Raw genomic sequence first — 141614 nt, 5'->3', positions numbered from 1 at the left:
CGCTCCCTCTCTGGAGCACGACGCGGCGGCTGGCCTGGCCTGCAGCGGTGCGGGCGGGAGTGCAGCTGGCGGCCTCGGCGGCGGTGCTGGAGGTGGCGGAGACCACGCGGACAAGCTGAGCTTGTACAGCGAGACAGACAGCGGCTACGGATCCTACACCCCGAGCCTCAAGTCCCCCAACGGGGTTCGTGTGCTGCCCATGGTGCCTGCACCACCCGGCTCCTCAGCCGCTGCGGCCCGCGGTGCCGCCTGCTCCTCGCTGTCCTCGTCTTCGAGCTCCATCACGTGCCCGCAGTGCCACCGCAGCGCCTCCTTGGACCATCGTGGCTTGCGTGGCTTCCAGCGCAACCGGCTGCTCGAGGCCATAGTGCAGCGGTACCAGCAGGGCCGCGGGGCAGTGCCGGGGGCGTCTGCAGCCGTGGCGGTGGCCATCTGCCAGCTGTGCGACCGCACCCCTCCAGAGCCAGCAGCCACGCTCTGCGAGCAGTGCGACGTCCTCTACTGCTCTGCCTGCCAGCTTAAGTGCCATCCATCCCGGGGACCCTTCGCCAAGCATCGCCTGGTGCAGCCGCCGCCGCCGCCGCCGCCCACGCCAGCCGAGGCAGCCTCCGCACCCACCGGTGCCACCCAGGGCGCCCCCAGCGGAGGCGGAGGCTGCAAGAGCCCAGGAGGCACTGGGGCTGGGGCGTCTGGGGGCAGCACGACCCGCAAGTTCCCCACGTGCCCGGAGCATGAAATGGAGAACTACAGTATGTACTGCGTGAGCTGCCGAACCCCTGTGTGCTATCTGTGCCTGGAGGAGGGCCGGCACACCAAGCACGAGGTGAAGCCGCTGGGGGCCATGTGGAAACAGCACAAGGTGAGCCCGCCGGGCAGGATGCGGGAGTGCAGGTGCCAGGGAAGAGGGTACAAGGAGAAAGGCTCTTGGTCTCTCCCTTACAGAGCTGACAGAAAGTCAGTCAGAGGGTCAAGCAGGAATGACCTCACTCATTTGCCATTCATTCCATCAGATAGTCATTTGACAAACACCTAAGGAACTCCAGGTACTCTGGACTGGATGCTGGAGATGGGAGGGGTATGGAAAGATGGCTTGCTAGGTCCCCACCCACATCAGGTTTTAGGATTTACATAGGCACAGGGCACCCCAAACGCAGAAACAGGACTCTTTTACTCCCGAAGTCTGACTAATAAGTTACCTTGATGGTCTCTTTTGAGTTAAGGCATGCAGGGTCATCTTTTCCCCTCTGCCACTCTCAGCAATTTATGGCTGGCCATGTGTCCTTGTATCTGATACTGCCAGAGAGAAGCCATTAAAACCTGGTCAGGTCCTTGATCAGACCCGAAGTCAAGACTGGAGTGGGTTTTTCTAACATTCACCTAAATTTCCCATCCAAAGGCCAAAGCTAAGCAACTGAACTCACTTCCCCAGAGGTCAATGAGCTAGGCCTGGCAGAGTTAGAATCCTGTGGGACGGACCCCTAGCCGCCTCTGGAACTTCAGACACCAATCATTCTGTGTGCTCTTACCAGTAAACTCTCACCGCAGAGAGGCAAAAGGTCTCCAAACAGCTCTGCCAGAAATATATATTTGGATTGAGAAGGAAAATAAAGTAATTGGTCAAGGCTATCACATACCATCCAACTGGAAATAAGCAAAAAGTGAGCACAGATGAGAGTAAAAGAAGAGACTAAGAGACTAACCATTGCTATATAGATTTGCTCTTCACATATAGTTACTCTATAGTATTATCTGCTACAATGAGCATATGTTGTTACTATAATTTAACATTTTAGAATAAAAAATTAGAAAAAACAAATGTGAAACATTTTAGAAATCCACCTTTAAGAGGAAAATTTGCATAATACATAGAAAAAAAGAGAAATATGTAGTCAAATCCCTAGTTGTAGAGCAGTAGTTCTCAACTGGATCCAGTTTTCACCCCTTGCCCCACCCCCTCCCCAACATTTGGCAATGTCTGGGGACCTTTTTAGTTGTCACACCTACAGGGTGTCACTGGAATCTAGTAGACAGAGGCCAGAGAAGCTGATAAACATTCAACAGTGCACAGGAAACCTCCCCAAAACAATTATCCTGCCCCAAATATCAATAGTGCTCTGGAGAGAAATCCTGCTCTATAGTTACACAGACTTGTATACAAATCTTAGGACTTGTAATTTACTAGCCATATAAGTCTAGGCACAATTTAAAATTCATAGGAAAAAATATCAAACTTAGACAATTGTGGTAAGGATTAAGTATAATACTGTATATTTAGCCTCTAGCACAGCACCTTACATATTATTAATAAGTAACATTAAATGTTACTGCTTATTTGTATAGTCCTAATACTTAAAACCAGTGGACTTGCAGAAAGCTACCAGGCATAGCAAAGAGTGCTTATCTGGCCTCATTGACTTGGTTAGCAGGAGAAAACATGAGCTGGCAACTTTTGGTAGTGTTTATGCTGAGTCCTAAAATAGCTCTGGGCTGAATCAGAATGGTTGCCTTGAATTAGTTATCATTCATGTGACATTTTAGTGCATATTGCTTCACAGTAATTGTAGCTATCTTGCTTATTTCATCTTTTAAGTGAATAAACATCATTTTGAAAATAAATTATTTATTAAAAAGACTATGACCAATTACCAAGACAAGAAGTACAGATTCCAAATCTCACATCAAATTTCACAAACTGCTAAATCTTCACAGCTTAGAGAGCCAAAACTGATTCTGAGTGTTGCCACTCAGATGTTCAGAATTAGTGAAGAGTGGAAACCAGAGTTGAGGTGAGAGTTTGCAATTGTAAGAGAAATTAAGTGTGTCTTACATGGAAAACTGAGTTGGATAATGAACTATGGTTTCAAGAACCAAGGTTCTACAGGAAAAATCATTGGTCATTCCTGGCTTGGTGTCAACAGCAGTTTCATAAAATTTCTATCCTCAGCCAACAATGCAAAGTTATGAGGAATTATGGGAAGCACATGTGATATCTGCCCCATACAGTGGGCAGTGTAAGCTGTGGGAATATGACTATGCAGGATCTCAGTTTTGTGACATCCTCCTAAATCCAGAAGGAACACTCCAAGATACTTTTGTGAACACCTGTTTTCAAGAATGAACAGAAGCACTGCTGGTCTTCTTCAGCAGGTGCCATTGATTTCTGCAGAAAGGGAAATTACTAAGTGCTTATTATGAGCATTTTACTTGGGGACTGACAATCAAAAGAAAAGATAAATGGGGGAGCCCTGGTAAAACACTGGTGGTCTTGCTTTGTGGCTGGGCATCTAGACCACCATGTATGCTGTGAGGGTGACTACTTTTGAAAGACAAATTAGAACACTCCTTTAAGACTCCCACTGTTGGTGATTTAAGTTCTCCAGTAAAACATAAAGTCTCTGGATTTTGTTGTTGTTGTTATCTAAAAATCTCAGAATCTTGACAAAGCATCATTGAACCACCAGAACTAGAATTGGGACAGCAACATTTCTCTAACATTCCTGTGATTAAAGAAGCTGTCATCAAAGCCTTGCTTTAATTTTTCGCTGGTGTGAATGCAGCTTGCTTTCTGATTAGTGATTCTTAAGTAAAGAGACATATATGTGGCACTGAAATCTATTTTAAAACATTATTGACTACCACCTTTTAAAAGCAATGTAAAAAACTTTAGGGCTTGACTAAACACATTTCTATACGTGTTTCTTGGGAGAGGATTAACTGTTTCAAAGAGCTTCTGATGTGAAGATGGGATAGGGAAGGGTAACTGTACAGGAGAGCATTTGGGTTTTTTGCTTCTTGATTATGAAAATCTGTTTTTCCTGAAACTGGAGGAAAGGGTTACTGTATGGCACAGTTCTTTCCCAATGTGACGTGCCACAGGATGTCAACATCTGCAACTCCTGCTTCAGGGAGAGCTCTGACCTGCTGGGTGCAGATGGCCAACTCTGAATTAAAATGTGTAGGAGTTGATTCTTAAGTTGAGGTTACAGAATAACTCTTTTTCTATATATATAGATAAGATCTTCTTCTGGAGTTCCTTGAGAGCTATGGTAAATAGAAGAGTCTTAAAAGAAAATCTCACCGATATCCCAGAAGTACTATTCCAACTGAGTCAGCACCTCACAAGAGCAAGGGAGAGGTTGTGACCTGGAAAATGCAGGAAAGACAGGACTTTTGATCACTCAAATGTCTTTTTTTTTTTTTTAAGAGATGGGATCTTACTACATTGCCCAGGCTAGTCTCCAACTCCTGACCTTAAGTGATATTCCTGCCTTGGCTTCCCAAAGTGCTAGAATTACAGGTGTGGGCCACTGCATCCAGCCAACTCCCATGTTCTAAGGCTCTGCCAAAGGGTAGGTGGCTTCTCGGCCTGCTGTCTTACCTTATTTTGTAAAAAGGGTATGTTAGGCTTTAAAGGCTCAGAGGAAACATTTCTTCTATTAAAAGGGATAACACATACATGACAAAGAACATGTAGTCACAGTTGCACTGTGAGCACAGGTAAAAATATTTTAATATTTGTAAATCTTTTTTTTAAATATTTTGAGACAAGGTCTCTCTCTGTTGCCCGGACTAGAGTGCAGTGCTGTGATCACAGCTCTCTGTAGCCTCAACTTCCTGCACTCAAGCAATCCTCCCACCTCAGCCTCCCAAGTAGCTAGGACTACAGGCACACCCCACCACCATGCCTGGCTAATTTTAAAATTGTCTGTAGAACCAAGGTCTTGCTCTGTTGGCCAGGCTGGTCTCGATTGAACTCCTGGCCTCAAGCTATCCTCCCACCTTGGCCTCCCAAAGCACTGGGATCATGCCTGTAGGTGTGAGCAACTGACCTGACCAATGTATATCATTTCTGATGGCTGCCTGGCATTTCATCAGAAGCAGTTATATTTTATTTCATCAACACCTTAATACTGAACTTTGGGTTGTTTCTGTCTTTTGCTGTTACAAACATTTTGATAGTTAAATCCATGCCTACATTCCTAATTATTTCCTCAGGTTACATTTCTAGATACGGAACTGCTGTATCAAAGGATACCTGACTTTACCACATCCAATTAATGTATCCAAATTACCTTTCATAAAGATGACACCTACTTTCTTTTTCAATTACAAAATTATGTAAACAATTAAAAATTCACATGGACAGGGACCACAGGGAGAAACGATAAGGTGGATTGTCTTCTTTCTAGTAGTTATTGTTTTCTATTTTCACTACATTATTGTTAGAACTATTTTTAAAAAGAAGGTGACATGTATCTAGATTTTCATATTTTTAACTACTAGTTGGGATCTTCCCTCAACAATTGGTTTAACATGTACAGATATCACTTACTATGCCCTCTTGGATTTTAAGGTCTGTGAAAAGACAAGGCTTTGGGGGCCTACCTAAGACATTTTTGGGTGGGGTTGGGCAGGCAAAAATTTAGGTAGGGAAAAATGTTCGGTAAAAACCTTCCAGGAGGTCTGAAATCTACAACTCTATGGCTGATGACTCTACACTAACTGCCAACTTTAAGCAGAGTGTTTGGAGTCCAATCTGAACAGAGTCCGCCAGGGCTCTCAGAGCACGTGGCACGGAAATATGCTCATTCTCATTCTGAGTAGAAGACCTAGGTTTTTTTCTTTAATTTTTAGTTTTTGAGACAGAGTCTTGCTCTGTTACACAGGGTGGAATGCAATGGTGCTATCTCAGCTCACTGCAACCTCCACCTCCCGGATTCAAGTGATTCTCCTACCTCATCCTCCTGAGTAGCTGGGATTATAGGTGCCCACCACCAGGCCTGGCTAATTTTTTTTTTATTATTTTTAGTAGAGACAGGGTTTTGACATGTTGGCGAGACTGGTCTTGAACCCCTGACTTCAAGTGATTCGTCCACCTCGGCCCCCCAAAGTATTGGGATTACTGGTATGACCCGCTGCGCCCAGACTTTGACTTTTTTTTTTTTTGAGACAGAGTTTCCACTCTTGTTGCCCAGAGTTGCCACTCTTGTTCAGTGGTGGGCCGTCTCAGCTCACTGCAACCTCTGCCTCCCAGGTTCAAGCGATTCTCCTGCCTCAGCCTCCCAACTAGCTGGATACAGGCATGCACCACCACACCTGGCTAATTTTTGTACTTTTAGTAGAGACAGGGTTTCACCATGTGGGTAAGGCTGGTCTTGAATTTCTGACCTCAGGTGATCCACCTGCCTCAGCCTCCCAAAGTGCTGGGATTATAGGCATGTGCTACTGCACCTGGCCTGGCAGCCTAGATTTTTGAGAAGTTGAATCTTCTATCAACTTTGAAGTTCTGGGAAATGAAGTGCCTAGGCTGGCTTCTCTCCCATCTGACCCAGACTGGCTAAGAACCAATGAGAAATTTGCTCAGGTCCCTGGAAAGATGAGCCGACTACCCCTAACTAGAAGCTGCAGCACCTCACACCATCTCTGCGCCAACATCACCCCTGTCTTCAAGCCACCTTGCCTGTAGCCCTTACCTATGCTTAGATTTCATTCCAAGTAGGTCAGTAATTCAGAAACAACTATTAGAAAGAACCCTTATGTTACTCCTTTAAAATGGTTTTTTTTTTCCTTTTTAATATACTTTCCTTGTCACACAAATCTAGGAAACAAAAAATGGGTTTGAGAAAAGAAGGCAAGAATCCACAAACTTGAATTGCTTTATCTTCTCTTTGAAGACTATTTATATAGAGAAATACAAGGGTTTAAAAATTCAAGACAACCTCAAAGACTGAATGAACAATCCTCCTGTCACTATTCATGAATATATTTCATAATGTTTGCTGTGGTGGTCACTGTGTTGCTAAGGTATTGTTATATTTTTAGCCTGCAATGGAAGGACTTTTATGCCAGTAGACATTCAGGGTGATGGAGCTTACATGTGGAAGTCAACAATATAGCGTGTTCTAGATGGGAGGGATCTCTTAATCTCTGAAACAGACCAGGGAAAGGGTCAGCAAACTGTGGCCCACTCCCTGTTTTTGTGAATAAAGTTTTATTGAAACACAGCCACACTCATTTATTTACTATTGCCAACGGTTGCTTTTGGCCATATTTGCTTTTGGAAGAGTTGAGTGGTGGCAACAGAGATGATATGGTCCGTAAAACTGAAATTATTTACTATCTGGCCCTTAATAGAAAATAATTTGGTAGCTTGTAAATTGCAACCTTGTTACTCAAAGTGTGGTCCTCCGCCCTGCAACATCAGCCTCACCTGGGAGCTCATTGAAAATGCAGAATTTTGAATCTCAAACAGTCCTGCTGACTCAGGATTTGCGTTTTAGCAAGATTCTAGGTGATCTGCATGTACATTAAAGTTTGAAATGCCCTAATGGGACTGCTTTTAGACCTTCAGGGTGCTAGGCCCATAGCACTCCCTCTCTATGTTACATCTGAGAAGTGGATGTGTCCTCTCTAGGGGGTCCGAGAGCTTTGAACTAGAGTCTTATTTAATCACCCTGGGCACCAGTCAGGATTTTTAGGTTAAACGAACTCTGGGTACCAGGAAATCATGTGGTGCTCCAAAATCACCTGGCCTAGAGATTGGCAGGAATCTTGAAGGGATGGGAAGTGTCTGCAAAGCTATATGAGTCCTCTTGAGTTAGAGCAGAGGAGTCTCAGGATAAAGAAATTCTGGAGAAATGCTTTCTGCTGCTTTCCTGGGATTGAAAGAAACCTATTGACTGTTTGGACCTTGGGTTTCGTATTAGCATGTGTCTTAGTTGTTATCTAAAGTAGCAAAGAGAATGCTTTATCCACTCTTTAGCCATTTGGAGTGGTGGAGGGGCTGCCAGCGTAGTGGTAGAGATTATGACACTCATAACCAGGGGACGTAAGGAATAGCAGAAAATCCAGACAAGCATTGGGAGGGGGCTTTAGCAAATTCCTTCCTCCTGGTTTGGAATTTCCTTCTGCAAAGTTCTTGACAGGAAACTGAGGGTTAAAAAATGTTTGTTTTCTAGGGTCTGCTGTTTTTTAACAGAGAGATTATAAATTGCAACCTCCTCATTTTGCAGATGAGGAAACTTGAGGAGAAGGAGCTTGCTAAACTTGCACAGCAAGATGTGAAATGATTTTGCAAAAAACAAGCATGGTGGTTCATGCCTGTAATCCCAGCCCTGTGGAAGGTGGAGGCAGGCGAATTGCTTGAGGCCAAGAGTTTGAGACTAGACTAGCCAACAGAGAGAGACTGCTTCTGTATAAAAAAAAACTAAAACATTAGCCAGGCATGATGACATATGCCTGTAGTCCTAGCTACTTGGGAGGCTGAGGCAGAAGGAATGATTGAGCCTGAGTCTGAGGCTGTGGTGTGCGGTGATTGCACCACTGCACTCTAGCCTGGGCAATAAGCAAAACCCCAACTCTAAAAACAAACAAAAACGGCCCTCTTTATTGTTCCTCACTGTACATTTTGAATGACTGTAAAAATGCAACAGAATGCTATATGTATATTTGAACAAAAACAGATGCCTATGGCATCAGCTGAAGAGTAATTATGCATAGAAGAAATAAAGCATTAGCTGACAGCTATTTTTAAGGTGGGGGGAGTGGGGAGCGGGGAACTGAGATGGAGCACAACCTCTCATTCAACTGGAATGGGGCAGCAGGAAAAGGGAATCGAAGGTGGGGACGGGGTGGGGGAGCTACAGTGTCCCGTTTAGGACAAACAAGGCAAGAGTTTGGGCGCTGGAAGGGACATGAGAGATTGCTAGCACTCCCTCTCTATTTTACATGTGGCTACAGTGACTACAGAGGGGAGACGCAGTGTGGAGGAGAGAGAGGATGCGGAAGGATTCACAAGGACAGGGCAAGGTGAGCTCGGATCCGGAAACCCGGGAGTGTGGCTGAGGCCTCAGTGACAGACATATCAGACAGGATGTGGACACCTGCCAGCCCTCACTCCAGAAGGAGAGGCTGGGCCTTAGTCACATGACGTCTAAAAAAATCTGTCCAGACAGCACATAGTTGTAAAAAATTAGGTCAAGGTTGTGTTAGGAAATTTAGACACACGCTTGTATTTACCTGTTCTCCCAGTCCTCATTATAGTTTGATTCTGGGTGATACCTATAAAACCAGGAAACCAGTGAACTATGAATACTCAGAAACGACAAGCCTCGTAAAATGAAGAACTGAGACTTTCCCTCACTCCATAAATTATTTGTTGCCTTATGGTTGGCTTTACCTATCAGCTGGGCTGTGCACCGCAACTGAAAATCATCTCTATCACTTACTAAAACGTAAATGCTGATGCTGTCTCTTGACCATCACATCCTTTTTCTGAGCTGATGCTGCTAATAATTATTTCTTCTTCAATTCACCTAATTACTCATTCAGTCAATGAGGATGTCTTGAATGCCTATATATCGTATCCGGCACAGTTCTAAACACTGAGGCCACCAACGGAATTTTCTTTCCTCAAAGGGCATAAATCTAGTTGCAAGAGAAAGAAAATTAACAAGTAAATGAACAAATAAATAGCTGGATAATTTCTGGTAGTGATAAATACCAAGATGGAAGTAAAAATAATGTGATAAAAAATACTTAGGCAGGGCCGGGCACAGTATCTCACACCTATAATCCTAACAGTTTGGGAGACTGAGGCGGGAAGATTGCTTGAGACCAGGAGTTCAAAACAAGCCAGGACAACATAGCAAGACCTTGTCTGTATTTTAAAATATGAGTAGCACTTAAGCAGGCCTCTTTGGCAGGAAAGTTGAAAAATAATCTCAGATGTATTCAAGCTACAACTTGAAGACTGGGTGAGAAAGAACTAGCCTGGCATGGTTCTGAAGAAAGCACATTTCACAGGGAAGGCAAGAGCCAAGAACCAGGAGCAGGTGACGCCTGGTGTGTTTAAACGAAAGAAATGGGCCAGTGAGTTTGGAGCATAATAAAATAGATAGACAAGGGGCAGAAGCAGAGAGGTAAAGAAAGGGTGCAGGGCCTGGCGGGCCACATGGAACAAATTGGATTTAATAGTAAGTGCTATGGGTAACCACCAGAAGACTTTAAGCTGAGGTGTGATGTTTCTTTTCTAAAAGAGCACTCTGCCTGTGGTTTGGAAAATGCATCGTAAGGGAACAAGAGTGGAGGCAGGATGTGTGATTAGAAGCTGTTGCAGGAGTTTGGGCTGTAAATATGGGGACTTGAATTAGGAGAGAGGCAGCAGAAATGGAGAGAAGTTTATGCATTCATATCCTGCTGGGGGTTCGCTGAGCTTCTTGGACTTTTGGTTTTGTGTATTCCATTATTTTTGGAAAACTTGTGTCTACCATCTCTTCAGAAAATTCTCCTGCTCTATCCTCTATCTCTCCTCTTCTTTCTCTCGCTCATCCTTCCAGAATTCCAATAACTCATATATGAGACTGCTTGCTATTGTCACACAGTTCTTGGATGATATGTTCTTTTTTCTTTTCTTTTTCTTTTGAGAGACAGGGTCTCACTCTGTTGCCCAGGCTGGAGTGCAGTGGCACAATCATAATTCACTGCAGTCTTGAACTCCTAAGTTCAAACAATCTTCCTGCCTCAGCCTCCCAAGTAGCTAGGACTACAGACACATGCCACTACGCCCAGCCAATTTGTTCATTTTTATTTATTTATTTATTTATTTATTTATTTATTTATTTATTTTGGTAGAGATTGCATTTTGCTATGTTGCCCAGGCTGGTCTTAGACTTCTGGCCTCAAATGCCTCCTACCTTAGCCTCCCAAAGTGTTGGGATTATAGGCACAAGCCACCATGTCCAGTGTTTTATTTTACTTTTAGGCTTTTTCCTTTAATCACTCTTTTTGTCTCTTTGTGTTACAGTTTGGGTGACTTCTATTGATTTCTAGTCCACTGGTTATTTTTTAGGCTGTGGCAAGTCTACCAGTTAGCCCCTGCCACTCCCTTCTCCATGTTCGCTCTGCAGCTACTCAGTTGTCTGACCCTTTCCCCAACAGTCAGGCCCCTCTAATGCTATGGGCCTGTGTCTCTTTTCTCTGTCTCACCCAGGGAGAAAGAGATTTTTCATTTCTCTTCCCTCAGCTACTAGAGGTGCTCACTGTGCTCTGGGAGGTTGTTTTTCTTTCTTTTTATGCTTTCTTGAAATTTATAAACCCTTGCAAACTGCCTTATGCCCCTTTTGAAACTAATAGATGCATAAATAAACAAATAAGTAGTCTACTTGAATACAACCAAAGACAGCTAGAATCCTCTGGAAGGTTGCATTAAGATAGTCTCCTAGTTGTGAGCAGTGCTGCAGTCACTGTTAGAGAAACGGAAGGCTGCTTGGAAACGTTTGGATCGAGAAACAGAGATCTTCTCAGTCCTTCAGCCTTGCTACTGCTCCCTGCCAGTCCCACACAATAAAGAGAATTTTGCCTGGTGCAGACAGTGCAGCCATTCATCATATTTCACTTTCATGTGAATGTCACCACCCACCATCAGCTTGCTGGGAGGGCATGAGTTTTACCTCTCACATTGGTTTCCTTCATTGAAGTACCTGCGGCTATCAGTGATGAGTGTTTGTCCTGCACACAGTCCTGTCTCCCCAGCAGGGTTCTACACCCGTAACCTACTGGGAATATGAAAATGTACAGAGGGGGACATCAGGGCACTCAGGAACCGTGAGGAGTCTGAGATTTTAGCCTACTCACAAGCCAACAAATTAGCCTGCCAGAGTTTCACGGGTGCAGCCAGAGACATTAGACTACTAATTCAGACATGGAGAACAGTTTATACTCACAGCAACAGCAGGAGCCAGAACATCTGCATGTTGGGCCAGTTCCCATAAGGGGATGTGAAGGGGGCTAGATAATGACGCCTGCACATGCAGCAGGCTGCATTCCAGGAGACGAGCCTCAAGCTGAGCGAACCCCAATCTTTTACAAAGGACAGTAAAAAGGAGCCCATTGCTCCTGAGGGAGATACCAGCTCTATCTTCCAAGGCTGTCCTCTATACAAACATCCTTGGAAATGTAGCCCAGAACAAAGACCAGTCAGTGCCTCACTTGCAACACGTGGAGAAACACCAGAAACCCAGTGGAAAATTATCTTCCACCAGGAGAATTAAATCAAAATTCAAATAGATCCTTGGGTGATTCCTGCCATTTGGGCCTCGTGTGCATTGTGGGTAACCTCCTAGGGCTACTCTGGTTTGCAAAAGACCTTCTTTCAGTTGGGGTGCCATAGGTCTCAGGGCATCTGGGCAAAGCAAGGAGGATCTGTGTTGTCATCTGTCAGGCTTCTTGCGCCTTTAGGGTTTGCTGGGTGTCATGGGATGGTGGAATGTGGGACCCAGGTAAAGTTTCCCAGTTAAAGCTGCTCAATTAAGGTGGCTTTCATTTCTAAGCCCATCCGTGTCCCTTCCAGCATGTGAAGGAGAAATGTCGTCTTGTGACTTTCCATATTATTCAGTAAAAACAATCCATTGGATAAGCATTCTTTGAGTGCCTCCTGTAATCCACGGCCTGTGCTAGGGGCTGTGGACACACATAAAACAGGCCACAAGACAGCTCACAGCCTGCTGCAGGAAAGGATCATTGTATATACGCCTGATAGGAGAAGTGGACTAAGTGCCCTACTTGTAATGTGAATAAATGGTTGAGGGAACAGTGAAGAGAAGGCAGTGAATTTCACCTGGAGATTAGGAAGGGGAACAGGGAAAGAGTGGTAAGTGGGGAGACTAAAAAGAAGATGATGCTTGAGCTGGGGTCATAGATGGTGGGTAGGTTTATTAGTCAGGAAAGAAAGAAAAATTTAGCTGTACATCATTGCATGAGGTGTTCAAGATGTTTAAAATATAGTTCCTGTTCAAACAGTCGATTATCTGCTGTGCCAGGGATTCATCCATGTTTACACAAAGCAGAGGAACATTGATGAATATGATGTCATGTCTAATAAAAATGAAGGAATTCAAACTACCCATCCTTTGAGCATCTGGGCTAACATACTGGATCTGGAGACAATGTGGGGGAAATGATGGGATAAATAGATTCAGAAGCCACATTTAAGGGGACATCTAGCTTGACAGGCAAAGGATTAAACTTTAGCCTCATTTAAATTTCAGTGAAGAACAGGAATAGCAAGGCTATAATCTTTTCGAAGTTTCTTGTAAATTTCAGTCATTTTACCCTGTCTGCCAATAAAATCTGGCAAAAAAAAAGAAAGCTTTTGAACATCTCAATTTGCTCAGCTAAGAGATGGGGAGAGAGGGGTAAAAACAAAAGAGGTGAGGAAACCGTAACGTAAGCGATTCCCAGGAGGAAAAGGGCAGTGATAGGGACTTACTTAAAAAGAGGCTAATTTTGACCATTTAAATGGACAGGAGGGCTCATCTCACCACTTACGCAAAAGAAATCAGGAAAAACGCCAGAGCACAAATAATTGGTGCACAAATATGTGGAACCAGCCTTAGGTATAAATGAGCACAAAGCAGAGGGTAGAGAGATGGGAGTTGAGTTGGGTTTCAAAGGATTGGAAGGATTGGGTGTCAGGGGGGAACTAATTTGATGACAGAGAGAAAACTCCAAGACAAATTCTCGTCAGACACCTATTGTCACTGAACTAATTCTATTATTATTGTAAGAGACCGGAACTGGCCTGAGGCTAAATAACCAGTTTGGTTACCAGGCAATGAGAACCTCCCCTGGCTTGGTTCAGCAAATGGTCTTAATACATTGGCAAAGCCAGGAGTCTGGTCCTGGGGCTTCATGCATCAGACATCCCATCCCAGGCTTGTTCTTGCTGCTATCAGAGCATGAGTCGATTACTCTCTGGTCTCTAGCCTTTCTTCATGGAAGTGTGACTTGCTGTGCCCAGTTAGACTTCTCCACCGATGAGATATTCTTAGAGTCTCCATGAGCGCTTTTAGTAATAACTCCAGACAGCTTTAAAAACAAAATCCCATCTTAATTAGACTTTTATACCCATCAATGTGTCTTGTGACTAACAGAAACTTACATGATCTCGTCCTTTTTAAAACCAGTTTTATACATCACATGCATAAATGACACTGTACTTTGAACACTTTGAGAACAAGGACTATGTCTTATTTATCTTTGTAATCCCATTACCCAAGAGAGCATCAGACACCCAGTAAAACACAAGAAACAGCTATTTAATAAATGAATAGAACTTAAATGTATTATAATATCCATGCCATAAATTATGCTTTCAGAGCAGTCCCTATTAACTATTTGTTGAATCATAGAATAGAGTGATTCATAAAGGAAGGGTCATTCCTGGGGACAGTATGGAAAAGGAGAAGAGAAAAAATGATGCATTTCCTGGACCCCATATTGAAAAGAACCATCCATGCTCATTAGCATGGCTCTCCCTTCCCTCCTCATGTATGGTGACTGTGTGAGAAACAGTCAGCTTTGCTCGTGACGTGAGAAAAGCTAGCTGGGAAATGTTAGTTTGACTTTTCCCAGATCTCAGCACTCCTTCAACTTTCGAGAGAACATGCTGAGTGTAAGTTTACTAGACTGACATTCCTAAAATCATTGGTGCTGTAGAGGCAAGAGAATAGGGGGAATAAGAAAGCTAGTTGCAAGCCAGCAATCCTAAAATTCTTCCGCTTGCCATGGACTGACGGCATATTAAATGAGATAATTTATTTTAGGAATTAACACAGTGTACACCATATACGCATGTTCAATAAAAGAAAGTCACCATTATCATCATGATTTTTATTGAGTGTCAAGGCTGAGAGTGCTGTGAAGGGAGGGAATTGCTTCCCTGTCCAAGGCTGGGGCACAAAACGGCCGGAGTCACGGGGTCGTCTTGTGCTGGGACTGATTAGCAGTGTTTAACCTAATCGAGCTCACTGGCTCTTTGGCAAGGCTGCTTCCCTTCTCACACTGAATGGGTGCCTAGAAAGATCTATTCTGGGATCCCCTGGACCAGCTTTCTACTCCATCATTGGCTGATATCATGGAAAGATGCTTGGAATTTGCATGAAAAGATACAGGTTCCATTTGGAGCTATACATCTTTGGATATGTTTCTCAACTGCTCTCAGCCAGTCTCCTTACACACAAAATGCTGGTGTGAGGATGAAGTCAGCTGAAGGTGGTGAAAGGGTCCTATTATACCTTCCGAGCACTCAGTTTATTCCTGAAGATATGAGAAATTTGGCCTGCTTCCCCTGTTTCCTAGAGAGCCCAAGACCCATTTTTATGATGTGGATGGAGGAAGAGTATATATAATATGATTTTTTGTGAATATATATGTGAGGATATGTATTAGGAGAAAAAGCGGACATAATGTATTTGTTTGCTAAGCTGCCATCACAAATCACCACAGCTGGGTAGCTTAAAATAACAGAAATGTCTTGTCTCACAGTTCTGGAGGCTGGAAGTTCAAAATCAAGGTGTTGGCAAGGCTTTGCTCCCTCTGAAGGCACCAGGAAGAACCTCCCCAGGCCTCTGACCCTGCTTCTGCTGGCTCCTTGGCTTGTGACAGCAGAAGTCTCATCTCACATAGCGTTCTCCCTATGTGCATATGTGTCTGTGTTCAAATGTCTCTTCTTTATATGGACACCAGTTACAATGGATTAGAACCCATTCTACTGCAGTGTGACCCCCATCTTAACTAATCACATCTGTAATGCCCTATTTCCAAACAAGCTCACATTCTGAAGTCTCGGGGGTTAGGATTTCAACATGTGAATTTCTGTGGGACACAGTTCAGCCTGTAACCCACAAAAACATTAATAGTTGGTCAATGTTACAGTGATCACTAACTCATTTATGCCTGAGGTTGTAAGTTTTTGAAATTTTTCAATCAGACCTTGGTGATGACCTTGAGCAATAAGATATGAACAAGTCCCACAGGCTTAGCATTCCAATAATAGAGCACTAGGCATACGTGGCTTTGGGTGCAACAATGAAACAAGAAGAGAGCTGGCAATTGAAAGAAAATTGAAAGTTACTAACTCAGGTATATTAAGCCCATTGTTTCCTCATACTCTGTGAAAATATTCAGACACATTGCGCTCCTCTGAAGTTAGCAGAGAAGTGGGGAATTTTAGATTCCAGGCATGGGCTGGGGAGAAGGAAAGTTTAAAGTAGGGGAGGGATAGTGAGGTGCTGATTGGGGGTGCTGGGTAGGGCCCTGCAGACTGGGCAGAGAGTCGGAGAAGGGATGGAGGAGACATAGCAGGTTTCAAAGGGAACCTTTTCATCCTCTCAACTTTCTCCTGTGCCTTTGTGACAGTCACCAAAAGTGTATTAAAAATGTTACCCATCCAGGGTTATCATGAGAAGTGTTATCGCTGCAGCAGGACATTGCCCTGATGCTTAAGTGTCCTGAACTAGATGGTGTTTGAGGGAAGAGCATTGCTTTCCATTGAACAATCTACCTTAGAGATTATTCCATGTGTCAACAAATATAGAATGCATTGACATTTTAATGGGTGCTGAGTATTCAGTTATGTGGATATTGCATCATTTATATTAATCAGTATTCGTGAACATTTAGGCTGTTCACAAATTTTAACTACTTTTTAAATGTAGTGACCATTCTTGTATATACATCTCTGCATGCTTATCCTATTATCTCCTTAAGATAAAATCCTATAAAAACATCCTCTAATTAACAACAAAAAAACGCTATGGATTGGTTTCTTACCTCTCTGTGAATATATGAACCCAGGATCCTGTCTTTAAGAACGATCTCATTCTCACCTCCCTCCCAGCATGCCCGTCTCCCCCTCCTGCACCCCCTCCCAGTTACTGTCCTACCCTAAGTCATATCTGGGTGCTCCTGCCAAATCTATTGCATTGAAGATGGCAACCTGGAGTGTGGAGGAAGGGAGTGATGGTGGAGGAGGAGTTCGATGAATCAAGAGAAGGAAGAAAAAAGTCACATGTGTTCATATGTTATTTATTTTTAATTGCCACAACTTAGAGGTAGGCAATAAAATCCCTAATATACACATTCTGTAGGAGAGTAAGAGCGGGCCTCAGAGCACAGGGTTAGTAAGTAAAGCCAAGGTATGTCTGAATACAGAGGCCCTTTTTGCTAGATTTTATTATTTGTTCAAATGTTATCCGTGTTCTCTGGAAAAAGTATACTTCTTGTCCCACCGCTCTAAGGCTGGGTCCTGTAACTTGCTTGGGCCAATGAAATGTGAGTGGAATGGATAGTGCCACCTCTCAGAAGGGTTAAGAGCCAGTGTGTGTTTGGGCTCCTTTTCTTCTGCTATGAGTCTGCTATACCGCAAATGAGAAGCTCCTTCAGCCTGGATCCTGAAATGCAGAGGATGGGAAATAGAGCGGCAGGTGACCTGCAATGGGCGCTCAGTGTCAGCGAGAAGTAAACGTTTGGTTGGAGGCGTCTAAGTTGGGGGGTGGTGTTTGTTACTGCAGCATCACTAGCCTAAACTGTCTCATACCACCATGCTCTCTCCGTTTCAGTACCTTGCCTCTCTTCTGAGCCTTGCCTTGGTCATTGGCCAGAACGTTTGTATCCTTTCCTTTGGTCACAGAAAAATGAGAGAAAAAAAAAATCTGGCAATGTCCTCTACTAGGTCCATATTTCAACTTATTTTTGGACTTGATTTTTTTAGCGGCTTTTTTCCTTGATTCCCTGAGCTGTAGAGAGATAGACATTCCCACCACACATACAACTCCTGGAATAGGGCACACTGTCCAGAGTGAATAAACACTGTTTTATTGACAACGTGCATTTCCTTTGAATTTTTCCTTCTGAGCCTTTTTTCTAGATAGTTTGATTTTGCTTAAAATCTATTTCTGCTACTATAATTCAAAATGGTAGAAACATAAGTCTAGCACTTCTGAAGCCTGTTTTAAAGGGAGGATTTGAGATGTTTAGAATGCTTCCCTAGTGTGTTCCCCTCATATCTTCACATGGCCGGTGACAAATGAGGGCCTTGATCTAGTACGTTACCCCAAAGTGTAAGAAATGAAGTCATGTGACTGTTCTAATATTATATTTTGTATCAGGTACAAAGCTGAAGTAGAGCTCTGGTCCTTGCTTCTGATCCTTGGTTCATTTTAGAAACTTCCCTGTTGTGTTGTTCAATTAAAAAGTAACTCATTCACTTGTTCAACAAATATTTGTGGTACATACACTAGTAGCCCATACAAAGTTGAAACAAGCAAGGTCTCATCCTCCAAGACAGCACAATTTAGTGAAGGAAGAAGTAAATGTTCTCAGCTGTCCAGAAGGATCAGGTGGGAGGATCGCTTGAGGCCAAGAGTTTTAAACCAGCCTGGGAAACACAATAAGACCTTGCCCTTAAAAAAAAAAAAAAAAGGAAATGCACAATGACAATAGAATAGAAAGAAATCCTCATCTCATTGGCACAGGGACCCAGAAAAAGGACATCTCTACTGGCCTCGAAGAGGGAGATCAAACAATCCAGCAGCAGGGAGGAACACTTGAGCTGAGATTTGGATGACCATGTGGTACCGGCACAGCAACGGGAAAGGACACATCTGGCAGACGAATGGCAAGGGCACAGGCACAGAGCAGCTTGGCAGGCCATGTGAAGGTGGCTTGTGTCTTGAGGGTGGGTACCTGCTCTGCCTCTGCCTGCCCACTTCAAAAGGAACTGACGATCCCAGGTCCCAGGAGAGGCATGGATTTCCCAACCACTCTGGGGCTGACTCCTGCACATGCGAGCTCTTGAGGGTCATTTGGCACTCACTGACCGCCGTGTCAGAGAAGCCCCCCTCCGTGTGCCTGCCGATACAGCTAATGACCAGAAGCCAGTTCCTGGCCGTACTGCCCATCAGCCATGCCTCTTTTTATTTTGACTTCAGCATTAAGTTCTAGCTAAGAAAATTTGGTTGGTGGCTCTGACATGTCAATCCTGACAGCTTAAACTCCACTGTTGATAAACTAGGCTGCTCCTCCCTGCAAGCCTTCGGGCAGAGGCTCGTGGGGGACTCCTAAGCAGTCAGGATTTTGGGGAGTCAGAGTCCGAAGGTGAGTTGTGGAAGGGAAAAAGAAGAGACCTCTCATCACCGTCTCCACAGCAGTGGACTGTAGCAAGGCTCAGCATGAATCGCTAATTATAGCATACCTGTCTTTGCATTTGTTGGACATCCTAACCACTAATTCAGCTAGAGTCCTTTGTTGCAAGCAAAGGAAACCAACTCTGGCTAACTTGAATCAAAAGGAATTTATCAGAAAAACAGGCCAGGCAGAGTGACTCACACCTGTAATCTCAACGCTTTGGGAGGTTGAGGCAAGAGGATCACTTGAGGCTGGGAATTTGAGACCTACCTGGGCAACACAGCAAAACCTCATCTCTACAAAAAGTATAAAATATAAAAATTACTTGGGCATGGTGGCACATGCCTAACATCCTAGCTACTTGGGAAGCTGAGGCGAGGAGGATCACTTGAGCCCAGGTGTTTATGGCTGCAGTGATTCATGATGGCACCACTGTACTCCAGACTGGACAACAAAGTGAGGCCCCCCATTCCCCACTTCCAACAAAAAGCAAAAAACAGTGCTTTTTTCTTAAGCACTCACAGAGTCAATGGCAATTTTAAGAGCCAGGTTTGAAACTGTTATAACAAGGACCACATAGATAGCATTGAGTATGCGCCAGGTGCATTTTACATTTATGTTTTTGTTTTTTGTTTTTGAGACAGTCTTGCCCTGTAGCCTAAGGTGGAGTTGCAGTGAGCTGAGGTCACACTCCTAGAGTGCAGTGGTGTGACCTTGGCTCACTGCAGCTCCACCTCCTGGGTTGTGGTTCAAGCAATTCTCCTGCCTCAGCCTCCCGAGTAGTTGGGACTACAGGCACGCGCCACCACGCCCAGCTAATTTTTGTATTTTTAATAGAGATGGGGTTTCACCATGTTGGCCAGTCTTGAACTCCTGACCTCGTGATCCGCCCGTCTCAGCCTCCCAAAGTGCTGGGATTACAGGCGTGAGCCACCATGCCTGGCCTGCATTTATGAACTCACCTAACCCTCACTACAGCTCTGTTAGGTACCTACTACCATTACCCACCTTTTGTATTTGAGGAAAGTGGGGGCAGGGAGAGTAAGTGACTCACCTAACGTCACAGAGTCAGTGAGCTGGAATTCAAACCCAGGCATTCTGGCTCCAAAGCCTTCCCCAAATGTGAAGAACCAGCATGTACAGGAATACTCTAATAGCAAGGGCCTGCTCAGGGAACTGTGGAACAAACACCCATCTCTCCAGGTCTCTTTGTCTCTGTTCAGTTTTGAACTCCAAGGAGGTATCATCCTACTGGCCTGGAAATAGGGTGTTAACAAATCCACTGAGAAGGAATCTTTTAAAAAATGACTTCATTCCTACCAGCAGTTTGCCAACCGGGGAGACTCAGCCTTCAGTATAAAACAAAGGTACATCTGCCAGAACAGAGAGAAGGGCTGTCCTGCGTAGAAAACGTTTCTGCTCAGGTTCTAATTCCAGTTCCCATTGCCTCTGAGGGAGGCAAGCTTGTTCAGTTCTGATTTGTGGATGTTAAAGTTGACTGCAGGTCACCTTGCACTGGTCAGGTTCAGGTGGCAGAATGAGGACTTTCAGCAGCAGTTGATTCTGGCCGTGTGATCAGGAACAGACAGCTAACCAACAATGAGCTACTGTTCGGCTCGCACAGGGCATGTGTGTAACCTGCAATCAGCAAATGGCTTTTAGCGACGCCCGGAGTTCAGACCTGGGTAGCCCCTCAGGAGCCATCTTGAAGGGCTGGCTCTCCCGGGGTTCACACAGGCATCCCTTGTCGGGGTGAAGGCAGGAGTACTGGAGTCCTAGTTCCAGCCCCACCAGGCTGTACTCAGTGGACAAAAGGCAACTTCTCAAAGCAAAATCGGGGTACCGTTATGGAGGATAATGGAAGGTCAACAGCAGGAAAACAATGGTTCCTGCAGCTGCCAGGGAAGCCCTTTCTGGGGTTCTCATTCTACCCAGAACCACCATGAGTAGAGTGACAGTCCCTGAACCCAGGGCTTTCCATGCACGCTGTCATTAAACCTTGAGGGAGGCCTCTGGGGTGTGTATCATTACCCAGTTCACAGGTGAGGACGCGAAGGCTCACAGAGGGCAAGAAACTAAGTCATGTAAAATTAGGGTTTGAATTCAAGGCCCAGCCCCAAAGCCCAGCTCTAAGGGTTGCTGGAGAAACACCCAGCAGGGCTCCTGAATGGGTGGCTAGCAGGTCAGGGGGCGTCAGCTTATTCTGCTCACAGGGCCTAGGCGGGTGTGGAGCTGAGCTGGTGCCTGGACTTCCAGGGAGCAGGGCACCTCGTCACCATCTGCTGGCTCCTAAATCCGAGTTGCTGGCTCCAGGGAAAATGTGTGTTGCCAGGGAATTCAGCATCCAGTTGGTCAGCTTGAACTCCACAGCACCCATTCCCACGTCTCCAGTCTTCTCAGAATTCCCAGAGCGTTTACTGAAAACTCCCTGTGAGAAGGGAGTCTCCCCTCGCCCCTGGACCAGCTCTCCTTCCCACCTCCCTACATTGGAGGCATCTGAGAAAAGAAAAGGAAGAAAAGAAAGGAAAAGAAAAGGAGGAATGGCTCTGGTTTTCCTCATCTGAAGTGAGGAAGAACCTAAAACGGCCCAAACAAGTGGAACCCAGGAGCTCCCACCACAACAGGACCCCCAGGAAGAGTCTGTGTCCTGGCCCCCAATACAGGACCAGGGAATCAGCTGGGATGAGCAGGCAGCAAGGGGAGGCCACATCAGGAGTGAGACATGGGGGCCCTAGAAGGAGACCTAGAGGACGCCTTGGGCTGCAGCACTGGGACCTTTGCCTAGAGGAGCCAAGACTCATCCTGCCCTTTTACAGCTCCCCAGAACACATGGGCATGAAATCAGTGAATTCAGAAGACACTGTTGAGTGCCCGTACTGCACGGGCTCTGTAGTAGGGACACAAAGATGGTTGAATGGCTCACCCTGGAAGTCCTGACCTAGGGAGGGACACAGGCAGGTAGCTAAGTAACTAGGACCTCAAGCAGACAGTGGTGAGGGACACGGCCAGAGGTAAGCAAGAGGTGATGGGAGAACAGAGAAGACGGACCACACAAGTTCATGGAGCCTGGGGGGAAGACTTCACAAAAAAGGAGGATTTGAGCTGGACGTGGGCTAGGACTGGAGCTGGGTGTGGTAAATGGCGGTGACAGCTGGGACAAGGGCTCATAACTGGGCAAGAAGAAAAGGAGACAGGTCTTTTGGAAGGTAGGTGCTTCGGTTGCAGATTACCCCAGGGGAAGAGACGGGGATATTTCCTGAGAGCAGAACTCCCTCCTCATAGGTGGCTGGCAGATGCTTGTTGAATGAATACATCAGTGAATGGATGAAGGGCTTGACACCCCAGCTGAGGCGCTCCTACTCTGTTCTGCGTGAATCACAGCAGTGGAGACCTTGAGCCCCAAGGGCCTGAAGGAGAGACAAGAGTATGTTCTGGCAAAAACAGGATTTCTTCCTGAAGAAGGAGCGCATCTCTAGTGGGAACAGGACAGACCGGCGCGCCCTGGATTCCTGGTTTCAGCAGTGCACCTGTGGACCTCCTTTCAGTCCCTCCGTATTCGTGTGCTATGGTTGCCAGAACAAAGTACCACAACCGGGTGGCTTAGAACAGCAGAAAGGTATCGTCTCACCGTTCTGGAGGCCAGAAGTCTGGAATCCGGGTGTCGGCAGGGCGGTGCTGCTCCTGCAGGTCTGGGACGGACCTGCTCCGGCCTCTCTCCCAGCTCCTCAGAGGCCCTTGGTAGCATAACTCCAATCTTCACGTGGTGTTTTTCCTTGCACAGGTCTGTCCCTATCGTGTCCAAATGTCCCGCTTCATAAGGACACCAGTCCTGTTGGATGAGGGTCCACCCTAATGCCCTCATTCTAACTGAATCACCTCTTCAAAGTACAGTCACATTCTGAGGTGCTGGGGGTTAGGACTTCAATGTCTAAATTTGGGGGGACACAATTCAGTCCATCGTTTTTCCCCTGAGGCCGGTCCAGGTTACAGGCTTGCATTAAGCAGTGTCTCCAATTGTGTGAAAATGCCAGGCTGCCTTCCCAGCTCAGCCCCCCAGAGGCCTAAGATGAAAGCTTGGATGATGGGAAGGAGCTTCTCAGGCTGTCTGGGCTGGCTCCATCATCCTGCTAGAGGAAGGGGACCACTTTACCCACACACCCCGCGACATCCATGGCTGTCTCACCAGTGAGGCTAATGAGGATGCCCATCTCACAAGCATGGGGGTCTCGACCAGGAGATCAATCTAGGTCTACAAACAGAAAGCCGAAAGCTTCCCAGGCAAATGGTGTGACCAGGAAGTCAGAGCTGTGGTAGTTGTTGGATTCCTCTCTACATTTTACCTGGGAAGACAGCATTTAAGAAGATGAAGGAAAACAGCCACATTTGAGCAACAAGGGGGAAGAAGGAAGATGCAGGGAAAAGACCTGCCTCCATTGGTCCCAGCCTCCCCATGTGGGAAGTAGGACTTCAGGACAAAAGGAGAAGGAGGTCACCTGCCTGGTGGAGGAGTGTGCCTCAGTGGTATCCGTGCCTCTCTCGGGAGGTGCTTAGAAATCAATTTCTCTGCTTACCCAGGAGTCTCTACCTTTTAATTTTTTAAAAAATGAGTCCTTTGGGCCGGGCATGGTGGCCCACACCTGTAATCCTAGCACTTTGGGAGGCTGAGGCAGTTGAATCTCCTGAGGTCAGGAGTTTGAGACCAGCCTGGCCAATACGGTAAAACCCGGTCTCTACTAAAAATACAAAAATTAGCTGGGCTGGTGGCAGGCCCCTGTAATCCCAGCTACTTGGGAAGCTGAGGCAGGAGAATTGCTTGAACCCAGGAGGCAGAGGTTGCAGTGAGCTGAGATCCCGCCACTGCACTCCAGCCTGGGAGACAGAACAAGACTCCTTCTCAAAAAAAAAAAAAGAGTCCTTTAAATTTTTCATTTATTCTTACTATTCTGCCAACAGATGAGGGCATTTTTAACTTATTAGGGATTATTTTCAGCCACAAGTTAAAAAAAAAAAACAGTACCTTAGCACTGAAGGGCAGATAAAAAGGTGAGAGAACTCCCCTGTGGTCCGATTCACAACCTCCTCTGTGCCCACTGATGGTGTGAAACTCTCAGTGAAACTTCAGCTCCTGTTTTTAACACACACCCCATCTCTACTGTCTCCCAAGTGGGACGTCAAGCTGCAGGAGGCGGGCTGGGAAAGGCGAGCAGAAGGAAGCCAAGTGGCTGGGTAGCCACAGGGACAGCGCGCAAGCTCTCTCTGATCCACGCCAGGCACAGAGGAGCTGCTGTAGTACTTCTGGAGAGACCCAGGCAGGCAGACACTTGGTTAGGCTGTGGGACCAAGAATCCAGAGACCTAAGATGAAAGCTTGGCTAATGGGAAGTCACAGTGAAGTGAATCTATGGAATCTCTCTCCTTAGAGAAACGTGAGTCCTGTTCTTGTGTTCTCTCCCGGGGGAGAGCTGCCCACACATCCCTGCCCTGCCAATCCATTCTTGCTTCCCATGCTCTCCCACTCTCACAGAAACATCTTCGTGAGAGTGTGCTTTATGACTGTGTCCACATAACCCCTTCCACCCTCCATCACATTGGGACCCGTGTTACATGAGACCATATTGCTATTCAGGGCTTGGTTGCTTCTGCCTCCCCCAGACGCCCTGCTCTCTGTGGGACAGGAGCAGGAGGAGGTGGCAGTCAGTGTCGCTGGGCTTCACTGCAGTGCGGGGACATAGCCCAGGCTGATGGCAACACTGCTTTGTCAACATTTGCAAATTGGCTGTGGAGGCTTCCTACACAGCTGCACATTTGAAATCCTAATGAAGGAGAGAATGGAACTTGGGTCTGATGACACCACCATTGGCAGACAGGCAGCCCTGCCTGAGCACACAGAATGCCAGGGACAGGGTCCCCTGGAGAATAAAGATGCAGCTGGAAGATGGCGGAATGTCTGAGCCCAGCAGCCCTGCCTCTGTGGGATTTTAGTGGGAAATGAAGTTTTGTCCTCCTTCCATGTTGATTGAATATCCAAAGGGCAGTGCAATGGAGCGCAAAGGGCATCGGCTTTGGATTTGGAAAAATCTGGGTTTGAGTCCTGGCTACACCACTTATTAGCTGTGTGACTTTGAACAAATTCCTTCCCCTCTCTGAGGCTGTGTCCTCTTCTGTAACATGAGGATAATATGGCTCCTCCTTGATAGGTTATGAGGAATCAACGAAATTCGGCATATAAAGAGCTTAGCACTTAGTAAGTTGTCGATTGCTATTGCTATTGCTGTTGATGGGAAGTCACCAGTTGCTATTGATGCTGTCACCCCACAGGAGAGGAGAGGCCATCAAGTCCAGGTTGTGACCAGGTTCAGGCAGGCAGAGCTTTGCCCTGTGGCACAAAAGTGACATTGTTCTCCACAAGATCCACTCTTCTGGCCTCAGGGGATGGATCTGTGTCTGGTGCATGTTGGTTCTGTGGGTGGATCTTGTCCTGAGAACTGCCTCACGGCCCCAGTACAAAGCTGATGATCCAGGTAGAAACAGACCCTCAGTCAGGCACCATTTATAGTGGGTCCTGTGTGCTCGCCTCCGGGGTCTGACCTGGGAGTGCCGGCACTGAATAAATCCGACATGACCTAATTGAGTGCAGAGTCCTCTGAGCAGCAGACATTGAACAGTTCTGTGACCACATGTGATAATAGGTTTTTAAAAACAATAAATGTCATTGCCATTCATAGCAGGCTCAATGATGGTCTCCAAGGACCTCCGTATCTTTATCCCTGGAACCCATGACTGTTACATTGCAAAAGGGCTCTGCAAACGTGATGAAGTTAAGCATCTTGAGATGGGGAGATTATCCTGCTTTATCCTCAGCTGGGTCCAATGTCACCATAAAGGTTCTTGTAAGAGGGAGACGGGAGGATCAGAGTTAGTCATAGGAGATGAGCATGGGAGCAAGATGTCTTAGTCCATTCAGGCTGCTGTGACAAAATGCCATGACAGGGGAATGATAAACAACAGGAATGTACGTCTCACAGTTCTGGAGGCTGGGAAGTCCAAGATCAGTACCTGGCAGATTCAGTGCCTGGCAGGAACTTTTCTTGATTCATACATGGCACCTTCCCACTGTTCCTCACCTCTGGGGCCTGTTTTATAAAGGCACTAAACTTCTTCGTGGGGGCTCCACCCTCACGAGCTCACCACCTCCCAAAGTCCCCACTGCCTGATACCACCTCTTCTGGTGTTAGGATTCAACATATGAATTTGGAGGAGACACAAACACTCAGACCATAGCACAAGAGGTTGAGCAATGCCATTAAGGGGCCACAAGCCAAGGAATGCAGGTGACCTCTAGAAGTCAGAAAAGGCACGGAAGAGGATTCTCCCTTAGAGCCTCCAGAAGGAAACAGCCCTGCCCATACCTAGATTTTAGGCTTGTAAGGCACACTTTGGATTTTTGATCTCTAAAACCATAAGATAATAAATTTGTGTTGATTTAGGCCACTAGGTTTATGGCAACTTGTCACAGCAGTGATGAGAAACTAATGTCCCATAGGAACCCATGACAGAGTGAGCCTGGGGATTCAGGGAAAGGCAGATCCTCCCAGAGGGTTCTCTTCTTTTGCAACAGCCCTAGATAAATGCAGTGGTAGCTCCTTCAAAGAGATCTAGTCTGTGTTGACAGAGTTGTGGCAGCAGGCTCCATGTAGGGACTCTGAGAGTTGGAGGTGGCTTTGATGCACTGAAGAGAATGCTGGGTCAGCATCTGGAGAGCCCCATTCCAATCCCAGCTCTCCTCCTTACCGACTCAGTGACCAAACACAGGGAGCTGCTGGGATGGGAGCTGATCTGACCTGCCTTGCCTCAGGAGACCTCCTCCCAACTCAGCCACAGCCACTGCAGAGAAAGGCTGCCTGGGTCAACCCCTGGCTCTGAGTTCTTCTGCCAATGACCCCTTCTGTTTCAGGGGGGTCCCCTTCAGCCTGTGTACCCCAGCCTAACACAGCAGGGGCTGTCACTTAGTGTTGCTCCCTTCACAGCCAATGCTGAACTGTCTCCTCCCCAAGTGGACTTCTACCCAGGGGCCCGCCCTCTCCTCTGTGCCCTTACCATCAATCCTTCATGCCACATGGAGCAAAGTCTCTGTGGTCTGGATCCTCAGGGTGGGGGACGGGATCCTGGTTGCTGACTGGGAAGTAGGGAGCCGGCGGGGTGGGGAATCCGGGAGGTCTGGCTGCCACTATTTCCTGGGGAGGGGTCTGCCCAAGCCTCCCTCTCAGGACCCTGCTTTGTCCTATTCTTTCCGCACTTCCGGGGTCTCCACACACCCACCTCCTCCCTCTCCCACCCCATGGAGTCATCTCCAGGGACTCCATGGTCACACCTTGTTTCCAGTCTCCGGGCCTGTTGCTGCGTTTGCCCCAATCGCAGGGTGATCAAGGCTCCCTACCATGCTTCTGAGCCTTCAATGAGGCTGGACGCTGGGAAAGTGATATTTATTCATCATCATTTTTTTTCAGAGACAAGGTTTCACTCTTGTCACCCAGGCTGGAGTGCAGTGGTACAATCACAGCTCACTACAGCCTCAGATTTCCGGGCTCAAGCTATCCTTCCATCTCAGCTCCCTGAGTAGTTGGGACTGCAGGTGTGTGCCACCACGCTTAGCTAATTTTTGTATTTTTTGTAGAGACAGGGGTCTTGCTATGTTGCTTAGGCTGGTCTAGAACTCCTGGGCTCAAGTAATCCTCCTGCCTTGGCCTCCCAAAGTGCTGGGATTACAGGCGTGAGCCACCGTGCCGAGCCTGGAAGTTATCTGCTTACTGGGCTCTTGGAGCCTAGGCCTGGCCGTTGAGACAAGGCTAGAAGACAGAGCCGCTCTCCATGGGCTGGGCAAGGGGTATTGTGATGAGGGGTGGGAGGCTTCCCCAGCTGTTTCCAGGTTGCTCAGTAAATGGGGAGAGCAGGGCAGGGTAGAGGAACCCTCTGGTCTGCAATAGAGACAGGGCATCAGGAGGGGCAGGCATCAGAAGCCCCATCCAGTGTGACTTAATGTGAACCAGGTTAGTGGTGGCAGTTAACCTAGAAATAGTAAACACCCAGAAGTCATAAAATGTGGGTCAGTCCCCAGAGTAGGGTCAGACTGCTGACGCCAGGGACCATATGGGGCTCCATGCCATAGAAACAGTGGGTTTGGAGTGACCACATGGCCATTTTAATTATGCCCAGTGTGGGAGAGGATTGAGACTTGAATATCTCAGGGAGCTAGTCAGACAAAAATCTAGAGCAAAATCAATTCAGTGACACAAATATTTATGGAGCATGTTCCACATGTCGGGCGCTATGCTGCCTACCGTGCGGCACTCCAACACGCTCAAGGCAGAGATCTCCAGGGCGCAGTCGGGCAGCAGGGCAGGCAGCTGATGCTGCTTTCCCAGGCCACACATCTACAGTGAGAGGCCAGGCAAGGTAGCTCAGGCCTGTAATCCCAGTGCTTGGGAGGCTGAGGCAGGAGGATCACATGAGGCCAGGATTTTGAGGCTGCAGTGAGCTATAATTGTGCCACTGCACTTTAGCCTGGGTGGCAGAGTGAGATCTCCAGATCTCCATCTCTCTCTCTCTGTCTCTCTCTCTCTGTCTCTCTTTGATACGGGGTCTCGCCCTGTCACCCAGGCTGGAGTACAGTGGCACAATCGCGGCTCACTGCAGCCTCAACCTCTTGGGCTCAAGTGATCTTCCTGACGCCTCAGCCTCCCAAGTAGCTGAGACTAAAGGCACACAGCACCACGCCTGGCTAATTTTTTAATTTTTTGTAGAGATGACATCTCATCATGTTGCCCAGGCTGGTCTCAAACTCCTGGGTTGAAGCAATCCTCCCACCCTGGACTCCTGAAGTCCTGGAATTACAGGCATGAGCCGCTGCTTCAGACCTCCATCTCCTAAAGAAAAAAAAAAGTCAGTTGTCTTTCCCTCCAAAAACCTTTACCACTAGAATTATCAGGTCTGGTTTCCACAATGCTGTTCCCCAGGAGAGGAGAAGTGACTTGTCGTTCACACACAAAGCACTGGGTTGAAGAAAAGGACCAGTGTGTGCTTGTGAGGACATCCCTCGACTGCACCTGGCCCTCACACTGCGCATTTGGGCTCTTCGATGGCTGTGGACCAGGGCATGGGGACCTCACGTGGCTGAGCACATGGCAGGTCCCAAGGTGGCTTGCATTCAGGTGACCTCACCAAGAAGGCATCAAAAAGCAGTGGAGGGAAAATTAGATGGCAAGTCTGATGGGTGGGGAAGCAGTGTCCACTGAGCTGTGAGACCAACCGCCTTTCAACGAGGCATTAGCCTGCGGTCACAGCTCTCCTTCAAACCACTCTGCTCTTGGGCTCCTTGCCAAGCTCCTTAGTCTTCTCGCCAAGCGGGAAGCAGGTCAGCAGGCTCTGGGTGGGGGCTGGGCTCCTGGCAGGCTGGCGCTGGCCGGGGCAGAGCTGTCCTCGCCCCTGATACTGGGCAGTTGGTGCGTGACCCTAACTACCCTGCCTCTCAGGTAGAAGCTAGCCTGCTGGGTTCCTCCAGGAAGGTGCTAGCAGCAGTGATGAATCTGCAGGGATCTATCCCGCTCTTCGCATACACCCCGGAGTCAAGCAATTGTTTTGCTTTTTATTCAGCCAGGGAGCATTTGTTGAGCTCCTACTTTATGTAGCACACTAGGCTAGAAATGTAGAGACAAAAGACAAATCTCTCCATTGAGGACGGTGGTGAGTGGGAGGCGCCATGGACTGAATGTTTGTGTCCCTTCCAAATGCATGCATTGATGCCTAAATCTTTAATGTGCTGATATTAGGAGGTGGAGCCTTTGGGAGGTAATTAGGTTTAGATGTGCTCTGAGCCGCCTCTGATGGGATTAACGCCCTGATAAAAAGAGAAAGAGACAAAAGAGCTCTCTCTGTCCTCTTTGTGCACACACCAAGGAAAGTCCATGCATCTTAGTCCATTTGCGTTGCTATAAAGGAATACCTGCGCCTGGGTTATTTATACAGAAAGGTGGTTTATGGGGCTTCACGGTTCTGCAGGCCGTACAAGAAGCATGGCCCCAGCATCGGCTTCTGGTGAGGGCCTCAGGAAGTTTCCACTCACGGTGGAAGGCAAAGGGGAGCAGGCATCACATGGGGAGAGAGGAATTGAGAGGAGGGAGCCCAGGCTCTGTTTAACAACCATTTCTCATGGGGACTAATACAGCAAGAGCTCGCTGAGGAGGGGAGGACGGCACCAAGACATTCATACGGGACCCGCCCCCATGACCAAACTCCTCCCACTAGGCCCCACCTCCAACACTGAGGATCAAATTTCAACATGAGATTGGATGTGGCCAAAAACACTGTATCCAAACCACGGCACCATGTGAAGACCTAATCAGGCAGAGAGCCCTCACCAAGAACCAACCACACTGGCACCTGGATCTTGGACTCTGAGACTTCCAGCCTCCAGAACTCTGAGAAATCCATGTTTGTGATTTAAGTCCCAGATCTGTGTGTTCTGTTACTGCAGCCTGAGCTGACCAAGAAAGGAGGAGCCAGCTCCAGCCCCAGGGTGCCCATTCTTTGGGTGGGTGTCTTGGGGAGGGGTTGCTATTCTTTCCCTGTCACTGATAAATTTCAACTTGAAAATCCCTTTCATTTGAGATATTCCCCAGGGCCTGAGAATGATGCTGACCCCTCAGCCTCCTTTTGAGGGACAGTATCCTGGAATGGGTGGAGTTGTCCTGGGCCTTGCATCCCACTAAGGATGTGCCAAAATTAAGGCTGTCGAGGCAGAAGTAATTCCATAAAGGTTCATTGGAAGCCAAGTGTGAGGATCCATGAGGGAAGACACACCAACAAAGCTGGGTGTGTTCCAGAACCTCTCACAGGTTGGAAGCTTATCTAGAAAGTGTCGGAGAAGGGAGAGCTCCTCCTGTCAGAGGTATCCTTTTCCCCTGATGGCTGCAACATACAGGTTACATTCATTGGCTATAGATGACAACATACAGGCTAACATTCCATGTGCAAGACAATCAGTAGAATGTTGTGATTCAGAAACAAATGTGTCATTTTTTTTTTTTTGAGACACTGTCTCACTGTCACCTAAGCTGGAGCACAGTGTCATAATCATAGCTGACTGTAACCTCAACCTCCTGGGCTCAAGCCATCCTCCTGCCCCAGCCTTCCGAGTAGCTGGGACTATAAGCACACACCACCATGCCCAGCTAATTTTAAAAATATTTTTTGTAGAGACAGGGTGAGAATGAGCTGGGAAAGCAAGGACAGGGGGTGTGACAGGGAGGTCTCTCCATGTTGCCCAGGCTTGTCTTGAACTCTTGGCCTCAAGCAATTCTTCTGCCTCTGCCTCTGCCTCTGAGTGGCAGAATTACAGGCGTGAGCTACTCCACCCGGCTCCAGTGTCTTTTCGATGCCAGTAGGTTATGTATTAATCAGTATGTCAACAGTTTGAGGAGCTCACTGTAAGACTGGAGGGCCTCGGGATAAGAACCTTTTCTCAGAGACAGGATGTAAGCCATGAATCACGAGACCTTCCCCCGGTGGTTAATCGGGAAGCCTGCCAAATGTGACCTGTACGTTATCAGATGGGTGTCAAATCTGTGCTCTCTGGGACTAGCCATTGGCCAATCACACATGGCAGTTGAAACTTACACTAAGTAATAGAAAAAGTCCAGCGCCTCAGTCACATTAGCCACTTCAAGTGCTCAGTACCCACAGGCAGTACCCAGTGGCTACCATCGGGCGCAGGGCAGAGCTGGGATGCTTCTGCCATCACTGTACGTTCTATGGGAGGTTTCACTGCCTAGGTGCTGGCAACGGACGGTGGTACACTGTGGGCAAGCTATGGAGGGGAGGGCCTGAACCCACTGAGGTGGGGCTGGGGGTAATGAGCCCCATGGTGCAGGGAAACGCTTCCCCGAGGATCTTCAACTCTGCCGTTCCTCAGCCTGTGGCTCTGCTCTCTCTGAGCAGACAGACCCCAGCCCTTGACCTCCCTTACATGCTGGTGCGCCTCAGAACTGGGCCTGCTTCCTCCTCTTCCACATACCTCCCTGTGTCTTTTCATCCACTCCATGGCTTCCTTTGCCATCTTTTCCACAGGTTTTCAGCTGAGGCTGCACTTGCATAGTCCAGGGGATCGCAAACTGCATCAGAACCCCCTGGAGGGCTTGGTAAACCCGACTCCTGGGCTTCACCAGCGGCTTCTCATCCGCAGATCTGGGTGCAGCCAGAGATGGTGCACCTCAACAAATCTCCCAGTGACGCTTACGTTGCTGGTCTAGAACCACACTTTGGACAACCGTTGGTGTTGTCTAAAGAATCACATTCATTGATGCATGCATTCAACAAATATTTATTTAATGCTAACATGTGCCAGGCGCTCTTCCAGTGCTGGGATAAGCTGCAAACCACCCAGAAAAGCCCATCCTATATCGTAGGACAGCAAACACACTTTCTAGGTTGGGTGGTGACAACTGCTAGGAGGAAGAATAAGCCAGTGGAAGGAGAGGGGGCTATCGAACAAGGTCATGAGGAAAGTCCTCACTGACACGGTGACATCCGAGCAGAGACCTGGGAGGGGACCTGGGGGAGAAGGAGACCCTGGCCTTTCTGATTCTGCTTTGTTCTATCCTCAGCTTTTTAATATGAAACATGAGAGTCATGTTAAAAATCAAGGTCACAATCTGGATGGGCATGATGGCTCCCACCTGTAATCCCAGCACTTCGGGAGGCCAAGGTGGGAGGATCGCTTGAGGCCAGGATTTCGAGACCACCCTGGGCACCATCTCTACTAAAAAATGCAAAAGGCCGGGCATGGTGGTGCACACCTGTAATCCCAGCATTTTGGGAGGCCGAGGCGGGCAGATCATAAGGTCAAGAGGTCAACACCATCCTGGCCAACATGGTGAAATTCTGTCTCTACCAGAAAAAAAATACAAAAACTAGCTGGGCATGGTGGTGCACACCTGTAGTCCCAGCTCTCAGGAGGCTGATGCGGGAGGATCACTTCAGCCTGAGAGGTTGAGGCTGCAGTGAGTCATGATTGAGCCACAGCACTCTAGCCTGGGCAACGCTGTCTCAAAAAAAAAAAAATCAAGGTCACAGCCTACTCAGTAGCTAGGTTTTAAAGGCAAAATCAGTTGTCTGTTCTGTGGTTCGTTACAAAGAAGCCTGGTGCCAAAAGCCGTAGATTTGAGCTCAGCTTGCAGTTTCACCCTCGGGCCCCAGCAACGGATCCTCGTGCTTCAGAAGACCCTGCTGACCACGCCTCTCTCTTCAGGGTGACGAATCCCCATGGCTAGGGGTACTGGGCTAGGAGCCCGTGTGCCCCTTCTAGAGGATGCCTTAGGATCCCAGTCCATACACCTAGTCAACCTCCAGGACCCACAGGCCCCTTCCTGTCCATGCTTCAGGGCAGACCACTCCCCAAGGCGTGCACCCCATGCCAGGAGATGACTATGTGGGGATCGGGTGGACGGAACTTGACCTGGGGTCTGGAATGTCCATACAGGTATGTACTGATGATGGATAGAGGGGGCCAGGCCAAGTCAAGGGCTCTATTTATCTTCTTGTCTTGGGCTCTGCAAACAACTGGGGCAGCCTGTTCACTTCAGCCAATTAGCTGAGTGCTCCTTACCTCTATCCAGCTTTGGCAACAAGAAAGGAGAATGTAGACCAATCAATCAACCACATAAACAAATGTTGTAGGGATCGTGGGTCAGTGGTGGTCCCTTCATCAATGAGAACAGCAGGCACGTGGGATCAGTCCTATCCTCTCTTATAAGCATAAGCTTTTACGCTGAAGTGCAAATTTTGTGTGCCTTTCACACCTAATTTTTCTTTTCAACATGTGATATCTTTTTCAGGCACAACTATCTCAGGCCTTAAACGGAGTTTCAGATAAGGCAAAGGAAGCAAAGGAGTTTCTGGTTCAGCTAAAGAACATACTGCAGCAGGTCCAGGTGAGCACAGCTCCGGCATTGGGAGAGATGCTCAATGTGGAAAGTTTGCATGTTGTGCATCGTATTCAGAAGAAAGGAAAAGTCTTGTGATGAACATTTTATCAGTGATGGACTTTAGAAGGCTAATGTGCCCTGCCCTATAGCCTTGGGTGCTAAAAGTATCACATACTCAACTCATTGGCACACACGCAATACCTGATACAGGAGCCAGTTAGAGAGAGCCGGAAAGACGTGATCTAGCACTCTCCATGCCATGTCATCCTATGTGACATCTGTATGTGGCGATTTTGTGGCCAAATACGCCCATGTCATCAATGCATCAAAATATCAATGCTTCATTTACTAAACAAATGTATTTACTGAACTCTTACACTATGTCATGTACTGAGTGCATCACAAGACACAAAAATCAATGAGGCACCATTTCTGACCTCAGGGTCTGTCTATAGGGGAGAACGTGCACACATAGGTGCTCCTGTGTGAATGTGCACACATGGAGGAACTGCTCATAAGATTAGAAACCCATAAAGCATTCACATATCTGGAGGAAGAGAAGGGACTGAGGGCCCTTGGATTCTCTTTTTTTTTTTTTTTTTTGAGACGGAGTCTCGCTGTGTCACCCAGGCTGGAGTGTAGTGGCACGATCTCAGCTCACTACAACCTCCGCCCTCTGTCTCCTGGGCTCAAGTGATTCTCCTGCCTCAGCCTCTGGAGTAGCTGGGGCTACAGGCACACACCAGCATGCCCGACTAATTTTTTGTATTTTTGAGTAGAGACGGGCTTTCACCATATTGGCCAGGCTGGTCTTGAACTCCTGACCTCGTGATCCACCCACCTCACCTCCCAAAGTGCTAGGATTACAGGTTTGAGCCACTGCGCCCAGCCCCTTGAATTCTTAAAAAACCATCCTTCCTAACAAGTTAAGTACAGACTTCAGCCACAGGGCATTTTAAGTCATAATGTTTCCCATGTTTCACAGACATGAGATATATTAGCCTGCTGGGGCTGCCATTGCAAGATGCCAGAGATCGAGTGCCTTACGCAGCAGAAATCTATTTTCTCATAGCTCTAGAGGCTGGAAGTCTGAGATGAAGCATCAGCAGGGTTGGTTCTCTTGAGGCCTCTCGCCTTGGCCTGTGGATGGCCGTCTTCTCCCTGCGTCCTCACCTCTGTGTGACCTCTGTGTGTCTGTGTCCTCATTTCTTCTTGTAAGGACGCCAGTTATAGTGGACCAGCGTCCACCCGTACAACCTCATTTTACGTAATGGCCTCTTTAAGGGCCTTATCTCCAAATATAATCACATTCAGAGGCCCTGGGGAGGGTTAGGGCTTCAATGTATGAACATGGGAAGACAAAATTCAACTCATAACATGAGGTCTGGATACACACTGACGCCCAGAAGGATTTTTTTTTAACAAACAGTGTTGGATGCCAGCCCCAACCCTGTACGTGGTGCCCTTAGTCCCAGTGGTGACAAGGGAGTGAGAAAAGAAATAAAGACAAGAGTAGGGTCCCACAGCATGGGTCCAGGGGACCAACGCAAGAAGCACAGGATGGTGTTGGCGTTGAGCTCTCGGCTCCACACACCTTTATTAGGTGCATTATCTTGTTAACCTTGTGGGCTGTGGTGAGGGGAGGTGAGAACGGTAAACTAAAGCTATCCTGGGGTAAGATCAAATGGAGGGAGAGTGTGAGTCTACAGCATTCAGTAGCAAACGTGGTTCTTCTAAGAAATGCTAACTTAGGACACCGAATTTTGCCATAATTGTTATCAAGGTGCATCTGTGTAGGAGCACAGCAGATAAGGTGCCCCCAGGTCTGACCACACACAATGCCTCAGGGGCTTTTATCTCCAGGGCATTGCAGACGAAGAGCAATCAGAGTTAGTCCATATTCTGAGAACCTAGGCAGAGCCTGTGGCATTCTGGTTATCTCTGCCCTGCAAGACTTTCCTGTCCCACAAGCTCCCATCTGCAAAGACCCTCCCGAGTCTTGTGAGCAGAGGTCCCATTCCTTTGCCAGAGTTCTTGCACAAGCCCTCTTTACCAGACCCTCACGCAGACCCTATGTTGGGAAGAGACAGTGGGACCAAAGCAGCTTTCCTGCCTTGCAACCACACCGCGGCGTTCCGCAGTTTTAAAGCGCTCTCAGGTGGTCTTCAGCCTCCTGTTACTGCTTGATTTCTGCTTTTTTTTTTTTTTTTTTTTTTGTAGACGGAGTTTCACTCATGTTACCCAGGCTGGAGTGCAATGGCGCGATCTCGGCTCACCGCAACCTCCGCCTCCTGGGTTCAGGCAATTCTCCTGCCTCAGCCTCCTGAGTAGCTGGGATTACAGACACGCGCCACCATGCCCAGCTGATTTTTTGTATTTTTAGTAGAGACGGGGTTTCACCATGTTGACCAGGATGGTCTCGATCTCTTGACCTCGTGATCCACCCGCCTCGGCCTCCCAAAGTGCTGGGATTACAGGCTTGAGCCACCGCGCCCGGCCTTGATTTCTGCTTTTACAGGCCTTAAACAATTTTTACTTTACTGCACCATTGTTTGGAGTTTTCTTAACATTTGATCTGTGGCACGAATCTCAGTGTATAAAAGGCAAAGCAAGCTTGTGATCATTTAACAGAAATAACACAGGTCTGCCCCTGGCCATCTTGGCCCACAGCTGAGACAGACAGACTTGACTGCAAGAGCACTATTTTTTGTTTGTCTTACTTTGTTCCAATTATAAAAAGCACAAGTACGTGTTACAGAAACTTTGGAAGGAACTAAGAAAAAGTTCACCAATATCTCCCCATCTGAGATGACCGCTCTCACTGCTTTGATACATATTGTTCTATTGCTTTAAACACACACACACACACACACACACACACACACACACACACACACACAGTGTATGTGATTATGCTGTGAACAACGTGTATCTTGCCTTTTTTCCTTCTTAGCAGTCTGTCATGAGCATTTTCCCATGGCATTAAAAATGCCCTGTGAACAAGATTTGAATGACTACAGAATATTCTGCCGTATGAATGTGCTGAGATTCATAGTACCTGCCTTAATTCATATAAATATTGCCTCTAACTTACCGACATTATAGAGAACTCCAGGATGAACTACTTTGAAATATATCTTTGTCTACAGCACTCACCAGATTTTAGTGTCTTCTCCCCTCTAACTCTCTGCTTCTCCCCATCCCTGCCAGGAAAACGGACTGGACTACGAAGCCTGCCTGGTTGCTCAGTGTGATGCCCTTGTGGATGCTTTAACTCGTCAGAAAGCCAAGCTGCTCACCAAGGTGACTAAAGAGAGGGAGCACAAACTGAAGGTAGGTCCCTGGGGGACTGACACATTGAATCCCCACCACATCCTCTGCACCCAATGTGGGGTGGAGCACACAGTAGGCACTGGGTAAACATCCGCTAAGTGAGTGAGTGAATGAATGAACGAATGAATGAGGCAAGGAAGGGATGCATCAGCTAATTCCGTTACCTTCCTGTGACCTGACAGAGACCAATCTATATGCCCTGTATATCTTGCAGGTTTCAAGTCAGAAGCCCACCCTCTACCTCCCTGTTTCTGTCTAAAGGACTATTCTTGTTCTCATTTTGCAGAGCAGAAGTGACTGATGACAGTGACTAGCCCTGACCCTGTTCAGGTCTCCCATTCTGTCTCCTTCTTCAGGTTTTCTCTGATATCTCACCTACTCAATAGTCAGCAATAACATACACAGCCAGTTCCCACCAAGGGAAGATGGGGCTCTCCCCCTCACATCACGCTGAGTCTCCAACTCAGCCAGGTACCCATGAACTCTCTGAGTTGATGATGGGCTCTCACTGTCCAAGGAGCTCATCTATGCTAGAGACGTTTCCTAACTGGACCACAAAATATTACTGTCAAGAAAAGGAGGAATGTGTGCTGGGGATGATCCCATGGTTAATAAGTGAAGGGGCATCATCCAGGGACACTGAGAAGTCGGAAACCAGTCAAGAAGCTGGTCACTGATTGTATGGAGAGTTTCAGATTATGCTTTCTCTGCATGGCTATTATGAGTTTGGAAAGGTTTCTGTGTTGGGTGTTGTAGCTTGTTGGGAAGTGAGTCCACTTATTTCCCAGCAAAGAAGACACACAGAGCTCAGCAGCAGAGCTGAGAGAGAAGCAGGTGCGAGGTGGTCCAGGCAGCACCGCCTCTTCCAGGCTGTGTTGGCACTAGTTCTCTGACTATTGCGGTGGCCTGCCTGCTCTTCCTCTCATGAGACGGTTACTTAGAGGAGTCTTTCCATTGTAGATGGTTTGGGACCAGATCAACCACTGCACATTGAAACTGCGCCAGTCCACAGGACTGATGGAATATTGCCTAGAGGTGATCAAGGAGAACGACCCTGCTGGGTTCTTACAGGTGAGCCCGCCCCTAGAAGACACCAGGTGGGCTTCCTCCAACTGCCCTGTCATTCCCCAAATCAGCCCAAGTTCTAGACAAGACTCTTTCATGGCTCTAAGTTGAGTAGATTCTCCTTTGCTCAGTGATTCCTGAAGACCTAGGCTCTCACCCTGGCTCTGACTCTCACTAGATGTGACCTAATTTTGCAGCATGCATGAAATGAGGAGGTGAAATGACATCATCTCTAGGGCTGAAATGCCTCACTGCAACATTTTCCACACAAATGGGAAAGGACAGTCTTGCCAAACAAGCTGGACAGATTTCGCCAGAAGAAAAGTTAGCAGAATCCACATGGCCATTATCTCAATGTGCCGAGTGCTGCAGGCCTGGCCGGTGACCAGCTGCGCTCAGAGACAGTGCAATCTTCTCAGGGCCGTCTCTCCTGTATTCAGGCTGACTCAGGGTCATGAGTATCTCTCAGGAAACTAGCAGTGATTCAGCCTCTGTCTGTGAGGAAAATGATGAATCCCTTTGATGATTTTCCAAGAAAGATACATGAGATCCTGGCTGGACAGGAACACGTGCCAAGATTTGATAAGCAGGACCTTCCAGCAAAGGAGAGCAGGACTGTGGGTGTGATACAGTCAGGTTTGGAGCAGAAGTTGCAGAACAGCTCAGAGGAGACCCAGGCAGGGGGCAGATGTGGGCTTCAAAACTTCAGGGGTATGAAATACGGTTTCTTTAGACACAGGGCAAACTACTAGTATGTTTTACTCCGCAAAGTACTAGATCTGGGAAACAGATCTAATGAAGGCTGCATTTGCATATTTTAAATGCATCTTGTATTTCTCAGTAGTGTTCGCTACAATCTCTTTAGCAAGCGCTTCTTTTCATTTCAAGTGATTATGAAATACGATTAAAACAACATTTCGATGCATGTTTATGCAGCCAGTGCTAGATAGGCAGGGGTCATTTAATCTCTGCCGTGGCTTCAGAACACAGCCCTTTTCTGTCTCTGAGCCCCATAGAGACAAAGCCCCTACCTCTTCCTCACCACTGCCTGCACAATGTTTTCTCTGCAAAGCAAAACCTTAAACTCTTTGCTCCCCTTTAAGATCTCAGATGCTCTGATCAAGCGTGTCCAGGTGTCTCAGGAACAGTGGGTCAAAGGCGCCCTGGAGCCGAAAGTGTCTGCGGAGTTTGATCTGACCTTGGACAGTGAGCCGCTGCTGCAGGCCATCCACCAGCTGGACTTCATTCAGATGAAATGTAGGGGTGAGCCGTGGTTGGCCCCAGTTCAGCCAGTGCTTCTTTCAAAAGAGGCATGCAGTCTGAGGGGGCAGCTGGGTGCTGTAGGGAGACCTGTGACATACGGAGTGTGGCAGGGTGGGACAGAGTCACGGACCTAGTTTCCAGTCCCAGCTCAGCCCCTGGCAGCCGTGTGCGCTGGGGTGAGAAGTGCCCAGCCGGAACCGGAGACTTCCCATTTGTGAAACGACAATCATTTATTCATTCAGAAGTGCTTGGGGAGTGTCTCCCATGTGCCAGGCACTCTTCCACGTGCTCAGGATGCAGTGGTGAACAAGTCTACCAACTCACGAGATTGGGCTTACACTCTAGAGGAGGAAATAGACACTAAACAAATGTATAATAGAATGTTCGATGGTGGCAGGTGCTATGAAGAGGAATCAGGAAGGGGCAGCCGTACATGCCATGGGGTGAGATCTAATGTGAGGAGAAGGAGGTGGTGGCAGAGGAGGAGGAAGTAGAAGAGGTAGTGGTGGATGAGGAGGGGGAGCAGGAGGAAGAGGTAGTGGAAGAGGAAGAGGAAGAGGGAGTAGAGGAGAAGGGGGCAGTGGAGGACGAGGAGGATGTGAAGGAGAAGGAGGCGGTGGCAGAGGAGGGGTGGTGGAAGAGGTAGTGGAGGAGGAGGAGAAGGTGGAGGAGGAGGATGAGGAGGTGGAGGAGGTGGAGGAAGAGGAGGATGAGGAGGTGGAGGAGGTGGAGGAAGAGGAGGATGAGGAGGAGGTGGAGGAGGAGGAGGTGGAGGAGGAGGAGGTGGAGGAGGTGGAGGAGGAGGAGGAGCAGGTGGAGGAGGTGGAGGAGGTGGAGGAGGAGGAGGAGCAGGTAGAGGAGGTGGAGGAGGTGGAGGAGGTGGAGGAGGAAGAGCAGGTGGAGCAGGTGGAGGAGGAGGAGGATGAGGAGGCGGAGGAGGTAGTGGAGGAGGAGGAAGAGGAGGAGGAGGTGGAGAAGGAGGAGGAAGAGGTGGAGGAGGAGGAAGAGGAGGAGGAGGAAGAGGAGGAGGAGGAGGGAGAAGGATCTAGGTGAAGAGCTCTGCAGGCAGCAGAGGGATAGCGAGTGCAAAGTCCCTGAGGCAAGAATCAGTTTTCTCTGCCCCAAGAGCAAGGTCAGAGGTGAGAGCAGAGTGAGCAAGGTGGGTTCAGAGACCCAAGCGGGTTAAGTAAAATTTGCGTAACCTGCACCATGATGAAATCAGCAAATGCTGGCCAGAGCCAGAGTCCTACTCTACATGGTGCCCCTCCACAGATGCCAGGGAGGGGAGATAAAGCTCTCTGGTTTGTGTGAACTGAGGGCCACACTTGCAGAATCTGTGAACTCAGGGAGTCCTTACATGCAGAATCTGTGGCCATTTTTAAACTAAAGAAAGGGAAGTCTCTTGCACATTGCCATGCTCACTCCCACACAGCTTGCTCCTCCAGTAAGGTCTGGAAAGGCCACCTGCTCCAGGTATAAATGACACGCAGTGCTGAGAAGCAGGAGGAGCCTGGCAGAGTGGAGGAGCTCCAGTGGAAGAGAGAGGTCACCTTGGAAAGTGGGTGCAGGGGGTGGATTAGGGCCTCTCCAGTTGCTGTTCCAGCTGGATGGGGTCCAGGGACTGGTCAGGGGTAACAGGACTGGATATGGTCACTGGCTGGTCAGGGTTCAGAGAGGAAGAGGGAGAGCAGAGTAGCGGGACCCAGGGGTTGGAGGAAGGACTCCTACCGTCTTGTTAACTGAAGGCTGGGAGTCAGACTGTGCTCAGCTGGTCCCATGCCCAAATCCTTGGAACCAAATTGAAATATGTACTTTTGGCCGGGCGCGGTGGCTCAAGCCTGCAATCCCAGCACTTTGGGAGGCCAAGGCGGGTGGATCATGAGGTCAAGAGATCGAGACCATCCTGGTCAACATGGTGAAACCCCGTCTCTACTAAAACTACAAAAAATCAGCTGGGCATGGTGGCGCGTGCCTGTAGTCCCAGCTACTCAGGAGGCTGAGGCAGGAGAATTGCCTGAACCCAGGAGGCGGAGGTTGCAGTGAGCCGAGATTGCGCCATTGCACTCCAGCCTGGGTAACAAGAGCGAAACTCCGTCTCAAAAAAAAAAAAAAAAAAAGAAATATGTACTTTTAACAAAACAAGTGTTTCAATTTTCCCTTTAAAAAAGTGGGGAGTCAGAGTGGACTGTATCAATTTCTAAAATCTCCCGAGCCTGAATCCAGGTAGAAAATGTTTAACTTCTCCCACTCTCACCTCAACAGGATTTCGACGCAGCTGATCCAAATCCTTAGTTCTTTAGGTTGGCCACCCCATACTCGAGAATTGCTTCTGTTGCCTTGCTCTCATCCCCTGACCTTTTCAATGCTTCCAGCCGAAGGTTTTAAGGCATCTCCCCTCACCTTCCCAGCTCCAGGCATGAGCTGCAGGCTGGCTGTCACTTAGCTGTAGGCCCTGCATGGAGGACCCCAAGGGGCTTGTGCCATGTGCAGGAAGCCTGGACTCTGTTGGAACTATCCATGCGTTCCTCATGGGTCTGAGTTAAAGCCAGCGGTTCTCAGTGGGCAGATGGGAAAGAGAACATCCTTCCTTAGGGCCATAGGCTCAGAAGGCTGGGCTCATCTCCCAGGGCCCCTGAGATTCCAGGAAGGACACCCCCTTGGGTTGAGATGTGCAAGGTCACCTGTGCTTGGCCTCATCCCCGACCCACCTGGAGACTGACTCCGGGGAGTCTGGGAGTGACTACAGGGTAGCGAGGGAGGGAATTGAGCCTGGTTATCTTCTGGGGGTCAGGAGCCCTGGGATGGGGTGGGGTGGGGGGACCGGGCCGGGGGCCTCAGAGGGCGTTGTGCACTAACTCATGCGTGTCCCTCTCTCAGTGCCACCCGTCCCCCTACTGCAGCTGGAGAAATGCTGCACCCGCAACAACAGTGTCACGCTGGCCTGGAGGATGCCTCCCTTCACCCACAGCCCCGTGGACGGCTACATCCTGGAGCTGGATGACGGCGCGGGGGGTCAGTTCCGGGTGAGGCCTTGCTGCTTGTTTGGCGGGGGCTTGGGGGTACCAGTGCAGAGGCAGGAGTGACTCCCACTGTCCCAAACCCTGGTCCAGCGCACAGGGACATCATGTTGCTATCCTGAGGGGACATTGGCAGAAACGATAAAGAGGGCTGGCCGGCCTGGGCTCACAGAGATGGGACTTCCCTCCCAAGGGCTAGGTCTGGGAGGACTGTCACAGGCGTGGGCTGGGAAAGCTCCGAGGGGGTGTTCTCTGCATCTACCTCCTTCCCCATTTACCGCCAGCCCCTCACACAGCAACCCATTCCCTCAACAGGTTTTATCACACCTTGTCTTGTCTGGTCCTCTAATTATTTCACCAGGCTCTGTCTTGTCTTGGGAGGTATCATGTCTGGAGCCAAGGAAGCACTGTCTGGCCCTCATATACCTGGCAAGGTGCCGGGCGTATAGAGGATGCTCGATAAATGGCTGTTGAATAGGGATGACATTCTCCAGTCACATTCCTGATGACGGACTGTCACGGGGGCAATAAAGGTTCTTTGTGAGCCAGAAATGCTCACAAAGCATTCTACTCCCCAACTGCTAGAAAACCTGGAGCAGGACTCCCCCCAACCCAGACCCCTAATAGAATACCACCTCCAGATTTCACTCAGTGAAGTTCAGGCAGATGTGAATGCCAGGGAGCACAAACTCTAGGCCTTCTCAGATCACCTGCTTCCTAGCCCAGAGAAGATGAAATAAACACGCACTCTAACAAACCACTGCAATCATAGCAACCCCTGCGTTTCTTCTCCTGGGAAGTTGTACTTATTTAACAAATCTTGCCGAAAGTCAACATTCCCTTAGTTTCTCTCAAAGAGATTTATGTATGTGTCATTTTACTTTCTGCTTGAAAAATACAAGAATGTAAGAATTCGGGAAATAATGACAACACTTCCTTGGGAATTGCTGAGTCCCATGTGAATATGGGCCACTTAGGGAGGTAAGATGAGGTTGCTCAAGCCAGATCACTGGGTGCAGACCCCCGTCACTCCCACTATGCAGATTAGCCAAGAACTGAAAGAGCTCCTCCACCAGAAACCGAGAGGAGAGCCGGCGTTTTTGAAATGGGAAGAAAGAAAAGACTGAAAATATTAAAAGCAGCAGCCCTGAGCTCACAAATGGCCCCTCCTCTTTGAGACGTGGCTGCTAACAAAAGCTAGGGTTTATGAGGAAGAGGGTCTTTTTATTTTTATTTAATTATTTATTTATTTTTGAGACGGAGTCTCGCTCTGTCACCCAGGCTGGAGTACAGTGGCGTGATCTCGGCTCACTGCAACCTCCACCTCCCGGATACAAGCAATTCTCCTGCCTCAGCCTCCTAAGTAGCTGGGATTACAGGCATGTGCCACCACACCCGGCTAATTTTTTCTCTTTTTTTTTTTTTTTGGCATTTTTAGTAGAGACAAGGTTTCACCATGTTGGCCAGGCTGATTTTGAACTCCTGACCTCATGATCTGCCCACCTCGGCTTCCCACAGTGCTGGGATTACAGGTGTGAGCCACCCCAACTGGCCATGACTGAATGTAATTTTCCTTTTTCATAACTTTTATTTGGGCAAGATTTCTTTTTTTTTAAATTTTTGGCTGGGCACAGTGGCTCATGCCTATAATCCCACCACTTTGGGAGGCTGAGGCGGGAGGATCACCTGAGGTCAGGAGTTTGAGACCAGCCTCACCAACATAAAATAAAACCCCATCTCTACTAAAAAACACAAAAATTAGCCAGGCGTGGTGGCGCACACTTGTAGTCCCAGCTTGGGAAGCTGAGGCAGGAGAATCGCTTGAACCTGGGAGGTGGAGGTTGCAATGAGCCGAGATCACACCACTGCACTCCAGCCTGGGCAACAGAGCAATACTTTGCCCCTCAAAAAAAATAAAAGTAAAAATTGTTTAAGACTCCAGCGATCCTCTCACCTCATCCTCCTGAATAGCTGGGATGACAGGCCACCACAGCTGGCAGCAGCACTTTTAATGTCAGTGTGTTTCCAGAAGCCAATTGTTAAGAGGAATTGTGCAAATGCTAGAGGAGCCTGGTGAGCAGCATTGCTCTTTTTCAGGAAGTGTACGTTGGTAAGGAGACTTTGTGTACCATCGATGGTCTTCACTTCAACAGCACCTACAACGCCCGAGTGAAAGCTTTCAACTCTTCTGGTGTCGGGCCTTACAGTAAAACTGTCGTCCTGCAGACATCCGATGGTGAGCACGGAGTCTCTTAGTGGGAAGAACGGAGTCATCATTTATCAAATGACAACCAGACAGCCACATGTAGCAGCTATGATGACGGGGTGGGGTGGGGGGTGGTGCTGGGCACAGGTGGGTTCTCCAAGGGCGTTACCCTTCTGGGACCATAAGTGGCCTCCCAGAAGAGGAAGATCGTCTCCTAGGGCCAACCCACATTTCATCCCGTGGACAAAGGTGGGGATGGGGAAGGATCAGCTGCTGAAGATGAGGCTGGGGGTAAGTGCAGGGCCAGAGGGTCCAGATGAGGTGCATATGCCTGACCCTGGTCTGCACACACAGCGCCTGGATGTACCCACCTGCCTACATGCCACGAAAGAAACATTCCTTCACCCCATTGGGCTCGACTAACTATGGAGTAGCTGAGGGAGGCTAAACTCCCCCACTTCTCAAGGGCCGAGGAGTGAGTAGGACAGTCTCAGACAAGAAAACTCCACGATAGATGCAGATGTGGTGGGCCCACACCAGCCCCTGCATCTGAGCCTTTCTCACAGCAGAAAAGTGCCCTTTAATCCCCAGTGGTTTAGGTCTTGGACAACAACAGCATATTGATATTGATTCAGTGGAATTTCAGTCATCTGAGCTCTTAGCAGGAAGCGATGAGGGAAACAGAAAGTCCTGCTCCTCTGGGTGTGGCCCAGCCCAGGCTGCAGAGGCAGCTCTCAGCTCCCCACTGCCTCAAAGAAGAAGGCAAGCCTCACCTTTATTGTTGTCATTTAGTCCACATGTCCTCTGCTGCCACAGCTGGACGGTCTCCCAGAGGCAGGCAGGAGAAGGAGCAGGAGCAGAAGCTGGAGTCAAAGGGCACAGCCAGGGACACTTTTCTGAAAATGGTGCGACCTGCGGAGTCACTTTGTACCTAGAGGAGAGTGCGCTGGCTTCTGCCTGGAGACGCTCCTCCCTAGAGATGAGCGGTCCTTGCCCCGTGTATTGTGGTCATGATTTTAGAGTAAACGCCTCACTTCCGACCTGGGAGTGGTGCTGGGGGCCTGGGGAGCGAAAGGAGGCACCACCTGGTGGCTGCAAAATGGAGAATTGAGCTTTGGGACTTTGGCCACATCGCCTCACCTCTCTGTGTCTCAAATCTCCCACCCACGAGGTGGCCCATTAATATCTATTTCCTCCTGTACTTTATTTTTATTTTTATTTTTGAAATGGAGTCCTGCTCTGTTGCCCAGGCTGGAGAGCAATGGCATGATCTCAGCTCACTGCAACCTCCACCTCCCGGTTCAAGCAATTCTCCTGCCTCAGCCTCCTGCATAGTTGGGATTACAGGTGTGCACCACCACACTCAGCTAATTTTTGTGTTTTTATTAGAGACGGGGTTTCACCATGTTGGCCAGGCTGGTCTCAAACTCCTGACCTCAGGTGAGTTACCTACCTCAGCCTTTCAAAGTACTGGGATTACAGGCTTGAGCCACCATGCCTGGCCTATCTCTCCTGTACTTCTAACTGTGTCTGAGTGTTTGGAAGGATATTAGAAATCAAGACCAGAAAATGCATCTAGATTTGGGGCTTTGAGGTCTGAAACCCTGGCAAGGCTGTGCTCATAGGGCTGGCAACTTAGATGAACACAGAGCAGGGAGTGTGTGAGCGTGTGCATGTGCGTGTGCATGTGTGTACATGTGTGTGTGCATGTGTGTGTGTGCTCACGTGTGAGCTAATCATTACAGGAAAGACCCTTCACTGCGGGGTGCTCACTCTAACACAAGTGAGTGTGTTTTTGTCTCTGATCCGGTTAGAAATTACTAGCAAATTCCATCCCCTGACTCTGCTCCTCTTGCCTTTCTTTTTCAGTGGCCTGGTTCACATTTGACCCCAACTCTGGGCACCGGGACATCATTTTATCCAATGACAACCAGACAGCCACCTGCAGCAGCTATGATGACCGGGTGGTGCTTGGCACGGCCGCGTTCTCCAAGGGCGTACACTACTGGGAGCTGCACGTGGACCGGTACGACAACCACCCAGACCCTGCCTTTGGGGTGGCCAGGGCCAGCGTGGTCAAGGACATGATGCTGGGCAAGGACGACAAGGCCTGGGCCATGTACGTGGACAACAACCGCAGCTGGTTCATGCACTGCAACTCCCACACCAACAGGTGCGCTGGGCCCCATCCTGCCTTCCGCCAAAACGGGCTGTTTGGGAATGAGGGTCCTGAAGGCCAGTGTCCCTTCTGCTGTCCCCAAAGCCAGCAGGAATTGGGAGGAGGTATTTTCAGCCACTTGGGCCTCCATTCTTTAGGAGACTTTGGCTCTGTCCATGTAGAACTGGCCTGCAGCCCAGATAAAGTTATATTATGGTGACTCACAGAGGACCAGCACAGATGGGTCTCTTGAGTTACCCAGCAGGCCACACAGTGGTCCTCTGCTGGGATATGGAACTCGTAGTTTTCTTTCTGGTCGGGCTTCACTTTCCTTTGCAACTGTCAACCCAAGCTTGAGTCACTGCAGGGCATTATTGGGCACCGCTGGGGCTGGTGTCCTCACAGCTGTGACCAAGTCATTGCCACCAACTTACCTGCAGCGATCCTGGCCACTGCCCTGGTCTCACGTGGGCTTGAGCCTCGGCAGGGCCAGGCCCTCTACAGGGCAGTAGTGAAGGGCATGGCTGGGGTGCTTACTACTCATGAGTCTGCCAAGGGAGCCTGCAGCTATGGCTTTGCCCTGAGGCTGGCTCCGGGAGTAGGGTCACCAGCGTGGACACAGGAGACTCAGGTCCTGGCCTGTGTCACTACTGGGGTCTCCGTTAGGAGGGCAAATGGGAATGCATCCTCTGGGGCTGCCCTGGAAAAATGCCCCCAAGGCCTGGGCCTCTCCAGGGTGCCTTGGTCTTTCTCCTCAGACACAGAGGAGGCAGTGGACCCCTGACACCTACACCATAGCTCGGTACTCTTTCCCCTCTCCTGGGGATTCTGTGCTCACACGTGGCCGGCATGTGGGGATGGAGGTGGGAATGAAGAATCCCCAAGGCCAGAAATGGAGGGTTGCAAGTTGCAGCCACCTGGAGCCACCTCCTTGCTATGGGGCCTTGCTCCTGGTCTGCTAAGGGCCCTATCCCCCATAGGAAGGGGTGAAGAACTTCAAGGAGCCCACCCTGACTTCGCTGGCCCCAGCCACAGCCCCAGGCAAAGTTGACCTCGGAGGCTTACTGTGCTCTGGGCCCACTTGCAGTTCCTATAACAGCTCCTGGGGCACCTTCCCACAGAGGAAAGACCAGCTTCTTCTTTCTCAGGAAAGCAAGGTCTGGTCTGGGCCAGGGACACACCCAAGGGCCCTCAGGACCCCGCCTTCCTGCTTCTTTGCTGGTAGGCAGGGTCCCTTCTCTCCTGAGTCCTGGGGGAGATGTGGGCAGCTCTGTCCCTCTGCCCAGACACTGCAGGCTGGCCATTCTCCATCTCAGCCACAGAGGGGCCAAGCCCAGGCCCATCAGCTCCGTCTCTGCTTGCTTAAGCCAAACTGGCACCCAGATGTCCTGTTTGCTGGCGGCAGTAATAACAACAAGCATTTATCAAGCCCTTACTGTGCTCAGTGCTGTAGGAAGCACTCGATGTGTCTGACATCAGATTTCATTCAATCCTTGCAAAAGTACTATTATTGCTGCCATTTTACAGATTATAAAACTGGGGCTTAGGCTGGGCATGGTGGCTCGCACCTGTAATTCTAGCACTTCAGGAGGCCGAGGCAGAAGGATTGCTTGAGCCCAGGAATTCGAGGCCAGCATGGGCAACTTGGTGACACCCTGTCTCTATAAATAAGAATAATTTTTAAAATTAGCCAGGCATGTTGCTGTGTACCTGTAGTCCCAGCTACTTGGGAGGCCGAGGCAGGAGGATCACTTGAGCCCAGGAGCTCAAGACCAGCCTGGGCAACATAGTGAGACCCTCCTCTCTACAAAAAAAAAAAAAAAAAAGTAAGCCTGGGCTTTCAAAGGTCAGACAATGGCTCAGGTCACGCGGCCAGTTGATACTGTCAAGGTTGAACCCAAGGCCCCAGCCTGGCCTGTGTGGTGCAGACTCCCCAGCTGTCCCGGCTGTTGACCACCACATCCCTCCCAAGGGCTGCGGAGCCCTTCTCGGGCCTCAGCTGTCCTTGACAGCCCATGGGTGCCACCTCAGTAAGAAAAGCAGAAGGGAAGTGGGGCCAGGAGAAGGTAGAGAGATGTCTGCATGTCCTCCCACCCCTTGGATGTGGGTCAGGTAGGGTAAGCGCTGTGGGGGAGGAAGCCGAGGCAGCAGAGAAGCTGGACCCCAGAGCTGACTGGGCCTGAGGCTTTGCTTAGGTGGGACCCATTCCCGTACCTCCCGTGGGTCACTACCACCACCCGGTGGTCAGTGTCCAAATAGCATCAACAGCATGGTTCTAGTTCCAGCCTCCCACGTGCCAGATGCCACCCTGGACACCCTTGGGGAAAAACCCTGCTCTCTTCTGGAAACACCCTCTGGGCCGCCCACCAAGTCCTCCTTGGGACTTCCTGTCGTGAATTCTCGCTGCTCACCTTCCCTCTGCCCTATCAGCAGCGTCCAGTTGATAAACTCATTCCCAAGCTGGAAAGACAAACGTGGTTTTCTTAGCAGAGTGCAGCTGCTAAGGCTAAGCCCTCAGCCCTGAGAGGGCGGGGTGGCTCAAGCCTGTGTCTCAGCTACTCAGCAGGCTGAGGCAGAGGGATCCCTTGAGCCCAGGAGTCCTGGGCAACATAGTGAGATCCTCATCTCTATAAAATATTTAAAAGTTAGCCGGGCATGGTGTGTGCCTCTAGTCCCAGCTATTCAGGAGGCTGAGGTGGGAGGATCCGTTGAGCCCAGGAGTTCCAGGCAACAGTGAGCTATGACTGCACCACTGCACTCCAGCCTGGGCCACAGGGAGAAACCTCCACTCAAAAAAACAAAACAAAACAAAACAAAAAAACAAGCTGGGCGTGATGGCTCACACCTGTAATCTCAGCACTTTGGGAGGCCGAGGTAAGTGGGTCACCTGAGGAGTTTGAGGCCAGCCTGGCCAACATGGTGAAACGCTGTCTCTACTCAAAATACAAAAATTAGCCAGGTGTGGTGGCGGGCGCCTGTTATCCCAGCTACTCGGGAGGCTGAGGCAGGAGAATTGCTTGAACTTGGGAGGTGGAGGCTGCAGTGAGCTGAGATCGCGCTACTGCACTCCAACCTGGGTGACAGAGTGAGACTTCATCTCAAAAAAAAAAAAAAAAAAAAACCCACCTCAGAGAAGGAGAGTCTGCAGGATTCAGCCAATGCGGGAAGACCTGGTCAGCCAAGCCCCCCTTGGGAGCGTGTTCCTTACTTTTATTAATGGATTCCCTTCCACCAAGTGGATGTGAATTCCTGCCACCTACGAAGTACGACATACCCAACACAGCTCAAGAGCACAGTGGACGTTCTCAAGGTTTCGCTGTTGGTCACCTGTGGGATGGTGACTCCGACAGAGGACTGATTTCCACTTCAGCACCCTTTCCCCTGCCATACGCCACTTTTCAAGGGACCCTGGGATGTTTCTGGGAAGATGAGCCAATGTAGGGTAGGGACCTTTCAAAATTTCCTGAAGGCCTGGATGTCCACATCTTCATCAACCTCAGCATCCTCACTTGGCTAGAGCAGGAAAGGGCACCAAGTTAATTATTTTCTTTGGCAGGAGATGGTGCCTTTCTTACCCATTCTCCATGCCCCACAGTTTCAAATGGGACCCACTCATCAAAACCTGAATTTTCTAGTGTGCAGGTCCCAGATGCTGTCAGAAAAAGGGGACTGAACAGCCTGGTTCCTCTAGGGGAAAGTCTCCATCATGGCCTTTTAACAAGGTGGGTCCACAATGCGACAGAAGGCTCTTGTGCCCAGGATGGCACCCCACCACCACCTTGGGGACTATGTTTAAGTGAGGGTGTTCCCAGCATTCTGTAAATAATTTTCCTGGCCAAGTGCAATGGCTCATGCCTGTAATCCCAGCACTTTGGGAGCCCAAAGTGGGAAGATCACTTGAGCATAGGCATTCAAGACCAGGCTGGGCAACATAGTGAGACCTCCATCTCTACAAAAAATACAAACAAATTAGCTGTGTATCATGTCATGCACCTGTAGTCCCAGCTACTCGGGAGGCTGAGGTGGGAGGCTCTCTTGAGCCTGGGAGGTCGAGGCTATTGTGCACTGAGATAGCATCACTGCATTCCAGCTGGGGCGACAGAGTGAGACAGTGTCTCTAAATAAATAAATAATTCTCCTGAGTTATCACCTACATCCCAGGCTGGGTGTGGTGATGGTCTTCCTGGGGACTCTCTTCCCAGGACGGAAGGCGGCGTATGCAAAGGGGCCACCGTCGGCGTGCTGCTGGACCTGAATAAGCACACCCTGACCTTCTTCATCAACGGGCAGCAGCAGGGCCCCACAGCCTTCAGCCAGGTGGACGGGGTCTTCATGCCAGCCCTCAGCCTCAACCGCAATGTGCAGGTACACGCGTCCCGCAGGCCGGACCTGGCCTGGCTGCTCCCCACCGTTTGCCACAGGTCTCTGCAGTGCCCTTGGTCAGAGTGGGCCATTAAAAAGCTGACCACAGGCCAGGCGCGGTGGCTCACACCTGTGAGCCCAACACTTTGGGAGGCCAAGGTGGGTGGATCACAAGGTCAGGAGATAGAGACCATCCGGGCCAACATGGTGAAACACCGTCTCTACTAAAAACACAAAAATTAGCTGGGCATGGTGGTGCCTGCCTATAATCCCAGCTGCTGGGGAGGCTGAGGCAGGAGAATCACTTGAACCCGGGAGGCGGAGGTTGCAGTGAGCTGAGATTGCGCCACTGCACTCCAGCCTGGGTGACAGAGCAAGACTCCATCTCAAAAAAGAAAGTAAAATAAAGTAAAAGCTGACCACAGTGCCTGCCCAGACAGAGCTTATCAACTGGATATTTCCTGGAGGTGGTCCTCTAACTTGTTCACTTGGGACATCCAGGGGCCCTAGGGTGGCAGCTTCTGGAGAAGCAGATCTCAGGGCTGAGTCATCCTTGGGGAGTGCTGGTAGCTCAGGAGGCCTGAAACAGAGACAAGAATGAGAGCTCAGGAGGGTGTGAGGGACAGAGAAACACGGAGCTGCCATCCTTCTTCTTAGCAGAGTCTTCCTTTCCCTTGGGGTGGGGAGTTGGAGTGGAGTGAGGCAGGGTCCTGTTTTGTGGTCCTGAATATTGAGGAGTCTATATCAATCACTGATTGATCGATTCAATCCTCTACTCATTTAGAAAAGGGATTTGTGGCAACCTAAAAGATGGGCTTGGCAGGGCATGTTGGCTCACACCTGTAATTCCAGGACTTTGGGAGGCCATGGCAAAAGGATCACTTGAACCCGGAAGTTTAAGACCAGCCTGGGGAACTAGCAAGACACCATCTCTACCAATTAACAAATAAGTTTTTTTAATTAAAAAAATAGGCCAGGCACAGTGGCTCATGCCTGTAATCCCAGCGCTTTGAGAGGCCGAGGTGGGTGGATCATGAGGTCAGAAGTTCAAGACCAGCCTGGCCAAGATGATGAAACCTCGTCTCTACTAAAAATATAAAAATTAGCTGGGCGTGGTGGTGGGTGCCTATAATCCCAACTACTTGGGAGGCTGAGACAGAGAATTTCTTGAACTCAGGAGGTAGAGGTTGCAGTGAGCTAAGATCCTGCCATTGCGCTCCAGCCTGGGTGACAAAGCAGGACTCTGTATCAAAAAAATATAAATAAATACATAAATAAAAGGTTGGCTATTATTCCTCACAGTTAATAGAACGGGGTTAATAGGAAAGGAAAGAGGGTCATGGCTAGAAAGTAGACACAAATATGGAACCACAGGAGCCAGTGCATGAGAGCCATGCTCCTGTGATAACGTCTAATTTGCCAGCTCCAGCAGCTCTGGCAAAATGAGGAACCAGGCAGCTGAGTGATTCTTATGAGAAAAGGGGTGCAAACCAACATCGCCTTTAATTAGGGATATTGAATGATGTAATATTCAACCATCTACAGCAGCCCTGAGCTGTAGCCTGGGATGGATGGAGCCAGCAGGAGATCCTGCCGGTGTCTGCTGTGCCCTCGCAGGACCCAGGGTCCCCATGGCAGCCTCTCCCACCCTCACATCCCCTGTCTTCTTTTCCAGGTCACCCTGCACACAGGATTGGAAGTGCCCACTAACCTGGGGCAGCCAAAGCTGTCAGGCAATTAGCCCCGTTCCAGCTCGGCACGGCGCCTATGACGGTGGCATTCACAGGCAAAATGCCCACCATTCTCACTAAGCTCAAATAACCCACAAAAGCAGGATACGCAAGTCATGGGTGCAACCTGGCAGCGTGGAATGTCGTAGAGACACATTTTCTTGGGGCACGGGGGATGAGTCCACAGGCCGTGCCCCCGGCCGCCACAGTTGGTGGTAAAGGCGGGTACATGTGCCACCCTTATTCACCCAGACATCACTCTTCAAGAAGGACCTTTCTCAAGGGAGTCAGCATTTGGGCTTCATGTCTAAGTTTCCTGCCATCTGTTTTCAAAGCTTGTCTTTTTTTTGGAGGGAGAGGAAGGGAGACTTTGAGTCTGGCCTCCTGAGAGCGGCGATCAGGAGCTGCGCGGTCATCCCATACCCCGGGTGTTGGCCCTCTGCTGGGACGCCACCTCCTCAGAGCCCCAAGGTTGCCGATTCTTGTCATGCTGAGAAAGTTCTCCTCTACTTCTTGGTCCTTGAGTCTTTAGTAGCACCTGCCACTTGCAGATCCAATGCAGGATTGATAGAAGGGGACATTGATCATCATGCTTGACTTTTGCCTCTCTCACTGAAGTGCTGAGAACCTTTTAAAATGGCTTCCTTTATTAATCAGCCAATTGCATTCTTTCTTTCTCTCCCTTCTCCCTCTGTCTTTTCTTTTTCCTCCCTCCTTCTCTCTCTCTCCTTCCCTCGCTCTTTCTTCCTTTTCTCCTTTCTCTTTATTTCCTCCATCCCTGCATCCCTGTCTCTTTCTTCCCTCTTTCCCTTTTTCTCCCTCTTTCTCTCTCTCTCTCTCTCTCTCTCTCTCTCTCTCTCACACACACACACACACACACACACACACACACACACAAGACTGACAGCTTCCTAAAATTAATTCACCCATTCTTCCTTCTTTTTTTTTTTTAGATGGGGTTTCACCATGTTGGTCAGGCTAGTCTTGAACTCCTGACCTCGGGTGATCCACCTGCCTTGGCCTCCAAAGTGCTTGGATTACAGGTGTGAGCCACCGAGCCCAGTTCTTAGTTCTTAAATGCACATGAAAACACGAAAATTTTAACAGCTATGTGATAAGTCTTCACCTGGTGGTGGCTCCTTTCTGAAACTGGTAACCCAAGAAGTTAACTGAAAACGCATCCAAATTGCTCTTCTGAGCTGAACCACTCTGAGATTCATAAGCATGTAAGATGGGAGACCCTGGGAAAGCCTCTCCTAGTCAGTCCACCCTATTGTCATTATGAAAGCATCATGAACACAAGTGGACCCTGTGGCAGGCAGGGTGGCTCTGCCCTGATGGGGTGGGCGGGACCTCTGGGGAAGGCAGAAAATAGAAGAGCAGTATCAGGCACCTTGTCCCCCAGCTTCCCACTGTGAGACTGGCTGTGCCGAGTCTGACCTGCCAGTGTGGGGCTCTGGAAACGCCAGCCTTCTCCCTCGAGATCCACATTAAGTCATCCCTACCTCTCCGAGAGAGCTCATGGGAGGGGCTCTGAGCCAGGAGCCTGCCGGGGGTTCTGTTCCCAGGGAACCCTTCCTCTCTTCCCTCCTCTCACCTTCCCAGTCACCTGCCACCTCCAGCTCCGCCTGGTAGTAACATTTCTGTCTCCTTTTAAAAAGAATGCATTTGTCAAGCATTTTCTTTCTGAGGCTGAGAAGTAACTTGTCAATTTGCTGGACTGGATTTTTATAAAAGCTCACTACGTACACCGGCACTGACTGTGCGTCCTCGGTTCTGCCTTCCTGTTCAGACACCACGCCTGCTTTCAAAACCGCCTGCCGGAGCCACGCAAGTCCTCCCCTGCCCTTCAGCAGGCCCGACAACCCTACCTCAAAGCTCATGCTCTTGGTCTGCGAGGCTCCTGGTCCGCTGTCTTTGCAGCTGTGGCGGGCAAGGCCAGCTGCCCCGTGGCTAGGAGCTGCCCGGTGCTGTGTTGCAGCCTCTGCTGCAGAGCCAGCGAGCCATCTTCTTCGTGGAAGTCTAGGTCTTGCCTCTTCCTTGTCATCCCACCAAGCGGTTTCTGGCTCTCCTCCTCCCATCCCAGAGCCCCGTCCAGAGCCCTTGGAGGTTACACACAAGACCTGGTACCCTGTGTCCTCGCCCGCACAGCTGCCTCTCTCTCCCATCTTCCTGCAGCTTCATCCTTAGCCATAGCTCTGGGTGGCCATGGCTTAGAGCACAGGGGAGATCCCTAAAGATTGGGGACAAAGAGGAGCCACCACTTTCCTGGGGCTGAGGAAGCCATCAGCTTTGGGAAGTGTCTAGCTCTCTTCTGAAGAAAACAGGCCCATACCCTGCCCCTGGAATGAGAGCGGGCCACGCAGGGCTGCCCGCGGAGAGCATCTTCTCACAGGGGAGGCCCGGGAGGGCTGTGCAGCCTCCCGCATCACCACAGCCCGGGTCACCAGGTGGCCCCCGCTCTGCCTCTGCGGAGGAATCAGGAATTGCTCATCACTGGAGCACGGGCTGCCTGAAACTACCCCCTCTGAGGGAGCAGCATCCAGGTGAGGAGAGATGTGGAAAGTGCAGGAGAAAAATGCCCACAACTCTGATGGCCTCGTTCAGAAGAAAATTCCCTGAAGTCCAGAGAGGGGCGGCCAGGACTCCCTCTTCCCCACTGTGGTCCTGAGCCTGGGGGCTGGGAATCTCCCTTTTCTGACTCCTCCAGGAGCCCAGAAGCAATATGGCCAATGCCAGGGACAGCATCTAGCGATCCTCCACAGACACCTCTCCCAACTTCAGCACAAAACACCTTCAATGTTCTGACTTCAAAGAGAAGAGGAGGTCTGTGCCACACACTTGTGTTTTTGAGGGATCAGAAAAGTGAAGAAGGATCTTATCAATCCTTCATGGCCGGGAAGGTCATGGCCAGAATAGAAATGACACACAGCTCGTGGAATTCTCATCCACCATTGAATTCTGTAACATGTTACATCACGGTGGCATATTTGTACATATAAATGATATCGAGATGATGCTTTTGTTGGGCTGGCTGAGGAGTAAGTTGGTGTAAATCTATCAAGCAGTTTCAGTGAAAAAGGAATTCAAAGTAGTTTAAAAACGTCACGTTCCATTGCATTGTAAATACCACCTCTGTGATGTGCTTCTGCAGTTGCTCTTTGCTAGTGAGCAAGTTTGGTCAAAGTGTATGCCTTTTCCTTTTCAAATTAATCTCTTTTCAAAAATATCCACTAGCACCTCACTGCATACGTAGCATCCCAGCTCCTAATTCAAAGCAGGGGAAGTATTTCCCTGAAGCCTGCTTTTCCCCTCTCTGTTCTCCTTGGGAAAATCATAATTCCAATTAAAGAGGACAACAGTAATACTGACCCACAAGGTAACTGACCTAAAAACTATAAACCTGTATATAGTTCCAGGCTGCATCTTCAGCCTGATATGTACTTTGTAGTTGCAGCAGTGCCCTAGGTGCCCAATGCCCACCAAGTTTGGGGAGGGTGGTGCTTTCCGGATCGAGCCTGGGCAGATGCTGTGGAGCTCACCAAGAGAGCTGGGGGCAAGCCCACTTTCCTCTTTGCCCCCTTTCTCTCCCTCTTGATGCCCCTGCCCTCCATCCCACCACAGCACTCTCAGGAAAGGATCAGAATGCAGGATCTTTGTGTATTTCTTCCAGGGATATTTGCATTTAAGCCTTAATTCTAATTGCAAACGAAAGGCTTGGTCCCCCTGGGAAGGTGCATTTCAGCACCTGGAGGCAGGTGGCTCAACATCAGGGAAGTTGCTGCCAGTCCCATGGCCACCTGCTGGCTGTGAGGTAGTGAGGGAGGGTCAGTCCTTAGGGGGACTCAACACTGTTGCACAGCCTGTGGGGTGGCACCAGGGTTTCTCAACCTCTACTGACATTTTGCAGTAGGTCTTGTACACTGTAGAATGTTTAGCAGCACCTCTGGTCTCTCTCTACCCATCACCTGCCAGTAGCATCCCCCACGTTAGTTGTGACAACCAAAAACATCTATAGACATTGCCAGATCATCTCCTGGGGCCTCCGCAAGTTGAGAACCACCAGGTTATGCTAGCAGTTTGTCATGGGTGGATCTGCGGAGGGACTGTGGCGCTCCGGCTGCATTGTTCTGTAGAAAGCCTGGATGTGACAAAGCTGCCAGCCTTTATCTTGACACCCAAGCCCAGTTTTTCCGACGGTCTTCAGGGGGCAGGCAGGGGAAACTGGGGTGAGCCACCCCCAACAGATGCTAACCTGTTGGGTCTCGAAATTTGACTCGCTGAAGATGTCCCCAACCCCCTCCCCAATTCCTAGAAAGCAAAACATGTAAACTTTGTTTTCCTTGGCCACATTTTACTGGAAGCAACAGAAACTTCTTAATGGGTTTGTGGCCCTCAATTGGTTTTTAAAAAATCTAACAGATGTTACTGGCAAACACTCAAGATCCATGGTGATGCTGGAAAGTTTCAGGACTTTTCTTCTGCAAGTGAGCGGGTAGCTGTGTTTGCTAACTGCATTCTTTGGCAGTTCCTCCTGGAAGATCAAAGGATCCTGCGGCTTTAACTGTATCTAGGCTGTAAAAACATGAGCGCACGTTTCGGGCAGGATGTATTGATCAGACACCAAGTTCAGCCCTCAGTTACTTCCCTCTTTTAGCCTGGCTTTAATAGTGATTCATGGTATGGGTGGGGGCCAATCTCTTAACCTTTCTGTGCCTCAGTATCCCCTCCTGAAATGGGACTAGTCATACTAACCTACCTCCTCTGATGTATTGTGAGGATTATAGAATAACACTTTTTAAAGAAAAAAGTGGTCTTTCATCTCTGGCATCTAAGTTAATGATTCCCATCCAGTGAATCAAACCTGTGAGGGGTTTCTAGTGTTCTCTGACCAGTGTCTTCCATCCATGCCTCCTTGTGACCAGGGCAAGGAGCTGCCTGGCCGCGAGTGGGTGAAATAGACCTTTAAGACAGGTCTCCTATGACCATAGAAAGTAACATGCCATATGTTCCCATTCCCAGTGAGGCTTGTGTCAATAGGCCGCCTGTCAGCAATCTCACTGCTAGGCCTCAAGTCCTCTGTGGGCGGAAACCCCCTTAAACCAAGGAAGGGCATTAACCCAGGCCTCTGCCTTCTCTGTTACTTAAGTTCTGGTATCTAAGGGGTCTCTCAACCCATAGCTTGTCTCCTTTCTTTCCAAAGGTCTCTGCAGTGTGAGTGGGTTTGAAATCCAGTATGGACAGTGTGAAGAGATGCAACTGAGCTGAGGTTTCGAAGGCTGGTTGGGCTAGTGGGTCATCACGTCACTTTCAGATGACTGATAACCACTGGGGCTTCACCGGCACAGGCTATGCGGGTTGGGGAGACCCTGGCCTTTTCAATGATTGACATTGACATCAGTCAGGAGCTGGGAGTTGAGCCCTCCAGGAAAGTCTCGTCTGGAGCCATGGCTCTTCCCTCAAGGAGTGCAGTCCTGGGGAGGGCCCAGGGACTCGTGAGCCAGTGATGCAGGCGCTACAGACCAGGCCAGGCCCTCGGGTAAAGCACTGAGGAGAGGTCAAAACCAGGCTTCAGGTGCGGGAAGGTGACTGCCGGCAACTGCCATAGCAGGAATGTGTCAGGTACTTACCGGGTGAGACCCAGCCCAGGAAGCCTCTCCACCTCCTCCCAGCCCTGGAAACTGGACATCCAGAGCCCCCGGCTTTCTCAGCACCCAGAGGAAGCGGGGAGCGGGCAAAGCAGAAAACGTTCAATGCATGATGTAGGATTGCTGCCTTGGCGCTAAGCTGTTGTATTAAGCATGAGAGGTGTTTGTTTAACGTTGGCAAAGGGGTTTAACAAGAAACAAAAAGCTTTGTGTCCTTGTTTTGGCCGTCGACAGAACTCCCATTTTCTTGCCTTTCTCTACCCCATTTCTCCTCCTTCCCCCCGCCCACTGCACCCACTTTTGGTCACTGGTTGTTGGTATTTGGTGGCAGCTCTTGGTCCTGTTACTGTTGATGTTCCACTGAAAACATGGGGGGTAGGGGCGTATGGTAAGGAAAGCAACTTTTTTCTAATTTTTGTATTGGTATCCACAAGCGTTTGTATTTTTTGAATTGCAAACACTGTGTTTTCTGGTCTTTGGGGGTTGGTTGAACTTTCTGTATTACCTTTTGGAAAACCTGAGTTTTATCACAGTCTTAAGCAGATTTGAAATAAATTCTTTTTTGACACTGCCAACAACAGAAAGACAAGGTGTGGTCTGTCATTACTGCTCAGCAGTAAGGTCTGCCATTTTCCCAGGTGGCCCTCACGGCCCACCAGACGGGGCATAGGCTACAGGAGGGGAGGCCACCCCAGTCTCTCCCCCAGTGGGGCTGGGGATTGCTAAGTAGCAGGGTCAATGTGGTTCTCCTTTGCATGCCCAGGAATTTCAAGGTGATTACATATAACTCTAAACTAGGCTGGGCATAGTGGCTCACACCTATAATCCCAGCACTTTGGGAGGCCAAGGTGGGTGGATCACTTGGGGACAGGCGTTTGAGACCAGCCTGGGCAACAAACAATTAAACTCCGTCTCTACCAAAAATACAAAAATTAGCCAGGTGTGGTAGTGCACCTGTAGTCCCTGCTACTCAGGAGGCTGAGGTGGGAGGATCACTGGAGCCCAGGAAATCAAGGCTGCAGTGAGCCATGATTGTGCCACTGCATTCCAGCCTGGGTGACAGAGCAAGACCCTGTGTCAAAAATAAAATAGCCACTCAAGGTGGCTCACACCTGTAATCCCAGCACTTTGGGAGGTTGAAGTGGGCAGATCACCTGAGGTCAGGAGTTCGAGACCAGCCTGGCCAACATGGTGAAATCCCATCTTTACTTAAAAAAATACAAAACTTAGCTGGACGTGGTGGTGCATGCCTGTAATCCCAGCTACTTGGGAGGCTGAGACAGGAGAATCACTTGAACCCATGAGGTGGGGGTTGCAGTGAGCCAAAATCGTGCCATTGCACTCCAGTCTGGGCAACAAGAATGAAACTCTCTCTCAAAAAAATAACTAATAAAAAATAAACCAGAAGGTCCCACCACAAACAGTAGGAAGGTCATAAAATTCATTTTTGCAAGGGCTGGAGATACATTAACAGTTAACACGTGGTTAAGGGCAATTCATGAGTGCAAAGTAGATCTTCCACGTAGAGATCTGCGGAAACATCCCAACAAACCCGTGAGCAGCAAGGAGACTAACCTGCCCCTTCAGCCACACAGACCGAGACTAGACATGCCTGAACCTGAATTCTGTCTTTTGCTGCCTTCTCACCTCATAATCCTCAAGAACAGCCATCTGACATAGCCCCTGATAGCCCCTAAGACCAGTTACCTTCGGGATTACCAAACGGACTCAGCTGGGTAGGAGACAGACGCAGAGATGAGAGCGCAAACGTTTCTGACGGCGTGCTCTTGGGATCAACGCTCATGGAGGACCAGGGAAGGAAGCAGGATTGGAAGGAGGGAGACATGGAGCATGAGGCAGAACCAACAAAGGCCTCAGCCAACTGAACTCTGGAGTTGTCCTGACTTGGGATGAGAGGACTGAGCTTTCACACTCTCCCACAGATCATTCATTGACTGTGGTTCCCCTGGCAAGGGGATGAGGCAGTCCCTGCAGAGGGCTGACAGCTGAGGCCTGTTTTCCCTAAGCACTCGGCAGCTGAAGGAGTAAGTAAGTCCTTCACCCCTGAAAGGGCATCTAGTGGGACGTTACAGTCCCCACCACAACCTACCACAGTGCCAGGTCTGTGTTTCACATAGTGTGGGGAGAAGCTCTTCCAGAACTGCACTGAGACATGCGTATAAGAGGAAGATGAGCGTGGTGGCTCACACCTGTAATCCCAGCACTTTGGGAGGCCAAGGCAGGAGGACAGCTTGAGCCCAGGAGTTTAAGACCAACCTGGGCAATATGGTAAGATGCAGTCCGTACAAAACATTTTTAAAACTAACTGGGCGTGGTAGTGCATGCCTTTAGTCCCAACTACTCGGGAGGCTGAGGCAAGAGAACCACTTGGGCCCAAGAGTTCAAGGCCGCAGTGAGTTATGATCACACTGTGGCACTGCAGCCTGGGGGACAGATCAAGGCCTTGTGTCTAAAAAACTGAAAAAAAAAAAAAAAAAAAAAAAACCCCAGAAATTTTTAAAAGTCCAAATTGTTACCATCATTGAAGACTTTTTTTTTTTAATGAGCTGCAAGCTTTGAGGAGTTGCTATCACTACAAGCAAGGGCAGTATCACTAAAAACGTTAAGTACAGCTGCGGAAGTGACGGCAACTCTGACGAAAACAACATTCACTTGAATGTGGATACAAAAATATGAGTTAAAATCATCTGTTATTTAACAGTCACAGGCAGACATGCTACAAAAGTCATATTTTATTTATATCACTTCTTATGAAGTAGACTTTGTATACATGGTAGGCTAAAAATTAAAACTGCTTTTCCACAAAACTGATAAATTACCCGATGCTTGGTTCTTTCATGATATCCTAACATGAAATCAGTAAAAATATTATAAGGCAATTTAATGTAAACTACTAGCATTTACAAAACAGTAAAGTTATAAAAAAATTGTATTACAAGCAAATGCACCAAATGCCAGTGAACGTGAAACAGGAGCAAAGCTTGCTGGAGAACATTAAAAGACACTGTTCAGTAGGTCCACTTCACATTCATGCTGCACTTGGCCTGATGCGTTCAGCACCATGAAGCAGACCTTTCAGCACGGAAATGTTACTTCTGTTTGACTTTCTTTTCTTCGAAACGAAGCGGTCTGTGAAGTGTGTGATAAGAACGATCTGTCTAGGGTCTCGTAGGGTCCAGTGTCACTGCAGCTGACTCGGTTGTTCCCCTTCCTTGTTGTATCTGATAAAGTACTTCATCTGGCCACTCTGGAAGAATTTATTTTCTTGATATCAACTGGGCTCAGAATCAATGTTCCATTTTTGAATTTTCCAACCTGTCCAATCCGTCCACTTGACAAAATACTGGGAGCGGACTTCTTCTTTTTGGATTTCCTATATTTAAAGTAAGAGAAAGGTACTATAAATAGTTAAGCTTCAAACAAGAATTGCAGTACCACCAATCAGGCCACTGCAGTCTGGCCTGCAAATTCCTGGTCACATGCCACGCATGCCCCTCTCCCCACTGCGCCTTCCTGTGGTCCCTGAAATGTGCCACTGCCTTCCTGACTCAGGGTCCTTGCACTGGTTCCTTCCGCGAGCAATATTCTGCTCCCAGATCTTTCCAGGTTGCTCCCCTTCTTTGTTCAGTTCTCAGCTCCAATGTCACCTCCTCAGACTAATTTCCCAGCTCACCCTCTCCCTGTGGTCTTCTTTCGCAATGCTCTCTTTAGACCTCTCCATGGTACTTGCCAGTACCTGATATCATCTTACTTATCTGTTAGTATGTTTTGGGGTGTTTCTCTTTCAACAATGTAAGCTCCTCAAGGCCAGGAATATCTTTAGTGTGATTATAGCTATATACCAATACCTAAGGTACCCAAATGCTTGGCACAAAGAGGCATTCAATAGACAGAGATCGGTGCCCAGAACAAATGACCACTACAGCACATATACGTGTACTAGGAGCCCAGGAAAAAAGGCTAAGACAAAAAGAGTCCATTCTGAAACAGTAATTCAAAGAGAGTGGAAAAGGCACTTGAACGAAAGCTAAGAAACAAGTATAAAGAAACAAAGTCAACACCCCTTTTTCATAATTACAGTGCTCTATCTTACATGGTATGTCAAAGACCAGGTAATACAGACCCAGACTATGCTACTGTAGCAGCAGACTCTTAGAACAGAAGTCTCTTCTTGGAAATGTAAACTGCAGCTTTTCCACTAGTCACCTGGAGTGTCTGGTTAAAGTGGGAGATTGGAGACTTCCTAATTCAGTTGTCAGGTAGTTGTTTGATCTTGGGCAATTTCCTAATCAAATCCCACTTTGATTAGGATAAATGAGAGACAGTGAAGCACTCTCATGGGCTAGCAGCACCACATACATTCAAAGCATTCTTTTCATAACTAATCAATAGGTTTATCCAGATCGTTCAACCCCAGGGCCTGATGAAATCACTCACCTGTCTTCCTGTCCTCTCCTCTTCTTTTTCTTGAAAATATCTGTTTCTTGGACCTGATTTCAGAATTGAAGGTCATATACATATCAGGAATGGATAATGGGATTCAAAAAAAGGCAAGAGGTTTGTGACCAAAAGTCACTGAGATGCCACTTTTAATATTTTTTTCAAGTGGGCATATTAAACATAACAGTCTCAAAGTTTTACCCTAAAACCCTTTCAAGAATGTGAAAGGCTGGGCCTGGTGTGGTGGCTCATGCCTATAGTCCTAGCACTCCGGGAAGCCAAGGGAGGAGGATCATTTGATCCCAGGAGTTCAAGAGCAGCCTGGACAACGCAGCAAGATCCCATCTCAGTTAAAATGAAAAAAGAATATGAATGCCTATTTCAGGTAAGACTAATAGTCTTATAATGAAAACTCAAATCTTTCATTATAGGTAAAAGGTAGAAAGAGTAACATCTATTCCCCTTGTGGTTTTCATGGGCCCTTGTGTTCTATACAACATAAAATGCAGATTAAAGTAGCCTGCATTATCGGAACAGAAGCACTAGAGTTTGGATATTTGACCCTCCAAACCTCATGTTGAAATTTGATCCCAGTGCTAGAGAGCTGACCTTGTGGGAGGTGTTTGGGTCATGGCAATGGATTCCTCATGAGTGGCTTAGTGCTCTCCTCAGGGTAATGAGTGAGTTCTCCCTCTGTTAGTTCCCACTTCCCATGAGAGCTGATTGTTAAAAAGAGCCCAGCACCTCTCCCCGCTGCTGCCTCGCTCTTTCATGTCTCGCTCTTGCCATGTGATCTCTGTACACATGGAAGCCGCTTCAGATGCTCACCAGAAGCCGAGCAGATGCCAGTGCTATGCTTCCTGTGCAGCCTGCAGAACCATGCACCAAATCCACCTTTTTTTTTTTTTGATAAATTACCTATCATTGGGCATTCCTTTATAGCAACGCAAACAGACTAAGACAAGGAGTTTGCTATTTCCAAGCAAACCCTGCATTAAGTATGCCAGATTACTTGGCTGGTATTGTTAAATGTAGCTAACTTGAAGAAGTGGAGAACATAGGATCCTTTAATTCTGGTGTCTTCACTCTCTCCAAGCAGCGGTTTCCAGCCTTCCACTGTGGCAAACGGCATCCATCTTTCCATTCCACTTTAATAAAGAACAGACCATTACACCTACCAGTCTCTTTTCTTCTTCCTTTGCTGCCTTTTTTTCTTTAATTTGCTCCTGTAAAACCTTGTAATTCACATAACTCTTTTTAGGAGGCTGAAATGAAAGAACAAGGAAACATACCATCATATTTTATTCTGCAATAACGTTCCAGTGTCCCTCGCCCTGACTTGCCCTTGGCTTTCCTTGCTCTTGCTTTTTCTAAATGTTGTCTGGTGATGCAAGGTAGCAGCATCCCCTCACCTTAGCACCCAGCATGATGGCACGTTCCTGTTCCAGGATTCTCTCCTTTCCTTTTCCGTAACCCGTGATCCCAAACCGGTGTACCTCTAAACGAGCCTGTGGACACAAAGCACAATCAGACACAAGTGCATTCCAACAACTCCAAAGAAAAAAAAAACATATTGTAAGAAGTAACACATTTCAGATCCACTGCACTGTAATAATAGCACACAGGAATAATAACTCCACTGCTGTGTGGCTGAAGGAGCGCTATGGAGGCTCTCCTACCATATACCATTTCTCACAACATCTTTCTCCCATTTTTTCCTTTGAAACAGAGTCTTGCTCTATTACCCCCCAGGATGGAGTACAGTGGTGTGATCATGGCTCTTTGCAGCCTTGACCTCCTGGGCATGCGATCTCCTACCTCAGTCTCCTGAGTAGCTAGGACTATAGGCACACACTACCGTACCCAGCTAATTCTTAAAAATGTTTTATAGAGATGAGGTCACACTATGTTGCCCAGGCTGGCCTTGAACTCCTAGGCTCAAGCGATCCTCCCACCTCAGCCTCCCAAAGTGCTGGGATTACAGGTGTGAGCCACCAGGCCTGGCCATCTCCCACGTTTAATTTGGACAGCTGATGCAAAGAATTATCTCTGAACAAAGTAATAACAGAGCCAGGATTGAATGCAGAGCTCTGTGGTACTTTAGGATGCTCTCTGAAACAAGCCATTGTCCATAAAGGCAATAATTTAAACTGAAAAGCACCTCTCCAAACACACACACTCACACTTAGAAACAAGATATTGCAGCAGCTTCAAACACAGACCCATGGTTTCAGAAGGAAGAGAAAAAGCAATACCCACTCTTAGTAGTTGAATTACTTCTTCCCGTCTTTTTTCTTACACATTTTTAAAAACATTACAACCGCAGAATACACATATCCCCATACTTACCATTGTATCAGTAGCGTTGTAGTCACAAAACTGTCATGTATTAAATGAGTATATAATATTCAATCAAGTGAATGCAGACCGGGCATGGTGGTTCACACCTGTAATCCCAGCACTTTGGGAGGCTGAGCCAGGGGGTCACTTGATGTCAGGAGTTCAAGACCAGCTTGGCCAACATGGTGAAATCCCACCTCTATTAAAAATACAAAAATTAGCTGAGTGTGGTGGTGCACACCTATAATCCCAGTTAATAGGAGGCTGAAGTGGGAGGATCACTTGATCCCAGGAGCTGGAGGCTGCAGTGAGCCAAGATCATGCCACTTCACTCCAGCTGGGATGACAGAGAGAGACTCTGTCTCAAAAAAAAAAAAAAAAAAAAAAAAAAAGTGAATACAGTATGATTTGCTTAATCATTTTCCCAACCTTTAGACATGTAAAATATTCATTTTTAGATATCATAAAACCATTTTTTTGTCATATCTAACATTTATACTACATATGTACTAGGAGCCCAAGAAAAGGTAATATAAATAGTTAAGCTTACATCTAGTTCACATATTATAAACTTACAATAAATTTAATATAAACATGTTTATAAACAAATACTGTAAATAAAGTTAATAAAAAATTATTTAACGATGTCAAAATACATACCTTTTCTAGGTTAAATTCTTGTATATCCACATCTCTCTCCAAAACACTAGTTTTAGTCTGCTGAGAGAAAAAATTCTTATTAAGATCATCTGTTACTGTATCATTATAGTATCTATCACCAAAAGAGTAGACATGTTTTAAGGAACCTGAAAGTGACCCTCTCAGACCCACTAGACTGGCTACTATGAAAAAAAACAGAAAGTAAGTGTTGGCAAGGATGTAGAGAAGCTGGAACCCATGTCCTCTTTTGGTGGGAATGTTTTACCACATGGTATAGCCATTGGGGAAAACAATTATGACAGTTCCTCAAAAACTTAAAAATAGAATTATCACAGGATCTCACAATTCCTCTTCTGGGCATACACCCAAAAGAACTGAAGGGAGGGTCTTGAAGAGGTATTTGTACACCTATATTCACAGCAGCATTATTCATAATAAACACAGAAGCAACTCAAATGTTCACCAACAGATGAACAGATATTTTTGAATGTGACATACACATATGATGGAATATTCCACAGCCTGAAAACAGAAGGAACTTCCAACCCATGCTACGACATGGATGAACCTCGAAGACATGATGCTAAGTGAAATAAGCCAGTCACAGAAGGGTATGTGCATGATTCTATTTTATGAAATACCCAGAGGAGTCAAAGTCACAGAGACAGAAGTTAGAATGGCTAGCTGCCAGGGGCTGGGGGAAAGGGAATAGGGAGCTGGTGCTGAATGGGTACAGCGCATCAGCATTGTTTCAGCAAGCTGAGACGAGTTATAAGATGGATGGTGGTGAGGGCGGCACAGCACTGTGAATGTGCTCAACACTACTGAACTGCACACTTAAAAATGGCTAAAATGGTCAATTTTACATTCATGTATATTTTACCAAAATTAAAAAATTGCAAAAGAGAAAGAAACCTTGAAACGATCCCAGATGGGTGAAAGCCCTGGGCCCTGGAAAGAAACTGGCATACAAAAGAGAGGAGCAATGTCAGGGCTCTCCTAGTCCCTGCTAACTCCATCAGCAGCCACACAGAATACCTAACCCCCCCTGTACCTTGGCTGTAGGGACACCAGGGCTGAGGAGCCGACTAGACCAAGGGGACGGGAGCCCCTTGGTGGTAGCTCTGGCCCAGACACAAATAGCTCAGTGTCCTCATCCCACTGTTAAACAGTTCACCAGAAACATCTTAGTTTTGTAGCTATTGATGTCTTTCTGAGAAAGGGTCTGAGATCTAGATCTGTGTATGTATCAAACACAAACTTTTTGGAAAAAAAATTCTTGGCTCATTATTTCACAGATGCTGAGTATCTATTAGCATGAACCACCACCGTCTAATTTTTATTTTTATTCATAGCTTGAAAATCACTTCAGTACATTATGCATAATACATGGCCTGATTTAGAAACCATCGGTGGTCTCCTCGGTTTTCTTTCCCCCGCTATTCTCTGCAGTAGGAGGCATTACTGCCTATAGGCAATACTGGGTCCTCCTCTACTTCCAGGCACAAAGAAGACTCATGCTTCCCAATCTACTTGATGCTAGGAAGGACTAGGTGGCTTTCCCTGGCCAAAGAAACACAAGCAGAGGGGTGTGTGCCTACTTCCATATGGAACCCTTAGGATCCCTTCATTAACTCCCCTCTTCTTCACTAAAGCAACTAACAACCCTCCAGATGATGGCACCCCGTCATCCTGGGTCCTTAGATGAAGATGGTGTGGGGCAGGAGACCTAGCTTTGCGAATCCCAATGGCCATGTAACATAAGAAAAATGAACTTTTGCCTTTTAAGCCACTGGGATGTAGGGATTATTGGTTATCAAATCACAGCCTAACCTATCCCAACTAACCTATCCTTACTATCCCACACAAGGGAGAGGGGTATGTATGGAGATTTTGAGAACTTTACATGCCGGGCAGGGACGAAGGAAGAAAAGCTAGAAAAAGAAACAACATTTTGGAAGAAACCTGAGATGAAGGCGGGCAGTCCACCAGACTCAGCGAACCTGTCTATGGGGTGATGTAGGTATTTTCTCTTAACATGGCTTAGATTTTCTTTTTTTAAATCTATTAGTTGAAGTGCCTAACCAACCTGTCTCCAATGAAAGAAAGACTACCTGCATAAGCAAATGCTCTTTAAAAAATGCAGACAGCTGTATAAATATTAAGAAGTTTGTTTACACCTTGATGAGTCTAAATTACTTCAACTAGATTACTTTCTTCCTAATACTCATCCAACACTGATCTACTCAGGAACAAGGAGTGTGGTATAAAGGTAAGGAGCAGCAATGGAGCACGGAGGATTTCAGGGTGGAGCATCGTGCAGTGGACTACAAGCATATTGCGGGGCATTGAGACCAAAACATGGGAGCTGCAAGAATCTGTGGAATGATCAAAGCTATCTGACAATAACTTTGGAGAAATGTCTCCATGTCTGGCGATGGCTCAGAGTCAGTGTACTTGTGTCACTCAAAGGACAAAGAGATGAGCCTCACCTCGCCTATGCTCTCTGTAGTATAGCAGTTTAAGTACACAGTGTTGAAGCCAGAAAGCCTGTGGACTGAACCTGACCTTTGGCACTTACTTCAGCTCCATAATCCTTTATCTGGCATCCATAGGGTCAGGTTCCAGCTTTAAAATTCAGAAGTCTTTATATTTTAAAAAGGCAAAACTGAATATACTGAGTATTACAGACCACTTACAGTAAGGTCCAAGGCAATAACCCATAATTAATATTTCTGTGGCAATATCTAAGAATATTCACACCAAATGAGATGAACAAAAATGATTTTTAAAAGCTTCATCAGGTTTTTCTGCCAAATAAATTTGCACCAATCTTAAAAGAAAAAAAGATCAATCAAATCGTAGTTTCCAGAGCTCTGGGTGTTTGGAATTGCAGATATGGGGCTGTGGGGTTAATGTTTAACTATAGGCAAGTAACACAGCCTCTTGTAGACCTCAAGCTCCTCTGTGAATTGAAGACAGGTCGCAGATATTGTGAGGACTAAGACCATAAATGAGTTAATGAATATAAATAAATACTCTTAGTACACCCCCAGCAAATATTAGCAATTTGCTATATGCTCAGGGGCAGCCTCCGTGTACCTCAGTCCCTGTGATTCGCCCTCCTCAGCCTCCCAAAGTGCTGGGATTACAGGTGTGAGCCACCGCACCTGGCCTAATCTGACACTTTCATTGCTTAAAAACCTAGGTGTTTTCTTTCTTACAGGCAGTCTTGCACCTATGACAGAGTAGGTTCGCCCATTCATTTTTGAGATCACTCCCCATGCCTCTTGCTATTGCTCCCTTATAATCCATTCACCATATAGGAGCTATAGGATGCAAAGGTCCTTTCTGATCTGCAGAACACTGTTCTATTATGTGTTTCTTATCACTTTCTTATCTAAGGCCACAAAGGAGGTTAAGGTTCCTGAAACAGGGGCAGTGAATGATTCATGTTAAGACCAAGATGGCCCAACGCTAGGTGTGGAGAAATGGCAGTCACATAGCCGTAAGGGCTAAGCAACACACACACACGTGTTAAGCTACATCTGATACTTTCTTTCCCTTTTTTTTTTTGGAGACAGAGTCTCACTCTGTCCACCAGGCTGGAGTGCGGTGGCGTGATCTTGACTCACTGCAACCTCTGCCTCCCAGATTCAAGCAATTCTCCTCCCTCAGCCTCCTAAGTAGCTAAGTAGCTGGGGGCGCGTGCTACCTGTAATTAACCTGGCTAATTTTTGTATTTTTAGTACAGACGGGGTTTCACCATGTTGATCAGGCTGGTCTCAAACTTCTGACTCTGTGATTCGCCCGCTTCAGCCTCCCAAAGTGCTGGGATTACAGGTGTGAGCCACCGCGCCTGGCCTAATCTGACACTTTCATTGCTTAAAGGCATAAGTATTTTCTTTTTTACAGGCAGTCTTGCACCTATGACAGAGTAGGTTCGCCCATTCATTTTTGAGATCACTCCTCATGCCTCTTCCTATTGCTCCCTTATAATCCATTCACCATATAGGAGCTATAGTGATCCTTTTAAAATTTAAATCAGATCACCTCATGCCCTTGCATGGAATTTTTTGGTGGCTTCTCACGTAAAGACTGAAGTCCCAAGGCCCACCACCGCCTATGAGACCTGGCATTCTCCCCTCTGTTCTACTCCTGCTAGACTTCTTCCAGCTCCCTGAACATGCCAGCCCTCTTCACCCCCCAGGGTGTTAGCAACTGTTTTCTCTCTCCTTGGCTCACTCTTCTCTGCCCCATTCACCAGCACCGTTTAATACAGCATTAGCCTAAATGGTACCTCCTGAGAGACCTCCCTGACCATTATATCTAGACCAGGTTCTGCATGTTACCCCAGGACCCTATTTGTTTATAATTCCTTTTAATTATATTATATTGCTCGACTACAAAGTAGATTGTATAGTATACTCCAGAAGGGCAAAGGACGATTATCTTCTTCACTGCTCTATCTGCAAGGTCTGCAGATAGCAGACACCCAGTGATTGGTGGAATAAACAAACGAATGAATATGTAATCTCTTAGTATTTCCAGTCAAATTACTTGTATAGTTACTACATTAAAAATAAGACATGATGGCCGCGCACAGTGGCTCTCACACCTGTAATCCCTGTGCTTTAAGAGGCTGAGACAAAAGGACTTCTTGAGGCCAGTAGTTCAAGACCAGCCTAGGCAACAAAACAAGACCCCATCTCTACAAAAAATTTTAAAATGAGCCAGGCATAGTGGTGTGCCCTGTAGTCACTTGGGAGGCTGAGGCAGGAGGATGGCTTGAGCCCAGGAATTGGAGGCTACAGTGAGCTATGATCACGCTGCTGCACTCCAGCATGAGTGACAGAGCGAGACCCTGTCTCTAAATGTAAAAAATATATATATAAATGGTGGCCAGGTTACCAGATACACCCATGAAAACCTGCTTCAATGCACAATGCAGCTTAATCATAGAATTTATAGCACAAGTTCTGGAAAAATAAGGTCACATCCTGGGGCTAGGAAGGGCCAGCTGGATTGCTGTCCAACTCACCATCCCCCCCTTCGTTTCTCAAGCATTCTCTAAAGATGACCAGCTGATGCCATGACTGGTCATGAAGGTTATCATTACCCATCATACATTTTTGCCACCCATGTCTGTTTAACTGTCCTACAATGGCTCAGAAGTTTTTAGGGAACGAGGCCACAACTATAATTTCCCATGTTACATAAACTCAGCAGAGATGGTGTATTCCAATTAGCACCAGCTGGCTGACTACTCTTTTAATTGGCGTACCCAGGATATATGCCGTAAGAACTAGCATTATATTCACATGTATTTATTTCCACACTGCAATGTCAATACTCTAAGGTCGTTTTATGGGTGTATGTGTTTTTAATGTGTCTACCTTCTGTCTCCTTAATTAGGAGACAGAAGGTAGGCACTCACATTTTCAAAGGGTACATTTAAAAAAAAAAAAAAAAAACAAGAGGAAAGAGCAGAGCACCAATGACAAATAAATAATTGCATTAGGGTCAGGAAGTTCAAAATGTAGAGTGAGCTGAGGCTCCTAAGAAAACCCAACTAGAATGCATAAGGGCTCGCTTGGAACTGGAAGCAAAGGACAATCTGAGAGCCTGCCACAGATGTTCTATTACTAAGCAACAGAGAAATGCAGACTCATTCAATGCCAACTCTTCTGTCCTTTCTATTAAAAAGAAACTTTCCATTCCAGAAAGAAGAACACGAGGGAATGTAAGAGGAAACGGAAGTCCGAGACATTTGAAGAAACAAAAAAGGGTGCCTAAATGCTTTATGTTAGTTTAAGTCTTCAAATGCTGAATTACATTGCAACGCAGTGCTTTCCAACCTTTTTCACATAATGATACACACAGAAAATACCAGTGTTTGTAGGGTACACTGGGGTACTAGGAGATGGCCAGCTTGGGGGCACTGTTGCCCCAAACACCAAGGGCATCCCCTTCTCGGCCCTTCTGCAACAGTTCCCAGAGCCTCAGTATTTGGAACATAAGAGTTTAAGAAGCTTACTTATCTAGAATCCTAAAATAAAGGTAGATATGGTTACAGATTCACTAATAATCTTTTTTTTTTTTTTTTTTTTTTTTTTTTTTTTTGGAGACAGGATCTTGTTCTGTCATCCAGGCTGGAGTGCGGTGACACAATCACAGCCAACTGCAGCCTCGACTTCCCGAGCTCAAGCAATCCTCTGGCCTCGGCCTCCCAAAGTGCTGGGATTACAGGTGTGACCCACCACACTCAGCCTGCAGAATGCACTAACGATCTTTGAGGAAGAGATGCCAGTGAGCTTGACATGAAGTTCTCCCTGAATTTTAAAAAAAAATTATCAGATGGCTTTTAAAACCATAAAAACAGACACTAACATGCATTTATACATACATAAAGAACAGTGCAAGCCAAACTATCTTTGTAGTGGGTGGAATTGTGGCCTCAACTTATGGCCATGACCCACTCCTCTTCAGAACCTGTGAATATGATCTTACTTAGGAAAGGATCTTTACAGTATAATTAAACATCTCAAGAGGAGATCATCCCAGATTCAGGGTGGGCCTTAAAGCCAAGAGAAAGGCAGAGAGAAACATGAGACTCGGGCACACAGGGATGAAAGCCACATCAAGACAGAGGCAGAGATTAGAGTTATGCAAGCACAAGCCGAGGAAACTCTTAGAGCCACCTTCTGGTCAGAGGCAAAGAATTCTCCCCTAGAGCCCTCAGAGGGAGCATGGCTCTGCCAACACCTGGCGCACAGAACTGTAAGAGAATACATTTCTACTGGTTTAAGTCACCAAGTTTGTGGTAAGTTGTTAGAGTGGCCTTAGACACTAATACATACAATCCTCACTTCTTTGCTGATAGACAAAGGTTTGTAGGACATGGGGATGTTATAGAAATGGAATATCTGGATTTGAGCAATGAATTTGTCAAAGCCATTATGATATTCTCATGAATAAATATATTAAAAATATTTGGAGGAGTAATCACATCTCCCATGAGGACTGAATTTTTTGGGTCAGATTTACAAGTTCAGTCTGAAAAAGATTACTGCTCAGGAAATTCGAATTGCTTTTCCCCCAGCCTTGTTTTTCCTTGAGAGCAAGAATTTCTACATATTTTGTTCACTGCTATATCCCAGTGCCTACAACTGTGGCTAGCACACAGCAGGAATGCCAGAAAGAGTTGCTCAAAGGGTTAACTCAGCAAGCCTGTGTTTATCAAACCCTGCACATTCCTAAGAAAGTCCTATTTTCATGACTGGCAACTGGCTGGCTCCTGAGAATTACGCAATTAGAGTATTCTGCCTGATCAGAGTGTTTTTGCATCCCTGAGGTCTTAAGCCACTGCTGTAATAAGTTTGCCCAGGTAGTTTATACTAGCAATGTGATTGATGGTGAATACCTGCTTTATTCTGGAGGTTTAGAACTTGAATAACTAAGGTCAGCCTGTAGGCCTACATGACTGATAAGAGCTATATGTGGAGTCCTGGGTCCTGTGAATCCTTCTGGCAAATCCGCGGGCCTGAGGATAGTTAGGCATTCCTGCCACAGTCTAAAAAGCTATTCACCTAATACTACAACACCAGGGGTTTCACCACATACATTTAAGCTAACCAACTCATTACCTGTGTGCTCTTGTTATGATCTGGCTTCAGTTTTCTTTTTTTATTTCTGCTGTGAAATTCTACCACTTCTACTTGTTCCCTATGGTTCTCTAGGGAAGAGGGAGGAACTGCAGGAGCAAAGATCTCTGGTCCTGAAGAGGGACCTGTGGGGGTGCCAGCAGGAGCACAATGCAGCTCTTCTCTGATTTCCTTGAAGAAGCTTAAAGCACTCTTCCTCTGGCCTCTTATGAGAGAACCAGGTAGGGGAGATGGCTCTGCTGCTACGGCCGTTGCACCCTCCACATCTCTCTTCTTGTTTTCCCTTTTCTTTAAGAACTTCTTCTGTTCTGTTTCACCTTCCGTCTCTCCTGTTTGTTCAAACACAAGAAGGAAAATAAAGGTTTTCAGTTTTAGCTACCATCAATATCATATGAAAGTACTTGTACATGTTCCGTGGCTATATGCACCCAGAAGCACACAAAAAGAAATAAACTATTTTTTTCCTTCAAGTAGAGTGTATTTGCAAAATGCGTAGAATCCAAAATGCAGTCATCTTTTTCTAGGTAACTGTATTTACGTCTTTGACCCATGTTAACACAACCACTTTTAGTCCCCACCTTGGTCCTTACTCAAAGTGTCATCACAGCAATAGTCTCCAGGGCTGGTAATCCCAATAGGCTTTGCGCTAAAAATATCAGCCACTGTTTCTTTTTAACGCTTTCTGGGTTACAGGAACATGGAATAGCCTTCCTATTTTCTTTCACAGTTAAGAATTAAGATGAACCTAAGACAACTGGCTCAATTTGAATGCCTTTGTTTTCTACTAAATCCTCTTATCTACTCTATATTTCACCTGTTCAAACTCTGACCAGTCACCTGAAAGTTCTAACCAGAATCCTACACTTCCTTATTCACATGCATTACAAATACCACAGAGCTCTCTACATTACCAGCTGTTGATTTATGCTTGCAACTATTTGCTTCATCTTTTACACAATAAACATTGAAATGCCAACTAACCTTTGGCATTAAGAATATAAATATGAATAGACACATTCAATGCCTTCCGAGCTCCTACCATGACTTTCAGCCTGTATTGACATAAACTATAGTATTTTGCGGAACAGTCTTCTCCTCCAGATTTTAAACTTCTCAAGGTCAGAGACTAAGTCTTCTCTGTCCTCCAATATGTCCAGGGGCACAGAAATGCTAGTTAAAGAGTGGGGTCTGGGGCTAGAACCGGAACCCAGGCTCTGCAAAAATTACCAGTTACACAACCTGCAACAGGTTTCATTAACCTCTAGTACTTGTTTCTACATTTGCAATCATGGGATTCATGACAGTGTCATGAATCTGAAAATTAAATGAGCAAATACATGAAAAGCATGCGGTATATGGCAAGTTCTCTATACTTTTAAGGATGATTCCTACTGTTTAGGTGAGCTTAGAATTTTCAGCAGTTCCAAAATAAAAAATAGCTTTTAAAATATCACGCCACAACTTTTAAGAAATGTGTTTTGTCCTAAAATCTAATGATTTTATTTGGTGCATGTGCAAAGGGTGTCACCTTCCCCCGGGCAAGTTCTTCAAGGTATGTGGCACAGTCTTCCCACTGACAGGCCATGAGACTTTAATGGGCTCTTTTACTTTCCTTTTCCCGCATCAAGATAAAGAAAGGAGAGTAAAAGGTCGGCACACTTGTTTGAAAAAAAAAAGGAAGAAAGAAAAAGTTGTGAAAAAGACAACTGGTCAATGACTATGAAGCCCCTGTCAAGGGACACACAAGAATGAAACTGATGAATTACCCAACAGGACCGAGGCCCCAGAGCGAAATGACACCATCGAACGAGGGTCTGGTAGGTCTCTGGCGGCGGCATGGGGGAAGGGGATTTCCCAGAGCTCAGGATAAACGTGGAAATGTGGGCTACTTCGAGAGTCCAAGGTCCTGTGTGCACTGCTCCCGTTAAACCTGAAAGCCTTGGTGCTTCCTACAAGCAAGTACGATAGTCCCCACACTTGGGAACGAGTTGGAAAGTTTGATGAATAACGTGTGATAGAGAAATGTGTTCTGCATCCGCTACTGGAACCAGGTAGGACGAAGTGAAGGGTGCTTGACATGCAAGAACCTTCAGCCTCAATGTAGAGGCCAGCCCAGGACCGGCTGCACAGGACAGCCTCGCTCCTCAAATCTGCTCTCCACGTGGGCGCCTGGGACCCCCCGCACTCACCAAAGTCGTAGAGGTTCTGGAGCAGAGCGTCCAGAAGTGTCGGAGAACTAGATGGCGTGGCAGACCCCGGCCCTTGCTCCTGCGACATTGTGGGGTCCGCCGAAGAATCAATCCTCATTCCATGGCGCAGTGCCCCCACTTCCGGGTTCCATGTCTGCGCGCATGCGCTACAGGGCCCTGCGCGGCTTCCGTCCTGGTTAAGATGGCGGCGCCCGGGGTCCTGTGGTGCGGCCGCAGAGGGTGCCGCCGCCCCAGGCAAAGTAGGGCTGTCCTGCGAGAAAGAACCGCCCCCAGCAGCAGCAGCAGCACCACTACAACCGCTTAGCAAAGAATCCCAGACCCCGCCCGGGACAGCAGCCGCACCATGGAGTCTTCCAGTTCATCTAACTCTTATTTCTCCGTTGGCCCCACCAGTCCCAGCGCTGTCGTGCTCCTCTACTCGGTAGGTACCCAGGGAAAAGAGGCCCAGAGCGGAGCCGCGCGAGATAGGACTCCTTTCTCCCAGTTCTTCCTTCTTCCGGCCCACGACCCTTGCCCAAAGGAGCTGGTCCCTGGGCTCCCGAGCAGGGGTTAGTTGGTTGGGTTGGTTTCCAAGACAACGATGTATCGCTGTGGTCTCCGTGTGTGCATGCTTTTAGAAGTTTCTACCGATTATGGTTCCTTTGGTTCCTTTCCACTTGTTCCTTATCCTTCTATCAGGCCCTGGGCCTTCAGAAAGCTCCTGGACACAGGAATGATGGATGAGAATTGGAGTCTCTCCATCTCTAGCGAGAGCATATCGAGCTACCTCTTGGGCAAACCTGAGAAACCTGCGGGTCTGACCCGCCCTGAGGTAGTCTGTGGCTCTGCACTCCGCCCTTTGCTGATGTTACATTCCTGGGAGTAAAGCACTTGTCTTGTATGTGGGGATAGAGTTTTAAACGCTTTAATGTAGGAAGATTTAGAACTTCTAGGCATTTTTATTGTACCTTTTCCACAAATCATTTTGGAGGACAGCAGGCGCCACCCAGCTTCTCTCCTGCTTGCCTTTTTCTCCCCAACCCCCTGTTTTAACGGTTCTTTTTTGCCGACAGATGTTGGTCACCCACTGTTTTCATGAAGAAATTATGTGATGGAAGCTTTATAGCCTTCACGATTGCACATTCCTGGGGCAACTGATTTGGTTTTTGTTTGTTTCTTGTGTTTTTAACCACTAAATTAGTTTTTAGCTACTTTCGGAGAAAATAAAAGAATGCACTTTAAAGCCTATTAGGGGCCAGGCTTGATGGCTCACGCCTGTAATTCCAGCACTTTCGGAGGCTGAGGCAGACGGATCACCTGAGGTCAGGAGTTCGAGACCATCCTGGCCAACATGGTGAAATCTCGTCTCTGCTAAAAAATATATATATAAATTAGCCGGTCGTGGTGTCTGGCGCCTGTAATCCCAGCTACTCGGGAGGCCGAGGCAGGAGAATTGCTTGAACCCGAGAGGCGGAGGTTGCAGTGAGCCGAGATCACACAACTCCAGCCTGGGCAACAGAGCGAGATTCCGTCTCAATATCAAAAAAAAAAAAAAAAAAAATCATATTAGCATGTCCTGGTGCTTAGTGTCCGCTTTTGGCTTAAATATAGTGTTCATTTGTGCAGAAAGGTCAAAACAGGGATGACACAAAAGAACAAGATAAACACCCCAGTTTCTAAAGAGAATATGGCTACTTTCAAATTGGGACATCAATATTCTTTGGAACATGGAGAAACTTCTGTTCCCTCTGTATCAAGAACTTTCAGTACCTGATTGCTAACTGCCTAGTTCTCTAAAGCTTATCATTCAAATCGCTCTCTTCATTGATCTTATCGCCCCACAGTTCTGTGGTGGACGCACTTCAACTTTGTTTTCTGACTCTGCTACTCCAGAGCAGGGTTGAAGGGAAGAGCGTTGCTGTGCAGATCCACCTTTTAATGTGTAGCTTTTTCAGCTCTCAATTGGTTTGTGAATTGGCTGGAATTTTCCTTTTGTACATTAAAGGAAGGAGTTGGGGTTTTTTGTTTTGTTTTGTTTTACTTCCTGCTTTGCCAGTGATTCTTTAATAAGACTTGAGTCTACTTTTTCATGTGAAAAACTATGGCAATTGGATGTGAGCATGCTGTAGTTCTCATGCTGGACAGCAACTGTCTCTTTACCAGTAGGTAGTTCTCACTACTGTTTTGTGACTGCATAGCCTTTACTTCCATGGTAACCTTACTTTTTCTTAGTACTTCAAGCTGTTTTTATTTCCCCAGATACACTGTTATTGTGTAATACTCTGATTAAAAGTAGCACTTTAGAAATATTTAAGATACAGCTGATTACAACAAACATTAGGAGTATATACAGTATCTTACTCATTATTCTCAGTTTCTAAGATACAGAAGTTACAGATCCAGGCTTTGCCTTTAAGGGCACAAGAAGTCATAAAAGTAAACAAATAATTAAGGTTAAGTAGGGTAAGGGCAATGATTGCAGCATGCACAGTGTATTGTAAGAGTGACAAGAGGAGCCACCTGGCCAGCTTGGGAACTTGGAGAAGGTTTCTAAGAAAAGGTGACATCTGAGCTGATCTTTCTTCCTTTCTTCTTCTTTCTTTCTTTCTTTCTTTCTACTTGGAGAAGGTTTCTAAGAAAAGGTGACATCTGAGCTGATCTTTCTTTCTTTTCTTTCTTTCGAGACAGCCTTAGCGTGTTGCCAGGCTGGGGAGCAGTGGATCGATCTTGGTTCACTGCAACGTCCGTCTCCTGGGTTCAAGCAATTCTCCTACCTCAGCCTCCCAAGTAGCTGGGATTTTAGGCACACGCCCCCCCCCCCCACCACACCCAGCTAATTTTTGTATTTTCAGTAGTGACAGGGTTTCACCATATTGGCCAGGCTAGCCTCGAACTCCTGGTCTCAAGTGATCCACCTGCCTTGGCCTCCCAAATTACATTTGTATTTTTGAAAGTCTGAGAAGACTATTAGGTTTCTGAAGTGATTATCTGTGTAGGCAACTTGTTTTGCTTAAGGAGAGACTGTAGGAAGAGAATCAGGTTGGGGAATGAATCTGATGCATAGAAGTGGAGATCAGTTAGAATACTATTGCAGTCATCCAGAGAAGTAATGAAGCCTGAAGTAAGGCAGTAATAGTGAGCTGGGGAAGAAGGGAAATTGATGAATTTGTGTGATATTTAGGACAGTAAATCATCTGCCTTTGGAACCATTTGTATGTGGTGGCTAAGGAAAGAGCCTATATGAAGTGTACTATTGGGTTTCTATGATTTGGCAACTGGGCGGATGATGACGCCTTTCACTGATAGGAAATATGGAGGAACAGGTTTAGTCAGGGTAATAGAATAGAATTCAGTTTGGGGTGTACTCAGTTTGTGATGTAAGAGATAAATGTAATGATTTTTAACTTAAGGATTATCATGTTCCGGGCCAGATACATCCCATGGTGTTTGGGAGAGATCCAAGTGGAGTTAGAAATATGGTGCCAGAGCAAGAGAGGGGGTCTGGCCTAAATATATAGATTTGCAGTCAGCAAGTAGGTTGTATCTGAAGCCATCGGTGAACCTGAAAGCTTTCAGTGAGACCCTAGAATGAAAAGAAGACTGAGGATGGATTAACCACTAGTGTGCTATACCCCAGATGATGACTTCCTGTTAAAGTCCCAGTGAAAGATCCAGATGCCTTACAGTGTCTGACAGAACTGTGCATGATCTCTTAACCGCTGTTGCTCTGACTTAACGAATCCTGTTCACTGGGCTTTAGCCACTCTGGCCTTCTGTTTCTCAGACAGCAAGCATGCTCTTTCCTCAGAATGCTCATAGTCCCTTCTGTGTGGCATGCTACATTTCCCCAGAAGTTTTCATTGCTGGTTCTTTGTATTTTTGAGGTCCCCAACTTAAATATCACTTCCTCAGAGAGGCCTTCCACAACCACTGAATCTAAAGCAGCTCTCAAATCACTCTTCCTCATTTTCCTCATTTGTTGCCCAATTTTATTTTTTTTTTCTTTTTACTTTTGGCTTTTTAATTAATTATTTTTAGAGCCAGGATCTCACTCTGTCACCCAGGGTGGCGTGCAGTGGCACAATTATAGCTCACTGTGACCTCGAACTCCTGAGCTCAAGTGATTCTTCCTCCTCAGCCTCCTAGTAGCTAGAACTATAGTGCATATCACCACACCTGACTGATTTTTTTTTTTTTTTTTAATTTTGTTTAGAGTCAGGGCCTCACTGTGTTGACAACCTGGTCTCAAACTTCTGGTCTCAAGCGATTGATCGTCTTGCCTTGGCCTCCCAAATCACTGGGATTAAAGGTGTAAGCCACAATGCCCTGCCTGTAGCTTTATTTTCTTTATGTTCTCTTTCCAGTGGTGTGCTACAGCAGTCTTCTATTGGCTTACAAGAGCTGATTGTTAAATTTTCATGAAGTTTGTGAGCCCATTCTTAAAACACAGCCATTATTAAAAATTAAAGATTAAATTATATAAATTTATAATTAAGTCATGTTAATAAAGTAATAAATACTGAAAACTTAGCATTTCTTCATTATCATACTATCATCTGCATTCTTGAGGTTATTTGTTTATCCTGCTGGAAGGTGAAGATCATGTTTAACTGCATGCTACTGCCCATTTCTCCCCAGCTTCGTGTTTTTTGGGGTCAGATGGCTCACTTTAAATCTGCCCTGGTGGGAATGTCTATCTCACAAAAATTGACAAATGCTGTAACTCACAGCTCTCCCACATCAAGTGTTAAACGGTTAAACACTGACCAACATATTACTGATGGTATCGCTAAATGGATTTACCTTGTTTATTTGTTGTCTGTCTTTCATAAGGACACATAAGCTCTCAATATAGACCCTGCCTGCCTTGTTGATACTGTATTCACAGCCTATAAAACAGTGCCTGGTACACTGTGGGCTCTCAGTGACTGTCTGTTGAATGAATGGATCCTCCAGAGCAGTTGAAAGAGAGGTAAAAGAAAGGCCTATTTCACTATCATTAGGGAGAAGCCTGCTCTGCTAAGTAAGATGGGGGAGAAATAGTTCCCCTGAGCCTTACTTGGGTTCTTCTTTGTGTTATGTTCCTGAGTGAGTAACCATGTAAGTTTACTTACTTAATGATACTAAAAACTTCTCAACGATGGTATAGGGAAGGCCAATTAATGGGTAGTAACACTCAACCCTAGCTGTACCTAGAAATCACTTGGAGTATTTTAAAAAAGAATTCTGACAGCGAAGTACCACTCAGAGGCCAAATTAATCAAAAATCTCTAGAGGTGGAACCTGGATATCAATATTTATTTTGAAGTGCCCCTGGGTTACTTTAATGTGCAGCCTGAGTTAAAACCACTGGATTCGACATCAGGTAAGGGCCAGAATGGAGAGATTTGAGCCTTATCCTGTGAATGCTGTGGAGCCATCATCAACAGGGTTCAAAAAGTGACTTCATTCTGTAATTTATTTTTTCATTCTGCAAATAATGACTTGAGTTCCTACTAGAAACTGGAAATACAGAAATGTATAAGACACCTTATCTACCCAGATAAGAAGTTCATGATCTCATAAGGGAGGCAACAAATACAAGTTCAATGAAGTGTTTTAGAGACCATCTTGAAAATCCAATTATTGAGAGTTCAGTAAAGACTGAAAGGAAAGAATGACCAATTTAATCTAGGTAAAGGGGAGAACCAGAATATGGGACACAGAAGAGGTGAACACAAGCTCTGGTTGTTGGCTAAATATTTCCCAAGTGACACAATGTGGAAGGAGCATTTGTAAATGTCCCTCTCAATAACTGGTACCATCATCCACCTTGTTATTCATAAAAGAGATTGTCTCTCTCGATCACCACTGTATCCTGAGCGTGTGTCATGGTGTCAAGCACATAGGCATTCAAATATTTGAGAATGAATGCTGTTCTATAGAGGGAGCAATTTAAACAGAGATCTGGGAACACATAGTTCATTTAGGGAACTGCAGGCCTTGGCATAGCTGGACTGCTGGATAAAGAGGAATGGTCGTGAGGCAGGGGGTGGGGGTCATATGCTAAGACAGGTGGACATGATGTAAGTCCACCTTGCAAGCAACAACCACGGAAGGATTGTAGATAATCATATTTGGCAAGCTTTTTCAAAGTATACATACCTGCTGTTTTCCATTAGGGGTTCTTGTCCTGAAGACTCCCTCACACCCATACATTTCTGTTTATGTACAGTTGACCTTTGAGCAGCATGGGAGTTAGGGGCACCAACCCTTTGCACAGTCAAAAATCTACAAATAACTTTTGACTCTCCAAAAATTTAATTAGTAACCTACTGTTGAGCTAGCTGACAACATAAGCAATCTATTAATGCTTATTTTATATGTTATGTGTACTATGTACTGTATTCTTAATAAAGTATGTTAGGGAAAAGAAAATGTTACTAAGAAAATCGTATGGAAGAAAAAATATATTTACTGTTCATCAAGTAGGAGTGGATCGTCATTAATTCACTTCATCCTTATCATTTCACATTGAATAGGCTGAGAAGGAGGAGGAGGAATAGGAGGGGTTGGATTTGCTCTCTCTGGAGTGGCAGAAGCGGAAAATCCTTGTATAGACCAGGCACGGTGGTTCACACCTGTAATCTAGTGCTTTGGAAGGCTGAAGTGGGAAGATAATTTGAGCTCAGGAGTTCGAGACCAGCATGGGCAATACAGCGAGATCCTCGTCTCTATTTTTAAAAAAATTAAATTTAAAAATCCTCATATAAGTGGACCTGTGCAGCTCAAACGTGTGTTGTTCAAGGGTCAGCTATATATATATTTACACACACACACACACACACACACACACAGAGTCATATGATGCATAACATTTTAGTCAATGTATGATGGTGGTCTCATAAGATTATAATATTGTATTTTTTTACTGCTGCTTTTTCTGGGTTTATATGTGTAAATACTTACATTGTGTTACAATTGCTTACCGCATTTGGTATAGTAACATGCTATACAGGTTTGTAGCTTAGGAGCAATAGGCTAACCACTATACCATATAGCCTAGGTGTGTAGTAGGCTATACCATCTGAGTTTGTGTTAATACACTCTATGATGTTTGCACAACTATGGAATTGCCTACCAGTGCATTTCCAGAGTGTATCTCTGTTGTTAAGCAGTGCATGACTATATACGTATATATGTCCTCAGCTGATTCTGATCCTTTTCTCCTTCCATTCTCAGGACCGCTAAATGGGAAGTTCTTGTTTTTACGACCCAAGTTTATATAATGGTAGTTGGCTGCAGTCTATAGAGCTCAAACTGATATAACTATATATTTATTAATGAGAAATGTGGGATTTGAGATTTCCCAGCCTTATAAGCAAGAGTATTTCATATATTACAAGGATTGCAACTTTACATGAGAACTCCCAACAGTGAAAAGACCTTTCCTTCATGTAGTCTTCTCTGCATATGGGCCTACAAATTTTCGTGTTTGCATGTTTTACCTGCTACCCTTTTATAAACTCCTTATAAATGCTATTTGCTTCCATTTATATTCTTATGCCAAATTGTGGTCTCAGTTAACATTCTGTATTTTCTTCTATTACCTCAACATTTAGTCTTTCGGTTATTGAGTTCAGTTATTGACCAATTTTGCTATATTCTAAATACAACCAGATGTTGGAAACACAGAGGAAATGAGCTTTACTCTCTTCAAAATAATTGCGTTTTAGTAGGGAGACAGACATGCAAACAATTACCATGTTGTGGGATACATACCATAATAGATGCAGATAGTAGGCAAAGAAGTGACAGGGAAACTATGAATGATTCCATCTGGGGAACTCTGGGAGAGTTTTCATAGAAGAGTGATGCCGAAGCCTCTAAAGCATTCAGAATGGTGCCTAACACTTTAGCGTCAGCACACATTAGAAGTGTCCTGACTCTAAGCAGTTATACGTGTTAGCTACAATGATTATCATTACTACTACTTTTGTAATCAGAAAAGTACTCTAGAAAATTAACAATTCAGAAGTCATTGGTAGCTTTGTAAAGAGCAGCTTCAGGGGCTGGTTGGATAGAAGCTGAATGGCAGGAGCTAAATAAGAAATAAAAAACTTGTCTCAGGCCAGGCACAGTAGCTCATACCTGTAATCCCAGCACTTTGGGAGGCCAAGGGAGGAGGATTACTTGAGCCAGGAGTTTGAGACCAACCTGAACAACAGAGCAAGTCTGTACTTCTTTATTATTATTATTACTATTATTTTATTTTGTAGAGATGGATCTTGGCTGTGTTGCCCAGGCTGGTCTTGAATGCCTGATTTCAAGCAGTCCTCCTGCATCAGCCTCTCAAAGTGCTGGAATTGCAAGCCTGACTCCATCTCTGCAGAAAAATTAAGAATTAGCTGGGCTTGGTAGTATGCACTTGTAATCCTAGCTGCTCGGGAGGCTGAGGCAGGAGGGAGGATTGCTTTAGGAGTTTAAGGCTGTAGTGAGCTATAATGGTGTCACTGTACTCCAGCCTTAGCAAGAGAACAAGCTCTTATCTCCAAAAGAAAAAAAAAGAAGAAAAGAAAGTTGTCACAGCAATATACTGCTCAGTAGTACCCTTTATGGGAGCACCTGTTTCTTGAATGATTTTTCTTTTTGTTTGCACCCATATGGTTTTATTTTACATGATTTGGGTTTCAAATGTATGTTTTAATGTGATTTTTCTTTCTCTCTCTCCCTGTTTGTTTGTTTTTTGGCCAGTATGAGGTACACAACCATAATGTGATTTTTAAAGCTAAGTAGAGACAAATGAAACAAGTTTGTCAGTGTGGCAGATGAAATCATGTAAAGTTGATCAGATTACTCGAGGGCTTGTCTCATCTTTGCTGTCTTCCCTAAATTTCCCAAAGAGGTACTAGCAATTATAGCAATCAGAGATATAATAAAATATTATAACTCAGTTTCAGTTTATTAATCCTAATTTTCTTTAATCTCTTTTTCTTACTATATGAAAGTCTAACATTAGACCACTCTGCCCCTGTTCATGTCATAGAGTAAAATTTTGTCAGAGATGAAACCTTAGCAATGTGTTCTTTAATCTGTCCTGATTATTTTACAGTATGTGCTCATTACTTTCTTGCCTTATCCACAGAAGGAGCTCAAAAAGTGGGATGAATTTGAAGATATTTTAGAAGAGAGGAGGCATGTCAGTGACTTGAAATTTGCAATGAAATGCTACACACCTCTTGTCTATAAGGGAATTACTCCATGTAAACCAACTGATATTAAATGTAGTGTTCTCAATTCTGAAGAGATTCATTATGTCATTAAACAGGTAAGTGATTCCCTCTTCAACCATGGCCAGATTTGTTCATGTCAGCAACTTCTTGATTTTATAACTTATTTTGCTATCTGTAGTATATGCTTTTAGGCCGAGCTGTATTCATCACATTTATCAAATACTTATCATACCCATGTGTGTTAGCTTTTTGCTACACATTAAAGTGGAGGTTTAACAGTGAGCAGTTGAGCAGAGCATGTCACCTAGGCATACAGTGAAATATGATAGGAGCCATGCTAGTGGGAGCCCAGTGTGCAGGGCTGCTAATTAATTATAGGGGCAACTAATTTGGTGTAGGGAGTCAAGGAAGTGGTTTCTTGTAATGAGACCTAAAAGATAATTAGAGATTTTGCAGGCGAAGTGGGGAAAGAATATTCAAGCCAAACAAATAATTTACTCCCGTGGTTTTCAAACCTCCACATTAGCATTACCCAGGGAGCTTTTCAAAATCCCCGTATCACCCCCATGCCAATTAAATAAAAATGTCAAGGAAGGGAATATCAGTGTTTTTAAGGAAGCCCAGGTGATTCCAAAGTATAGCAAAGTTTGGGAGACACTGGCTTATTTTAAGGACCAAAGCCAAGAAAAGACTTGTACTTTTCTCTTGGAGAAGCTATCAGTTTTATCTGATAGGAGATAGGTTGAGCCTGTTCCATCAAGTGCATTCAAATTTTCTCATCAATTAGATGCCAGCAACAGTGGTGTCTCAACACTGGCTTCTCCTTAGAATGACCTGTAGAACTTTTGCAATACTTTCACTGTACTGAAACTAGTTTGGTATGACCAGACCAAAGAGTAAAGAAGGGGTGATAATAAGAAATGAGCCTGGAAAGATAAGAAGGGTCATGTCGTGAAGGACTTTGTAAACCACGCTGGATTGGATTTTATCCTAGTAGTACATTACAAAGATGTTGAAAGCCTTCAAGATACAGTATGACATGATCAGGTGATGTTTTAGAAACACCATTCTGCTAAAACTGGACAGGAAGTCTGCTTGTGATGCTCTTTCAATAATCCCTTTGTAAGTCATAGTTGCCTAGACTGGGGAGTGGTTGCAGAAACAGAGAAGTGGACAGATTCAAGGGATTTGAGAGGTGGGGTCTACTTTATGACCAGTTGGGTGTAGGAATGGAAGGAAAAGAAAGAATGAAGGATGATAAAGCAATTCACTGAAATAGGGAACCTAAGAGGGAACAGTTTGGAAGGGAAACTTCAGTTCTGTTATAGCTGCGTGATTTGAAGACATCAAAATGAAGGTATTTGGTGGGCAGGATTAAATCTTCCTGATTGCTAGCCCTCCATGTCATATCGCCCAGGTGCTCATGTGGTCATAGCCCCACAGGTGGATAAATGGATGCGTTGCAGCTATTGCTGACCTGGGCCTTGGTCCTGCCCACATCCTCTCATTCATAGCTTTGGTAGTTTGGCGTGGATTGACTGGCCTCATTTTTGCTAATAGCAGTCTCCTGTGCTCCATACCATTTTCTTCCTGGTCAAAAGGAAAAATATTCCTCTTTCCTAAGAAGCTCCTCTAAGGAATATACTCTCTCCTTTTTAACTTTTTTTTAATTCTTGGTCCTCTATAAATGTCTTAAAGGAAAACAAGCATGCATGCAACTAGTGTGTTTTTGTAAGGAGAATTCTTTACAAAATTCAGAATTGCAGTATTCTTGCTTAATGTTGGTTACCAAAGAATGTTAATATTTAGTGCTGCCTCTTTACTCATGGAGACTGTGGCTCACTCTCATCTTCCCCGAACACAGAACTGACTCCGTTCATGTTTAAGGCCTCTCCCTGACCTTGCCTGTTACCTCTGCTTTTTAATGGAGATATCTTCAGTTTTGTCTTCAGGGATATCGCCCCAGACTTCAGGTTATACCATATCTGTTCTGCAGCTTCCGCTCTCACCTCTTGGAATCTGCTCTGGTTTCTAATTAGTGAAGAGGAAAGACAGCTGTCAGGCTTTAAATTTCCCTCTCATGCTCTAAGACTGACCTGTAGAGCTTTGCTTTTTTCACGTTTAACTGGAGTTTAATCAGGTTTGTGGCCTTGGGAAAAATTTTTGTTTCTGCTCTCTGTTTTCTCAGTTTGGACATATAACCTGTGGGCTTAATCCTTTGTTTTTATTCACCTTACATATCCTTGAGAAGCTATCAGTTTTATCAGGTTGGGCCTATTTCATAAGTGAAGTCAAGTTTCCTTATCAATTAGATGCTGACAACAGCAGTTCTTCCTTAAAGAATCACTTGGAGAGCTTTGGCAAAAAGTTACTATTACTATCTACTAGAAGCTAAACTCCGTGAAGGCAAGAATTCTTGTCTCTTTTTTTCACTGCTGTATTCCCAGTGCCTACAACGTAGAAGACATTCAATATTTGTTGAATTTGTGAATTTTAAAAAATGAGGCCATGGTCCCATCTACAGAGATTCTGATTTAACTGGTCTGGGATAGGACCCAGGCATCTCTCTTTCTTTCTTCTGCTTTTTTTTTTTAAAGTTCTTCAGATTGTTCTAATGCACACCCAGGTTAAGTGTTACTGATTTAAAAGATCTTATTCAGGCCAGTGTTTCCCTGACTTGGCTGTGCTGCTGAGAAAAATCACATAAACTAGATATATTGGAATCATACAAATTCATGATTAGGCAGCACAACTGGGCCTTCCACATTCCCCAGTAATTCTGTTTCCCTAGTGAACTGCTTTTCATTCTCCAAAATGACAGTTTTAGCAGCCCCACTCTCCTTGAACTTCCAGCCCTGCCTCCTCCTCTTACTTGCAGCAGATGGTGAAGAAAAAAATTTTCTTCCTCTTCCTGTGAAGAAAAAAATTATTATTTTTTTTTTGAGACAGAGTCCCCCTCTGTCACCCAGGCTGGAGTGCAGTGGCATGATCTTGGTTCACAGCAACCTCCACCTCCCAGATTCAAGCGATTCTCCTGCCTCAGCCTCCCAAGTAGCTGGGATTACAGGCACTTGACACTGCACCTGGCTTATTTTTGTATTTTCAGTAGAGATGGGGTCTCACCATGTTGGCCAGGCTGGTCTCAAACTCCTGACCTCAGGTAATCTGCCCGCCTCTGCCTCTCAAAGCACTGGGATTACAGGCGTGAGCCACCTCGCCCAGCCACAAAGAAAATTTAAACCGTCATGAGTGCTCTCTCAACTTCCTGTGACCAAATCTACCAGTTTACCTGCATCCAGTACTCATTATTTTCTGCTGCTAAAACTCCTGTTTGGGTGTAATCCCTGCTCTATTCCTTTGTTCTGAATGCCACCCTCTCCCCCATCCTCAGGTCCTTTGCCTCTCCTGACTATCCCTTCGTATTTCTTCAGTTTCTTCTGTGTTAGCCCTTTCCCCATCAGCGTTTAGCATGTTTACTTCTCTCTCAGCTTAGATAGACCTGCATCCTTTCACCCCGTGCCTTCTCTAGTATTGCCCATCTCTTTCTTCCCCCACCTTTACCTCTCTCCTCCTCTTTTAAGAAATTGATGGGGTTTTTTTTTTTAATTTTATTTTATTCTTTAGAAACAGGATCTCTCTGTCATCCAGGCTGGAGTACAGTGGTGTGATCATAGCTTACTGTAACCTTGAACTCCTGGGCTCAAGCAGTCTTCCTTCCCCAGCCTCCTAAGCAGCTTGGACTATAGACATGTGCCACCATGCCCAGCTTTTTTGTTGTTTTTTAAAATTTTTTGTAGAGACAGGATCTCGCTATGTTGCCCAGGCTGGTCTTGAACTCCTGGCCTCAAGTGCTGTGATTACAGGTGTGACCCACTGTACCTGGCTCAAAATTGGCCATGTTGTCCATGCTTACCATCACACTTCCTCACTCTTCATTTACTATTCAGCGTGCTGGAATCTGGTTTCTTATCCACTGTAATGGCTCTTTCTGAGGTTGTGAATGACTTTCTCATGGGCAAATTCTACCTGTTTCAAAGCTGTGATTGCCTTTGGCTCTTGCTCTTTCTCCTTTCTTTCCATGACACTATACCTTTATTCTAAGCCCTATATCTTTTTAATCATTCCTCACTTGCTTTTTTTTTTTTTTTTTTTTTTGAGATGGAGTTTCATTCTTGTTGCCTAGTCTGGAGTTCAATGGAGTGATCTTGGCTCACGGCAGCCTCTGCCTCCTGGGTTCAAGCAATTCTACCTCAGCCTCCTGAGTAGCTGGGATTACAGGCACGTGCCACCACACCTGGCTATTTTGGTATTTTTAGTAGAGACAGGGTTTCTCCATGTTGGTCAGGCTGGTCTCAAACTCCTGACCTCTGGTGATCTGCCCACCTCAGCCTCCCAAAGTGCTGGGGCTACAGGCGTGAGCTACTGCGCCTGGCCTCCTCACTTGCTTTTATGGGCTTTTCCTTTGCCTGTCTCTTTAAATGATGGAATTTGTCAGGATTTTATTCCAGCCTCTGGTTTTTTTCTATCCAGTCACTTGGCAGTTTTATTAATTGCCAGAATTTTAAGTACCTTCCTTATGCTGACATCTCCCTATTATAATAAATAATAACACAATCCTTCAGCCCAGCTCTCTTTTGAGTTTCATGTATCTGTTTTTATATGTCTGCTAGAATATCCACTTGGAATTTGCAAAGCACCTCAAATTCAAGATGTCTAAGTTAGGCTCTCTACCCCTCCCACCCTTGCCCCTGAACCAGGTGTCTAGATACATTACCTCCTACCCCAACCCAGTTTTCCCTGTCTCCAGGAATGACTCCTCCATGCACTAGGTGCCCAAACCACCCCAAACCTGGATGCCATCTTCAACCTCTTGCTTTTCTTTCATATGCTGTCAGTCACTAAGGCTGCTGACTTTCTCTCCTAAATGTCTCTTCCTGTCTGTGTATTTCCACGTCTGCTGCTACCTCTCTAACTCAGTCTGCCTTTATCTCACAGAATGCAACAGTAGCCATTGAAGGGGTCTTAGCCAAGCAAAGAGGTGATTGCTATTGCATTTAAGAGATGGCTCAAGTTTATATAATATAGAGAACAGACTGAAGAGTCGGAAAAATGAGACAAGGAGTTATAAGACTATTGCTCATCTATTAAGTCTGATATTAGGTTTCTTGAAATGTATCTGCTGAGCAAGCGAAAAGCGTAATTGCACAGATAAGAGGTCATGTCATCCTCTACTCTGCTCCAGTCACGGAGAAAGCATTTCTTTCAGCACAGCCTGTTCACTTGTGTTGTTGATCTATTCATTCCATTTTAATTCCCAAGGGTCTTATCTTTCCTACCCGTCAGCCCTTTCCATCGGCTCAATCTGGCATGAGGATTTTCCGTCTAGGGAAAAGTCCTCCCTTGGCCATGTATTCTGCCTCAATTCCCGCTTTCCCTACTCAATCTGCTTCTCAGAAGAGTGGTCTACATATGGTGTCTTCCATGGATTTCCATGGTGCCCTTCATCTTCACGTTATCGTTTGCTGTGTCCCTTATTGTTAGACATCTCTTCTTCAGGATCATCTTACCTTGACTTCTGTGACATCTCACGTTAGATGTTCTTCATTGGTCTCTTTCATAAGTTCTTCTGTCTGCCCCGTAAGTGTTCTTAGAGTTGAACCTTCACGCTTCTTACCTCCCTTCTGCTATCTCCCTGGTCCATTTTATCCATCATTCTTATTATTTCAGTTTCTATCTATAGCTTGGTGGTACCCAGTCAATAGCTCTTGCTGTGCCTAGATTATTGGGGTTTAGATTTTATCTCCAACTGTCCAATTCTCTGCTGGACATCTAATCTGTATGTCCCACAAACACCTCAGAATCTGTATAGCTAACAAATTCTTAGCCCCTGTACTCCACTGCCTTCCATCCCTGAGCTGTGGTCTCTATTTCAGGGATGGCCCTACCACCCATTCTGTTGCCCAAAACAAAACTGAACATAACCCTGCCCTTCCCTTTAGCACCTCTCATTACCCTTGTTTGGCTCTCTACCATCTCTGGCTAGAACTATTTCCATAGTTTTACAGTTAGGCTTCCTTTCATGGTTGTGTTTCCTGAAATTCATCCCTCCTACCAGTCCCTTGATTCCTACATTTTCCCAGTTCTGCCCTCTGCTCTTTCTTCCTATCCAGCTGTTGTTAGGATTATCTGAGTAGCTGTTTTACGAACATCCTTAATTCTCCTTTGCCCCAATCTTTCCTTCCAGGCTGACCAGGAAGAAAAGCAGTCTGGAATCTGCCAGCTCACCTTCTCTGTTACTTTAACCAGGTGTCTGGCTGCTCCTGGGAGAGTGGATGAGTAATGCAGATCCACATTCTGCAGCCTTGGGATCCCTTCCTCCATCTGCCCCTTTTAGTCCAGTTTCAGAGACAAGGTGCCTTCTCTCCTGGTCACAACCAGTCACACCCCTGTGGTCTGGAAGCCATCCAGTCCAGCCTCCTCTGAGATTCTGGCATGCATCGGCTACTTTCCTTCTGTCTTCAGCCTTTCCCTCAGAGGACTTCTTCTATTTGGTCTATAAACAGGTCCAAGGCGTTAACACCACTGAGCTGTATACTTGAAACTGGTTTAAATGGTATATTTTAGGTTATGTGTATTTTAACACAATTTTTTTAAAGTGGAATGCTAATTAATGAAAAACAAAAAACAGGTCCAGGACTTTTGCATCTCAGGAAAACATTTTTGCTTTAATTCATATCCTCCCTCTACTTCTCGTTCAAACTTTCCCATTATTCTGTGGCCGCTGTCTTTACTTCCTCAGCAGTTCATTTAGTCTTCAGTCCATTCATATTCAGTATGAGTTCTCTTCTGATCATATTTTCAAACTTTTTTTTTTTTTTTTGGTACAGTCGCTGTTTCAGGTAACCTCTGAATAAAACAAAGGAACACAGGTAAAGGAAAGAGTTATCCTGGTTCCTCACTCTTAGCCCTGTTGAACTGAGCCCCCAAAAAGATAGGATATGCAGCAAGATAGAGATGGTGGTCGCACAGCATCTGTGAATGTACAAAATACCACTGAATTGTTCACTTTAAAATTATTAATTTTATAATGTGTGAATTTCACCTAAATGGAAAAAAAGGATATAAGATACTTCTTCACGGCCGGGCGCGGTGGCTCACGCCTGTAATCCCAGCACTTTGGGAGGCCGAGGCGGGTGGATCACGAGGTCAAGAGATCGAGACCATTCTGGTCAACATGGTGAAACCCCGTCTCTACTAAAAATACAAAAAATTAGCTGGGCATGGTGGCGCGTGCCTGTAATCCCAGCTACTCGGGAGGCTGAGGCAGAAGAATTGCCTGAACCCAGGAGGCGGAGGTTGCGGTGAGCCAAGATTGCGCCATTGCACTCCAGCCTGGGTAACGAGCGAAACTCTGACTCAAAAAAAAAAAAAAAAGATACTTCTTCACTCCATGTAATTGGGTTACCAACACCCCAGCCTTTGAGCTTCTGAGCTCCATCCTAAAGTAAAGCACTCTCCCTTGGGAAGCATAAGGATTACTTATCATACAGCCTTCATTTCAAAGTGCTTGTTTAGGGGACAATGAAAATGGGCAAATCAGGCTTCCTCAAGGATAGAAACTGACTTGTTTATCTCCAGGCCCTTGACAGTCCTAGCACAGAGCAAACATTTTGTTTTCTTTACAAAAGATCTAAAGGGCTATATGAATAAAACAAGTTCCATTGTGAGATCCTTTATTTCACTAATTATCCTTTGATAGTTAATCCCTGTGATTGATAGATGTGATATAATCTGAGTCAGTAATTTCAATGTAATCTTGTATATTACTTTGTGATCGCATTGAGCAAGCTGGTAGAGTGCTGCAGCAATATACTGAGAGAAGCCACTGTGTGCTATGACACTAGATCGTGGGCAGCAACTTATTTTAGAGCGTTTGGGTGTAAACTTATTAACGAACCAAATGGAAAGGTGAAGTGTTTTCTTCACTCTAAAATACTATCCTAGAAAGCCATTTTTCTTTTGATTTCTAGCCTTTAAACATGTTTGAATAGGATCATTTATCTACTATGACTGTGTTAGGAAATTATGTCAATTTAAATTAAAAAGAAAATACACCAACTTTGAGTTATAGAAGATTAATCCATTGGGAACTAGTCATACTGGCTTTTGAGTAAAGCTTTCTGATTTTTTTTTTTTTTTTTTTTTAGAAATTATTCCTGCTTTTCCTTTCCTTTTAGCTTTCCAAGGAATCCCTTCAGTCTGTGGATGTCCTCCGAGAGAAAGTTAGTGAGATTTTAGATGAAATGAGTCACAAACTACGCCTTGGAGCCATTCGGTTTTTTGCCTTCACTCTAAGCAAAGTATTTAAACAAATTTTCTCAAAAGTGTGTGTAAATGAGGAAGGTATTCAGAAGGTGAGTATTGATTGTTTAAAAAAAAAAAGTCTCTTCTTAAAATTAAACAAACAGTCTCTTTTTCAACCCCTCACAAGGGAAGCTCACTTGGTCAATAAAAAGCCCAGGGCCTAATCATCAGGCCTCCAGTCTAGACAGAAGAGGGTGTGCATCTCTGAAGCCTTTTGCTTTTTGTTTCCTTTTAACTGCAGACTTTCAGGCTTTAGATCAACTTAGTCAAGTAAAACTTACAGACTAACTTAATGATATTCACTAAAGTTCCAAAGGAAATACAGAGAATTTCTGTATATGCTTCACCTAGATTCCTTTACAGAATTTCCTTTATCCTTTCCTAATACTCTGGTACATTTTTCCTATAATTAAGGTAATTGTCTTATAGTATAATTATCAAAATAAGGAAATTAACATTGATACAATACTAGTAATACACACCTGACTCATATTTCACCAATTGTCCCAATCATATCCTGTGTAGCTAAAGAAAATTCTAGATCATGTGTCACACTAGAAACCCTAGAAAGCATTCTGCTTTTTTCTTTACCCTCTTCCATGTAAGACTCTTAATCTAAAATAATTCCTTAGTATTTGTGTTTGTGTTTCATGATAATTTCTTAAAGAAAAAAACAGGCTAATTATTTTGAAGTATGCTTGATTTGAATTTGAGTGATGGCATCTCAATGTTAGGCTCAGGTTGTATACCTTTGCTCAGAATGTATCCCAGAAGCAACACATTCTTCTCAGTGCAGCATATCAGCAGCATATGGGGCCTGTTGGTTTCATTACTAGAGATGTTTCACTTCCATCAGTTGGTTAAGGTTATAACTGCCAGGTTTCTGTGCTTGAAGTTATTATTTTTTTCCTCTATAACTAATGAGTATCTTGTGAAAAGACACTTTGAGAATGGCTAAATATCCTATTTTGCATCATACTTTCTCCCACTATTTTGCACCCTCTGATGGTTTTTGCCTGCGTTAGTTATTATGTTAATGATTGCCAAATGATGATCTTTCTAATTTCGTGAAGGGAAAATAATCCCTACAAAGATTATTTTTACTTATTTGTGTTTTTTATTACTTTTTTTCTCCTAGGAAAGCTCTTAACTTCATTTGCCTTCCTCCTCATGCCTTTTAATATTTTGTTTTAATTCAGTCATTTACTTTCCTGTCAAATATTTCTTCTTCCTCCTGTTTTCAAGATTGCTGACTTATGCCCTGAATCTGTTAGAGAATGTTACAGTGTTTGAAACCAAAGAGTATTGGTGAACCATGTCTTAAGTGGTCACAGACTAACTGGCCTTTGTTATATTTAGATTTCAGAATAACAGATAACACTTGGATACCAATGAATCTTGAGGTTAATGGCCTGAGGATTATATTTGGAAACTCAAATTATCCCTCCCTGCTACATGGCACCCATTCTCCCTGGCAGTGACTCCAGCACATAGCACATACCATTCCTCTCACTTTGTCCTATGCATTCATAGATTTTTTAAAAATCTCTCCAAGAGAAGCTTTGTTTTCTCTAACCACAACCAGCCAATTCAATATAGCGGTTAACAGTTGGCCCTTTAAGTGAGATTGACTTGGGTTCCATTCACAGCTCTACCATTTATTGGATGCATGACCGTTTTACAAACAAGGAAGCTAAGACTTAGACCCTGTTAAATATGTGGTATTAAACAAAGCATGTAAGATAACTGGTATATAAAATGATGCTGATATAGTGCCCAACTAATACATGTTAGCGACCATCACTGTTATCATTATTCTGATCCATAAGAATTTACATTTTTAATATTCTTACATTACGTGAAATTGTTTTACTAGAAACAGTACTTTTACCTTATCAGAGAACATCGTTTGTGTGTATGGTAGGAAGGCAGAAAAAGAGGATTGGTATTCCCTCTATACATAGACTTAACTCTTTCATTTTTTGATTTGAGATACGATTTGATAACATGACAACTGCAATTATTCAAAATGTAACGTTTACTTTCAAGCTACAAAGGGCCATCCAGGAGCATCCTGTTGTTTTGCTGCCTAGTCATCGAAGTTACATTGACTTCCTGATGTTGTCTTTTCTTCTGTACAACTATGATTTGCCTGTACCAGTTATAGCAGCAGGAATGGGTACGTATTGTTTCTGTGTTTTTTTTAACAAGTTCACTGGCATGTTCTGGCAGTACTGAGGTATTTGAAGATGATGATGAAAATAGCCTCTCCTCCTTTCTTCCAGTCGTAGCACTGAATAGCTTGGCTTGTGTCCTTTGCCCTGTGCTTTACTGTGCCTGAACAGACATCTGCAAGAGTTCATGCACACAGGGTTCTTTGGTATAAGCTTGAAAAATGAGACTGTACTACTTACAGGTATTACCTGACTTTTGCTTTTTTTAATTTGACACTATATTAATGGCTATCTCTCTAGGCAATAAATAGATATAACTTTTTTAAGTTTAATTGTGATAAAATATACATAATGTAGAATTTATCATCTAAATCATCTTCAGAAATAAAGTTCAGTGTCATTAAGTCCATTTACATTGTTGTGCAGCCATCAACACCATCCATCTCCAGAACTCTTCATCTTGCAAAACTGAAATAGTACCCATTAAACACACTCCCCATTCCACCCTCCCCCTGACTCTGGGCAATCAGCATTCTGCTTTCTCTCACTATGAACTTAACTACTCTAGATATTTTATGTAAGTGGAATCATACAGTGCTTGTCCTTTTGTGACTAGCATATTTCACTTAACAGAATGCACTCAACGTTCATCCATGTTGCAGCATGTATCAAAATTTCCTTCCTTTTTATAGTTGGAAAAACATCTGCTCAAGACCCAGACCCTGCTTTCCATTTTTTTACATACATACCAAAAATGGTATATATAGAATGGCTGGATCTTGTGCTAATTTTTATTTTTCATTTTTTGAGGGACTACCATACTGTTTTCTATAGCAGCTGCACCTTTTACATTCCCACCAACAGTGCACAAGAGTTCCAGTTTTTCTACTTGTCGACACCTGTTATTTTCTGATATTTTTTATAATAATTCTAATGAGTGTGAACTACAAGTCAATCATTGTAGGTTTGATTTGCATTTCCCTAATTATTGATGCTGAGCATCTTTTTGTGTGCTGATTGGCCAATTGTATATCTTTGGAGAAATACATGTGGAAGTCCATTGCCTATTTTTTAATTAGGTTGTTTGGAGTTTTTTGTTGTAGGAATTATTTACGCATTCTGGATATTTACCCCTTATCAGATGCTTTGCAAATATTGTCTTCCATTTCATGGGTTACCTTTTCACTCTGTTGATTGTGTTCTTTGAAGCATGGAAGTTTTTAATTTTGATGTAGTCCAATTGACCTATTTGTTTCTTTTGTTCCCTGTGCTTTTGGTGTTAGATCCAAGAAATCATTGCCAAATCCAAGACCATGAAGCTCTTCCCTTATGTTTTCTCCTAAGAGTTTTATGGTTTCAGGTCTTACATTAGGTCTTTGGTTTTTTGAGTTAATTTTTGTGTATGGTGCAAGTTAAGGGTCAAACTTCATGTATAACATTATTTTTAATAGTTATATAATATTTGTCAATGTGGATATTTCATAATTTAGTAGTTTTGGCGTTATGAACAATGTCATAACATTTTTATATTAGTGTTTTTATTCCTGTAAGATCTATTCCTAAAAGTAGGATTGCTAAGGAATATAAATTCTTTATCCATTCCCTTTTAGGGTAGCCAGGAAAGCCGGGATTCAAGTACACCCCTTTATTAATAAACGTTGTGAATGGCAAGGTTAAAACTGCCAAGAACTTAAGCACCTTAAAAGCATTTTCATCTGAACAAACTTGTGAGGAAGTTATTTGAAAATTAAGGGAAATGAAGAGTAGACTATTTTAAAACTGTTGTTAGCAATCTTCATTTCTTACAAGATTTGCCTTATTTAATCTGTTCCAATAAAAGTAGGTTGATATTTTTACCCGATAGGAAAAAGATGAGAGCTGGTTTGGCCTCCCTCTCCAGAGCATGTAGGGCACAGATCGGTCTGTTGTCTGGTCAGCAACATGGCTGACTAAAGAAATTGGCATCATAGCATTGTCCCTGGTCTCTAGCTGACCTACATGTAAATTCAGCAGTGCATGGAGAGGTGCATAGAGAGGCACAAGGTAACCTCCCAGTGAGCACCTGGCCCACAGAATTCCATCTTTTCTTTAATTCTACTAGATATCTCTTATGCATTTTAATCTCAAAATATAATAATATGATATGGGTATCTTACATTCATGAAATCTTTCTTAATAATGTTTGAATTTAGGCTAGGCACAGTGGCTTATGCCTGTAATCCCAGTACCTTGGGAGGCTGAGGCAGGAGTACTGCTTAAGGCCAGGAGTTTTAGACCAGCCTGGCCAACGCAGTGAGACCCTGTCTCATAAAATACAATAATAAAATATAAATGAAAAATAAGAATGTTTAAGTTTAGATCTTTATAGAAGATTTCAAGATCTGCGAATAAATATTAACCCCTCTTTATTTTTTAGACTTCCTGGGAATGAAAATGGTTGGTGAGCTGCTACGAATGTCGGGTGCCTTTTTCATGCGGCGTACCTTTGGTGGCAATAAACTCTACTGGGCTGTATTCTCTGAATATGTAAAAACTATGTTGCGGGTAAATGCAAATAATTCCCAAGTACACTCAAGCCATATTTTCTTCACTGATGTTTGCTCATTTAAACTCTTAACTTCTGAATAGAACACTTAGCTATTTCACTTCCCCTCAAGAAATGTTTATAACCTCAGCAATCTGTTTAATCTGTGTGACTCTCTTGTGTAATTTTCCCTGTAAGCTGTGTTGGTTCAGGAAACTGGGGAGGGAGCTTGGAAAAGGAATCAAAAGAATCATTTATCATTTTGAGAGTAGGCAATGGGTTTTGTGTTTTGTTTGTTTGTTTTCTCTTTAAAGAATGGTTATGCTCCTGTTGAATTTTTCCTCGAAGGGACAAGAAGCCGCTCTGCCAAGACATTGACTCCTAAATTTGGTAGGTCACTACAGATTAAAAGGAAAAATACAAACCCAAAGACATCAGCTGCTACATAGAACTTGACACTTTATTTAGCAAGATTTTTCAAGTGTGAATGTATAAGCGTTGATATTTACCGGCTTAGTATATAATGTATGCTTTTAGTATTTTCTGTGTATGTGCCCATGTTTGCTCTGCTCTTCAATATGTTGTGAAGTGGTTCTCCCTGTGTTTTGCAGGTCTTCTGAATATTGTGATGGAGCCATTTTTTAAAAGGGAAGTTTTTGATACCTACCTTGTCCCAATTAGTATCAGTTATGATAAGATCTTGGAAGAAACTCTTTATGTGTATGAGCTTCTTGGAGTTCCTAAGCCAAAAGAATCTACAACTGTACGTGAGGGAAAGCTAAGCATGATTTTAGGTTAATTTAGAGAATGTGCTGACTGACACATCAACTAGTTTCTAAATTTACCCTTTTTCATTCTCTTCCCCCGTTGTGGTACTATTTATTAGGGGTTGTTGAAAGCCAGAAGGATTCTCTCTGAAAATTTTGGAAGCATCCATGTGTACTTTGGAGACCCTGTGTCACTTCGATCTTTGGCTGCTGGGAGGATGAGTCGGAGCTCATATAACTTGGTTCCAAGGTGTGACCCGTGTTTTAACAACTGTCATAGAAATGAGGATTAAAATCCAAAGGTGTGAGTTGCACTTCTGGAACTGACCACTTCTCTTGGTTTACCTAAGATCCCAGAGAAAATGATCAGAAACACTGTTATCATTTCATTTTTCATCATTGGAAACCTTCATTTAAAGAAGAATTATATGTTTGCCCCCAAAAAGATGATAAGCTATAAGATATGTATGTCAAATGTGCAAAGTCAGACTATCATCACGTTTCTCAGGGGAACTAAAGTGGGAAGAAATAATGCCATTATTAACAAGTATATGTACAGAAATTGTTAAGTGCTATTGGTAGGCTAGCCAAAGTATGGACTAAGTATTATTTTTGACCCTAGAAAGAACTGCGTAGTGGTAATGAATGAAAGTGAGTCCTTAGTCTCAAGAAGGTTATAGTTTTATGGGCAAGAAAATATATTAGGTCCTTTCAGCATACAGAACACAGATATACATTTGAGTTTTCTTAATTTAGAGAAATATACCTGGACAAGTAAGGGAGACAAGCCGCCGGCCCCACCAGGCCTCATGTGCCGACAGCATCATTTGTAACTTACCTGCAGCTGTAGCCGTTTCCCAGCAGCTATACCCCAGTATATTTCCCAGTCATCACAGAAGCTTATGGTAGTTTTTTCCTGCCAAGGCTTTCTCTCTTTAGATCTCAAATTGGGTTGGCCAGTTATTACCTAGTACAGGGCACCCTTCCTGGCTACACCTTTCACATTAAGCCACCCTATTTTTAAATCATATGTGTATCTCTGCTCCAGCCAGCTCTGAGTAGGCCTTATCTTACCATTCAGAGCTTGGTAATCCGTGCATGAAGTCAGGCAAACTGAATGGCTCATTCGGTTTAAAATATTTATTATATAATCTGATAAGTGTTTTCCACAATGGAGATATGTTCAGTGTGCTATGGATTCTGAAAAGACAGTAATTCAGTCTACTGGGAGAGGCATCCATTTTCAAAGAAATGATGTTTCCTATTCAGGAAGCAACAGAAGTTGTTTGCCTGGAACCAGGAATTATAGGCCGCTGGACCCCTTGAGTATTTTTATCACCTCTCAAGAGCATATCCCAGAAATGTATGGTCAGATTACAGTATAGTAAAGCAAAGGAATACTACTTGCACCTGACCTGAGAGAATTCGGTTGGCAGAAAGTATGAGAAGCCTTCTGAAAGGTCAGCCTTTTCCACCCCCATTTGCCTTAGTAGCAGAACTGTAATTTGTTGCTCTGTACTCTTCCTTTTAGATACATTCCTCAGAAACAGCGTGAGGACGCGCATGCCTTTGTCACTGAAGTTGCTTACAAAATGCAGCTTCTGCAAATTGAAAACATGGTTCTGAGCCCCTGGACCCTAATAATTGCTGTTCTGCTTCAGAACCGGCCATCTATGGACTTGGATACTCTGATGGAAAAGACTTTATGGCTAAAAGGCTTAACCCAGGCATTTGGAGGGTTTCTCGTTTGGCCCGGTATGTAGGTAGGACATATGTGTTGAGAATGCTTGCTTAATTTGGAAGAGTTATAACCTGGACCTGAAAAACCCATAGAGGACTTTGAGCAAAGGATTGCTCAGAAAGAGGAAGAACATCAAATCTGTTTGTATCACTATAGGACACAGTGAACACAGCACGTTGATTATTTGAGAATAATTGTTTATGTGTCATTTCCCACTATGAGACTCTATCTTGAGGACCAGAATACCATTTTCTTGGCACCTAGCAGAATGGATAATAAAGACAGGAATCCTAGCCAGGCACATGCCTATAATCCCAGCTACTTGGGAGCCTGAGATGGGAGGATCACTTGAGCCCAGGAATTAAAAGCCAGACTCAGTAACATAGTGAGACCTCATTCTTAAAAGAAAAAAGAAGGCATGAATTTTTTTGTGTGTGTGAGACAATTTTTTTTTTCTGTCCCCAGGCTGAAGTGCAGTGGCGCGATCTTGGCTCACTGCAACCTTCGACTCTCTTGTTCAAGCAATTCTCCTGCTTCAGCCTCCTGAATAGCTGAGATTACAGGCATGTGCCACCATGCCCAGCTGTATTTTTAGTAGAGACGGGGTTTCACCATGTTGCCCAGGATGCTCTCTGTCTCCTGACCTCGTGATCCGATTAGAGGCGTGAGCCACCGCGCCCGGCGAAGGCACCAATTTTTTTATATCCCACAATTCCTTCCCTCTACACTCACCTCTTTTTAAACCGTATTATATTTGCAACCCATTTGCTTTACTGGGTTGTAAGGATTAAAGAGCTGGTCTTGTATGCAGTTCCCTGATAATAACAATTGTGTAAAAGCCTCCTTGGAATTATGAATACTATGCTGGGAGTTTGGGATGTATATGACAATAGTTAGCTTGTTCTCAGTCTTATTAGTTTAAAATTGTACAGGCTGGCCGGGCGTGGTGACTCACGCCTGTAATCCCAGCACCTTGGAAGGCTGAGGCAGGCGGATCACAAGGTCGGGAGTTCAAGACCAGCCTGGCCAACATGGTGAAACCCTGTCTCTACTAAAAATACAAAAATTAGCTGGGTGTGGTGGCAGGCGCCTATAGTCCCGGCTACTCAGAAGGTTGAGGCAGAAGAATTGCTTGAACGCAGGAGGCGGAGGTTGCAGTGAGCCAAGATCATGCCACTGCATTCCAGCCTGGGTGACAGGGCGAGACTCTGTCTCAAAAAAAAAAAAAAAAAAAAAAAATTGTATAGGCTACAGTAGGAAATTTGGTCCTTTTAAGATCAGATAATTATTTAAAGTTAAGTACCTACTGTTCTTTGATCAGCCCAGTACTGAATACCTCATCAGTGCTGGGTACTGCCAGGGAGATGAAGATAGACAAGATGCCATCCCCATCCTGGAGTTTCCCCTGGGCTGCAGAGGGCGGGCTGGGTGGGTAACGTGTAAACAAGTTGTGAGGGTTCAGTGAACAGAGGCAAGGAGCGACATGTGTGCTGCAGTTTGCTGCAGAGGGTTCCTGAGTGTGCTGCAGAGGAAAGGGACCATATTCAGGAAGACTTCACAGAAGCAACCTTAGAACCCTTCAGGAAGACAAGCAGAGGAGCCTCACCAAGGCAGGGATGAGGAATGCAAGATGTCAGGCTAGGGCACCAAGGATTCATCGGTGATATTAAATTGTTGAACTTGGGGGACAGGGGTGCAGACAGAAAATAAAGATAGACTTCTCCGCCCCTCCCCACCATCCACCACCAGAAGAGGCTGGAGTCATAGAAACAAGTGAGGAAGCTGCTCTGTCCCGATGAGAAATTCAGGGTGCCTGAGCCACAGCAGTGGAAGCAGTCAGGGCACAGCTAAGAGATGTTGAGGAGGAATCACTGACAAAAATGCCAGTCACCAAGAGAGGCAAATCAGACATCTGTTGCCAGTGGTATGATGGTCTGGTAGGAGGCAAAGGACGTGTTAGTTATGATACAAGGTAGCAAGTGTTGGATGTCATGAGAAATAGCTGAAAGGGCTCAGACCCATCATTGTTTAGCCCAGGAACATATGAAAACATAGGTACTGGTTGTTCTAAAGTGTTTTGCTTTTTCCAGATGGGATAAATACCATGACTAATCCATGGCTAAGAGTATCTGTTCAGTATCACTACAGTTCAGTTCCTTTTTTCTTTTTTATGCAGATTACCCCATATTCCTAAGCATACTCATATCTCAAGCTTTTTATGATCATTTCACATAAAATATTATTCAGGTGAGCAAGCTGAGACAAGGCAGGTTGGTCAAGAATGAATGTGATCTAGTGCAGGAGGAAGCCATACCTCTCACTTGTCCCTGCCTTGAAGCAGTAGCAGAACTTGCCACCAACTTGAACAGTGTGCCAGCTCTTTGGCTCAGGTTAATAGTAGAATAATTTTCTGTGCTGAGAATATTTGTTAAATATCCCCATTTCTTCATTATGCTTCTGTAATTCTACCTGCCTGGCAGCTATCTGCAGGCCAGTGTATCAAGTGATAAGCTACCAAGAACTGTCATGGGTCTGCTTCTTTAGTTATCTTTGATGTAGGGAAAACTACAAAGTGATGTTTATCATCTTGGTATGGGCCTAAGCAAGGGGTGTGTGTGTTGTATGTCTTAATGTATTCATATACTAATCATAGACCTTTGTGTCTTCATATTCTTACATTCACCTGCATGTGACTTTCCAGTTATATAACTTACGGTTACAAAACCATGGATTCCCTTGGTTCCTGACGTAGACAGAAGTGGCGTTAATTTTCAGAGTAGAAACTAATGTGCCTTTCAAAATGGCTGACAAATTTAGGATAAGAAAGTATTGTTACATGTCCTTAGAGAGAAAGAATCGATTTATGATTTATCAAATAGTGCTTTTAAAATTTTCTTTACGTTTAGTATCATTACCTTAATTGGTAGCCACTAAAACCTGTCACTTGAAAATGAGTGTCTGTCAAGTTACTATTAATAGTGTTAATGCGCATTAGGCCCAAGACTCCCTGCAGTGACCCATCTTGTTTGAATGAATTGTCTTTGTATGTAGATAATAAACCTGCTGAAGAAGTGGTCCAGGCCAGCATTCTTCTGCATTCGAACATCGCCAGCCTTGTCAGAGACCAGGTGATTCTGAAAGTGGACTCCAGAGACTCAGAAGTGGTCGATGGACTTATTTTCCAGCACATCACTCTCCTCATGTGCTCAGCTTATAGGAACCAGCTGCTCAACATTTGTGTCCGTCCGTCCTTAGTAGCAATAGCATTGCAGATGACACCTGGGTGCAGGAAAGGTAATTTTCAGGAATTGCAGTCTTGACTTTTAGAAGAGGCCTGGCCATTACATTCCATTTAGGGAGCCACATTTGAATCCTTGTAATGTTCAGCCTCACCGCAGCAAAGAGCAGGCCTCTACACTGAGAAAAAGTTAGCTTTGTTCACCCAAATATGTGTTCACCTGCTTAGAATGTTGGAATTGTAGGACCTGGAAACAATCTAATCTAAACCTTTCCTTTTATAAACATGGAAAATGAGGCCTAGAAAGTTGTGTAGTTACTGAGAGAAGGATCAGGCATTTGAGCAGTTACCCACTTCCTGGTCTGCGGCACTGTTTCTGCTGTCCCAGCTCCCTGTTCCCGCAAAGGCAGGCAGGCGGGCACATAAGCAGTCAGCAGTAGGTGAGTACTCACGAGATGCACGATCTCACTCTAGTCGCATTAGGAGTGTAGAAATGAGGACAGCATGGGTCATGTAGTCCTCACAGGAGCCTGTAGTCAAGGCCAGGGGTTTCTTCCAAGGCCCCACGTTAGAATTGCTAGGGGAGTCGGTGCCACCCCAGAGGTTCTTCTGTTGGTCTCGGGTATGGGCCAGCCATCGGTGTTTGGTTTTGGCTTTTCAAAGCTCCATAGTGATTCTAAGGAAAAGTACTAGAGATACAGTAAAGATAGCAGGAAATATGAATATAGAGGGAAATTAAGAAATCACTACCTTTCCTAACGTACTAGGAAGCCCTAGGGAGCCACGGGGTAGGGAAAAATGAAGTGCCCTGGCCTGTAAGAACTGTGATGTCTCGCTCATTACCTGACTGACTGAGGAGAAGCCTGGTTGTAAGTTAGATTCAGTCGTTTAAAAACTATGCTAGGGCTGGACGCAGTAGCTCATGCCTGTAATCCCAGCACTTGGGGAGGCCAAGGTGGGTGGATCACGAGATCAGGAATTCAAGACCAGGCTGACCAACATAGTGAAAGCCCGTCTCTACTAAAAATACAAAAATAAGCTATGGTGATGGGCACCTGTAATGCCAGCTACTCAGGAGGCTGAGGCAGGAGAATTGCTTGATCCTCCCCTCCAGGTTGGGGGAGGTTGCGGTGAGCCAAGATCATGCCATTGCACTCCAGCCTGGATGGCAGAGCGAGATTCCATCTCAAAAGAAAAAAAAAAAGAAAAAGAAAAAAGCTATGCTAGACTGTAGTTCACTCTGTAGGTAAGATTTGGATTGAATTTAGCTTCCCTTAGGGGACTTAATTCTTGTCATGTTACATGAATATAATATGCATTTGAAATACTGCATTTTGGGATAGTAAGGACTTCCTGGTACTCCCTTAAAGTTTAAAGGGCAATGTTGTAATTTTACATAATGAATTTATTTCCAGAGGATGTCTACAGTTGCTTTCGCTTCCTGCGCGATGTTTTTGCAGATGAGTTCATTTTCCTTCCAGGAAACACACTAAAGGTAAAGTGCTTACAACAAAGAGCAAGTGTGTTTGCAGTGTGAGTTCTAGAAACATTAGGAGTGAATTCACAGATGTGTCTCAGGCAGGGTGCCATCCCTTTCTTCAAGGCAAAGTGGGGCAGACTTCAAGAGAAACTGGGGCACTCAGTTCAGCGGACTCTAGTTTGATTCTTGGTCAAGTTTAATTAACAACTTAGGCATTATCTGGTGGGAGGAGGGTCATTGTTTGAACTATCAGTATGGCCATTGCAACTAAACTAACTTTATTTTAGTAAACGTTTAAAAATCAGCATACATTTTCCTGTTAGCAGGTTGTTGGAATGAGTCAGCCAGGCAAGTACCTTTTGCTTTAAGGGTAGTGGGTGGTGGTCCTGCCTGGTCTAGACAGCTCAGGAGTCATCAGGCTCACAGAGCTGGACTGCTACTTGGTTGAAGTGGGAAGTGACAGTAGATGAGAAGCATGTTAGGTTTTTGTGTGCTGTTTTAAAGATAAGAGGTTTGATTCTGTAGGTAGTGGGACAGGAGTGCCAGAAATTTTTAACTATAGCATAATTCTAAATATTTTTAGGACTTGCTCTATATATTTGCTATTTAAATTAGCGAGCGGCTCTGCAAAGTGAAAGAAAATCCCTCACCCAGGTTGTGACTTGTAAGGCTCAGAAAGGTTGTATGTTTGAGAACGTTCTGAATGTAGAACAGTTGCTTCTCTGGCTGCTCTGTCACTACCAGAATTGTTGGAAGGATTGGGGAAGTAGCCAGTATTCTGTTGTCTGAGGGCCTGTGGCTGCATATATTGAGATTGGCAGTGTACCCATTAACCTAGATTAGGGGGTGCATTATGGCTTCCTCTTCCTTTCTAGGACTTTGAAGAAGGCTGTTATCTGCTTTGTAAAAGTGAGGCCATACAAGTGACTATGAAAGACATCCTAGTTACAGAAAAAGGAAATACTGTGTTAGAATTTTTAACAGGACTCTTTAAACCTTTTGTGGAAAGCTATCAGGTATGTAAATTTGGCAAGTTCTCCTTCATGCCTCCCGTATCAAATACAATAAGACGTTCTCGCCCTCTGCTTATTTCCAGTCTGAAAGGCAGGTATCTTCCCCTGGCACATGGAAGAAAGAGAGAGAATGATTAATACAATCAGTGATTCCACCTCACCAGTGAGACCTTGCTTCCCGAATTCAGGAGGAAGCTTCGTTCATTACAGACCCAAGAGGACAACAGCTTAGTAATGCCATGAACACAGTATTCACAGGACCACAGTTACACCCAAGCACCATCTGTCATACTGTGTCTCATGTCTTAAAGAGGTCTTCATGTCAGTTAATATGTAACCGACTTTATGTATCATTCAAGTCTTACCTACTGAGTGCCTGGTAGATATCAAACCAGACAGTCAGTAAAGACAAGATTTAAATGATACTTAAAGTCAGTTACATATTACCAAATGCTTATGTTAGAAAGAAAAAGCACTTCCTGGTGCTTGTGGTCTCTGAAATAACTCATTCAGCCTCCTTGCACAAAGTCTAGCACTTATTGAGCATTTGATAAATGCTAGTTCTACCCTTAATCACCTTTCTGCAGTAGAAATCATCAAGCATTTTAGAGCATGTTAGTTTGTTAGGTGTATTTAGAGACAAAAAGCAAAGTTATTAAAATCTGACCCCTCTCCTCCCAAGTAGCATAAAAAATACTTGGCTGATGGTAATTAACTTGTACGCCTTGAAGAGAGAAATTATACTTTAATTAATGTCGTTATTTTAAACCCTTTTCTAATTGTAAAATGTATTGTAAACTCAAAGGAGATGTCCTAAAAATTATTTGGTTTCTCTGTGCTGATTCCTTGGAGGGTCTTTATTCTGCTCTGCTGTGATATGTCATTCTCTTAAGAGGGGCAATGTTAAGTTATTTACTATTTATTGTCATTGTTTTTTTTTTTTTCTGTTTCTGTTCCTCTCATCCTTCCTCTTAAAATCAGATAATTTGCAAGTACCTTTTGAGTGAAGAAGAGGACCACTTCAGTGAGAAACAGTACTTGGCCGCAGTCAGAAAATTCACAAGTCAGCTTCTCGATCAAGGTCAGTCACTATTCTGTGGGTGCTGATTTCTCTTAGTTGAGAACAAAAACTGGTCAACTAACTCTTCCTCACCCCGGATTTTAGGTACCTCTCAATGTTACGATGTATTATCTTCTGATGTGCAGAAAAATGCCCTAGCAGCTTGTGTGAGGCTCGGAGTAGTGGAGAAGAAGAAGATGTAAGTACTGAACAAGATCCCATGGGTGCTCAAGAAACAAGGAAATGAATGACATTTGATCACAGAATCCACAGAGACATAGAAATGGATGATCCAGGAAACGTTATGTTGTACTTTATTTATCTATCCCCGATTAGTTAAGTCAGTATGAGTTACCCTGAAAATTATATGTGATTTTGAATAGAAATGCAATTGAAGCAAAGAAAGAAAGTACTTTAGGCCAATATTTTTGCTTTGACCTAATGTTGAAATTTATAATTACAAGAAAGATTTTCGGGAGTGTAGTGGGCATTTGCGTGTTTACACACATAATACATATATAATATATAAATACATATATAATACATATATAGATACAGATGTGTGTATGTATATAAACATATAAATATGTGTTCTTCTAAGTGATTGAATTTAACAGTGGTAAAGCTTAATATGTAGCCTCTGGCAGTCATGTCTCTTTAAGTGGTCAGAAGAGTGAAGCAAGAAGCCAGGAGGTGGGACAGGAGCCCGAGGCTTTTGACCACGTAGGACTGGCCTTGGGGAAAAGTAGCCTTACAATAGCTACCGTCAGGAACAAAATATAAAAGCTGTCTTTTCCCCAGAGTTTATGTCATAATAAATCTTGTTATTTTCTCCTAGAAATAATAACTACATATTTAATGTGAATGAACCTGCCACAACCAAATTAGAAGAAATGCTTGGTAAGTGCAGTTTAATAAAATACAAGTTTTCACATTTTGTTGATCAATTAAAATAAGAAAGTATGCCGTGGAACCAAATACTTTATCAAAATGATCAGTAAGTAGTAGGTTTCTAACATAAACAGGGAATTACTTATGTAGTATAGCATTTTCTCAAGGAAGCTAAAGAGAAAGCGCAAAGAAAATTAGCAAAACACAGCAGGCATGAAAGAAGCAGTCTTACACAATAGAAAGAGTCTGTCCCTAACGTGACTGATCTCAAACAGAGGCCCAGACCCTTCACATTCTTGTCTCGGAGACAGCACCTCATTTTCATCCTTTGTTTGATGCTCTCACTGTCTTGCATTGCTTCTTTCCCAAGTGAGGAATTAGGGTCAGTGTCCCTATCACATAGACTTTCTGAACTCAGAATTAGGGGCTGAGCACATCCTTGGGGGAATAATCCAACCCTTCCTCTTCTCTAGAGCCTATCAGCTACGAAGAAATAGTCCAGCCTAAAAAGAGTCCTTGAGTGTTGTCTTCCTTGACAGGAAGAGTCCCTGAGTGTTGACATAAACAGAAATACAGTCAAAGGAGATAACAAACACATTTCCTAGCAATGATGGGGCCATTTTAGAAAGGAGGTTGTTAACATTTGGAAAAAATATCTGCCAATTATATTGAATAGCACAGTGTGCTTGAGTGGATCATCTTACAAGTACTGTTTTTGTGATCACAGGAAGCAGATGTAATGTGAGCGTGACATATTGGCCCAGTAGTTCAGAAAACATGACTGGGTTCAACTCCTGGCCCTGGCTCTGTGGCTCTGGCCACACCATCACCTCTTGGAGCATCTACTGCTTCCCTTGTGGGGTAGGCTAGTGTCCCCACAGGCACTGGCCTGTCTGTAAAGCTCTGCACAAGTGTCCAGTGTTTCCCTGGAAGTCGTTTAAGGAACAGCTGTATGAGGAAGGGCAAAATCAACATCATTTCATGAGATACCTCTCTTTTTTTTATCTTAGGTTGTAAGACACCAATAGGAAAACCAGCCACTGCAAAACTTTAATAATCGACAAATAGTTATGGAAAATTCAGTCATGTAATTACTGTCATCAAAGGACTCATTACAACAAACAGGGAAGTGAAGGAAGAGACGCGCCTTCTCCTACTCCCTGAGACTTCGAGAACAGTGGACACAGAGGGAAGAGACGATCATTGGAAGCAGTCAGTTTACTCTTCCCCACCACAGTGGTTAAAGGCTTTTGTATCCGACACTGTGTGTGTGTTTTAAAATAAAATAAACTTTTGGAAACATGTTTGGAAAAGCAAAGCTCAGCTCCTATTTCACTAACATTTTTTAGCTTACCATATGTATTAAATTTTTACATTGACTGAAAATATGACATCAACACTGAAGCTCTGGATATTAAAAGAAAACTACTGGCCAGGTGAGGTGGTTCACACCTGTACTCCCAGCACGCTGGGAGGCCGAGGTGGGCACATCACGAGGTCAAGAGATCGAGACCATCTTGGCCATCTCTATTAAAAATACAAAAATTAGCTGGGCGTGGTGACACACACCTGTAGTCCCAGCTACTCAAAAGGCTGAGGCAGGAGAATCACTTGAATGAGCTCAGGCTGGAGTGCAGTGGTGCGATCCTGCAACCTCCACCTCCCAGGTTCAGGCGATTCTCCCACCTCACCCTCCTGAGTAGATGTGACCATGGGTGTACGTCATCATGCCTAGCTGCTTTTGTTTTTGTTTGTTTTATGGGGTTTTTTGGTATTTTTTGGTAGAGATGGGGTTTCACCGTGTTGGCCAGACTGGTCTCAAACTCCTGACCTCAAGTGATCTGTCCACCTTGGCCTCCCAAAGTGCTGGGGTTACAGGCGTAAGCCACCACACCTGGCCAGATCTACAATGAGCTATTGAACAAGCATACCCTTGAGACCACACCTTGCTTGCATAGGAGTTTCAGGAAGGTTGAACTAGCATCTTTTGCACTGTCTGGAACAAAACCAGATGGAGAACAGCTCCTGGGAGTTGGGAAGTGAGAGAAACCTATTAGAAGCTCTTGACTGAGAAACAGCAGGAAGCCTGGAGGAAAGAATATAATTATCTCAGGGGAAAGCAAATGGATTTGGGATTCAGTAAATCCTTTGCTGTTTCTATGTAGATTCTTAAGGCTTGAAACCTATGCTTTATTTGGAAACTGGGCCATTCAAATGTGAGAACAAATAGAAAACAATTCCACAAATAGCTAATGCATAAAAATAAACTTCTTAGAACATGTAATCCTACTTCCACTGTGTTAAATGGAAATGAGTTTCTGACTGCTTTGATTTGACAGCAAAGACAAAGCAATGTGTTCAGCTCTATTTTATTTTATCTTTATTTTGGGGGGGACTAAGTCTCGCTCTGTCGCCAGGCTGGAGTACAGTGGTGCGATCTCGGCTCACTGCAATCTCTGCCTCCCAGGTTCACCCAGCTAATTTTTGTATTTTTAGTAGAGACAGGCTTTCACCATATTGGCCAGGATGGTCTCAATCTCTGGACCTCAAGTGATCTGCCTACCTCAGCCTCCCAAAGTGCTGGGATTACAGGTGTGAGCCACCGTGCCCAGCCGCATTTTTTTTTTTTTTTTGAGATAGGATCTCACTCTGTCACCCAGAGTCACAGTGGCACAATCACAGCTCACTGCAGCCTCGACCTCCCCAGGCTCAGGTGATCCTCCCACCTCATAGTCTCGAGTAGCAGGTACTACAGGAGTGCACTATCATGCCCAGCTAAGTTTTTGTATTTTTTTGTAGAGACAAGGTTTTTCCATGTTGCTCAGGCTGGTCTCAAACTTACAGGCTCAAGTGATCTGCCCACCTAGGCTTCCCAAAGTGCTGGGATTACAGGCATGAGCCACGGTGCCTGGCCTTGTTCACTTTTTGATATCCATGGGGAACTCTCATAGGTAGAATGATTTATCAATTTTATTTTGTTTGTTTGTTTGTTGAGACAGAGTTTGACCCTTGTCACCCAGTCTGGAGTGCAATGGCATGATCTCAGCTCAGCAGAGCAGCACTCTGGTATTGTTGACTAGCTGTGTTTATAGCTACTCCTTAATTATAAACTAAATAAGGGGCAGGTTATTCACATATTTTCTGCAAACAGGTTGGGAATTCCTGGGACTGAGGGTGAATTCAAAGTAACTTCCCAGGGTATCGCCGTGACATTTGTAAACTATCACAGTTGCTGGTGGGAGTGTCTTTTAGCATGCAAATGCATTACAATTAGGGTATAATGAGCAGTGAGGACAACTAGAGGTTGCTTTTGTTGCTATCTTGGTGTTAGATGGTTTTGGCCAGTTTCTTAATGCATCCTTTTTGACCAGATCCTGTTTCAATCTGCTGGGTTGTGACCAGTGCTCAGAAAACAAGCGCTGCTGCTCTCTTGCCTCAGTGTGATTAAATGAGCTCCTTTTGCACAGGAATCTCATGGAAAATTACAGCTGCAAAAACAAGCACAGTTCAAGAAATCATTTCAGATTTGTTATCTCAGCTTCCCCTCATAGGTCTTATAGATGCCAAGAAAATGATGCCCATTCACAAAAGAATGGGCCAAGTCAAAGGAAATAGTCAAGGGACTTGTCCCCGTGAGGAAGGAGACCCAGGCATCTGGGATCAACTTCCCCTTTGACTGCCACTCTGCATTTCAGCAGAAGGCTGACCGACTGTTACCTCCTGATTCACCTTCCTGTAGGTGGCAAGCTTGGTCTCGGGGAAACTCTCCGGAAGACACTGTTTTTACTTAAAACAAGATCAAACCCAGGAACCTTTTCACGTGAGTCCTAAAACTGTAAACCTGAAACCCTTTCATATGTGATTTCTAAAGATGTAAACCTAAGATTCTTCCACTTGTAATATCTAAAGTATAAGCCTATATAAAGGCAGAACCGTCCTTTGTTAAATGAGCTGAATTTGGACAATTTATTCCTCAGCTCCTGGAATAAGGAAGGAGGAATAAGGGGAATAAACTCCTTCCTTCCCCATTCGGTGTTCGAGGGGCTCCGGCTACACCAGCAGGGTGGAAATTTTCAAATTTTCAAATTTTAAGAACTGGGGCCAGGTGCAATGACTCATGCTTGTAATCCCAGCACTTTGGGAAGCTGAAGAGGGTGAATCACCTGAGATCAGGAGTTCATGATCAGCCTGGCCAACATGGTGAAACCCTGTCTCTACTAACAGTACAAAAATTAGCTGGGTGTGGTGGTGGGCACCTGTAGTCCCAGCTACTCAGGAGGCTGAGGTGGGAGAATGGCTTAAACCCTGGAGGTGGAGGTTGCAGTGAGCTGAGATTGTGCCATTGCACCCCAGCCTGGGTGACAGGGCAAGGCTCTGTCTCAAAAAAAGGAAAAAAAAAAAAAAAAAAAAAACTGGGATGGGCGGGGTGTGTCTGAGTCCACATAGCTTGCTAATTTCACACAGTATTGGATGAATCCTAGTAGACAGAAAGAGAATACTTTGATGGCTGACAGAAGTTGCAGTACTGATACTAACACATTTTCCTACAAATGTCCTGTGTGGCCCATGAAAAAGGGAAGTGCCTCATCAAGACTACAGCAGATTTTCTAGGCTTGAATAATGTAGTCCTGGCTGGGTGCTGTAGCTCACGCCTGTAATCCCAGCACTTTGGGAAGCTGAGGTGGACGGATCGCCTGAAGTCAGCTGTTCGAGACCAGCTTGGCCAACATGGTGAAACCCCATCTCTACTAAAAATACAGAAATTAGCTGGGCATGATGGCGGGCGCCTGTAATCCCAGCTACTCAGGAGGCTGAGACAGGAGAATCGCTTGAACCTGGGAGGCAGAGATTGTAATGAGCCAAGATTGCGCCACTGCACTCCACCTTGGGCAACAGTGCAAGACTCCATCTCAAAAAAAAAAAGGGTTGAGTCTTGTCATTTAGATCCTAGGTCTTGTGGCCTACATTTTCTTTCTTTAGAGACGCGCAGATGGCATAAACTCTACTTTTTTTTTTTTTTTTTTTTTTTTTTTTTGAGACGGGGTTTCGCTTTTGTTACCCAGGCTGGGGTGCAATGGCGCGATCTCGGCTCACCGCAACCTCCGCCTCCCGGGTTCAGGCAATTCTCCTGCCTCAGCCTCCTGAGTAGCTGGGATTACAGGCACACGCCACCATGCCCAGCTAATTTTTTGTAGTTTTAGTAGAGACGGGGTTTCACCATGTTGACCAGGATGGTCTCGATCTCTTGACCTCGTGATCCACCCGCCTCGGCCTCCCAAAGTGCTGGGATTACAGGCGTGAGCCACTGCACCCGGTCAACTCTACTTTTTTAGAATAAATTCACATTTTGTACCTTTGAAATTTTCCATTCAAGGGAATCCTAAAAAATTGAGATCTGATTTCTTCACAGTTCTGATGGTAAGCAGAACGCTTACTTAATTTAGCAACAGCTTCCTGTCTTCCCCACATAAATAAAACAAAAAACTAAGGTCTTCAAGGAGTATTTCAGTAACAAGAATATAAAAATATTGAATACCGACTAAAAAAGAGCAACAGATATAATATTGTAATATCATTTTTATCCAGTGTGAGGCAATTTTTAAGCTTTATTTTTATGAAACATTTCAGATTCCCTCATATCACAGCACATCAATAAGCAATATGTTCATAGACTGATTTTTATAGTACATGTCATGTCCCAAATTCCCAATCCTAGGTAAGATATCAAGTTACAAAATACAAGTGCCAATAATTAAACTATAGGTAGTATATTAAACAACAGTGAGTTTTTAGCAATTATGTGAAATGAGGCTTTAATCAAAGAGACTTAATACCACTAGGTGTCTTTTTTCCCCCAAGAGTAATTAATTCAATCAAGCCCATGATTCCAAGCTCAAGTTACAAGTTTTATATGCTTAAAGCAAACAAGAAAAGGCAATCAATGCTTAAGTGGTACATTTTAGTATACATCATACTTCTGACAATCTCTCATCGCATTCAATTTTTAGAACTTGTCTCGGAGTCTAATGAAACAAAAGAATTACAGAAGAAAGCCCACTCCACTTTGAGGAACGTAACGTAATTGTTCTGTCTGGGTACAAAGGTACGTCACAACACTGGGGGTCTTTAGTCAACTTCCCATACTAATTGACTCATCAAAAGCATACTTCCTTCATCTACAACTGTAATTGGAACACACAGATTTTACCTGAAGAAAATCCTGTACTTCCAGTTTTAAAAAGCTGACAATTCTATGAAGAAGCAACCATTTAAATATCTAACTATACACATTTAAGTTTTCACAACTTCTTGCCTTATGAGGAATTTTGATTTCAGAAATATCATTTCAGAGACTTAGCATCATATATTTATAAGTTTCATACAGTATAGTATTAGAAACTGTAAATGGCACAGAATAATCATAATTATCACAAAATTTTAACAATTTCCAGTGATATTAAAAAGACAAATTATAACTGTCTTTGCTCAGCTAAGATATCCAGTTACGGTTATAACTTTTGAAAATGCTAAAGTTAGGTGAAAAAAATTAGTCAAAGAAAATCTGTAAATCTGATACTTTCCAATCTTTTAAATGTGCATAGCTAAGGATAAAATAAAGGGGTTTATCTGGCACATGAATAATTAAGTCAATGAGTTTTACAACCCTGAGCCGCTTTGGCAGCTATTTTAGGTTTCACATAATTTTTACAGTCTTAGTACCACCATTTTCATTTAGATAAAAGAAATGACCTTTCAAGAAATCATGGGCATCAAATATGGTGCTTATGGACAAGAATCACCACTAGAAGCTGGACACAAAATGGATCATAGCAAGCAATTTCTCTCAAACTGTAAGGAACGTTGTAGAATACACAAGAGACGCAACAGTTTAGAAACCTTGAGAAGCTCACATTTCTTTAGTTATTCTGTTTTACTAAACAATTTCAAGTAAGCATTATATTCATGTTTAAAAACAAAGCAAGGAAAATTTAAAAAATGAAACAAGAAAAATGCAGCATGGAACATTTTAGGAGTCACAGAAGGTTCTCTTCTTCCCTTTGTTTTGGGCATAGTCTCACCTGTTTTCACTTTGTTACAAAAAGAAACAAAACCAAACCTCTGCTCAGAGTAGTCATAGCACAATGGGATTTGCATGTTTTTCTAATTTCCCATCCATCTAGACCCTGAAATCTAAATAAATATTTCAGTGAAAACTTTTTTTTTTCTATTTGCATGAAGTCTGAGCCACCATATACTCTAACCTGAATGGGGGAAGATGGGACAGCTGTATCTTATACTGAAGCGGTGGCAGCTACAACCTGGCAGCTGCTGCCAGATTTTCCAATGTGTCCTTCTTATTATTTTTTAATGTGAGAAAGACAAAAGCTACAGCTGGAAACTCACACAATTTAGAAATATGTTGAAAAATGTTATTATAGTCCTTAGGATTTCCAAGTAAATGCTCCCAGATCAAGTATTACAAAGCTGCTAATTAGCAACTGAAAATTAGCCATTCAAATTATACCAGAAATATTTGCTGAATTGTTTTTATGAAAGCTTCCTCTTGGAGTCTGAAGCTTTCATCAGAGTATCTGAATCCACACACCAGCTAATTTCAAGAAAGAATTATGTTGACTAAAACCAGTTCCAACTCATCTTTTTCCCAAATAGTCCAACGTTTTGAAGAGAAATATACGAGGCAGGGTGTTTTATATGGCACTGTACCCTTTAGGAAACCTAACATTTGAGTGAACTGGGAAACTTTTCACAACATACTTAAACTCTATGTATTTATAGATACTATGACTCTGCTGTATAATATATATTGTGGGGAAAAAAAGAAGAAGAAGAAAAAAAACAGCCTGGGCAACATGGGGAAACCCCATCTCTACAAAAAATACAGAAATTAGCTAGGTATGGTGGTGCCTGCCTGTTTCCAGCTACATGGGAAGCTGAGGTGGGAGGACTGCTTGGGCCCGAGAGGTCAAGGCTGCAGTGAGTCGGGACCTTACAGTGAGATCCTGTCTCTAAAAAAAAAAAAAAAAGGTGTTTTATCAAAGGATAAAACTTAAATGCTATAGTGTATAGTGTGACCATAATTTTGGAGGAGAATTAGCATAATAGCTAGCATATGTTTCAATAATTCCAGTATTTTTGCTATTTGGGTTTAACTTCTTTTCCTCTTTTGATTTTGTATTTCTAAGAGGGCACTTTTTATTTTCAAGTTGTGTTTAAAACTATAAAGAGTATGCTAATACAACTTAATATAAATATAAATAATATATAAGCTTTCTCTCTATATATATGTACATATAAACAGACCCAAGCATTAGACCACTGATGTTGTACTTTCAGGATTCACACGAATAAGTCTAGATGCATTCCTCAGATCTTGGAGTTGCTTGGCAGGTTTCCCCACACCTTCTTCAAACCTTTTCTCCACGACAGGGAGGACTGTTTCATATAAAAAGGATGCATTCTGCCTGATAAAAGCTTTCTTCTCTGGATCCTGCTCACATCGAAGACTATAATCCACATGCTGAACAGCAACCAGAATGATTTCCACCAGGCTCTCCAAAAGTACCATGTGCAGCTCTGGGAAATACAGCTTCAGGGCCTCTTCCAAAAAGCCCATGGTCTGTTTGGTGAAAGCAACCACTGTGTAACTTAAGTTCACCCAGCAGTCATCCCCTGTGTACTGCTCAAAGTTACTTACCCCGCAGCTTTTCATCTCTTCTTTGAGCTTACCCAGGGCTTCTGGCGTCATCAAGTTCATCTTCCTCCACATCTCTTCAGAGTTGCGATGTTTAGTGGCTTCAATGATGATTTCTTTGTAACTGTGCAAGGCCCCTTGGATGTCTTTCACCAGAAGGGCGTGGATGATGAAGGTGAGGTCTAGTCCGATATCACCCAGTTGCTGGCAATGCTCCTTAGCCACTTTTACACACTCAGCTGCTGTAGAGAGGCTCTCCTTACTATCAAACACCTGCTTGCTAAAAGCATCCACAAACATGCCCATGGCTGATCTTGCCCAGACCACAAAAGCCGAATAGCAGCCACTGTCAGTGCCTGCAAAATCAATCTCAAATTCTTTTGCAGTCTCAAGAAGGCTAGTAAAGAAGACATGGCACAGCTTATGAATATAGAGTAAAGTGGCACCTTCAATGCGAAGCTGACGAATTGCAGTATGAACAGCGGCTGCCCTGTTTCTCAAAAATAGCTCACAGGCCTTCGTGCACTGGCCCAGCCGGATCAGTTGAGAAACTGCTCTGCGGGTAGCCTTGGGACCACCTCTCAGTGAACGATCTGGGGAGAGTTCGAAAACTAGCACCTCAGTGAGTTGTCGAACTCTCTCATCCACTTTGGCCCTTAGTTCTTTTACAGGAGGTGGGCTAGGCTTATCTTCCAGGTAATGGTTCAATTTATCTAGGAGGTCGACCGCCCCTTCAAAGTCTCTCTGGGCAATACAGACATCCAGGTCTTCAGGTAACTCCTGGATCCACTCCATGGAGAGGTCCACCTTCTCTTCCTCTACCTCAGGAACAGCTGGTTCTTCTTCTTCGTCATCCTCAAATGGGTTAGTGGCCTTGGAAGTCACTTGGGGTGGCCCTCGAGGGGCTGCTGCCTCCTCCTGCTCCCTTCGCCTTTTCTCACTTAGGGCTCTCTTGGTCTCCTCCAGTACTTCCAGCCACTCTCGTTTGATTTTAGCATTTTCGGCCTGGAAAATACGGCTCTCAGGGAACATAAGCAGCTTGAACATGTCCTTCATGGGTGGGTTGTCTTTGACATTGACTACGGCCAAACCATCCAGGGAATAGAGCGCGTTGTAGCGATACATCCCCCGCCGCTGCGGTAGCCAGGTAGCCACCAACAAACAATCGTTCATGAGAAAGCCGTGCACCCGCTGCAGTTGGGCCATGTGGTCCGCATCGTATTCCACTAGGTCCCCGTTGTACACCAGGTACTGTCCCGGCGTCTCCAGCAGGTGCCTGCAGCCTTCCACCTTCTCAAGCAGGGTGGTGAGAGTGCGCTGCTTTCCTTCCTCGCCTGGACCGGAGCCGTCGCGGGAGGCACCCCCGGGGGAGGGGAAGAAGCCAGCCTGGCCTCGGAGGTGGTCTCGGCCCCCCGCCCCACCGACTCCCTCCTCCCCGCCAGAGGCAGAGGCGGCGGCGGCCCCGGCGGCCGCGGCTGCAGGCAGCAATGTAAGCGGGATGCTCTCCAGGCTGCTCTTCTGCTCGGTCAGCAGGTGGCTGAGCTGGTACATCTCGCTCTCCAGGTAGGAGATCTCGCGGGCCGTCTCTATGAACTGCCGGTAGTTCTGGTAGACGTTGCGCTTCAAATTCTGCGCCGTCTCCTCCGCCAGCGCCTGGATGCGCTGCCGGTGCTCCTGGAGATCCCGGTCCCCATCCGACTGCTGCGAGAGCTGCTTCACGTACAGCCGCGCCTCAAAACCACCCGACTCCAGCTGCCGACGCAGGCGGCTGGCCCCACTGTCTGACATCGTCATCGCCATTTCCTTCCAGGTCTCAGGCACTTACTGTCACTATCGGCGCCGCAATAGCGGCGGCGGTCTAGACCCACCCAAGACCAGCGGAGCACTAGGGCGGAGGAAGCAGGATGGGAACAAGATGACTACGCCTGCGCCGGGTCTGAGCGTCAGACACTGCGCCTGCGCAAGGGGCCGAGCGCAGACTGCGGCTGCGTAGGACTGCCGTCGGTTAAGGCGCATGCGCAAGAGGAGGTATTGCGGAAGTGAGGGGAGAGGCCGATCGAAACTTGGATACTGCGCATGAACCGAGCGTGACGTTGAGGTTTGAAATAACTGGCAAAGAGTAAAGGCTGGAACTAGCTTCCTGAAAGCTTCCTAGGGCCCGAGCCTTGGGAGCCCAGGGTCTGCGCCCACTAGGAGGTGTCATGCTCACTGCTCTTTTTAAAGCCCTAGAATCTTGGCGTCGGCGTTTAGGGTAAGCTCCGTTTTGGTTCACGTTCTCGTTCTCAAGCGGGTTTCCGCGGACTCTCGCGAGATTAGCCGTCCCGAGAGCCGGTGTTTCCTAGGAGCTAGTCCTGGTCCTCTGCGAGGCGGCCTGGTGTCGCGGCCTAATTCGGGAGCCAGCCTGACGCCGGCGGACCCCGCCTGGGATCTTGGCAGCGATGGATGATGACCTGATGTTGGCACTGCGGCTTCAGGAGGAGTGGAACTTGCAGGTCACGGAGCATGATCAGACCCAGGAGCCCCTGTCGCTGGTGGACGCGTCGTGGGAATTGGTGGACCCCACGCCGGACTTGCAGGCCCTGTTTGTTCAGTTTAACGACCAGTTCTTCTGGGGCCAGCTGGGGGCCGTCGAGGTGAAGTGGAGCATGCGAATGACCCTGTGAGTTCCGAGCCCGCTGGGGAAAGAGGCGGGACTAGCAGCTCTCCTGCAGCCCCCGGCCCTGGGCTTCTTTCCTTTCTCTGTCCGACCGTCCCAGGGGGCGTTAAATGAGGGGGTCTGGTTTTGGACCTGGCAGTTCCTGTCTTGGCGTGTTTCTCCCGCTCAAACAATAAGAAAGCTATGTAGACCATACCGCCACGGTTGGACTCGGACATAATGAGAAATGAGATTATTTGAATCTCACTAAACTTGAAAATGACAAGTTTCTGATTTGCCTTATGATTGTGCGCTAGGAGCCAGAAGGGAGAAGCAACCAAATCTGCCCCTAAGAAAGTGCTGAGGATGCAGAGTAACCTCCAAAGGATGTGTGCTGTCCTCTTCTATTCTCGTTAGGAACCCACTTTAGTGAAGTGGGGATCTCCAGTGATGCTTTTAAAAGGATTCTTTTTCTACACGCTAAATTTGAAAAAAATCCCTATTTGAAATAATAATCTACTCCTGCACGTGAACAGAGTTAAGTTTAAGATACGGCTGTATACCAGCATGCTTGTTTTTGAGTTGATAGAAAACCTACAATGAAACAAATTAAGATATGCCATTAAATTGTGTGTAAAGTACAAACCTCCTTTGTATAGGCGTCTGTTATAATTTTGGAGATGTGCTACTGGAGATCTTGTTAATAACACCAAACTAATTTGTCGGAAGGAGACTGGGAGTAGCAGAATGAGATTGTCTTTGAGCTGTTGCAGCCCTGCTAGGGCAAGGGAAGCTGCAGTTGGGCCATGTGGTCCACATCGTATTCCACTGGGTCCCCGCTGTATGCGATACTGTTCTGGTGTCTCCAGCACGTGCCTGCAGCCTTCCACCTTCTCAAGCAGGGTGGTGAGAATGTGCTACTGAGGGTTGTAACTAATTGGGTGAATCCGAATATTTGCTATCAAGGGGAGTTGCTTTCAAGAAAGGCATCTGCCAGTTGAGTTTTCTTAGTATGAGCTGCCCAAGAATGTGTTAAGGACTTGCATATATTTGGTCAATGTAACACATTTTTATGGTGGTTGTTTTCTAGGTGTGCTGGGATATGCAGCTATGAAGGGAAGGGTGGAATGTGTTCCATCCGCCTGAGCGAACCCCTTTTAAAGTTGAGACCAAGAAAGGATCTTGTAGAGGTATTCTTCATGTAAACTTGCTTCCTAGTTCAGTAATTTACAAATGCTTTTCATTGATTTAGAGTGCTGTGAATTAGCCTGTATGTGTTTAAAAAAAAAACAAAAACGCTTTGCCCTCGGTGCAAACTTGAATTAGGGGGCAGATAATGGACACTTTATGTTTTTGTATAGTACTTCATAGTAACAAAAAAAAAAGACTCCCAGATATATTATCTGTTTTCATTTTACAACAGCCCTGTTTATGTTCATGTGTTGCTGCTTTCATTTTTATGAGTAAAGAAATCAGCGTTCAGAGAGGTTAAGTAACTGGCCTAAATTACATGTTTAGAAGCAGAGAAAATACGATCCACATCTTCCTGTTGAGAAAAACAAACTGATTCTCCTCAGTTGGGCTGCCACACTGCTGTGCTCTCAGGACGACTAGCTGAGCTGGCAGCAGAAACCAGTATGAGGGCACGCTTTATATATATCTACAGCTGGTGCTTACTTCTGCTAGCAAATTGGAGCAGTGGGAGCTGAGGCAGGAGGACCTCTTGAACCTGGGAGGTGGAGGTTGCAGTGAGCCAAGACCACGCCATTGCAATCCAGCCTGGGCAACAAGAGCAAAACTCCATCCCCCAAAAAAGAAATATCTATACAAAAGAGCACAGGGTGGTAGAGTTTCTCAGCACGGGGTGGGAAACATGTTAAAACATGCTTGGAGATGAGGGATGCCGTTTTGTTTTGTTTTGTTTTGTTTTGTTTTGTTTTGTTTTGTTTTGTTTTGTTTTAAGACGGAGTCTCACTCTGTCACCCAGTCTGGAGTGCACTGACACAGTCTCGGCTCACTGCAACCTCTGCCTCCTGGGCTTTAAGCAATTCTCTCTGCTCAGCCTCCCCAAGTAGCTGGGATTACAGGCACCCTCCACCATGCCTGGCTAATTTCTGTATTTTTAGTAGAGATGGGATTTCGCCATGTTAGCCAGGCCGGCCTTGAACTCCTGACCTCAGGTGATCCACCCACCTTGGCCTGCCTCCCAGAGTGCTGGGATTACAGGCGTGAGCCACCGCTGCCCGGCCTTGGATGCTGTTTTTAAGAATAATGAGAGGCAATGGGTTACATAACAGTGTGAATATACTCACCACTGAACTGTAAACATAAAAATGGGTAAGATGGTGAATTTTGTTAATGTGTTTCTTACCACTGTTTAAAGAATAGCTACTAAATGTAAAATCATACAGTAGAAATACTTGATTAATGAAAAAGAACAAAGCTCAGATGATGTAAAGAGAAAGGTGGGTGTAAAGAAAATATCAATAATTAAATGTATATGGACTAAACACTCCATTGAAGACATGGAATGGCATGGTAGATTAAAAGAGACGTGCTTACAGTAAAGACACACTTATTTTAAGTTTAAAAGGATGGGGAGAAGTATATCATCCAAACACTTAACAGCAGAAAACTATTGTGGCTATATAGGTTGAGTATTCCTTATCCAAAGTGTCAGATTTCAGATGTTTTTTAAAAATTGGAATATTTGCATTATACTTACTGGTTGAACTTCCCTAATCCAAAAATCCCAAATCTGAAATGGCTTTAGTGAGCATTTCCTTGGAACATAACCTTTAAGCATCTTGTAAGTGCTCAAATAGTTTTGGATTTTGGAGCATTTCAGATTTTGGATTGTCAAATGAGAGATGTTCAACTAGTATTAGTATCAGATTAAAGACTTCAAGGGAAGAAGTTTTACTAGAAGAAAATTGGGATATTTTATAACAATAAAATAACCTATTAAACAACAATACATAATGACCCTAAAAGTAATAACATAGCTTTAAATTTTATGCGGCATAAATTAGCAGAAGCAAAAAGAATCTACTATGGGGGGGCTCACGCCTGTAATCCCAGCACTTTGGGAGGCTGAGGTTGGCGGATCAGTTGAGGCCAGGAGTTAGAGACCAGCCTGACCAACATGGTGAAACCTCGTCTCTACTAAAAATACAAAAATTAGGCCGAGCGCGGTGGCTCAAGCCTGTAATCCCAGCACTTTGGGAGGCCGAGGCGGGTGGATCACGAGGTCAAGAGATCGAGACCATCCTGGTCAACATGGTGAAACCCCGTCTCTACTAAAAATACAAAAAATTAGCTGGGCATGGTGGTGCGTGCCTGTAATCCCAGCTACTCGGGAGGCTGAGGCAGGAGAATTGCCTGAACCCAGGAGACGGAGGTTGCGGTGAGCCGAGATCGCGCCATTACACTCCAGCCTGGGTAACAAGAGCGAAACTCCGTCTCACAAAAAAAAAAAAAAATTAGCCGGGTGTGGTGACACACACCTGTAGTTCCACCTACTCAGGACACTGACGCACAAGAATCACCCTTGAGCCCAGGAGGCAGTGGTTACAGTGAGCCAAGATCACACCACAGCATTCCTGTCTCACTACAGCCTCAACCTCCCAGGCCCAAGCAATCCCCCTGCCACAGTCTCGCAACGTGCTGGGCTTACAGGTGTCCACCACCTTGCCCAGCCTCATACTTGCAGAATGTTAACACAACCTTTTTAGTAACCTAATGAATAAGCAGAAAAAAATAGTACACATTTTTAAAAGCTGAACAGCATGATTAACCAAATCAGCCTTACAAGGAGCCCTAATTGGAAGAGTTGCTTAAAGAATACTTATTGGGTAAATGATTACATAAACACATGCATAAATGTTTTTAACTAGTGGATGAGAAGAGAATGGGGAATGTATAATGGTATCAAGTGAGCATTTCCTGTTGGCAGAAAGTTACAAAACAACATTTTTGTCAGTGATGGACCCCATATATAACAGTTGTCCCATAAGAGTATAAGACCATATTTTTATTATTTTAAAATTTTTATTTATTCTCTGAGATGGAGTTTTGCTCTTGTTGCCCAGGCTGGAGTACATCCGCCTCCACTCCCGGTTGCAAATGATCCTCCTACCTCAGCCTCCCAAGTAGCTGGGATTACAGGTGCCTGCCACCATGCCCTGGTGATTTTTGTGTTTTTAGTAGAGCGGGGGGGTTTCCCCATGTTGCCAGGCTGGTCTCAAACTCCTGACCTCAGGTGATCTGCCCGCCTTGGCCTGGGATTATAGGCATGAGCCACCATGCCTGGCCAAGACCATATTTTTATTGTACCTTTTCTCTTTTTTATATTTAGTTGCACAAATACTTACCATTGTGTTGCACTGCCTACAGCATTCAGTATAGTAACATGCTGTACAGGTTTGTTGCCTGGGAGCAGAGGCTATACCCTGTAGCCTAGGTGTATAGTTAGGCTATACCATCTGGGTTTGTGTAAGTACACTCTTAAGATGTTTGCACAATGACAAAATGGCCTAACAATGGATTTTTCAGAACATGCCCTTGTCAAGTGATTTAGCAACTGTAGTTAACTAAATCATAATGAAGGGGGTTCAGAAAAGGAACAGATACTATCTGGTTGAGGCGGTCAAGAAAAGCTTTATAACTGTACATTTTATTACTACCATCACCACTCCTACTGCTTACTATCAAGCACCTATTGTGTGTGAGACTTTGGACTAAATTAACGTAGCCTTTACCACAGCCCTACAAAATTAGGATCTCCCATTTTAGGGAGGAGGAGTCACTTGTAACCTGTCCCAGGTCTCATGCATATGATTGTGGGTTTAGGTTCTAGTTTCTCTGACTTTTAAGGCTCTTGTCTGTCCCCTTTACAATCCAGCTCATACTACTGTTGATTAAAATGTGGAGAGGTGAGCCTTAAAGGTTAAACTGTACCTTGACAAGCAGAGATAATACAGGAGGCCACCCTTGGCAGAAAGAGTGGGAATAATATGAACAAAAGTGAGATCAGACAACGAGGGGCATGTTTAGGACTAGAAGTAGTTCATTTTGACTGGATAGAACAGTAATGGGAAACAGGTCTTTTGGGACTGTGTTGTATATATCATTGAATTGAGACTAAATGTGGAAAATGATACATATAAAAAAAATGTTCAGTACCATTTTGGGGATGTTTTTAATGTTTAATTAAATTGAACCAAAAATCAGGAACCTAAATTTGTTTCTCTTTTATAAGAATAGTTCTTTATCATTACTCTAATTTAGAATGTTGAGAAACTTTTGAAATACCTTTTTTGAGTTTGAGTCTTCTTCATTGAGTGGCATTTACTTGAAAAATAAAGTTCTGGTTGGGTGCAGTGGCTCATGCATGTAATCCCAGGCAAAGACACATGGATTACTTGAGCCCAAGAGTTGGAGACCTATCTGGGCAAGATAGTGAGACCCTGTCTCTACAAAAAAATTGAAAAAATATTAGCCAGGTGTGGTGGCACGCACCTGCAATCCCAACTACTCTGGGATCACTTGATCCCAGAAATTTGAGGCTGCAGTGAAATGTAATCATGCCACTGCACTCCAGTCTGGGTAACAAAGTGAGACCCCATCTCTGAGAAATAATTAGATAAATAAATAAAGTTCCTTTTAAGAGATACAGTTGATAATTTTTAGAGGGATATATGAATGACCAAGTTAAAATGTTTGACTCTCTCATTTTTCTGTTCAGCATAATTTTATAAGACTAAAATTCATTAATGACAGTCTAGTTCTTCTGATGGAAATTCTTTTTTAAAAAAATTTTGGAGAATCATGAAAAAGGTATGTCTTTGAAGATCTTTCTGATTTTTGCTTAAAAAATTATTTGTATTTTTTAGAGCAAAAACCCCAGCAACCTTAAATGCTTTTGTTAATTTTGCACAGAAACTTGTGAATCCTTGGTGTGGAATGGGCAGTAGGTTTTAGTGTTTGTTTTAAAGTTTTCATAATTTCTGAATCAAAACTCAAAAACTGTAGAAAGCTGTATACAAAGATGTCTTGTTCAATCTCCTCCTCCATCTTGAACTCCCAATTTGCTGTAGGAACTGTTAGTTTCTTTTTACTCTTTCATTTTTCTGTTTTGCAAATATTTCTATCCATTTTTATTCCTTCTCCCCACCACACAAAATTTTTCTTGCGCAATCTTCTGTACTTTTTCTTTTTCTTTCTTTTTTTTTTTTTTTGAGATGTGAGATGAAGTTTCGCTCTTGTTGCCCAGGCTGGAGTGCAGTCACCTCGGCTCACTGCAACCTCTGCCTCCCGGGTTCAAGAGATTCTCCTGCCTCAGTCTCGTTAGTAGCTGGGATTATAGGCGCCTGCCACCACGCCCAGCTAATTTTTGTATATTTAGTAGAGACGAGGTTTTACCATGTTCACCAGGCTGGTCTTGAATTCCTGACCTCAGATGATCCACCCACGCCAGCCTCCCAAAATGCTTGGATTACAGGCGTGAACCGCCACGCCTGGCCCCCTGTCTGTTTCTTTTTTAATTTTTTTTTTAAAGACGGGGTATCACCGTGTTGGTCAGGCTGGTCTTGAACTCTTGACCTCAGGTGATCTGCCCGCCTTGGCCTCCAAAATGCTTGGATTACAGGCGTGAGCCACCACGCCCGGCCCCTTGTCTTTTACATTAATATACTCTGTAGCTTTTTCCAAACCTATTTCACATAGATCCTTCTCATTCTTTTTTAAGGCTGCATAGAATCCCATTATGTGGATGTACAAAACACTGGAGTTATTTCTAATCTTTTGTATTATAAGCAGTGTCATAGGGAATACCCCTTGTACATATGACCTTGCATGCTAATCTAGGTGTTGCTGCCTTAAAAGACAAATGCATTTGTAATTTCGATAGATGCTACCAAATTTTCCTTAGGAGAATTGCTCTTCCACCATTTTTATAAAATGAGGTGGGTTTTTTGTTGATGTTTTATTTTTGTGAGACAGGGTCTCATTCTTTACCCAGGCTGGAGTGCAGTAGCATGATCATAATTCACTGTAGCCTCAACTCCCCAGGCTCAGAGGATCCACCCACCTCAGCCTCCTGAGTAGCTGGGAGTATCGGCATGCACCACCACACCCAGCTAATTTTTGTAATTTTTGGTAGAGACAGGGTTTCGCCATCTTGCCCAGGCTGGTCTCAAACTCCTGGGCTCAAGCAATCCTCCCACCTTTACCTCCCAAAGTGTGGGGATTACAGGCAGGAGTCACTGTATCCAGCCTAGAATGAGTTTTATGAGTTCTGAAGGAACCCTGTGATACAAAAAAGGTAAGACTCCTGATAGAATAAGAAAATGTATATTTTCTGATGTGTCATACAAATTCTGAAAATAATTTGATTATCTTATGTTCCAGACCCTCCTGCATGAAATGATACATGCCTATTTATTTGTCACTAATAATGATAAAGACCGAGAAGGGCATGGTCCAGAGTTTTGTAAACATATGCATCGAATCAACAGAATGACTGGAGCCAGTATAACGGTATATAAGGCCATATATATTTATGATATTTAGTAGTTGTTTATTCAGTAACTCCTGAGATTTAATTAAAAGCAGAGAACTAGGTACAAAGAAATATCTTTGAGGATTTTCCACAGCGAACAAGAGACTTAGAGAAGCAAATTGGCTTGTCTGGGACCACATGGTCGAATGGCAGCAGAGCCAGTGATATCCCCAGGCCGCTGACCTTTCTGGGTCAGTGGTTAACTCAGGTCTGCAGTACCTCCCTTCTGGACTCATCGGACCTGTTACCTTTGTTTCCTTGTTATTGTCTTCTTTAGTTCATCCTGTATCCTGCTACCATTGCAGATGTCGTGCCTTCTCAGAATTCTGCTTTGATTAATATCTCTGCATGGCATTGTAGGAGGTGGCAAAGCCTGAAGTTCAAAAAGCTGGAAGCATTAGGCTACTTGGATTCAAATCCTGGCTCCACCAGTTATTAACTTTAACTTTTCTATGCCTCATTTTACTCCCATGGCAAATGAGAGTAACAACAGTACCTATCTATTGGATCCTTGTGAGGAGAAAGGATTACAGGCAAAAGTACTAAAAACATTTTAGCCCAGTTTGAGCACTAATTAAACATTAATTGTTTTAATCATTATTGTATTCGTTTTGTGAAATAACCCTGTTCCTTTTTTACTGCCTCCAACTCTGTTGCCTCTGTCCTAAAGCTCTGCTTTATGTCTGAATGCTCATCGTTCCAGTGGCATCTCATTTCTCCATCTTTTGAATCCTCAGCAGATATTTAAGCTTTTATAATTTTTAATTCTACTTTCATACTTTTGAACACATAGTAGCTCTTGCCCATCTTTATAATACATCTGTATAAGGTATATAATGTACTCTTCTTACATGGGCTTAACAAATATGAATTGAATATTAATAGAATAGATTACATTCTTTCTTATGTTTGGGTATTTCCTTCCTTTAAAAGGCCACAAAATCCAGTGTGATAGAAAATGAACAGTGCTTAACCTCCATGTTTTGTTTTGTTTTGTTTTGTTTTTGAGATAGGGTCTTGTTTTTTTGCCTAGAGTGGATGCAGTGGTATAATCATAGCCCACTGCAGATTCAACCTCTTGGGCTCAAGTGATCCTCCTGCCTTGGCCTTCTGAGTAGTGGAGGCTACAAGTGGGTGCCACTATGCCAGGCTATTTAAAAAAAAAAAAATTTTTTTTTTAGAGACAGGGTCTCACAATGTTGCCCAGGCTGGTCTTGAACTCATGGGCTCAAGTGATCCTCCTATCTCAGCCTCCCAAAATGGTGGGATTATAGGCATGAGCCGCCATGCCTGGCTTCTCCATACGTGATTATTTTCTAACTATTAGTTTTAATTTTCTAAAGACCTCATTTAATTATTAGCACGGTTACTTCAACATTAGGAAAGTGGCTTGCAGTCTTAAAAAAATCAGACATAAGGGCCAGGCATGGTTGCTGATGCCTGTAATCCCAGCACTTTGGAAGGCTGAGGCGGGTGGATCACAAGGTCAGGAGTTCAAGACCAGCCTGGCCAAGATGATGGAACCCCGTCTGTACTAAAAATACAAAAAAAATTAGCTGGGTGTGGTGGCAGGTGCCTGTAATCCCAGCTACTCGGGAGGCTAAGGCAGAGCACTGCTTGAACCCAGGAGGTGGAGGTTGCATTGAGCATGCCACTGCACTGCAGCCTGAGCAACAGAGCGAGATTCAGTCTCAAAAAAAAAAAAAAAAAATCAGATAAAATCCAGGTTAGCAAGATAATTATAGAGTTGCTTGTATAAAATACTTTTGCTTTCTTAACCAGAACTTACACTTTAAGCAAAGCCCTTATATACATCCCATTGTTCAGTTGGAAGAGGATCTGTTCTTTTATCTTAGATATCTGTGTGTTTTTATTTAGGAGAGGTTTTATGGAGTGAACACCCCTTGCTTTTACAGGTTACATCCTGTTATAAGGAACTCCACAGGGTATCTACATTGTAGAATAATTTTATTTTAGTGATTATACTGTTAAAAGTCACATTCCCAAGCTGTAGGAGTTACAAGAATTTCAAGCAAAACAGATCTAGGCCGGTGTGGTGGCTCACTCCTGTAATCCCACCACTTTGGGAGGCCGAGATGGGAGGATTACTTGAGCCCAGGAGTTTGAGATCAGCCTGGGCACTATAGTGAGATCTTGTTTCCACAAAATTTTAAAAATTAGCCAAGCGTGGTAGCTTACACTTGTAGTCACAGTTACTCAGGAGGCTGAGGTGGGAGGATCACATGAGCCTGGGAGGTAGAGGTTGCAGTGAGCCAAGATCATGCCACCTCACTCCAGCCTGGGCAAACAGTGAATCCATGTCACAAAACAAACAAAACATCCATTTCCCTGTCTTTTTTGGTAACGAATTAAAGTCAAGAGTTCTGAACGTAAAATAGTGTGGGGTTTCCCATGTTTCTTTGCCTTAAAACCTACGTCCTTCAGTCCCTTCTGCATCTAATATAATGTGCATCATTTGCATGCTTACCAAGTAGTAGAAATTTTTTGCTTAGGATGGAGAGATAGTGAATTTAACACTATCTGTAGAGTTATAGAAAAGCTTAGCATTCTTTCCCACAAGGGGAATTTATTCGAAAGCTAAATGTCTTTGGTAAAAAACCAAAATATCATATACAGATGCTTCTTACTCTTACAGAAATAGTAGTGTTCCAATGAGAAGGCAGAAGAATAAGGTGGCCATAGTCATTTAGGAGTCGCTTTCAAATGGTGTTCTTTAGTCCTCAGTGCCACTGTGCTGAGAGGGCTGACCCTCTTTTCAGTCAGATCTTTTCTCTTACCTATTGTCTGCTTAGGTTCTAAACAGGATTTTTGTCTAGAGAGTGACAAAAAAAGGCATCCTACTTAAGACCTGAAAAGTACACTGAGAAATTTATTTGACTCAATGAATGGTGCTTTTCTGGCTGAGCACCTTACTGGTGCCAAAAGCACTATATTAGCCACTAGGGACACAGAAAATTTAAACATTCAGATCCTGGAGAACTTTTTAGTCTGGCAAGAGAAGTATTTATAAACAGATAAAATGGTACCACATAAGGCTTATTACGGAGACATAAGCAAAGAACTTTGAGAATGTAGAGAGCGAGCTTAGGAGAAGCTTCGTTGGGTAAGATACTAGTGTTGTTAGGCTCAGGCATTTATAGGGAATAGTTTAGTCCTTTAGAACCCTTTGCTATGGGTTACTTATAGGGAAAATTTCAATTTAGCAGTGGGAATGATTCTTATTTTAGTATGGTATTACATAAACTCTTTATCCTAATTTTGTGATCATTTAAAAATTTGATTTCAAAAACTTTTAGTGTTCATGGAGATTTTCTGTGGTTTTGTTTTTAAAAGATTTCTTGTCTTCTAACCCCCCATGCATCTATGTTTACACAGTTTATGAAGTATTAACTGCTGCTGTTTCCCATTAAAATCGACTTTTGAACAGAAACTAAATATAGTTGCTTTCTTTCCCAAAATAGAAACTTTCAGAAAACTCTGGGAAACAGTTTTAAAAATTAAAAAAAAATAAAGAGTGTTTATGTACATTGTCGTCTTGCAGTTGCTAACTTGCTTATTGAATACTGAAAATTCTCTCCACTCAGGTGTACCATACTTTTCATGATGAGGTGGATGAGTATCGGCGACACTGGTGGCGCTGCAGTGGGCCGTGCCAGCACCGGCCACCGTATTATGGCTATGTCAAGCGAGCTACTAACAGGGAACCCTCTGCTCATGACTATTGGTGGGCTGAGCACCAGAAAACCTGTGGAGGCACTTTCATAAAAATCAAGGAGCCAGAGAATTACTCAAAAAAAGGCAAAGGAAAGGCAAAAGTAGGACAGCACCCAGTATCAGCCGCAGAGAATAAAGGTACCTTCGTATGTATTCTTCCACCTTTTCTGTGACTGTAGCCACATTGTAAAGACAATACTGTCCTTCAGGAACTGGTATTAAGATAAGCTTCAGGATTGTTTCTGGTGTAGAAGTCTTCAGCCGTAGACTTAAGGAAAAAACCCCATTGTCCATGAAATGATGGTAGGAAAATATACTTTGCTCTATACAGAAGTAAGTAAAAGTAGGAATAGTTTCCACTGATATTTTTATTAACTTTTTCAGTTTCTTTTTATTCAAAGAAACAAAACTCAATCCCTGATCATATTTGAGGTAAAGTTCCTTTCCCTATCTTGACTCACTGAGTTATTAGGAAACAGAAGGCAAAAAGATTGTCAAAATAAAAACAATAATTTTCAAGTAACAATGCCCGGAATATGCATCCTAACTACACCCCTTCCTATCAGTTGGATTCTATCCAAGTGACCTTCTATTGATGTATGTTCGTTAGAAGAATGGGAAAGTATTTGCCAGTACTTCATCTTCAAGATTTACCCTTTTCCTATGAAGTTCAGAGTTACTGAAGATGCTTCTTCCCGTGGGAAGTTGTTGATTTCATGTGGTAGAACCCAAGAACATAGGCTGTATTTCCCAAATCTTTAATTAAGTGAAGGAGCTGTAGATGAATTAATGTGGAAAGACTTGATCTTCATTTTTGTGAGTAGAGGAAAGATAAGAGTGAGGCAGCAGATTTTTCCCTCCTGGAATTACACGTAAAGGACACTAAGCAATTCTCATGGTAAATGTTGCTTTGTTATTGGTCTTTGGCATGGTAAGATTCTTTATTTAAATATTCGAGAATTCGTTTTATCCTTTATATTCTCATCAGCATCAGAACTCCTAATTCTGAAGATTGCTCTTCTCCCATTAATAGGATTGCCTGGGTATAAGATAGTTAAAATATTTCTTCATTTTGAGAAAACTATACGTTAATGTTTGTTACTGTATATCTATTGAGATGAGGCACTTATATAAAAATCTTACTTGCTTTTTTTGCAGATAAACCCAACAGAGGTGAGGCCCAGCTAGTCATCCCTTTTAGTGGTAAAGGATATGTTCTAGGAGAAACAAGCAATTTACCTTCACCTGGGAAATTGATCACTTCACATGCCATTAATAAAACCCAAAATCTTTTAGATCACAACCATTCAGCAAATGCTGTAAGATCTAATTCTAAAATCAAGGTGAATTTTGAACAGAATGTTTCAAGTAAAAAAAATTCTCATCTAGTCTACCCTGCTCTTAACAGTCACCAAAATGTTCTAAGCAACTACTTTCCTAGATTATCAGTTGCCAGCCAAAAGGCTTTCAGAGGTGTGAATGGATCTCCAACGAAAAGTGTAACAGTTGGCAACATCCCTAAAAACTCAATCTCTTCTGGTTCTCAAAGAAGGGTTTCATCTTCTAAGATATCCCTAAGAAATTCTTCAAAAGCAATGGAATCAACGTCTGTGACTCTATCCCAGGATGTGAATGGGTCTGAAGGCCCATTCTCAAATAAACGACCTAGGCTAGAGGATAAGACTGTTTTTGACAATTTTTTTATCAAGAAAGAGCAAATAGAAAGTAGGGGTAATGATCCAAATTATAGTTCATGTCCTATGGCCACTCAGAATTCCAGCAGTTCATCCAGTCAGAGCAAAAGAGTTAATTGCCCAGTTTGTCAGAATGAAGTTTTGGAGTCTCAGATTAATGAACACTTGGACTGGTGCCTTGAAGGTGATTGCGTCAAAGTCAAAAGCTGAAGAAAGTCTTTGAAAAAGGTTGGAAAGTCTCAAGTACCGCCTGTATTACCTCACTAATGTGCTGTGTTAGCCAGTCTGGAAGTCCTGGTTAATACTAAGATTTCTAGGTTATAATCTAGTTCACATAACCAATACAGAATGTTCTATTTTATATATACATAGATAAGATTGTAATTTTAAGATGTTTTGTGTCTCAAGGTGCTATATTCACTCTTGCCTTACGTATACTGTAACCCAGGTGGTTCTGCCTGTCATGTATAATTTTTAGATACTGTTGTTCTTTCTTGTTCTTAGGATTTTAAAATCTATTTATCTTTTTATTTGTATACTCCTAAAAATACCCATATGAGGAATTCTGTCAGGTATTTGGTTATGTTGACTATTTCTTTATTAATAGCATTACAACTCATTCCCTGAGCTCATGTAAATCTTCATAGTGTCAAGACATACTGACCAAAACCACAATTTAGAATACAAAGTATATTGTTTTAGAGTATTCAAATTGTATTATTTATTATTTATTTTTTTTGCAAAATCTTAACAGGAACTATATTTTCTATATTTTAAAGAATTTTATTTGTCCTACTTTTACTAAATGGTGGCAACAGATTTTAAGTTAAAGAATATGGAATATAGTAAAATAAATGTCTTTTGAAATATTTTAGTAATAGCCACTATAAAATCTATAGGCCAAATTAATTATATTGGGTTTGTTTCCTCAAAATTTAGCAGAGTGGTTAAAATTCAGTGCCAATAAGTAACTGATACGTATAGCATAAACATAACAAAGTTGCCTAGTTTATGTAACAGTGGAAAATTATCTGGAAGTAGTATTTTGAACTTTAAGCCAAGTTTCAACCATTATAATAAAAGGAATACCATTTGTGCATTTAAATTGATCTTTTTTTTTTTTTTGAAAATTTCTTTTTCATGTTAATAGGGAAGGACAAAGATACCTTTATCAGTTTACTTTTTGTCTTGTGGTTGTAACATGCTGTTGGCATAGTCCTAACACCTTAGTTGTTCACAAATTTTCTTTTTTCTTCTTGCAATTTTTCTTCACTTCATTGTAACACAGGTGCACAAATCTTAAGTGCTCAGCTGGTTAAACTTTTACAGTGTTCACCTGTGTAACTATTACCCAGATCAAGTTAGAGAACGCTTCCATTGCCACAGACGGCTTCCTATAGGTGCCTGCTCCCCATGGATACCCGTGACCCTCACCACCTTCAGAGGTCCCCACTGTTTTCACCCCATCATCACAAGATTATTTTTGAACTTCATGAAGGAGGATATTTGTTGCTGTGTGTAGCAGGAGTTCATTTTCATTGCTCTTGCATTTGTATGAATATACTTGAATTTATTCATCCATTCTAATGTTAATGGCCATTTGAATTATTTCCAGTTTGGGGCTGCTAAGCATAATGCTGCTAAGAACATTCTTGTCTTTTCTGTTGGGTATATACACAGGAATGGAATTGCTGAGTCACTGGGTATATTTCTGTTTAGCTTTAGTGAATCCTGCCAGTTTACACTCCTACTAGCAATATATGAGACTTTCAGTTCACCATTCTTAACCCTGTTACCAACCCTTTTCATTTTAGACAGGTTGGATGTTCACAGGTTTTATTATTTCTTTTTTTTAAAAAAAAAAATTATATATATATATATATATATTTTTTTTTTTTTTTTTTTTTTTTTTTTTGAGACGGAGTTTCGCTCTTGTTACCCAGGCTGGAGTGCAATGGCGGGATCTCGGCTCACCGCAACCTCCGCCTCCTGGGTTCAGGCAATTCTCCTGCCTCAGCCTCCTGAGTAGCTGGGACTACAGGCACGCGCCACCATGCCCAGCTAATTTTTTGTATTTTTAGTAGAGACAGGGTTTCACCATGTTGACCAGGATGGTCTTGATCTCTTGACCTTGTGATCCACCCGCCTCGGCCTCCCAAAGTGCTGGGATTACAGGCTTGAGCCACCGCGCCCGGCAAAAAATATATATTTTTTAAGACAAGGTTTCACCATGTTGGTCAGGCTGTTCTTGAACTCCCGACCTCAGGTGATCTGCCCACCTTGGCCTCCAAAGTGCTTGGATTACAGGCATGAGCCACCACGCCTGGCAAGTTTTGATATTTCTTAAAACATTAAGTTAAAATTCAAATAAATAGAAATAGCTATTAAAATGTGTATTATGTTCAATATATACAGTTCTATTTTCACAGAGGATCATTTTCTTTAAATGAATGTAACAAATTATGTGTAATTAAATGCTTCCTAAGCCAAAACCACACAAGGTTCTGGGCTGTGAAGTAGCTAAAATGGTCCATGCCCTCCAGGAGCTTTACAGCCTAGTTGGGGAGTAAGACAGATGTACATTAATCTCCGTAGAGTTTGCTAAGTGCTACAACAAGGGTTTTTGCTGGGTGCTGTGGGAAAACGGTAGGAAGGACAATTAGCTCAGTCCAGAACTTCAGGGGATGTTTCTTGGAGGAGACAGCATCCAAAGTTGAATCATGTAGAGTGAGTCAAGTTAGCCTGGTTAATGAAGGGTGGGAAGATCCTTGCAAAGGGAAAAAGGAACACAAAGGCACAGAAATAGACCAGCATGTTCCAAGGGAAGTGTATGCTATTCCAAGTGAATAAAGTGTGGGGAGCAAAATGGCCGAAGCAGAGATGGCAGATAGGACAGATCTAGCTAAGTAGTACCAGTTTGAGGCCAGGGACCTTACATTCCTCACTTTATGTCTGTTTGTTTGATACCTGCTGATAAGCATCTCTTAATTCAGGTGGGGCTTGGAAAGGCTTATAAGCTGGTCAAAACAGGTTGAGAAGTGGTTCCGATGCATTTTTCTGGAGACAGCATAGATGGGGGAAGGGTAATGGCAGGGATGGAGAGAAAAGTTTTTGAGAAACAGTAAAGTCAGGAGTTGGTGTCAGGTTTTAGGGAATGATGGAAACAGTTGAGAAAATGGAACTCAATTTGAAATTAAGCCTTTACTACATCTGTTAAACACTTGAGAAAATTTGTACCCTAAGAATACTGATATTTCCTCAAATCTGTTATTCATACTAGAGACAGTTTTGTTTCTATTTAGATTTTTCCTTTTAAAGCAAACTTCCCACCTTAAAAGCAGAGCTGGTAATTCTGGCTCAACCCTTAAATGCTATCACCTTATTGTGGGGTCTAGATTTTAATTCTATAAAACAGTGGGTTTTGGGGGGTTTTGCTTTGTTTTTTTTGAGACAGTCTCGGTCTGTTGCCCAGGCTGGAGTGCAGTGATGCATTCTCAGCTCACTGCAACCTCTGCCTCCTGAATTGAGGTGATTCTCCTGCCTCAGCCCCCCAAGTAGCTGGGATTACAGGTGAGTGCCACCATGCCTGGCTAACTTTTGTATTTTTAGGAGAGATGGGGTTTCACCCTGTTGGCCAGGCTGGTCTCGAACTCCTGACCCCAAGTGATCTGACCCCCTTGGCCTCCCAAAGTGCTGGGATTACAGGCATAAGCCATTGTGCCTGGCCAATACAATGTTTTTTAAAGTTAGGGTTATATGTTACCTAGCCAAAGTAATTTTTACTTTAGAAAATTGTGCTGGACGCAGTGGCTTGCACCTGTAATCCCAATATTTTGGGAGGCCGAGGTGGGTGGATCACCTGAGGTCAGGAGTTCGAGACCAGCATGGCCAACATGGTGAAGCCCTGTCTATTAAAAACACAAAAATTAGGGAGAGGGATCCAAGATGGCTGAATAGGAACAGCTCTGGAGTGCAGTTCCCAGCGAGAACAATGCAGAGGTTGAGTGAACACCGCATTTCCAAACGCGTTACTACTGTCCACACATAGGGAGATTCCTGGGCTGAAGAGTGCCACGAGTTTTCAGCACGGCTGTTTCAGCCAGCATAGTGGGTCTCTGCACAAAAACTCGCACAAAAGCACACAAATCTGGGTGGCCGTTTCAACTGGTGCCTGGAATGCCTGGGAGACAGAGCTGCCCGTTCAACTGAAAAAAAGTGGGCTGAAACAGGGAGCCAGGTGATCTGGCTCGGCGGGTCCCACCCCCACAAAGACCAGCAATCTGAAACCCTCTGGATTGAGAGTTTCACAGCAAGTGCAGCTGGACCTGAGACGGTCCAGCTCTGTTGGGAGAAGGGTGTCCACCAATACCAAGGCAGTCCGCCACTACTAAGGCAGTCCGCCACTACTAAGGCAGTCCGCCATTACAGAGGCAGACTGTCATTACCAAGGCAGTTCTAACTATACCTCTATAAACAAAACCACAAGGAAGTTCACACAGCAGCTGGGCAGAGCCCATGGCAGCTCAGGAATGCCTCTGCTGGCAGACTGTGACTAGGCTACCTCCTTGCTGGGGAGGGCAGCTCTGAAAAAAAGGCAGCAGCACATCAGGAACTTATAAATAAAGCCCCACCTTCCCAGGACAGAGCACCTGGGAAAAAAGGCGTTTATGAGTTTTTGCAGCAGCAGACTTAAACATACATGCCCATCAGCTCTGAACAGAACAACGAAGTTCACAGCTCAGTACTTGAGCTCCTATAAGGGACAGACTGTCTCCTCAAGCAGCTCCCTGGCCCCCATATAAGAGTCACCTCATAAAGGAGGGCTCAGGCTGATATTTGGTGGGTATCCTTCCAGGACAACGATAACAGAAGAAGAAATTGGCAGCAACTCTTACTGTTCTGCAGCTGCCACAGGTGATCCCCAGGCAAGCAGGGTCTGGAGTGGACCTCCAGCAGTCCTACAGCAGAGGGACCTGTTAGAAAGAAAACTAAAAAACAGAAATAACTTCAACAGCAACAAAAAGGATGTCCACTTAGAGACCCCATCCAAAAATTACCAACTACAAAGACCACAGGTAGATAAATCCACAAAGATGGGAAGAAACCAGTGCAAAAAGGATGAAAACACCCCAAACCAGAAAGCCTCCCCTCCTCCAAGGGATCACAACTCCTCACCAGCAAAAGAACAAAGCTGGATGGAGAATGAGTCTGATAAACTGACAGGCTTCAGAAGGTGGGTAATAAACATCTCTGAGCTAAAAGAACATGTTCTAACCCAACAAAGAAACTAAGAACCTTGAAAAAAGGTTTGACGAAATGTTAAGGAGAATAAACAGTTTAGAGAAGAGTATAAATGACTTCATGGAGCTGGAAAACACGAGAACTTCATGAAGCATACACAAGTTTCAATAGCCAAATCAACCAAGCAGAAGAAAGGATATCAGAGATTGAAGATCAACTCAATGAAATAAAACAAGAAAGCAAGATTAGAGAAAAAAGAGTGAAAGGAAATTAACAAAGCCTTTAAGAAATATGGGATTATGTGAAAAGACCTAATCTACGTTTGATAGATGTACCTGAATGTGACAGAGAAAATGAATCCAAGCTGGAAAACACTCTCCAGGATATTATCCAGGAGAACCTCCCCAACCTAGCAAGGCAGGCCAGTATTCAAGTCCAGGAAATACAGAGAACACCACAAAGATATTCCTCAAGAAGAGCAACCCCAAGGCATATAATCATCAGATTCACCAGGGTTGAAATGAAGGAAAAAATGCTAAGGGCAGCCAGAGAGAAAGGTCAGGTTACCCACAAAGGGAAGCCCATCAGACTCACAGCGGATCTCTCAGCAGAAACACTACAAGCCAGAAGAGAGTGGGGCCAATATTCAACATCCTTAAAGAAAAGAACTTTCCACCTAGAATTTCATATCCAGCCAGACTAAGCTTCATAAGCAAAGGAGAAAGAAAATCCTTTATGGACAAGCAATTGTTGAGAGATTTCATCACCACCAGGCCTGCCTTACAAGAGCTCCTGAAAGAAGCACTAAACAAGGAAAGGAACAACCAGTACCAGCCACTCCAAAAACATACCAAATGGTAAAGAACATCGAAACAATGAAGAAACTGCATCAACTAATGGGCAAAACGACCAGCTAGCATCAAAATGGCAGGATCAAATTCAACATAACAACATAACCTTAAATGTAAATGGGCTAAATGCCTCAATCAAAAGACACAGACTGGCAAATTGGATAAAGAGTCAAAACCCATTGGTGTGCTGTATCCAGGAAACCCCTCTCACGTGCAAGGATGCACACAGGCTCAAAATAAAGGGATGGAGGAAGATTTACCAAGCAAACGGAGAGAAAAAAAAAAGCAGGAGTTGCAATCCTAGTCTCTGATAAAATAGACTTTAAACCAACAAAGATCAAAAGAGACAAAGAAGGACATTACATAATGGTAAAAGGATCAATGCAACGAGAACAGCTAATGATCCTAAATATATACGCACCCAATACAGGAGCACCCAGATACATAAAGCAAGTTCTTGATGACCTATAAAAGACTTAGACTCCCACACAATAATAGTGGGAAACTTTAACACTCCACTGTCAATGTTAGATCAATGAGACAGAAAATTAACAAGGATATCCAGGACCTGAACTCAGATCTGGACCAAGCAAACCTAATAGACATTTACAGAACTCTCCACCCCAAATCCACAGAATATACATTCTTCTCAGCATCACATGACACCTTCTCTAAAACTGACCACATAATTGGAAGTAAATCACTCCTCAGCAAATGCAAAAGAATGGAAATCATAACAAACAGTCTCTCAGACCACAGTGCAATCAAATTAAAACTCAGGATTAAGAAACTAAGAACTGCACAACTTCATGGAAACTGAACAACTGGCTCTTGAATGTTGACTGGATAAACAATGAAAAGAAGGCAGAAATAAAGATGTTCTTAAAAACCAACGAGAATGAAGACACAACATACCAGACTCTATGAGACACATTTTAAACAGTGTCTAGAGGAAAAATTATAGCAATAAATGCCCAGATGAGAAGCAAGGAAAGATCTAAAATCAACACTCTATCATCAAAATTGAAAAAGCTAGAGGAGCAGGATCAAAAAAAACTCAAAAGCTAGCAGAAGACAAGAAATAACTAAGATCAGAGCAGAACTGAAGGAGATAGAGACACAAAAAACCTTTCAAAAAAAATCAGTAAATTCAGGAGCTGGTTTTTCAAAAAGATCAACAAAATAGACCACTAGCCAAATTAATAAAGAAAGAAGAGAGAAGAATCAAATAGATGCAATAAAAAATGATAAAGGGGATATCATCACTGATTCTACAGAAATACAAACCACCATCAGATTACTACAAAGAACTCCATCCACACAAACCAGTAAACCTGGAAGAAATGGATAAATTCCTGGACACTTGCACCCTCTCAAGCCTAAACCAAGAAGAAGTTGAAACCCTCAACAGACCAATAACAAGGGCCGAAGTTGAGGCAGCAATTAATAGACTACCAACCAAAAAAAAGCCCAGGTCCAGATTGGTTGACAGCTGAATTCTACCAGACATACGAAGAGGGTGAAACTATTCCAAAGAATACAAAAGGAGGGAATCCTTCCCAAATCATTTTATGAGACCAACATTATCCTGATGCCAAAACCTGGCAGAAACTCAACAAAATAGAAAACTTCAGTCCAATATCCATGATGAACATAGATGCAAAAATCTTCAATAAAATACTGGCAAACCGATTGCAACAGCACATCAAAAAGCTTATCCATCACGATCAAGTAGGATTCATCCTGGGGATGCAAGCCTCGTTCAACATATGCAAGTCTATAAATGTAATCCACCACATAAACAGAACCAAAGACAAAAACCACATTATCTCAATAGATGCAGAGAAGGCCTTCAACAAAATTCAACAGCCCTTCATGCTGAAAACTCTAAATAAACTAGCTATTGACGGAACGCAGCTCAAAATAAAAGCTATTTACGACAAACCCACAGCCAATATCATATTGAATGGGCAAAAACTGGAAGCATTCCCTTTGAAATCTGGCACTACACAAGGATGCCCTCTCTCTCCGCTCCTATTCAATGTAGTATTGGAAGTTCTAGCCAGAGCAATCAGGCAATAAAAAGAAATAAAGTGTCTTCAGTTAGGAAAGGAGGAAGTCAAATTGTCTCTATTTGCAGACAACATGATTGTATATTCAGAAGACCCCATCGTCTCAGCCCAAAATCTCTTTAAATTGATAAGCCACTTCAGGAAAGTCTCAGGATACAAAATCAATGCGCAGAAATCACAAGCATTCCTATACACCAATAACAGACTTAAAGAGAGCCAAATCAAGAATGAACTGCCATTCACAATTACTACAAAGAAAATAAAATACCTAGGAATACAACTAACAAAGGATGTAAAGGGCCTCTTCAAGGAGAACTACAAACCACTGCTCAAGGAAACAAGAGAGGACACAAACAGATGGAAAAACATTCCATGCTCATGGTTAGGAAGAATCAATATTGTGAAAATGGCCATACTGCCCAAAGTAATTTACAGATTCAATGCTATCCCCATCAAGCTACCTATGACCTTCTTCACAAAACCACCTTAAACTTCATATGGAAGCAAAAGAGAGCCCACATAGCCAAGACAATTCTAAACAAAAAGAACAAAACTTGAGGCATCATGCTACCCTGTCTTCAAACTATACTACAAGGCTACAGTAATCAA

General features: G+C 44.7%; 6 protein-coding genes across 11 annotated transcripts in view; 3 read left to right on the top strand and 3 right to left on the bottom strand.

Moving 5' to 3' along the window:
- TRIM67 (tripartite motif containing 67) overlaps positions 1-53798 on the top strand; it is a 54551-nt gene extending 753 nt beyond the window's left edge. Inside the window, exons 1-10 of one of the 2 annotated variants that reach the window (XM_032242336.1) lie at positions 1-859; positions 33854-33949; positions 37154-37276; positions 38237-38347; positions 39445-39604; positions 42482-42627; positions 44719-44857; positions 46697-47000; positions 51188-51350; positions 53023-53798. The exon at positions 1-859 is cut by the window's left edge and continues 753 nt beyond it. In XM_032242336.1, the coding sequence (XP_032098227.1) occupies positions 1-859; positions 33854-33949; positions 37154-37276; positions 38237-38347; positions 39445-39604; positions 42482-42627; positions 44719-44857; positions 46697-47000; positions 51188-51350; positions 53023-53088 (2167 nt within the window). In that variant the 3' untranslated portion in view covers positions 53089-53798. The remainder of the gene's footprint in view (positions 860-33853; positions 33950-37153; positions 37277-38236; positions 38348-39444; positions 39605-42481; positions 42628-44718; positions 44858-46696; positions 47001-51187; positions 51351-53022) is intronic. The other variant, XM_032242337.1, reaches the window with a different exon arrangement.
- Positions 19951-21693, bottom strand: LOC116526080. Its single transcript, XM_032242338.1, is given in 3 exon segments — positions 19951-21239; positions 21242-21346; positions 21349-21693. Coding segments are annotated over 3 exon segments (513 nt in total). The 5' UTR covers positions 21677-21693; the 3' UTR covers positions 19951-21159.
- Positions 53799-61459: 7661 nt separating the features above from the next.
- CUNH1orf131 (chromosome unknown C1orf131 homolog) lies at positions 61460-76223 on the bottom strand. 2 transcript variants are annotated; one of them, XM_032242455.1, is made up of 7 exons: positions 76040-76223; positions 73833-74179; positions 66187-66243; positions 64599-64694; positions 64365-64451; positions 63184-63236; positions 61460-62119 (listed from the first exon to the last, which is right to left on the bottom strand). In XM_032242455.1, the coding sequence occupies exons 1-7, from the start codon at positions 76155-76157 to the stop codon at positions 61981-61983; spliced, it is 897 nt and encodes a 298-aa protein (XP_032098346.1). In that variant the 5' UTR covers positions 76158-76223; the 3' UTR covers positions 61460-61980. The 2 variants fall into 2 exon arrangements, with proteins under 2 accessions (XP_032098346.1, XP_032098345.1); XM_032242454.1 differs by having other exon boundaries at positions 61463-62119; positions 66187-66246.
- A 2-nt stretch (positions 76224-76225) lies between these two features.
- On the top strand, positions 76226-109816 carry GNPAT (glyceronephosphate O-acyltransferase). Of its 2 annotated transcripts, XM_032242452.1 has the most exons (16): positions 76226-76481; positions 85164-85346; positions 93489-93665; positions 95665-95794; positions 98206-98333; positions 98628-98703; positions 98925-99076; positions 99200-99330; positions 100612-100835; positions 103873-104115; positions 105475-105554; positions 106415-106555; positions 107534-107633; positions 107718-107811; positions 108451-108512; positions 109514-109816. In XM_032242452.1, the coding sequence occupies exons 1-16, from the start codon at positions 76404-76406 to the stop codon at positions 109555-109557; spliced, it is 2043 nt and encodes a 680-aa protein (XP_032098343.1). In that variant the 5' UTR covers positions 76226-76403; the 3' UTR covers positions 109558-109816. The 2 variants fall into 2 exon arrangements, with proteins under 2 accessions (XP_032098343.1, XP_032098344.1); XM_032242453.1 differs by lacking the exon at positions 76226-76481 and having other exon boundaries at positions 85209-85346; positions 93459-93665.
- Positions 109817-114089: 4273 nt separating this feature from the next.
- EXOC8 (exocyst complex component 8) lies at positions 114090-119145 on the bottom strand. The gene has a single exon (XM_032242448.1). The coding sequence runs from the start codon at positions 119014-119016 to the stop codon at positions 116833-116835; it is 2184 nt and encodes a 727-aa protein (XP_032098339.1). The 5' UTR covers positions 119017-119145; the 3' UTR covers positions 114090-116832.
- Positions 119146-119202: 57 nt separating this feature from the next.
- On the top strand, positions 119203-133960 carry SPRTN (SprT-like N-terminal domain). 3 transcript variants are annotated; one of them, XM_032242450.1, is made up of 6 exons: positions 119203-119875; positions 120942-121041; positions 127262-127390; positions 131018-131285; positions 132136-132190; positions 132306-132388. In XM_032242450.1, the coding sequence occupies exons 1-6, from the start codon at positions 119655-119657 to the stop codon at positions 132307-132309; spliced, it is 777 nt and encodes a 258-aa protein (XP_032098341.1). In that variant the 5' UTR covers positions 119203-119654; the 3' UTR covers positions 132310-132388. The 3 variants fall into 3 exon arrangements, with proteins under 3 accessions (XP_032098341.1, XP_032098340.1, XP_032098342.1); XM_032242449.1 differs by lacking the exon at positions 132136-132190 and having other exon boundaries at positions 132306-133960; XM_032242451.1 differs by lacking the exons at positions 127262-127390; positions 132306-132388 and having other exon boundaries at positions 131018-132273.
- The last annotated feature ends 7654 nt before the right edge of the window (positions 133961-141614 follow it).

Source organism: Sapajus apella, unplaced genomic scaffold, assembly GCF_009761245.1.
Source record: "Sapajus apella isolate SASKATOON/1434 unplaced genomic scaffold, GSC_monkey_1.0 scaffold49, whole genome shotgun sequence".
NCBI classification, from domain to species: domain Eukaryota; kingdom Metazoa; phylum Chordata; class Mammalia; order Primates; family Cebidae; genus Sapajus; species Sapajus apella.
Note: the sequence above shows the minus strand (reverse complement) of the source record. Positions and strands in the feature narration are given on the sequence as shown.

What these genes read in the sequence shown, in the direction of transcription:
- CUNH1orf131 (XM_032242454.1), bottom strand. Translation starts at nt 76,157, where the DNA reads ATGAGGATTGATTCTTCGGCGGACCCCACAATGTCGCAGGAGCAAGGG. An exon ending in CCAGAACCTCTACGACTTTG is followed by an intron (nt 74,180 to 76,039) that starts GTGAGTGCGGGG and finishes TTGAACAAACAG; the next exon opens with GAGAGACGGAAGGTGAAACA. An exon ending in AGGAAGAAGAAAAGAGACTG is followed by an intron (nt 63,237 to 64,364) that starts GTAGGTGTAATG and finishes TTCTGAAATCAG; the next exon opens with GTCCAAGAAACAGATATTTT.
- GNPAT (XM_032242452.1), top strand. Translation starts at nt 76,404, where the DNA reads ATGGAGTCTTCCAGTTCATCTAACTCTTATTTCTCCGTTGGCCCCACC. An exon ending in CTGTCGTGCTCCTCTACTCG is followed by an intron (nt 76,482 to 85,163) that starts GTAGGTACCCAG and finishes CCTTATCCACAG; the next exon opens with AAGGAGCTCAAAAAGTGGGA. An exon ending in TTCCAGGAAACACACTAAAG is followed by an intron (nt 105,555 to 106,414) that starts GTAAAGTGCTTA and finishes CTTCCTTTCTAG; the next exon opens with GACTTTGAAGAAGGCTGTTA.
- EXOC8 (XM_032242448.1), bottom strand. Translation starts at nt 119,016, where the DNA reads ATGGCGATGACGATGTCAGACAGTGGGGCCAGCCGCCTGCGTCGGCAG.
- SPRTN (XM_032242449.1), top strand. Translation starts at nt 119,655, where the DNA reads ATGGATGATGACCTGATGTTGGCACTGCGGCTTCAGGAGGAGTGGAAC. An exon ending in TGGAGCATGCGAATGACCCT is followed by an intron (nt 119,876 to 120,941) that starts GTGAGTTCCGAG and finishes GTTGTTTTCTAG; the next exon opens with GTGTGCTGGGATATGCAGCT. An exon ending in TGACTGGAGCCAGTATAACG is followed by an intron (nt 127,391 to 131,017) that starts GTATATAAGGCC and finishes CTCTCCACTCAG; the next exon opens with GTGTACCATACTTTTCATGA.